This window comes from Astatotilapia calliptera, chromosome 20 (genome assembly GCF_964374335.1).
Source record: "Astatotilapia calliptera chromosome 20, fAstCal68.1, whole genome shotgun sequence".
NCBI classification, from domain to species: domain Eukaryota; kingdom Metazoa; phylum Chordata; class Actinopteri; order Cichliformes; family Cichlidae; genus Astatotilapia; species Astatotilapia calliptera.
In genome coordinates, this window is record NC_137441.1 from 20,938,753 (window position 1) to 21,082,931 (window position 144,179).

The 144,179-nt window shown below is 40.0% G+C and overlaps 1 protein-coding gene across 1 annotated transcript; it reads left to right on the forward strand.

Annotated features, from left to right (window-relative positions):
* Nucleotides 1-5,304: 5,304 nt before the first annotated feature.
* Nucleotides 5,305-95,739, forward strand: ntsr1 (neurotensin receptor 1 (high affinity)). The gene is made up of 4 exons (XM_026154669.2): nt 5,305-6,835; nt 44,497-44,698; nt 61,833-61,917; nt 89,776-95,739. Exons 1-4 carry the CDS (start codon nt 6,152-6,154, stop codon nt 90,029-90,031), a joined length of 1,227 nt encoding a protein of 408 aa, XP_026010454.1. The 5' UTR covers nt 5,305-6,151; the 3' UTR covers nt 90,032-95,739.
* The last annotated feature ends 48,440 nt before the right edge of the window (nt 95,740-144,179 follow it).

The window sequence follows — 144,179 nt, forward strand, 5'->3', positions numbered from 1 at the left end:
ACTCTCCCCTTCACTGTTTGCAATTTTTATTGAACCACTAGCAGCAGCAATTAGAGAGAATTCAGTAATTAAGGGCATAAAATGCAAGAACGTGGAACATAAAATCAGCCTTTATGCGGGGTGATTGAATTGATAAACTCTTTTGCAAGAATATCAGATTACTCAATTAACTGGTCAAAATCTACAGTCCTACCGATTAATTGCTCCTTCCATAATTCCTCTTCTACACCACTGCAATCGGGAAATATAAAATATTTAGGTATTAATGTTTCTCCCAAGCTTGCAGATCTAACTAAATTAAACCATATCCCACTTTTAAAGAAGGTAGAAGATGATCTGGCTAGATGGAAATGTCTACCCATATCACTCATGGGAAGGGTTGCCGCTATAAAAATGATGGTCTTACCAAAAATAAATTATTTATTCTCAATGATCCCAACTAAACCGCCACAAGATGGTTCAGATCTCTAGATTCATGTATGTCCAAATTCCTTTGGAAAAATAAACCCCCACGTATAAGCTTAAAAACACTACAAAAGACCAAGGATAAAGGAGGACTAGAACTGCCTAACTTTCAGCACTACTTCTTAGCCAACAGGCTTCAGTTTATCTCAGGATGGCTAAAACACACCCTCTTAGATGAACCTTGGCTAGATGTAGAACAAGCACTCTGCAATAATCTAGAGATCTCAGACCTACCATTTATCAGCTCAAACATCCAACAATAATAATAATGGATACTTTATTGATCCCCATGGGGAAATTACTTGTTTTTCTCTGCATTTGACCCATTCACTCAGTGAAGCAGTGGGCAGCCCACTAAGCAGGCGCCCAGGGAGCAGTGTGTAGGGACGGTACCTTGCTCAGGGGTACCTCAGGGTAGCCGTTAAGTGGATTTGAACCGCCGACCTTCCGATCATGGGGCGACCACTTTACCTACTGAGCCATCCCTGCCCCCAACATGAATGCTTTAAAAGCATCAACATCAGCTCTTCTCTGACAGCATGGTGGGAGTTTCTAAAATTGACGGCGTCTTCATTAATCCCATGCAAACGTACACCTATCTGGAACAACCCTGACATATTACAAAACAATAATATGCTAAACTTTTCAGATTGGAGTGGTAAAGGAATCAAATATTTAGAACATATACTAGAAGGAACAGAATTTATTTCATTTGACGGACTAGTTACACAATATGGGATCAACAAGAAAAGATTTTTAGAATATCAACAAATTAAATCCATAGTAAAAAAGAAATTTAAACCGGGTCAAGTTGAACTACAAACACCACCAAGTGTGGTTCAATTTCTTACTCTTAAAACCCCCAAATTACTATCCAAAATATACAGAATGCTTTCTAAAACAGATGAATCAATATCACTTCCTATTGCAAAATGGGAAGCGGATTTATCAGTTAACTTAGACCTAAACTTCTGGTCTCAGATTTGCTTAAAAACCTTTCATCTAATTAGAAATCCCAGTCTTCAATTAATTCAATACAAAATATTACATAGAGTGCACTATACAGGTCATCGGATGTTCAAGATGGGCTTTACGTCTACCAACAACTGCTCACACTGCCAAACCAATTCACCGGACAATTATATCCACGCTCTTTGGTTCTGTCCACCAGTTCAGAAGTTTTGGCGCCTCCCTTTCTACCTGTTCATGTTTACAAATCAGAATCTCTGTGGCAATCGTTTGTGTGTGTGTGTGTGTGTGTGTGTGTGTGTGTGTGTGTGTGTGTGTGTGTGTGTGTGTGTGTGTGTTCTGGTTTTCATCTTTGCTTTGTGCGGTCAGCTTTGTAGTCTACTAAAAGAAAGATCTTAAAGATGTTTGTCCTTATTAGGGATTTGTGTCGGTTTGCGGGGTTGTAGCTACAGATTTATGTTTGTTGAATGGTGATTATGAGACAGTGTGTTTCCGCTATTTTACAGAGTAACATGAAAGTAATGTAATGAGTAATATAATAAATTACTTTTTCCTGTAGTAGTTAAGTAGGGTACTGGATTACTGTTAAGAAACATGTTCTGCATAATATGTGTAATAATTACTTTTTTAAGCAATGACTCCTACATTGATCACAACAAATAGGGAAAATACCTCAACAAACATGCAGAAACATTTGATACACAGCATGCAATTAATTTGCATGAATGTAATTTCTTTATTGCTGCTTAGCAATTGCAGTTACTCAGAAAACAGAGCCACTAGGAACCCAATCACAATCAATAAGAGAATTGATGCAGGAATCGAATCGCTAATTAATATCTATAATGGAATCGGAATAGCTAAATTCTTACCTATTCCCATCGCCTAATGAAGTTGCACAAATGATCCAGCAGGTTGAGAGTGCCAGGGGTGATTTATGACACAGGAATAGCAGCAAGATAGTAGTGAGACCTACCATGATGTATGGTTTGGAAACAGTGACACTGACAAAAAGACAAGACGCACAGCTAAAGGTAACAGAGGATAAGCCAAAGTTAAAGAGACAAAGCTGAGAAGGCTAAAGAAGACAGAGAGTGGATATAATGGGCAAAGGATGTTGAATATGGAGCTGTCAGACATAAAGATAAAGAGGGATGGCTGGTTGGTTTGACAGAATAGGATGGTATGGATACAGTGAGGTGGAGGCAGATGTTCTGCTGTAGTCACCCCTAAAGGGAGCTCCTGAAAGATGATGTGCAAATTTAGGTTTGCTTGCAGCTTTCTGTAGCTTTTGTAAGAATATGCTGTATCAATGATGTAGTGATGAGATCTGGCTCTTTTCAAAGATTGTGCTCTTTTGGCTTGTTTCCCTCTTCAGAGCCTTCTCCTAATTTCACAATTATGAATGGTTTGTGTTTTTTGAAGCAATTTTTTCTTCAGTGTTTTCATAAAAACTTAAATTTTATGCATATGCAACTGTTAGGTAGAAAATACATGGAGTTTAAGGCCTGGAAAAAAAGTTTTAAATCTATTGTCCTCCAAAATGGCAAATGGTTGAAAAAATAAATGTAATTTTATCTTTGCATTTTCCAATACCAGTGAAATGCAGTCAGATGCTTCTTTTCATGTTTTACTCATTTCATCACTTTTTAGTGAAAGTAACGTTGAAAATATTGTTATTTTCCCAACATGCTGTCTCTGAAATCGCTGCCCACCTTCCTTCTTTCACATAATGGTCTGTCTTTGCATGTGATTGGCCACATGGTATGGCAATCAAAACAATATCCCATCCCTACATGCATGAGGTCTCAGTAGGGTAGGCTAAAGATGTGGCTCTCCCTGGCTGGAGTCAGCTCTTGTCATTCGCTAGAAAGAATCGACTCTTAGAACCAGCTCATTCACAAACGACACATCGCTACCATTATGGCACCTTAACTTTCGTTTTCTCTAAGGTTCTATTTTCTTTTTCATTCCTTTCTGCCTGTGAACTAAGAATGGGGATGCCATGGAAGACTGTCAGATTTTAAAACGTTTCCCTGCAATACTCTCTAGCAGAACATATTTGCTTCATTTTTTGTTAACTGTAGCTGTGGATAAAATATACATATGTCTGACAAAAAATTGGGGTGGCTTTCACACCAGTTTTATTGTGCCAAAATTTTACTGAGAGACAGCAACATAAGATACTTACAATATAAGTCACAGGGGCACTGCTAAAAGGGTCAACAGCGGACAGTCAGAGACATGACATTTCTTTTAAAAGCTTATATTTTAGATCTTATATTTTAATTATAAAGACTTTCTAAACATTTTATGCTATACCTAAAAGCAGGTAGTGCTTATAAATGACTTTTCAAATTCCCCACATTTTTAACAACAACTAATTCAGTCATGAAGTTTGAATAAGTGCTTAAATTGTCTTTTCATTATTAAAACTAAGAAGCTTCTCCTTACAATTTAATGTTGACACACTGTTTTTCCTTTAAAACAAACCTAGGGTAAGTGACTGCCTAGAAATTGTACATGATTCAAATCTGTTTAAGTTAACTCTGTTACTAAACATTATAAAAAGGAGTTAGCACTATTAGTATTTTTGCCTGCTATTACTATTGGATTGTTATCTTATATCACACCAATAAAATGTGTTTTACAAAAATAGGAGAAGAAGAAAAATATATTTTTTCCACAAACAGTTCAATATTCAATCAATCAATATTATTCTTTAATTTGGTGAATTTGGAAAAAGAAAACACATACAGAAATGTGAAAAAGTCTTGAACCACCCCTCATGTTTTGCTCTCCTCCACGGCGTAAATTAGCCTTTATACATGTTTCATGTTTTTCATGTCCACTTTAAATTGCATCATTAGGCACCTTAGTATCAGCAAGGTGATTCCCAAAGAGCTAATACCTGAAAATTTGCCTGAAAGCATGCTGTACAGTATGTCCATATAAATTTGAGGAAACTGGACAAGTGGAGGTCAAAAGGATAAGCGGTGAACAGTATCTAAAAGTCGTGTTATTAAGCAGTATGAAATAAGGCGCAAAAGACCTGACACAGCACTGGAGACATGCATCTAACCCTAGCCCCTCATTTGATCCACCTACTGTTTGCTGAAGCCTTATCAAAAATGGTCTCAGTAGAAACATGGCTGTTAAGAAGCCAGTAGCAAGTCAGAAGCAACATGTCTTATGAAGTGATTAAACAAAATTTGAAATTTTTGGTTCAAATTATCATTAAGGATGAGGTGAGGAGAATGGTATCACAGTGCGTTTCTATAGTGCGTAACATCAGATTTTGATTGACTATGCAATTTCATCTGGAAAGCATCTGATTGGCAACAGTTTCAATTGTCAGTTCAATGGTGACCCAAAACAAACTGTCAGTGCGGAAAAAGCAGGTCTGGATACAAAAGCATACATCAATCATGAGCTGGCCTCCCAGATCCTAGACCAACATAACATTATTGAAGCAGTGTGGGATCACCCTGACAGAGAGCAGAACAAAAGGCAGCCAACATTTCCTTGAGCCTGAAGAACTATTCCTGAAGCCTCCTTAAAGAAATTACAGGAAAGCTGCCTAAGAGAGTGTTGAAGCATAAAGGTGATCATACCAAATGTTGACTTTCAAGCCTGTTGCAACTGTAAAAATATATGATTGTTTTCCTATCAAAATATACAGAAATCATAAGTGGCTCAGACTTTTGCACCATGCTGAATGTTGCATGTTGGGATTTTTCCTTTCCCCCTTTTTTAGACAAATGACTATGAAATTATCTTTTTAGAGAAATATTATTTTATGAATCCCACAAATCTTAATCATATAACTAAAACAATAGCCACTGTTAAATAATCCACTGGTTCTATTTCTATTCTATACATTTGTATTGCTTTGTAGGGGACCCAGGGCAGCAACCAGAAAGCTATGTTCTGTTTCATCAGAGTTTGGAGGGTGTCATGGACAGGTTGTTGATGCTCAGCAGAGTCACACAACAGAAATTATCTTGCAACACATAAACAATACTTTAAAGCCTTCTGTAATGTATGAGCAACACATGAATAATAGTGAGCACCCAGGCGTGAGGGAAAACTGAAATGATATGCATAGAAGAACATTAAAATATTTAGATGTACAACTTTGTGATAAACAATGTGGGAAAAATGTCAAAAAGAGGTGAGCCTACTGCTGTGAAATAACCATTAGAATCATTTTCTCCTTCTTGTCCAAAGGAGTTCACACTGGGAGTGGATCATGAGCATAATCATTATCTGGGGCCCAGAGTAAAGTCTGGTACCCTGTTGTGGAGTCTCCGACTTACACATAACATCATTTCTTTCTACTTGTAAGGCTGACTGAGAGAAGAAAGAGGACAAAAGCTTCTTGGAGAGAAAGTTAAGGGTTCAAAATAAAATAACAGAGAAAAACAGCAAAGAAGAAAAAAATTATATTAGAAACCATACTTGAAATTAAATTCCTTTAATTCTTGATGCGTTGTTGCATCGCACTGTTTGTTTCCAAGGTGAACCATAAACGGACAAGATGGAACTAACGGACAAAGTGAATGGTCGTGCGTCATCGCAGCAGCACCAATAAGCGAGCACGCCTTCTGTCGTGCCAAATTATAAAGGGTGGTCTCCTCTGACTTAAACCAGAGCGAGTCGCGTCGGCACATATCCACTCGGCTTGCTCAGTTGTACCTTTTCGTTCCATACCTTCATGAAGAAAAGCAGAATGGATTTAAACTTCACGCTCTCGGGGAGTGACTTGATCGGCTTTGGCTCGTTGGCGCAGAAACTTTTTGCGAATAACTCACTGCCTCCATTTGATAACAGCACCGTCGGTCCCACAAGTAATGAGGAGGAACTGGAAGTTAATACGAATGTGTACGCAAAAGTCATTGTCACTATCATTTACTTGGCTCTGTTCGCCATAGGCTTCCTGGGCAACTCCATCACTATTTATACCCTGATTACCAGAAAGACGCTGCAGAACCTCCAGAGCACCGTACACTATCACCTGGCCAGTCTCGCCGTGTCCGACCTGCTCATTCTGATCCTCTCCATGCCCATTGAGCTCTACAACTTTATCTGGTTCCATTACCCATGGGTGTTCGGGGACGCCGTGTGCAGGGGTTACTACTTCCTCCGGGACAGTTGCTCTTATGCCACCGCGCTTAACATCGCCAGCCTGAGCGTGGAGCGCTACATGGCCATCTGCCACCCGTTCAAAGCCAAGAGCATCATGTCCCGCAGCCGCACCAAGAAACTCATCAGCGCCATGTGGCTCGCTTCCTTCGCTCTCGCGACACCGATGCCCTTCATCATGGGCCAAAGGATGCGTAACGGCGAGATGATATGCACCACTGTGGTCTCGCCGGTCACGGTGAAGACCGTGCTGCAGGTGGGTGTCGTGGAAAGCTTTTATTATCGCAATTATCGGTCCCCACTGTGGTTTCTTTACGCATCGAGACAAAGTAAAAATCTACAGTACAAGTAGTACTTGAGCCACAAGTAGTAGGTGAGACGGCTGCGAGGGATCGTTCTAAACATGTGGGAGTGTGTGCTGTAGCGCTTTAAAGAACAGGGCTTTACGCGCAACTTCGCCTTTACCATTATCGTCTGTGCCCATCTATACATGTTGTTGTTGTTGTTGTTTCTTCGAGAAAAAAAACTAAATGGTGGCCTACTCATGAAAACATTTTAGTTATTAAACCGTGTAGGGTCAACGAAGTCTGTCAAAAACAGTGTTTTCCTACTGCAAGCAAATGATCTGCAAATCAGCAAATAATTCTTTTAGTCAAATTATTTAAACTATCGAGTCCTCATTTTTTTTAATATTTATATATATCTGTTGAAAATAAACATTTGGTGAGCAAATTCACTAAAGCCTAAATCATCTTCACATGTGAAGAAAGCACAGCATGTATGCTGCTACAGATGTCTGTGTTGGCTCACTTTCTTCTTTGTTTTTAAGCTGGTAGAGTTCGAATGATTAGAGATTCATTCATAAAGACACTTGAAAGGCAGGTTATAGCTATATTTTTTCACACAGAGCACCAGAGATTTGACCATTACAGCTTAGGCAAGCTGTGAAAATGAAAAAGATCAGGTTCCAAAGATATTCTATTTCTTGAAATGCTTCTTGTAGAAACAATATCAGACCTTGACACTGAATATTGGCAAACTGAATATTTTGAGGGTGGAAGCACCCACAGAACTGCTGTAGGTTGCTTTCATGTAGGGAACTAGCCGTCTTAGTAATACATTATGCACTCTTTGATGGTGACAAGAGAAGAATATGTCACTTTACATTCATTCATACAGTCCATGTTATACGATATGATATAAAAGCACAGGAGGACACTAAGGGAGTATTCTTTTTGAAATTCAACTCATCATCACAGCAGACTAAATATCTTAACACCAGGAACTACAGGTACTGCCAAGGAATAAGAAAAGAAATAGCCACTTCCCAAATTGCTAGAGAACTATAAAATAGAGCAAAATGACAGCATAAAACAACATAAAGCACAATCCTATACACAACCCCCTGACCAGACCAGTTATAAATATAATTCAAATAGGGTGTTGCTGTTCGTTTTTCTTTCTTTAAGGAAGTACAGCAGTTGAAATTATAAGTTACAGCATGCGGGACCTCAATGTGAATCGGTGGTCTGCTTCACAAAAAGAATGGGCCTGTAAGCGGGCATTACAGTTTTATACCACAACAAAAACAAGTATTGTTATGACTATCTTCTTCTGGGAAACTGTCTTCTCCTCTGCGGATCTTCTCCTCCACTCTGTCCACGTCTGACCTCATCTACCATCTGCTCCTTTTCTGGAAAAAGATAGAGAAAGAAAAACACCTCCCTAACCTAACCTTACTGCATTAATATTATCTAACAATTCTCAGCCTACTGATTCTACGTATTATCTAAGACATTCTGTTCGGACTCCCTTGGCCCGGAAAAATATCAGCTAGACTCTAACTCTACATATGATGTGTAAGCATGTTTGCAGAGTCACTCTGCAGCTCTATATGTCAGTCTCAATAATTCAATTCAATCATACCATTGAATTAATGATTTTGACCCTTATTACATGTGAAATGTCACAATGTCAAATGTGAAATTTGACATGCATAATGTGAAACTTATCAATGATGGCCAGCTGTCTGGCCTCAAAACATGACATTACCACCACTGTGTCGCATTTAACCCATGCATCCCTCAATCCAATGTGTCCCCATTAAATTGGCTCTCAACCACCAAAACTTTGAGAATCATAGCTTTAAACTCTGTGAAATTAATGGTAATGGACAGGGACACAAATTAGGGCTAAATATCATGGTTCTGTTTTCTCGAGCAACTGTCTGAAATGCCAGAGAAGAGAGCCTTAAGTGCCTCAGTCCATGGACTATGTGCGTTGTAGGCGGATCTGTGTCTGACAGTAGTTACCCTAGGAATAATCTACAAGTGCCTTATGGCAGTTGTCCTTTGAGCTCTGGATGTGTAGGTGACTGATAGAAGTCAAGACAATGAGCTTTTACTGAGAGCGCGGCACCCACATCTAATGAAAAGATATTTCTCAAAACTGTCTCCAGGCCTTCCCACAGAGCAACAAGCTTAGAGGTTGTGTAAGTGATTAGGCCAGTCTCCCTTCGCTTGACAGTCCACATACTTCACATTGACTGAAAACTTGTTGAGGTTGTGGAGAAAAGCGATTTTGGTTCCAGTGTAATCATCAGCGATCATCATGGTTAGTGCCCCCTGCTTCTCTGCATCATGCTGAATATATTTTTCCATATCTGTTTTTCTGCTCTTTTGATGTCCTTCAATGTCTCATTTTTTGTTTTTTCTGTTTTCATCACTCCTGCATGACTAACTGAAACTGTGCCAAGGATAGATTATCTAGCATTGCTTTCATTCAGGCTATAAGTGAGCCAGGCTGCATTAAAAAGTCCACATTTTCCACACAGTTCTCTGTAGAAATATAAGTTGGGGTGGTGGGGTCTGGCAGCAGATGGTATCACACAGTCGAATTGCTACAATAACATTTTGAGTGTTTGTGTACATATTCTCTTTTGTCCATCTATGATAGATTCGATGTAAGCGGTTCAGGAGGCACCGTGCTGCACTGCTGCAGTAGAGGGTCACCGCACGCTCGGTCTGTTTGGACAACAGTGCAATACTCTGAAGGGAAAGAAAGGGTGTGCGTGTGTGTGTGTGTGTGTGTGTGTGCGCGCGCGCGCTTGCATGAGAAAATTGAAGAGAAGGAGAATGATGAAGTGGTTAGAGAGTGAGGAGGAAGCCAGAAGGGTGATTAATAAGAGGAGCATGGCTCTAACTCTGCTTGGGTTAGGAGTTCAGTCCTCTTAAAACTGCAGCACAGTGAGTTAAACTGTACTTTAAATGGCAAATATAAATAATGCAGGACTCCTGGATCTGCTTCTTAAAACTGTCAAACAAAATCTCTCAAAAATGTTAAATATTTTCTATACTAATATTTAACTAAGATGTTAGTCCTTGTTGGCATTGTTCTCTCACTAGAGCTAACAACAGCTTACAAATGTGTTGAATATGTCATGGTCCTGGGTCGTGCGACCCAGTGTTTTGTGTTTAGTCTATTTTGATGTTTATTGTTTGTTTAGGTTCATTAAGTTATTCCAGCTCATTTGTAATTATATTACCCTTGTATTAAGCCTCCCTTGCCCTTCATGTGTTTATGTCTGTGTGTCTTGTGTTGTCAAGTTCATGCTGTTGCTTCTGTCATCTTCCACTGTACTCAGTCTCCCTGGTTCGTGCGTTTACCTGTCATGAGTCATGTCTGCATGGTTATGTTTAGTTCATGTCATGTCTAATCTCCATGTTTCCTGTTTTACTTTGAAAGTCTGTATTCAATGTCAGTGTATTTAGTTTCACCTCTCCTGTCCTGTCGTTAGGTTCATGTGTGTCAGCTGTGCTCCCATGTGTGGCCACTTCCCCTGATCATCCCTCATGTGTATTTAGTCTCTGTGTTTCATACAGTCCGTGTCGCGTCGTCTGTGTTCTCACCTCCATGTTTTCCCGGTCAGTCTTTGCAGCGAACATCATAGTCTCTGAGTTTCCTTAGTTTGTCACAGTATTAGTTTTCCCAGTTTAGTTATAGCCTAGCCACGCTATCCTTGCTTTGTTTGTACACCTTGTCTCCAGCCATAATAAAGGCTCGCTTTCTGTTAAGTTCACTCCCGTCTACTCACTTGTGTACGCACCTGGGTCCATTACACACACCATCGCACGGCCTGTCTCTGCATACCGTGACAGTATATGGTGTTGTTCCTACAACATCATAATTAATGTCATTCCAACTGACCAATCAAGTTGCATCAGGACTGGGAAAATGATTTTTCTTCATGGCTTTCCCACATGGCTTACACTGTTAAAGGATCAATTTCAACAAAGCATTAAAAACAAATCATTTAGTAAATGCTGGTATGTTCTAGACACACCAGGTGTCATTTAGCAGCAGTGCATTAGTGAGAAAGTGCAAAGGGTAGCTGCTGTGAAGGTGCATGTATTTTTACTGAACTTCCTCACCAAGTAGTTCTTAGTTCCTAAACCTAAGCAGCGAGTGAGAGTGAAAAAGACAGTAAAACCAAGTGCAAAACACATGAAAAGGAGACTTTATTATTTTTACTTTATTCCACAGCCACCATTGCAACGTTCTTATGCGGCCTTTTCACATCTCTAACATGAGGACTTCCTCTCAGTGCCATTTAAAATGCACTTTTTTTTGTCTTTTTTATAACAGAAATGGCTGAAGATTCTATTCTATTCTGTTCTGGTGACTGTTTAAAATAATTTATTGTCTCATCTCAGTTTTGCCATGTCAAAATAAACACAGCAATTTCTGCCGTGTAGCAAAGTTTAATTCTAAAAGAACTTTGGGTTGGTTATGAAAGCATTTAAAGCAACAGAGGCTCTGTATCATTTCTACAATTTAAAAATTAAGAAAATAAAAATAAAAAAGGGAATGCACTGGGGGAAGCACCAGTCATGATCTAGTGAGGCTGTAGTTTGGGTATGTAAGGTGTTGTGGAGATGGACTAAAGCAAAGGACACTTGAGGCGTTTACTTCAAAATGGGATGTGGGCTTATCTAGCTACTTTTGGTGTTAACATTTTAGTACTACAAAGGCAGTTCAGGTCTAACCTATGCTGAAGGAATTGACCTGTTCCAGAGCGGATAAGACATGAACTGGTATAATATCAGTGCATACTGACCAGTCAATTCTCCAGAAAACAAAGTCACCATTCTTGGAAGAATTTCGGATCTGTGTGCACGGACAGTGGGAGGATCCAAAGTTTTGGCTATACTGAACGTTCTTTGTAATACTGGGTCCTAGTATGAAAGGGCCCCTACCCTGTACCTTGACTGCCAACAAAAAAAAGCAACAGGTGTGCAAGGCTAGAATCCAATAGAGTAATTATATTTTATCAATCAGTCAATTTGACCTTTTATCAATTACTTGAAAAAGCTACCCGAGAAACAAATATTTGCTGGGTAAACTAATAGTACTCCGCTAGATCAAAGTTACATACAGATGACAAGAGAATTATTGCCCCCTGTAGAACTGGCAGATTTCATATGTGAAAAAGCACCGTGGCAACATGTATAATTAAACTTCCTGCACCTGAATAAAGTGGATTTTAAAAAGATAACAGCCACAATATTTGGACATTTACCATTAATATAAGTAAATGGAAGAAAACACAAAAGATTTCCAGAATGTTCTTGATGTTTAGTTGGTTTCCTTCCATCATAGAGGAAAAAGAACTGTAAAATGTGTGTGTATGTGTGTAAAATATGCAAGGTAAATGTAAGATGGGGAGAGAAATCTAAATGTGCAAGGATGTGAATTTGTTTTTGTTTTTTTTATTTCTTAATTGTTGCAGAGCGTGAGGAGCCTGAAAGTAAAGAAGACATTCCAGTGTAGCAGGGATTCATCTATATGCAGTATTGTAGTGCAGTACTGCTGTGTGAACTGCTCCTGGGCTGGTATACCTGTGAGCATGTTTACTGCTATTGCACTGAGTGGTCTCAAGCTGTGAGGGAGTGGGTTACTCAGGGTCTCATTGTTAGTGCAGGACATTGACTTTAACCTGACCAATTCATGGAGGGAGAAGGATGTTTACATTTTTTTTCTGCTTGACTGAAATGTTCCTTTCACTGTGTGTTTTTTCCTGCATTGTTAATCGGGGTGTAGTTTTATTTTTCCTTTCCAATAACTGTGCCTCGCAATATTACTTGCATTAGTAATGTCTGGCCACTGTACACATTTTTATGGGCTTTCAAAGTTCAGTACACATGCTGTTTCTTTAAATAGATCTTGAGTGTGAAATAACACTTTCAAATGCATAAAAAATGCAAAAAAACCAAAAACAAAATGTTTAACACTTCATGATCATTCAAATTGAAGGTTTTAGTCTTTTTAGTTACAAAAAGAACATTTAATTCTATACGTTACAGGGCCCTATTTCAGAAAGCAGATTTAGAAAAACATGAAAAAATGACTATGTCAAGCCTAAAAAACTCCAGGTTTTCTCTTACACAAAGTCACAGTTAGGTATTTGTTTGGTGTTATATTTCACATGAGAGTATTTATAATTAAACAGTCATGAATGGTCGCTGGACAATGCCGATTTATTTTCAGCTAAAAATCAAATAGGCTATCTACATTTCTAAAACTTTGTGACTTGTGGACAAGTTCCCCGCTGCTGAACCATTTACTGTGTGTTGCTGCTTAAATAAAATTAATCTATATAGAGTTCAAATCCAAATTGCCTTTTACCAACTCCCATTTTGGCTTCAAGAGACAGAAACCCTCTCTTCTTTTAAGATTTGGCTTAAAACTTTCCTTTTGATAAATTTTATAGTTTGGCTTGGATCACGTGACCCTGAACCCTTCGTTAGTTATGCTGCAATAGTCCTAGGCTGCTGGGCCTTCCCAAGATGCACTGAGTGCTTCGTCTTCATTGGCGTATGTGTTTATACACCACTATGCATTTAATCATTAGTTATTATTAATTTCTGGCTTTCTTCCACCGTGTTTCTTTTGCTCTGTCTCGCTCCCCTCACTGCCAACCAGTCACAGCAAATGGCTGTCATTCCTTCCTCTGTTTGTGCAAGAGGTTTCGTCCTATCAAAAGGGAGTTTTTCTTTCTCAAGGTCTGATTGTTGTGGCTTTCGTTCTATGATTGTAGCATCTTTACCTTGCAATAGAAAGCGCCATAAGATTGTGATTTGGTGCTATATAACCAAAATTGAATTGAACTGAAATGAGATGAACGTAGAATAAAACCTGTAAAAAGGTGGTATTTAGAATACAGTTACTTTGTTGAAATAAATGGATTACACTGCGGTACTTTCCTGTTTCATTTTGTCGCGGGTCAGGACTGTTTGGGTTTTGTTTGACAGCTACGTTCCCTTGTTCCAGGCGGCAGCGTTACGGTTGCCATGGTTGCAGGGCGACGCTCTCTCTCTCTCTGCGACTGTGTGCTTCCTGGGTGAGAGAGCGCCTTTTCGTTGTTGTTGTTGTTGTTGTGCTAAGCTAACAGGCAGAATGCTACAAGCATAGCTCTAAAGAATGTAGCATCATGGGCAGTGTAGTCCGTGTTGCAGGGAGAATGGACTGTCATACACGTTATGGGTCTGTGAGCGCGAGGAGGGAGAAAAAGGAGAGTGGAAAACTACGAGTTGTCATCGAGCAAAAACGGGAGCTGGAAGCATGTAAATATAATAATAACCACTTCAGCCAAGAAGAGTGCCTGACGAGCCCAGTTGTAAGTAAGCTATTAAGACTCGACTGTACACCGTGTTCGTGTTTTCCTCCAAAACAATAAGTTCCGTTGGAGCAGTCTTTCAACGCCTCTCTCTGTCTCTCGCAATAAAAGTTGACCCAGACAACAAAGTAAAGCTATTTTTCGGCTACGAGCCGACAGGGACCCCGCCGTATTAGTCAGAGGTCCCTTTACTACAGTTCGGAGTCGCGGACCTTCAGTAATAGTAATAAATCACACAGCAATAGTACATTCACGTTGTTGTAAAAAGCATGATAATATATTAAGTAATCCAAAGTATTCAGAATACGTTACTGTCATTGAGTAACGTAACGGAATACGTTACAGAATACATTTTGGGGCATGTATTCTGTATTCTGTAATGGAATACATTTTAAAAGTAACCTTCCCAACACTGGCTACAACATAGTCTCAAAAATGATTTTACAAAGTTACATAGCATCTGCTTTGTGACCAAAAGTATGGTTGATCAGCTGAACACCCAAGAGTCAGCTGGTTGATTGAATGGCCTTTGTACTGCAGAATTAAGTCTGAATCTCACTATTGTCCTGTGTGTCTTCATGAAGTAAGAACCCGTGTTTTAAACATCCCTTCTCCGACTATAGTATATCCCGCCTCTCGTGCCTGGTCTTCCTCTTCACAGGAATTGGTCAAGACCTTAATGGACTGCAAGAAAAACAGAGCCTTGGTTATGTTTACATTCTCATAGCAGTGGTAGTTGAAATCTAAATGACATAATAAAATTTGGCCTCTCTACCAGCCTCATTGAAAGCAACAGAGTGTATTCACTCAAGTGCTGTGCTGCTTTGAAGCCCCTGCTGGTATTTGACATTTGATTTTCTAGCTCCATACAGAGGCTACTTTATGACAACTCTCGACAGATCTTTTAGATCTGTTTTACTAGTGTGTGTGCGTTACTAGTGTGTCTTGTTGCTTCTCACTTGTTATAGTTATTTTTGGCTTGGAAGAAGCAAGCTGTGTAGGGTTGACGATTATTTTCCTAGTAGTTGACGATTATTTTCCTAGTAATTCCTTCCTCCCACAATAGGAATTTTCAGGATCAGATGGAGATTCATCACCAATGTCTTGCGTTGTCTGTACTGCATGTGAGAAATATTTAACTGATTTCTATTTGTAAAATGTTCGCATAATCAAACTCACTTCAAATCCTATTTGTGGCTAGTATTAAATCACTACAGAAGATATGCAGTCGTGGTCAGAGGTTTGCACACACTCATCATAGGCATGAATGTTGTGTTATTTTACATTTTTAATGATTGATGAATTGCACAGCATACATATTTAATAACTTGAAAAAAAAAACAAGATTTGGGTGCACAAGTTGGAATCCACACAGGGTCATAGTACACAAACACTCTCACTAATATTTGGTTAAATGTCCATTAGCAATTTGCAACTCAATTAGGCAATTTTGATATGAACATAAACAAGCTTCTGACATAACTCTGGCTGAATATTAGAATCCTTTTCTTGGACATAATTGGTAGAATTAAATTAGTTAATTTCCTGGTAGTATAGGCCACAGTAAGGTTGATATCAGGGCTTTCAGAAGGTCATTCCAGAGGCCTAATGGGTCATTTCTCATTTCTTTTTCTTTGCTAACCTCTTTCTTTGAGTGCTTTCTTGTACTTCCTCATTCCACCATCAATTCTCCTTGTCCACTTTCTTCTGTCTCTTGCAGATTTTGCCTTCTGCATAAGATGAAGTCCACCTGTTTGCACCTTCCTCTACTCTTTTGTTACTCTGTTTCTCCCTTTTCTTAAATTACATGTTCACGACAGCCATTTCCATCCTCCATCATTGTAAAAATCCACCACCATCTGCCTGTCTTCTTTTATCTCCTTAACAAAAAATAATTTAGAGGGAACAGTTGTGCTCTTCATATTACATCACCTCTCCATCTCTCTGCACGTATCTGCTCCACGCCATGTGCATGATGGAGAATAAAGAACTGCAGCAGAGTCTTGAAGTAAAATCATTGCAATAGAGAAACAGACACACCTATGTCATCGAAAAAGATAAGGCAGAAAAACTTTGTTTCCCATTGCCAACTTCAAAGTTAGCTAGGTCGCATTGATGCAGGAACTTTTATTGATTAAACTTTTTTAGGTGAAAATGTTGATGACTGATTTCTTCATGTGTCTTCTTGCATATGTGAAAAACTGATACTGGTTTTATTTTTGAGGAGTTCATTAATATATAGTTAAGTTTAAAATGTGTAATTTCGAACCACTTACAAATTATAAGCATAAGCTCTCTTAACTTGAAACAAGTCTTGGGATGAATCAACAACTGAGAATTTGCTAAATTATTATAGTGTCACTGACTATGACTTTAACCACAGAGCTGACAGAAAGTACTGAGTCCAAAGACCGCTTCACAGAAAAAATGTTTTGGTGACATTATATTATATACATTATATACATTTGTGTGCCACCAAGTTCTGAAGACCAGGTACTTTGATTTGGTCTACAGTTTAAAAAGTCAGCCTTACCTTCTCATATTGTGTAGTGACTTAAAAGTATATTCTTCTATTGGAGCTCAGGGCTTTTGTTTTTGTTTTGTTTTCTCAGATACCTCCCCATAAGAATTAAAAATTATGACAAGTTATTTGGTACTGAACATTTATTGTGAAAAAAAAAGAGAGAGAGCAAATCTCTCAATTTGCATTGTAAATTTTATAATATTTGAAATAGTGTAAAAGCATATTTGTATTTCTCTGGGTTCTGCTTTAAGGATGTTAGACATAACACCAGACAAAAAACAGATTTGTTTACGTCAGGGATTGGGTCTGCATACAATTATAAAACAGCACATGACATGTGGCATGTAGCCTCTGCAGAGTGTTTTGTTTAAACTATGTCAACATTGATACAAATATTTGGATTATTCCCTGCTGAGAGTGACAGAGAACTATTACAATCTCCTAGTTTTACGAGCACAGTGTTCCCATAATGGCCTCAAACTGGCCATTATGGGAACACTGTGCTCGTAGAACAGATAAACGGCCTCTCAATTGGTTGTAAACAGCATGCCACCACCGCCACTGCCCGTTTTCTATTGTGGTCTACTAGATTCTGATCTATTGTGTTTACTGCTTCTCTTCATGAAATTCACAAAATAGATAAAATAGCTACAAATTTTAACACACTGCATTGACAAAAGTATTCACTTACACATTCAAATCATTGAATTCAAGTGTTACAATCACTTCCATGGCAACAGGTGTATAAATCAGGCACCTATGCATCCTATGCTTTTATACACATTTGTGAAAGAAGGGGTCGCTCTCAGGAGCTCAGTGAGTTCCAGGATGGTTAGGTGATTGGATGCCACCTGTGCAACACGTCCATACGTGAATTTCCTCACTATTAAATATTCCACAGTTAGCTTATAATATTATAATATAGTATTATAACAGAGCGGGAGCTATTGGGAATGACAGCAACTAAGCTAGTCAATCGCTATAGACCTCTAAACTTCATGTGGCCTTCAGTTCAGCTCAAGAACAGTGTGTGCAGAGAGTTTTATGGAATGGGTTTCCATCGCTGCTGCATCCAAGCCTTACATCACCAAGCACAATGCTAAGTGTCAGATACAGTGATGACGTGTTTTCAGGAGCAACGAATCATGATTCTCCGTCTGGCAAGCTGATAGACAAGTCTGGGTTTGGTGGCTGCCATGAGAATGGTACATGTCTGACTGCACTGTGCCAAGTGTAAAGTTTGATGGATGGGGTATATAGTGAGTGGTTGTTTTTCAGGGTTTGGGGCTTGGCCCTCAGTTCCAGTAAAAGGTCTCTTGATGCTTCAGCATACCAAGACATTTTGGACAAAAAACCTGTGGAAGGGGTTGGCCGACATCTTATTAAACACTATGGATTAAGAATGGACTCTCACTTAAGTTCATATGCATGTAAAAGCAGACAAGAGCAAATACTTTTGGCAATATAGTACATATTCATACATGAAGGCCAGTTATATTGACAGTCTTAAATAACTAAAACATAGTAACAATACTTGAATACTGGATTTAGAAGGAGTAAAAAGACACAAAGGACACACTTGCATCCTCAATTATAGCTCCAGGTGCATGTTAGGGATTGAGAAATCTTTAAACCTTTGTGTGGTCTTCATAGACAGTGTTATTTCATAACCACAGTTCAAAACAGAAGATGGCTGTACCAACATACAGCATATGATGGTGGTAAAGCATATGTTCCTCCCATCCAGGCAACCATTATAACGTTTGGCAATGACGGTGCCCTTCCAGATCTGTAAAATGACAATTCCATAGGCACTGATACATCCCCATACCACCAGAGATGCAAGCTTTTTATGTGAGTGCTTTTTTAGTATCACTTACTTTTCTAGCCCTTTGTTGTCCTCTTCCAAACTTTTCTGAGACATGTTGCTGCCATCAAATCCTGTCCCAATATTTTTTTTCGCAAAATGTCTAAATTTAAACATTTAATATGCACTCTCTTTTATTGTGAATAAAATATGTGTTTATGAGATTTTTACTGATTTTTGGGGAGAAGTGAGATTGTGCATTTAATATGAAAAGAAAAAGCTATGATACACAGTTGACTGTGAACGGAAGAGGAGGCAACATAGATATAAACAATATCCCTGTTCTAAGGTTTTTTGCCAATAAAAACCCTTCTACATTCTAAAAGAAGGAAAACCATCCAAAAGTTTGAATACTATTATGTGAGCAAACTGATAATAGTGTTCAAAGATCAACATTTAGGTTTTCTATTAATGAACATTCAATGAACAATGAACATTCAGTTTCATTGTAGCCTTTCCAGTCTGGATATTATCAAGCCCTACTCAGAAAGATCTGTACAACAGAAAAGCATAATTTATATACAAAGTGAAAAATAGTGGACCTGCTATTGAACCTCAATACTTACTTGATTATAAGCAACCATAATTTGAACTCTATCACAGTTATATAAGATATTTGATTAAAGCTGGTTGTATCAGACATCCTAGCCCTATTATTATTTCACAAATTGTCAAGAGAAATATACAAACAGTGCAGCAGAGTCTGACGTTTTGTCAAATGAGTTATATAGGTAATGGATTGTGATTGCACTGGTTTTTAAAGCCTCACTGCTATAGTAGATGATACTGTTATGCTCAAAAACTTGTTGTCTCAACACCAGATCCAGATATCCATGGTTGGCTAATCTTTCCCCTGGAAAATGTCCTATTCTATATCTAAGTTTGATTTTTATATCTAACAAAAACCCTGCCTCTCGCCCTATGACAGCTTGGATCGGGTCCAGCGCCCCCTGTGACCCTGAGAAGGATAAGCAGAAGCGAATGGATGGATGGATGGACAAAAAGATGACAAGTTTTTTTTTTCTTTAGGCTTTTAAAAAAAGGCTTCACTTCTACCTCATTTTAAGCTATTGCCAGTTGAATTATACAATGTGCTCATATTTTTGTAATGCTGTTCTAGTGTTGTTGACCGTTCAAAGGGCTTTGGACTACAAGCCATGTAATCAAAAACTATGATATTTTCACCTGCAACTCAAAAAATTCAAAAACCAACACTTCTCTGCCAGAACATTACAAGGAAGCTCTGAGTAACATGGCAGATCTGAAAGCGTGGCTAATGGAACTAAAGACATTTAGAGCTTTGATCTAAACTTGACAGTATCAATGACCACTTCGTTAGGAATTGCAACGCTGTCACAACCATTGCCAGTAACATGACAGAGACGAAACAAAAAGTTGATTGCCATACCACAGTGACTGTGGTAAAACAGTGACTGAAAATTCAGTAACATTTTATAGTATATAGTATAGTCCTGAATTACCAAAGCAATTAAACATCCATCCATCCATCTTCTTCCGCTTATCTGGGGCCAGGTTGCGGGGGCAGCAGCCTAAGCAGAGAAGCCCAGACCTCCCTCTCCCCAGCCACCTCCTCCAGCTTGTCCGGGGGAACACCAAGTTGTTTACAGGCCAGCCGAGAGATATAATCTCTCCAGCATGTCCTGGGTCTGCCCCAGGGCCTCCTCTCGGTGGGACATGACGGAACACCTCACCCAGGAGGCACCCAGGAGGCATCCTTGTCAGATGCCCAAACCACCTCAACTGCCTCCTTTCTATGTCGAGGAGCAGCGGCTCTACTCTGAGTCCCTCCTGGATGGCTGAACCTCTCACCCTATCTCTAAGGGAGAGGCCAGCCACTCTTTGGAGGAAGCTCATATTTTATCCGCAATCTTCTTCTTTAGGTCACTACCAACAGCTCGTGACCATAGGTGAGGGTAGGGACGTAGATCAACCAGTAAATCAAGAGCTTTGCTTTTACACTCAGCTCTCTCTTCACCACGATGGACCAGTACAGCATTCGCATCACTGCGTCTGCAGCACCAATCTGTCTCTCAATCTCCCATTCCCTTCTATCACTTATGAACAAGACACCAAGATACTCCACCTTTTTCCGGCTGAGGACCATGCCCTCAGCAATTAAACAAATCTGAGCCAAAGAAGAAATGTATGTTAGCTGGTAAATACTGAAGGAATTCATATAAAAAATAGTACTGGCTTGTTGAACTTGGATACCATACCATTAACAGAACTTTTGAGAAAAAAAGGCTTACAAACAAAATGTAAAATGTGCTCATCAGCTGCTTCCTAGCCTGATATTACTCGTTCTTCAGCTTGATGGCTCCGTTCATTCTGGTGTCCATCATCTGATTTTGGGCATTACCATCACAACAGGCACCAACCATTTTGCAGCCACAGCTCCTTGGAGCAGCGTCAATAGTATGGTCCCTTTGGACTTAATGTCCTCAGACTCCCCCAGTAGAGTTTTTGCTGGGGGTGGGAGAATATAAAAAATTGCAAGTTTGAATGCCAGGGGATTAAGTAAACTGAAAAGAATTGAAGAAGGTCATAACTCAGATCATCCATGAGAGAGTTGCAGATATAAAATTGGTACAGAACAGATGGCCCAGTCAAGTGATACATACAGTTTCTTAAATTTAAACTTTAAAACTTAATTTTGTAAATTTCATGAAAATTTACAATATATGTGCAAAGCAGAGCATGAGCTGGCCTCCAATGATGACATTTTCTTTGTGTCTTTTTGGCTTCTCAGTAGGAGATAGGCAAAAGTGAAAGAAACAGCTGTAGTTAACAGACTTTGCATTACTTGTGTTTTCTTCTTGTCACATGTTGTTTCCCTCTTCGTTTATTATTTTGTATTCCTCTCATATTCGTTACTGTACCAATTGCTCCCAGTTTTAGATATGAGAAAGGAAAAGGAGACCGATGTAAAGAAGGGCTTACCAACGGGGGTAAAAAACCCAAAACATTTTGTGAAATGAGAAATTCTCAAAATAACCATCATCTTCAGATCAGTTCTTTTAAGGCGAGTGTACATTATAGATTCAAAAGTGAAGCAGTTGTGTCAAATTAAGATGTTTTTAGCACCTAATCCAGGGGTGTCCAACTCCAGCCCTCGAGGGCTGGTGTTCTGCAGGTTCTAGATATCACCCTAGGTCAACGCACCTGAATGAAATGATTAGTTCATTAACAGGCCTCTGGAGAACTTCAAGACATGTTGAGGAGGTCATTTAGTCTTTAAATCAGCTGTGTTGGATCAAGGACACATCTAAAACCTGCAGGACAGGACACCCCTGAGGACTGGAGTTGGACACCCCTGACCTAATCTAAGTCAGGCTGATCTATTCAATTCAATTCAATTTTATTTATATAGCACCAAAGCACAACAACAGTCACCTCAAGGCGCTTTATATTGTACAGTAGATCATACAATAATAGATACAGAGAAAAACCCAGCAATCATATGACCCCCTATGAGCAAGCACTTTGGCGACAGTGGGAAGGAAAAACTCCATTTTAATCCGATCGTTCAGTCTGACGTCACTAGCCGTGTCTGGGCCTAAACTCTGCTGCAGGTCCATATATCAAATGATCACTGTGGCATTACTGAGAGTTAAAACACTGTCTTAAGTCTTTCATCTTTAATAAAATTATCAGCATTCTGCTCTACCAGGTGTAACAACTGAGTTTAACATCCAGGCATCCATGAAAACGGAATTTATGACATTTAACGGAGTTAGAAGTTAGCAGGGAGTTAGCTTGCTAGCTTCAATCTAAATACAATATAGCATGTCCTGACTGCGGGGTTTTGGAAACGAATTAAAACGTACAGCTTTCTTATCACTTCCAACATAAATGAAGACAGAAAACTAAACAGCAGTGACGTTTGTAGGGTTACTGAAGTTGGGCTAGCTGGTATATAATGATGTGCTACGTGACCGCTAGCAACACAGCTATATTAGCATAATATAAACAAGCTAACTTTTTTTCCACTCGATAAAAGTTAACGTGAGGGTTCTCAGTAGTCAGGAACAAATGTAATCGCATGGCAGGATGCTGTAAAAGGACCAAACTTCAGCCAGGAGAACAACTGAGATAATCCATCCACAATACGAGGTTAGTCATTCATATACTGCCGCATGGGCTGTGCTGTAGTTACATCGTAAGGTTTTAAAAACTGAGCTTAAATAAATGATTAGCGGTAATAAAAGCTGAGGGAGGTCAACGGTGATCACTGACTTTTTTAGGAGCTTTTTGAGATTAAGTAGAAGAAAATACAAAGCATTAAACATGTTAATAACACAAAAGCCATATTAAATGCAGACTACTTTAGTCCCGGAAGTAGGATTTGTCACGTCATCACTTAATAATCGGACAGGAAGGGAGGGGCGGGGCCATCTGCTGCGACCGGTTGGGGTGAGAGAAGAAAAACAGGATAAAGACATGCTGTGGAAGAGAGACGATGTATGTTTCAGTGCAGAGAGGTCTAAATCTGATCTTTAATTTTCCTCAATAAAAACTTCAGCTTTCTAAACTCTCAAAACAGGCTTTCTTTAATGCAAAATTTGTAAATGTATCTCAATCCAGCTGTTTATATTTTACTTTTTTAAATATGACCTTGATATTGTCATACTTCATTTGGTTTAATGGCCTCCATGTTGAGAATTAGCCTGATTAACTCTGCTTTGACTCACCAAAGATTTACTGACTAGCAGAAGTTGATAGAAATGCACATAAATTCAAAATGTTGCTACTGAGCTCCTCAAAACTAGATTGATTTCTTTACTCACCACATCTGGGTTATAGATATCAGCAGGAGCTATTTTCCAACACCTTGCAAATTATCTAATTTCACTGGTTTTAGAGCAAAAATAATAAACTAAAAGTATAAGCAAACCCATTTTGAAGCATTTTGTTTGTTGATTACCATCGCTAATCAGAAGGTCACTCAGCAATCATATCCTCCACCAAGACAAGTGCCAAATTTTGCAGTTCATCAAAACTGAGATGCACAGAAATGTAACTTAATTTGAATCTAATGTCCACTTTTTATTCAACTCCAAAAGCATTCAGGAAATTCATCGTCATCTTATCTTCCTGAAAAAAAGGAAAAAGCATTTGAAAAATGTATTAAAATGCCTACTATTTGGCTTTGAAGTCAACCAGTTGCTAAGTTGCTAACTAGCTTACACCAGTTGCTAATGGTTACTTGCTACTTCCTATTGCTAGGGAAGTTTATATGTACATAAAACACAACAAAATGAACGGTTATCCTATTAAAGATATTAATATTATATGTCTGCATGTTCCCAGCATCAAGGTATGTGATTGACTATAGAAACATCCAATCTAATTTCCCTGGAAATGGACTGGTTGTACCTTTTAATCACACTGGGAACATTTCAGGGCATTTAATCTGCTTGTGGTGTTTTATTTTGAAAACTGACCATCTTCTCTGTGACACTTATGTGTTTTGCTTTTGTCTGTAATAAGAGTCCGAGAATGCTTAAGTAAATAAATCCCCACATCCTTGATGTTGTTGAACCAAACAAAACTGCCATGCATTATGTGTTCTTGCCATAACTCACTGCCCACTAACTGACTACAGAAAAAATATTCTATTTGTACGATTAGAGACTCTTTGGTAAACAATAAAAAGTCTTTGTGAGGGTGAGAGACTGAAAAGCTCAGAGATAATTATTGTCTCCATGATTACTTTATTCTCTGTGTAAAACCCTGGCATAGTGTGACTGATAACACTTTTAAATATGCATTGTGTTTCCTTAGAAAACGACAGATGCATAACACAATGGATGCAGTAGTTCTAAAGACATGAAAGTTGTATTAACTTCTGTTCTTCAACAGCACTGCAGTCCTGTACATGCTTCCATTGAGAAAGCAACAAAGGTTTTGAATTATGCTGTTACACTACCCTGTGGGGATAAACTAGCTTTGTGTGATAGAAAGGTAAGACGTACAGCTGGTTCCATGATGCAGCGTGCCCATTCCAACTAAAGATTTAAAAAAAAAGAAAAGAGGTTGAGATTGAGATATTGTATATTTACCATTGTGTGTTATAAACGATTACTGACCACGCTGTGTGTCCTTTTGGCCAAATGACTGCTATCACTTGCAGTATATTACTGTGTGAATGCACTGGGTCCAGAAACCAGAATGATAAAGTGCATGTTTACTGAGCACACAGCATACAGCATTTGGTTCTGGTAAACAGCATTCATCATGTGAGACCCTGAGAGGTAGAGAAAAAAATAAAATTTCTACCATTTCACAAAATATAACAGTCGTTGACAATAACAGTTTGTGGGAGCATTAAAATGTATTGGCAACTTTTTCTCAGTCCTAGCTGGCAGTGCATCCCTTGTTTATCAGTTCAGTTGAAAACACAGCGAGTATCTGATTATAACTGAGGACAGTGAAACTTTCTTTAGGTCACGAGCAGTTGTCCAAGCATTTCACTACATATCGTACTGTGTATGACTGTGTACGTGACAAATAAAATTTGAATATGAATTTGAATTTGATCTCTATCGTCATTACTTTATTATGTTTCTGGAACTGATCTGTAAATCCCTTTTCTCTAATTGTTTTATTGTTTTCTAACAAAATGTACATTTACACAGTAACAGGTTAGTTATGTTCTTTTCAAACAGGTACCAGAAAACAATGGGTGACATTATGGTTGCGCTTTCCATCTTTTCTACAGTGTGTTTGGTTTATACGGTTGTCTGGCACTTCAGTGTAGCTTCGCTAAAGCCTTTCCATATTAGGGAAGTTCTGTATCTACTGCAACCTATAAATATTTCATTATTAATAAAGTCACTTAAAGTAGGCTGTGTTCATGATTTGTGCTACTGGTGCTGAAGTACAATCTGCAGCCGCAGCAGAAATGGAGGTTCCTAAACCAGTTTTTGTTCAGCCTGTGCTACTAACATACTGATAAAACTGTCCTTTTTAAGTTGTAATTATTTATCAAATGACTGAAGACATTGCCAGCTTATTTACCTAGTACCTGGGATAGACTGGACATTTTGTTCAGTCTGTTTTTTATGCACTAATCATACCATGATTGCATTCTGCATAAATTTGTTATGACCATGTAGTAAATGACACGTTCCAGAAAGAATACTAAAAGCTTTTTTAAAATGGTGGTGTGATAATAGATATCAATTAGTTTTTGGTATATGACTTTAGTGACCACCATATTTGTGCTGGATAAATCAAGCTGTAGCACGAATGCGAAACCTCACCAGAGAGATAAATATTAATGCGGCTTTATCCATAGGGGCAGCTCACAGACATGAAAGCAAGTCTGTTAACACCAATCGAGCATCTGCCATCTCTCATGAGCTTTGTCTAGCTGATCCAAGCTGAAAGCTGAGCTGCACAGGGCCAATATCTAAAGAGGCTGTTAAGAACAGTGATCAAAACTCAGCTGTATCAAGGGGCAGCTGTGTGGCTTTGGCTGCATGATGTTTGTGCCAAGGTGTCTGTGTTTATTTTAATAAGATAAGATCATTTATGCCAAAAACTTGAGAAATTTCTTTGTTACAGAAACCAAAACATTAAACATAGCTCAGTAATATAAAACTGTTAAATAAACATCTAAATACAATCTAAATTCAACAGAATATAATGTATAAACCTGAATATATTTGTATAATAGTATTAAGGAGCTAAAATGCTGTAGTATGATACAATAAGCTGCTGATCTGTGGCAATGTGCAAAAGGACCAGATGATGACAAGAAATAGAAATATGCTGCAGACAAGGTAAAAGCTAAAATACATGTGACAGATTTCAAAGATTATACTTAGTTTCTAAAAATGGTCAATTTTGTGAGAAATTATGGCAACTAAGATTGCACAAACTGGATCATCATCACCACGAGTGAGTTAGACTCAGGAAGAAGAAAGCCTACAAAAGTCCAGACAACAAACCACAGTGATTTTTCATCTTCTGGACATACTTGAATTTAATTTCAAACGTTACTAAATGTTGCTGCTCACTCTGATTCTCATTTTCCCCAAGAAATCTGAAGCCACTGTGGCAGTACATCAACTTTTTCTTCTTTCTAATGGTCTGCAGTTGGTGCCTTCTTGGGTAAATCCATTAATGGTGAATGGTGATAGTTAAAATGCTAAAGTCAGGGCTTCACCATTAGTCCGTGTCTAAGAACAGAACTAAGAACTAATGAGGCTGAGTGTTCTCTGTCCCACTGGCCATCATTCATTATTAAGGCAAAATTCCCCGAGCTTTGCAGCCAAATATACATGCCTGTCAGTATATTTGCCTAATAGTGTAAAGGGTCTTGTGACTAAGGTGATGGCGTCGAGAGACAAAAAAATGAGAATAATAGCTGATGCTTCCATTGTTTCCATTTCTGGCTCACTTTGCAGTTATTATGTGAAATCTAGCAGAGGTTCCTTTGATTTTCAATTTCCTGCTTTAATGGAATATTAATGGGTATTCCAGGTGAAATTTTTTTCCATGAGGCATACAACGTTGGCTGTTCTACATGTGAATTAAAAAAGCATTAGTCCTCTTGTTTGTCACAAGCTGGAACCCCTTCACACTCGTTCAGCAGTCAGATCACGTTTCCATTTGCAGACACTATGGGTTTACACCCACACATTTAAATCTGAGCTAAGCACACTACAGTATATCTGCTGCTCTGGTGATAACACATTATTTTGTGTGCTCAGTCGCACAAGCATTTAAAATTCACAGCAATATCTTAATTGGAATGGATTTGCTCATAGGGATGAATTTGTAAGAGAAAGAGAAGTTTTGCATCTTTAAACTTTTGAACACTGACACTTTTGAAACGTAAAACCTCAAAGCCAAAATAATCTCTAACCACTGATGTAATTTATTGTCACATAAGGTGGCCAATGAACAGAGAAAACTGCTGAAAGCTATTGGAGGAAGCAGACCAGCTCACTTATCAAGCAGAAGGAAAAAATGCCACATCTGATGTATTTTGGCACTTCACTTTGTCCCTTTGAGTAACAGCAAGATGTCTTGAAAATACTAACTTTTTAAAGAGAGAACTTCTTGCAGTCTTGATTGAGCCTCAGCTGACTGAGTTTTTGCTACAATTTTCTATAGCAAAAATCCATGTTTTGAAAAAAGCTTTGTGAAATGGTTCAGTAGGAGGTCACTACCTTGACTGGGAAAGGAAAACCATGGTCCAAACATGAAGCCAGACATGTGAGTGAAGCACTGAATTGAGCATCTTATGAGCCTTAACCACTGAGACTCATCCAGCCATAGTCCAAAAAAATGACATGCAGCCCCTGCTTTGTTGACCCACCACATATAGACATATGCACTAGAATCGACTGTTGTGTGAGCTGGATAGCAGGTGAATACAGGAACCTGAAAATGTTCACCACTGGTGATGCAGACTCGTTTTTGTGTGATGTGAATTCTCAGGTAAGCAAGGAGCCTTAGCTAGTGTTTGAGATGACGTGGTCTACAAAGCTGATTCTGGGTTTCTGGGACGATGAAATTGCAGAAATACAAAACTGTAAACAAATGGTTATTTTCTTGGTGTAAAACTGATTCAAGACAAAAAACTATTTTTTAACTGTAAACATGAACTAATTGCCACAAATTTCAGTTCTGTTTTTTTTTAAACTGGAGTCTTTATTGAACCCTCTGACAAGTTAAAAATAGAAGAAGAAATCAAAGAGTTCATTTTTGCTACATCCAACATTTTTGTGCAGTTAATTGCTTAAATATTTATTGTGTAATTTATTCAGGTTTTTCAGGACATAAAAAAATCACAAAAGCTCATCAAATATGATACACTTGGCGTTACTGGGTTAAAGAGAAAGAAGCACGATGAACACCAGGAAATAAATTAAATTTCATGAACGGAATGATTTGTAAAGGCAATAGAAGATATAATGATAATTTGCTTAATAACCCTGAAGAAATATAGGAGCATGGACATCTGCTCCTAATGCAGCATTTGACACTAAAATAATCATTCCATGGCCATAAAGAGAGCTACTCATGATAATCAAGACAGTTATGTCATCTAACAGAAAGCAGAACCGCTTATACAAATTTGACCACAAGGTTCCAAATGTGGAACTGATTTACAGAGTTTCATTTGCCTCTCTTCATTCTTTGAGCCCGCTTTTGTAATCTTTTTCATTTCTGCAAAACTTATTTATATGTGTATGCTTTTGGCAGATGCTGATTGGTCCTCCTTATATTTTAGTGAAGCATGACTATAGTGACTTCCACAGTTTGACTTGGATTACAACCTGCCCCTCCTTGTCATATATTTTATTTTATTTCATATACGCCAAAATGGAAAATGTGTAAAAGTTCATCTTGTAAGACTAGGTTTGGCACGGTGAACAGCACTGAAACAGGAAGACAAATAAAAACATATTAAAAAGTCACGAGAAAGAAATACAGTTGAAAAAAAAAATGTATGTAGACAGATAGGTTTAATATTTCTTCTGCATGTGTCAAATGTCAGAACAAGGTTTCACCATAATTAAATGTCTAATATTTCAGTTTTCTTGCACTTTACTCCCAATTATCCACATTAGCTCGCCCCCATTTTTTGGCTTTCCAGAATTTCGCACTAAAGCTGGAGTTTGGTCTCACTCTAAGGCTAAGGGTTTGTTTTGCTGCACCGCTTCTGCTGTTCTCCTTATCAGCTTTAATCAGTCATTCTTGTCTAGGAGGCAGGGGGAACCTCAGAAGTCAGCCAGCCTGTTCATTAAAACCATTAACATTTTTCATTCATGATTATCCCTTTGAAAAACAACAGCACTGCATCGCTGTGTGCCTCTGTGCGAGTATGTGGTGGGTGGAGAGTGAATGCCTTTGGGAAGGAGTGATGCTAAAGCTGTTACACATACATTGATTAAGCGAATATCCACACAAATGAACAAGTCAGACATCAGCGCACGTTTTCACCATACAGGCAGCTCCACAGCAGCTGCAGCAAGATGTCAAACAGCCCCTCCTCTCCCTTTCTTCTTTTTTACCCTTTCATTATTTTCCCTCATTAATCTTTAATGCTGACTTTATTCTCCATTTTGTGTACAGCAAAGGTAGCACAGTTGGATGAAAATTATTTGGCCAAAAATCAAAGTTGGCACTAAAATGTAATTTTATTGAGGATTTTAAATAATTTCTCAGTGGAACTGTTGATGTTTTCATCATTCTTCGGTAACAGTAAACAAGAACTTCAAACTACTGCTTCATGCATTTGCCAAATTGATTAAATAAAAGATGCACAACATCGCATTTGTTGCAAAAAGGTTTTCAACAGCACCAAATCTCACCCACTCACTTTTGTTGTGCTCCATCTCTCTAATTTTTCTCTGAATGTGCTTTTAATACCTTCTGTTTTCAGCATTCTTTTTAGATACTTTGTTTCATCACTATCTCTCACATTATCTCTATTAATAGGCTTCCAATCTTATTGCTTTTCCACCAGTCAACGCAGTAGTTGCTTTAGAAGAATAATCCGAGATAGTTCCATAGAAATATATGTTTGCATTGAGATGGCAATATATATTTTCACTGACTTCATCAAAATGTTCAGACAAGACAGAAAAGGTTCCAGTGAGAGTGATGCCATACAGGGTGATGTTTGGCTTTATTTCAAGTTTCATTGAATGGCAAATCACAAAAGATGCTGAAATACCTTTGAATCAGAGCATATGACAATTTTTCATTTCTTTGTTTCAGTTCTATTGTCAAACACAAGACTAGCATATAGTGTGTGTTTAGTAGCAATAAGCAAATTTCCCTGTTTTATTAAAAAATTAACAAAAATATCTGATATATTTTTTGTGTTTCTTTCTGTTGCCGACTCTGTGGCACTCAGTCGGTCTTATTGTTGTAACCACAAGCCTGATGGCAGAGAAAGACCCCTGTTACACTGTGGAAGTATTTGTACTATTGTCTGCAGCAGTCATGATAAGTGTCTGGCAACTGCTAAGGAGGAGGTCATGTAATATCATTTAATTTGGGACCTCATGTCTACTGTGATGCAGCATGTAAAAACCAAGTCCAAAATTGGCTTCCTAAAATTTAAAATTGTTGGGCTCAACAAGCAAGAAACAGATTTCATTTATCTACTTATTTATTTATTTATTTTAAACTTCAAAATGTCAAACATTTAATTATCGTGGTCTAGTAACAATGCAAAAAGAAAATACACACTTGAAGCCAAGGTTCAATGTAGGCCGGAACAACTTGGAACACCATTCAGCACTTTCAGCAAATCAGTATTTAAATCTTAAATTAACAGATTAAAAACTGTGCTGCGGTTTATTCCAGCTAATGGCGAAAAAATAATTGCTTAGTACTGAACATCCCATGAACCACCTAAACCTTTTTTACATCCCTTTCCAATGGTGAATGTGTCAAATTTGGTGCAGGTGTCTTAAACAAGTAGATGCATTTTTTTGCAAACAGCTTAACAGATATCGTCAAACAGACTCTTTCTGTGCAGTTTGCCTCTGCAGCAGAAATACATTCAGAGATCTGTAATCAAAATAATAAGGATCTTTCCACAACTGTTTCTAATAATTTGCTGATAAATGGCAATTTAATTTAAAGACTAATAAATACCAAAAAAGATGGCATGAAGATTTTTTTAAGTATAGGAGTTACCTCAGCATGCGTACAGTACGAAAGGAACACAGCTGAACTGTTAATAATGGTTAGCAATGAAGGCCAAGTGCTTGTACCATAAGACTTCCAAATTGTTCTCTAATGAGAAAGATGAAGGCTTAATTTTACCCATTATTGTAGTGAAGTCATTTAGTGGAATTGGAGCTAATAAGGTAATTGACTCAGGATGCTGAGGGCCCTCTTCATAAGGGGAAGAACTTTTAGATCTCAAGTCCATCACCTTATTAACGAACTGATTAAGGAATGTATTACAGCCATCATCACAGAGTATGACAGCCTGCTCAGGTGGGGACAAAACAATGCTGTTAATAGGCTCAAATAATACCCTAGTTTTTTTCTGTTACAATTTATGAGATTAGTGAAATAAGAAGATCTGGATTCTTTCACTGCCTCATTATGAGAATGGAAAAATTCTTTAAAATATTCTCTATGGACAATCAAACCAGTGGTTGTCCATAATGCTTTTTGACGGGAGCGTCAGAGTGAGCTAGAAACAAAATAGTGATAAGTGGTTTTGTAAGGAGAGACCTGGTCTATAATTACAAGATAATGTGCACTAAAAGAATTAATAAAGAATGAGCAAAAATAAAGAATTTACAAATATTATCATTAGAGAAAGATGAAAATTGAAAGAGAGAAGAAAGAACAGAGTCAACAACAAAACAGAATCAATAATAAAAACAAGTTAAAAAAAATCATTCTAAGAGACACTGCAAGGTTACTCAACCCAATTTAATTTAAGTACAAATGGTCTAGGGTAACGCCGTAAGTGAAGACCAAAGTATGCCCTACAAATACCTGCTAGTAACAAAGCATGTATGTGCAGGGCAACAAAGTAACAAAGCAGTAGGTATCATACTAATACTAAAATCATGTTATTAACTCTAGCCCAAGCACTAAATTTCTGTCTGTGGCGCAACAGTGGGCCATGTACTTTGCTAGTGCAATAAAAATGTTCCAAAAGCCACAAAAGAGCACAAACACAGTCAAAAGACAAAGTTCAGTAACTCCAATTACTGGATGAAGAATAGCAGTTACCTGCTGACGACAGCTGACTCACTGAGTAACTCCTCTAACTCCAGTGGATGAGTTTCAAAAAGCAATAAACAGTTGTCTAGGTGGAAAGTCATTGAGGCCAAAACTGTCTTTGTGCTAGACTGTAAAACAAAGGCATTATAATCCTTTTGTCATTTTGTCAGGCCACAGGGATGTTTTACACCTAGTCTTATCCAGTGATTCACATATAATCTGTGTTGTAGTTTCCAGTTCAGCTCATTTTGCATATACTAGTGCTTGCAGCAGAAAATACATAACCTAATGTGATAGAAAGGATCAGCTTTGTGTCATTCTGAATCTTTCTCCTCACCCCTAAAGATTTTCTCATCTGTGAAGTGAGGGTTTTTATCTGTAATGAAATCACACCACTGGAATCTGCTTAAGGTCAGTTGAAAATTAATCTGATAAAAGTTTGTTTTAAGGAAAGCCTGTTCGGCTTGATTTGTGCAAAATTTCCAGCAACTTCACTTCAGTCGTCAGCCATCAGGGTATATAGAGCCCAGTCTGTGTCATAGAGCCATCTCAAAAATATGAATAATGCATCTCAAATATCTCATCCAAGCTTTTTTTCATAGCACCTGTTCATCTTCAAATGTAGTCTACCAAAGCTAAGGACTGGCTCCACCATTTCACATGTTGAAGTGGTCTAGAGCAAGAAAACTGAAATATTAATGAATAAAGAAATAACTCCAAGTGATGTGACACAAGTGTAATATACGTATAATATACTATAGAGAACAAAGCGATCTAAGCACTCCACCCTCTACATTGATGGGGAGAAGGTACAAAAGGGTAGAAAGCTTTAAGGAGGTAGAAAGGGTAGAAAGCGGCCGAGAGTCCACATCTCGGCCAACCTTACCTGGTCAACAAACATTTCCCACCAGGTAGGGAAAGCACATCAAAGACTGTACTGGGCCTGAGACAAGAAACTGCTTCCGTTCCACCACCAGAGCCTTCTGACTTACTGCTGCACACTCTGGTTCAACTGCTGCACCGCGGAGGACAAGAGGAAACTGCAGCAGGTGGTGAAGGCAGCAGAGCGGGCAATTGGCACTAACCAAGACATTTATACTGGCAGACTTCAGCAGAAAACCAGCATCATCATCAAAGACCCCTCACACCCTGGACACCCCCCCCTCCCTCTGATAAACGCTTCAGGTCCATCAGGTCAAAGAAAAATAGACTCAATAGGAGTTTTTACCCATAGGCTGTCAAACATGCCCTACCTCCACCCTGATTGGAGGATAACTGCACTGCCAACACTCATGGACATTACACCTTATTTATCAACCGTATTTCTATGTATACTTTAATGCAACCAAAATTCCTATCTCTTCAAACTGTATTTATTATAACACTATTTATTATAGTTGCAACAGCCCCCCAACTCCACCCACTACATATATATGTATATATATGTAGGAGTGTAGGTGGAAATATGTGTGTGTAAGTATGTTCGCATGCATATATATATATATATATATATATATATATAAAAAAACACCCAGCACGCCCATGCGGGCGGTTTTATCCTTCAAGCTCGGGTCCTCTACCAGAGGCCTGGGAGCTTGAGGGTCCTGCGCAGTATCTTAGCTGTTCCCAGGACTGCGCTCTTCTGGACAGAGATCTCCGATGTTGTTCCCGGGATCTGCTGGAGCCACTCGCCTAGCTTGGGAGTCACCGCACCTAGTGCTCCGATTACCACGGGGACCACCGTTACCTTCACCCTCCACATCCTCTCGAGCTCTTCTCTGAGCCCTTGGTATTTCTCCAGCTTCTCGTGTTCCTTCTTCCTGATATTGCTGTCATTCGGAACTGCTACATCGATCACTACGGCCGTCTTCTTCTGTTTGTCTACCACCACTATGTCCGGTTGGTTAGCCACCACCATTTTGTCCGTCTGTATCTGGAAGTCCCACAGGATCTTAGCTCGGTCATTCTCCACCACCCTTGGGGGCATCTCCCATTTTGACCTCGGGACTTCCAGGTTATACTCGGCACAGATGTTCCTGTACACTATGCTGGCCACTTGGTTATGGCGTTCCATGTATGCCGCAAGTAACCCCGGCGGAAAGGGGCTACATGAATAGGATGAGGGACCTATGGATATATATATATATATCTATATATATATATATATATATATATATATATACATATATATATACATATATATATATATATATATATATGTATATATATATGTATATATATATATATATATATATATATATATATATATCATACATACATATATATATATATATATATATATATATATATGTATATATATATATATATATATATATATATATATATATATATATATATATACATACATATATATATATATGTATATATATATGTATATATATATATATATATATGTATATATATATGTATATATATATATATATATATATGTATATATATATGTATATATATATATATATATATATATATGTATATATATATGTATATATATATGTATATATATATATATATATACATACATACACATATGTATATATGTATATATATATATATATACACACACACACACAGTGGCTTGCAAAAGTATTCGGGCCCCCTTTGAACTTTTCCACATTTTGTCACATTACAGCCACAAACATGAATCAATTTTATTGGAATTCCACGTGAAAGACCAATACAAAGTGGTGTACACGAGAGAAGTGGAACGAAAATCAGACATGATTCCAAACACTTTTTACAAATAAATAACTGAAAAGTGGAGTGTGCGTAATTATTCAGCCCCCTGGGTCAATACTTTGTAGAACCACCTTTGCTGCAATTACAGCTGCCAGTCTTTTAGGGTCTGTCTCTACCAGCTTTGCACATCTAGAGACTGAAGTCCTTGCCCATTCTTCTTTGCAAAACAGCTCCAGCTCAGTCAGATGGACGGCGTTTGTGAACAGCAGTTTTCAGATCTTGCCACAGATTCTTGATTGGATTTAGATCTGGACTTTGACTGGGCCATTCTAACACATGGATATGTTTTGTTTTAAACCATTCCATTGTTGCCCTGGCCTGATGCTGCCACCACCATATTTGACAGTGGGGATGGTGTGTTCAGAGTGACGTGCAGTGTTAGTTTTCCGCCACACATAGCGTTTTGCATTTTGGCCAAAAAGTTCCATCTTGGTCTCATCTGACCAGAGCACCTTCTTCCACATGTTTGCTGTGTCCCCCACATGGCTTGGTGCAAACTGCAAACGGACTTCTTATGGTTTTCTGTCAACGCTGGCTTTCTTCTTGCCACTCTTCCGTAAAGGCCAACTTTGTGCAGTGCACGATTCCCCCATCTGCAGCTCGTCCAGAGTCACCATGGGCCTCTTGGCTGCATTTCTGATCAGTGCTCTCCTTGTTCGGCCTGTGAGTTTAGGTGGACGGCCTTGTCTTGGTAGGTTTACAGTTGTGCCATACTCCTTCCATTTCTGAATGATTGCTTGAACAGTGCTCCATGGGATGTTCAAGGCTTGGGAAATCTTTTTGTAGCCTAGGCCTGCTTTAAATTTCTCAATAACTTTATCCCTGACCTGTCTGGTGTGTTCCTTGGACTTCATGGTGTTGTTGCTCCCAATATTCGCTTAGACAACCTCTGAGGCCGTCACAGGGCAGCTGTATTTGTACTGACATTTAGTCATTAGCACTCATCAGGCAATGTCTATGGACAACTGACTGCACTCAGACCAAAGGAGGCTGAATAATTACGCACACCCCACTTTGCAGTTATTTATTTGGGAAAAATGTTTGGAATCATTGATGATTTTCGTTCCACTTCTCTCGTGTACACCACTTTGTATTGGTCTTTAATGTGGAATTCCAATAAAATTGATTCATGTTTGTGGCTGTGACAAAATGTGGGAAAGTTCAAGGGGGCCGAATACTTTTGCAAGCCACTGTATATATATGCATTTATGTGCGTGTGTGTATTTATGGGTGTATCCATATGTATGCAGGTGTATGTATAAATTGGACATATCTTTCTTTTGTAAATGTAAATTTGTCTGTGTTATTGTCTGTGTAAATACTTACGATATTGTGTACTTCACACACGGAGAGATGCCAAACTGCATTTCATTGTTTTTACAACAATGACAATAAAGATCAATTCCATTCTGTTCTATTAAAGATGCCTCATTGTGGTCCCTTCTAAATCCATCGAACCAGCACAATTTACTTCTAATATAGTTTTTATGCTATTAACTGGTGTGCTCTGAAAAAAAAAAGAAAGAAAAACTGAGAATGACCTCCTGTCTAAAGCCTGAAAAACAGATCCCATGAGGAATAAGAGTTCCATTCTCCCTCAGATCGCTTCAATTACAACATGCCACAAGGTTATCATGGATTTTTGTCCAGTGGCAGGAAAACATGTTGTCTTTAAAGCCCTCAAGCCTGTGCTGCAATTTGCATATTCCATGTGTCTGTTTTTATTAGAGTTGCATGTTGCTTGTTTGTGGCAGCGCATTCACACTCACAAGCTCTCTGTATAGCATTTAGCTCACACAAATCCTGACACTAGTTTACAAACCATCGTGTCATTTTTAGCCCCTGGTACAATTCCCTTTTATTTATTAATGATGCACATATGATTGACAGAAGTCAATAAATACTGCCAACCCACCATCATAAAGTATAACAAATATTATTGCATTATTATTATTATTAAAATATATTCATTTTATTGTTATTATTATTGCCATATACAGTGACACCTTTCAGGTATTGTGCTGTATCAAAAATATGAAACTGTAGACTTTCTTGTGTTTGAATTTTTAAGCCCAAAAAAACATTAGCATTTTTATATGTTCCATTTTTTATTTGTATTTGTTTGTTTTTGGTGTTCTTTATGTTTGCTTGTTTATTTTGGAACCAGAAGTGACTGTATTTGAACAACAGGGTAATGCTAATTAATGAAACTAATGATACATAGCAATGATAAATTTTGGAAGCTTATGATATATTAGCCATACAATAAACCAAAAATTATCATGAGGGTCCTCTACCAGGGTCCTACGCAGTATCTTGAGGCACTGTGCTCTTCTGGACAGAGATCTCAGGCATCGTTTCCCAGATGAGCTGGAGCCACTCACTCAGTTTCTGGGTCACTGCCCAGAGTGCAATGATTACCACATCTCCTTGAGCTCTTCTCTCAGGCCTTGGTGTTTCTCGAGCTTGCCAGCTGTGATAGACCCCAGCCTCTATGGATCTTGTGGTTAGTGCATGTTCCCATGCTGCCATGATTAATGTTTATGTGCAGTCTTTCAATTGAGTTCAATTTTATTTATATAGTTCAAAATCATAACCCCCTCCACGAATCACTACCTTGTTGTGGTATAGGGTTTTGTGTGTCCCAGGGATCCCAGGGGCTATAGGCATAGGGTTACAGGGGCCCGGACTTGGAGCCAGTCCTGGTGAGGCTGCTTGAAGGCCTAGCTCAAAGTAGGGACATGGCCCACCCTGGCACCACAAGCAAGTGCGGAGACCCTCACGGAACAATCCCCAGCTCCTAAGACTAGCAACTGGGACATGGAAAGTCACCTCTCTGGTGGGGAAGGAGCCAGAGCTAATGCATTAGGTTGAGCAGTACTGGCCTGTTAAGTGCCTGTGTTGGTGGGTTATCTGTTTCTTAATGTGTGTATGCATGTGTATGCAAATTCACCTGTGCAGGGGCCCGGCTGTGATTGGTGGACCTAAGGAACGGCCTGATGTAACTGGTTCCTGCTGTCGACCTGAACTATAAAAGGGCGACCGAAGAGCTGCGGTGTGGGGTGTGTGGCAGACTTCCCTTGCACTTGCCTCAGGTCCAGACGGAGCAGCCGTAGCAATAGCTATTTGGTTAAAAGGTCGGGCATGTGTGTGAAGTGCGGAGCAAGTAGGGGTGAGCTGCCCATTATTTTGGGAAGCCTTCTTTTCTTCTGTGTTTTTAGACCAATATAGCCACCTTTCTTTGCAAGGACACTCAAAAGCCTGCCATCCATGGATTCTGTTAGTGTTTTGATCTGTTCACCATCAACATTGCATGCAGCAGAAACCACAGCCTCCCAGACACTGTTCAGAGAGGTGTACTGTTTTCCCTCCTTGTAAATCTCACATTTGATGATGGGCCACAGGTTCTCAATGGGGTTCAGATCAGGTGAACAAGGTGGCCATGTCATTAGTTTTTCTTCTTTTATACCCTTTCTTGCCAGCCACGCTGTGGAGTACTTGGACGTGTGTGATGGAGCATTGTCCTGCATGAAAATCATGTTTTTCTTGAAGGATGCAGACTTCTTCCTGTACCACTGCTTGAAGAAGGTGTCTTCCAGAAACTGGCAGTAGGACTGGGAGTTGAGCTTGACTCCATCCTCAACCCGAAAAGGCCCCACAAGCTCATCTTTGATGATACCAGCCCAAACCAGTACTCCACCTTGCTGGCGTCTGAGTCGGACTGGAGCTCTCTGCCCTTTACCAATCCAGCCACGGGCCCATCCATCTGGCCCATCAAGACTTACTCTCATTTCATTAGTCCATAAAACCTTAGAAAAATCAGTCTTGAGATATTTCTTGGCCCAGTCGTGACGTTTCAGCTTGTGTGTCTTGTTCAGTGGTGGTCGTCTTTCAGCCTTTCTTACCTTGGTCATGTCTCTGAGTATTGCACACCTTGTGCTTTTGGGCACTCCAGTGATGTTGCAGCTCTGAAATATGGCCAAACTGGTGGCAAGTGGCATCTTGGCAGCTGCACGCTTGACTTTTCTCAGTTCATGGGCAGTTATTTTGCGCCTTGGTTTTTCCACACGCTTCTTGCGACCCTGTTGACTATTTTGAATGAAACGCTTGATTGTTCGATGATCACGCTTCAGAAGCTTTGCAATTTTGAGACTGCTGCATCCCTCTGCAAGATATCTCACTATTTTTGACTTTTCTGAGCCCGTCAAGTCCTTCTTTTGACCCATTTTGCCAAAGGAAAGGACGTTGCCTAATAATTCTGCACACCTGATATAGGGTGTTGATGTCATTAGACCACACCCCTTCTCATTACAGAGTTGCACATCACCTAATATGCTTAATTGGTAGTAGGCTTTCGAGCCTATACAGCTTGGAGTAAGACAACATGCATGAAGAGGATGATGTGGACAAAATACTCATTTGCCTAATAATTCTGCACTCCCTGTAAAGTGTCCTATAATGCCCGTAAACCGGAGGTGAAGGATGCTTTGTGTGCAGGCTTGGTGGAGCGGGGCATTCTCCCTTCCCCGAAGGCCGCTGTAAAGCGGCCTGGTAGGGGCGGCGTGGAGGTGGCTCCGGAGGCTGAGCCGGAGCCAGATGCCAAAGGACCCGTTGGCGTGTCTCCGGCTGAGGTGGAGCCTGATGCGGATGAGGCGGGGTCGGATGCGGCAGAGGTGGGGTCTGGGGCGGCTGAGGAGCCTCAGGCAGTAGGGTCTATGGAGGACCTCCATTTGACCCTCCGTATTAGCGAGGTAGAGGTTCGCGCTAAAGAGCTTGAGGTGCAAGCTATGCACCTCCGGGTCAGAGCGTTGGAGTTGCGTAAGCCCGCCGCTGTCTAGACACCTGCTTCCGCTGCCTCCACACCTGTCTCGAGTCGCCCTGACACATCCACAGTTACTTCACCAAGTTTTGACATCACCAAACATGTTAAACTAGTACCTCCGTTTCGGGAGGCTGAGGTTGATTCCTATTTTAACGTTTTTGAGCGTATAGCAGCTGCATTGAGTTGGCCTAAGGAGTTTTGGGCGCTGCTACTCCAGCGTAAGTTAATCGGCAAGGCTCAGGAAGTATGTACTAGCCTTTCCATTAACGACAGCCTCCAATATGATATTGTAAAAAAATCAATTCTGCACGCATATGAATTAGTTCCTGAAGCTTACCGTCAGAAATTTCGTAAAAGTGAAAAGACCGCTGAACAAACCTTTGTGGAGTTTGCCCGTGAGAAACATCGCTTGTTTGAACGCTGGATGCAAGCCAGCAAAGTGAAGGATATTGAGGCATTGAAGGAGTTGGTTCTTTTAGAAGAATTTAAAAAGTGTCTCCCGGATCAGTTGGTAGTTTATCTAAATGAGCAGAAGGTGATGTTCCTGGCAAAAGCAGCAGTTTTAGCAGATGAATTCACCGTCACACATAAAGTCATTTTTCCAACCGGGGCAGGACGAGAAGTGAGGGGAGGGCAGGAAAAGAGACAAAAATCTCCTAAACAGACCCGAAGGGCGAGACAGGAGGAAACTGAAAAGCGGGAATGTTTTTATTGCCTTTAGTCTGGTCACCTGATTGCCAGTTGTCCTGCGCTGCAGAAGAAAGAGCAGTGCAGAGGGTCTAAGGGACCCGTGGGGCTCATTAAAGTAGTTTCCCCACCTATCGGTCCTGATCAGATGCAGGGGTGTGACCCAGAAATGGAGGTAGAGTCACGTTTTAAACCCTTCCTTTCCCAAGGCTTCGTTTCGGTGGCAGGAGAAGAGAAGGACAGGGTTCCTATCACCATTCTCCGAGACACCGGGGCACATCAATCTTTTATGTTAGATGATGTGTTGCCACTGTCGGATAAAACCGCCTGCCACACGGATGTGTTGGTGTGGGGAATTGTTCTTCGGGCGCCCCTTCACAGAGTATATCTACACTCACCTATCACAACTGGACCTGTGAAGGTCGCCATAAGACGACAGTTGCTGTTTAAAGGTGTGTCCTTTATCTTGGGCAACGATTTGGCCGGGGGGGAAGTGTTTCCACCGCCTGAAGTGATGGATACACCTGTTGCTGCTGATCCAAAAGCGACAGTTTTTTCCCGTTTGCGCTGTTACGCGGGCGGAAGCGCACAAATTTGCTGATGTGGTTAGTATCGCAGATACGTTTGTGGCTGGGGAGCAAAAACCTCCTGTACGGGAGAAAGACAGTGTGGGGGATAAATGCAGTGTGCTAAAATTAATACCGGCATTGAGCGGCGATGTGAATAAAGAAGCTTTGGTAAGCGCTCAGGAAAATGACAAGTCTTTGAGTTCCTGTTTTGCAGCCGTTGTCACGGCTGGGGAAAGCACCCTTCCCCGTTTTTTCCTGCAGGATGGCGTGTTAATGAGGCGGTGGTCTTCTGATCAGAGTGGAACATCAGGTGTTACACAGGTGGTGGTACCATCTCAGCATCGTGATCAGGTGCTAAACTTAGCACATGACGTCGGAATGGCTGGGCACCTCGGAATAAATAAAACTTATTACCGAGTGCTGGGCAATTTCTTTTGGCCTGGCCGTGTAGTGTACCTGACTATGTGAGTCAGCTTCGAGATAGGCTTCGCCTAGCGTGGAAAATAGCCGGGGTAAACTTCAAGCAAGTGCAAACTAAAATGAAGGCTCGTTTTGACAAAAAAGCTGTAGATAGAAGTTTTCAACCAGGGGAGAAGGTGTTGATGTTACTGCCTGTGGTAGGGTCCAGTTTACTAACACAGTTTGCTGGTCCTTACAGTGTTGAATGTAAACTCGACAATAACCATTATGTGATTCGCACTCCAGATCGGCGGCGAAAAACCAGGGTTTGTCATGTGAATACGTTGAAACTGTTCTATCCCTCCAAGTACTAACCAAGCCCATCCCTGCTTAGCTTCCGAGATCAGACGAGGTCGGGCTTGCTCAGGGTGGTATGGCCATGCGCTCCCTTGTTTTAAATGCACTTTAGAACAACACGCAGCAACACTACACATGAGCGGGAGGAGGGAGGTATGGGGTCTTCACACACCCCCGTTCTCTGCTAGTCATTGGCGCGGGGGGGCTGGGAGGAGATGTTAGTTGTCCGATTGGCCTCCCTGCTGCTGCGGAGCCTGGGACGGTCTGCTTGCCTCCACCCCGGGGGGAAGGGTAACATCTCTTGGGTCTGGGTTCTGTTTCCCCCTCTGGGGGCGAGGGTACCTGGACCCGGGGTATAGAGTATGTTTGGGGAGTGTGATTGTGTGTACATGTCCATTTATGTCAATCCTTCCGTTGGGTGAGTGCTGAGTGTTTGTATATGTGTGCATGAGGGTGGGAATGCATGTTTGTGTCTGTGTGTGCCTGTTTGTCTGTGTCTATATGTCAGGTCGGGTCTTAGACTCCACCTCTCTGGGAACTCCCAGGCCCTCCAAGGCCTATCTCCCCTCACCACACTCCCTGCCGGTGACTGATGCCCTCAGGGGTCGGTGCATTGGTGGTTCTTGGTGTCCGGGGCTGGGCGCTCAGGTATGTACCGGCTCACTCCCAGTGGCTGCCTGGCGGGGCCTGGCGCCTGTTGCTCAGTCAGGCCTCCTCCGGGGTGCAGGGGGCCTCTGGGCCTGCGGCTCGATTCACTCTGGCACAGCTGGCTGCCGGCAGAGCCGGCGGGCACTCCGGTGCAGCCCCCTCTAGCTTCTGCTCGGTGGATACTGGGTGACGCCTCGTCTGGGGAATCTCAGCCCTTCCCATGAGGGTGGCACGGATGCCCCTCCGGTGGTCCTCTTTGGGCTCTCGTGCTCTGGGAGCCTCTGGATGTCTGGGGCCTGGATCTCCTCCATGCCTGCTTCATGCCCTGGGGGACAGGGCTATGGCTCGCTACATCCTCTTGCAGACCATTACATGTGGAAACCATTTGAATACAAGCGCGCTGATCCACACAGGTATGCACACGGGTGTTCACTGCTCGTAGACTTAAATTACACCTTTCTTGGCTGCTACTTCAAAGCTCATTGTGCGCTGTCTGTCCTGCGTGCTGCACAGCAACATTGAATATTCAGTATTTACTGCTGTTTACACTTAGCTAGATTAATGCGATGGTGTTGTGTTTAGTATGTTGCTTTGGGGTTTTTTTTGCTTGTTTTCTATTCTTCTTCTCTCAACAGGTGATCCAGGAGATTTTTTTTCTCCCCCCCTTTCTCACTGTCTCTCTCCCCTTCTGTTTTTCTTTTCCTTCCTCTTTCTTTCTCCCTTTCCTATCCCTCACTCATGTCTGTCCCGTCTGTAACATCTGAAAATAAAATATAATAAACAATAAAAACAAAGGTCAATCAAATGGACCAATACGGCAATGCCACGATGATCCATTTGGCAAAGTAAATCCATTTGGTATCCTTGTTGGTCTTCAGACAACAATTCTGATGGCTAAAGAACCAAATGGGACAGGCAAAAAAAAGAAAAAAAAGAAACTGTTCTATCCCCGGGTGAATCCAGTAAAAAGGGAAATAATGCAGAGAGAAGTCAATTACCTCCTTGAGCATGGCTTAGCCGTTCCAAGTGCTAGCGCATGGAGCTCCCCATGTGTGTTAGTGCCCAAATCTGACAATACTCCTCGATTCTGCACGGATTATCGAAAGGTGAATGCGGCCACTAAAGCAGACTCTTTCCCATTACCTAGGATGGATGACTGTGTTGATCGGATGGGATCCGCTACTTATGTGACCAAATTGGATTTATTAAAGGGATATTGGCAGGTTCCTTTAACTGCAAGAGCGTCTGAGATCTCTGCATTCGTTACCCCCGATCACTTCCTTCAGTATACCGTGATGCCCTTTGGTTTGCATAATGCGGCAGCGACATTTCAGCGCCTGATGGCTAAGGTTTTGGCCGGGGTCCCTAACTGTGAGGCCTAATTAGATGATGTGGTCATTTATTCTGCTTCCTGGAGCAGTCATCTCCAAACCCTCTTAACTGTTTTTAAGCGTTTCGAGGAAGCATCACTCACTGTAAATCTGACTAAATGTGAGTTTGGAAGAGCCATATATATATATATATATAGATATATATAGATATATAGATATATAGATATTTATATTTTCCATACAGGTAATCTTGACATAAAACAAGAAGTAAACTGAAAGATGGGCCAAACATATATTATATAGATATAGATGCAAACAGAAGAAACACGGGAGCCATCTTTAATCTCCAACCTATTATGGCGGTAGGGCCAATCATCAGCCTCGAGGGACACTGGGTTTTTGTTTTGTTTTGGGGGGTTTTGTTCTATTTGTTTGCTTTTTAAATAACATATATACATTTTATCTTAGTGAAGCAGATACATAGTTTTTCTGTCAGCACTAATCTCCAGTGTTTACAGCCTTCTCTCTTTTTGAACAGGTAAATGCATTCCTGTCCTTTGTCATACCGATGGTGGCCATATCTGTTCTGAATGGGGTCATTGCCAATCAGCTGTTGCGGATGTTCCGTGAGGCTGAGCAAGACAACCGTGTCTGCATGATTGGTGCAAATCCCACCATGCTGAATTTCACTGTGGAGTCCAACCGTGCTCAGTCGCTACGCCATGGAGTTCTTGTTCTCCGTAAGTAAACACTCCAACACTTTTCTGACAGGAATGGGATTTGGTGTGGTCTTCTGCTGCTGTTCAAGGGTTAGCAGGTTGTGCATTTTTTTGCATACCTGAATTGTAGCAAATGGTTATTAGTTTTCTGTTGCTTTGCTAACGGCTCAAAGCAGTTTGGTCATTCTCCTTTGACTTGAGGCATCAAGACATTTTCTGCTGTCATTGAACATGCAACTAAACATAATAATAATAATGGATACTTTATTGATCCCCATGGGGAAATTACTTGTTTTTCTCTGCATTTGACCCATTCACTCAGTGTGCAGCCCACTAAGCAGGCGCCCGGGGAGCAGTGTGTAGGGACAGTACCTTGCTCAGGGGTACCTCAGGGTAGCCGTTAAGTGGATTTGAACTGCCGACCTTCCGATCATGGGGCGACCACTTTACCTACTGAGCTATCCCTGCCCCTACAAAACATGGCTCTATTCATAGCATAGCATGTAAATGTGAGAGTAAAAATAGTGATATCTTATAATTATATCAAATTTGTACAAAGTATGTTCAGTGTATAGAGACAAACGTATATAGCGGATCCTAGGGATCTATTAGGTAATACAAAAGGTAAAAACATGTTTTATATCCTCTTTTATTCATTTCTTGAGAGTTATTGATGTTTCTGTAAAACACTAGAATTCTGTAAATTCTGACATTTTGAAAATGCATATCATTTATTTATTATAGTTTATTTAAATGAGCAAAAATAAATTTTCATAAATCTAATTTTTAAAAAGCTTTAAGCAATTACCAGTCATGGTGTCACGGTTCTGGGTCAGTTTAACCCAGTATTTTCAGTTGTCATGTTTTTGCAGGTTTAGTTTAGTTCCATGTGTCATTTTCTGTCTGTCTCTCAGTGTAGAGTCTGCGTCTTAGTGTGATGGTTTCTTGTTCCTGTTTTATTGTGAAGGTCTGCGTCTCATGTGAGTGTGTTCAGTTTTACCTCTGTCTCGTCTTGTTGATTATTCCCAGCTGTGTCCACCACCTGTGTGTAATTCCCATGTGTTTCTCTGTGTATTTAAGTCGTGTCCTCTGTCATTGTAGTTGCTGGTCTGTCTGTGTATCCACCATGTCTCACCCGTGTGTTCTCCCTGCTGTCCAGCTCCTCTGCTCGTTCTCATTCTTGTCCAGGTTTGTGCTCTGTAGTTTAGTTGTTTCCAGTCTAGTTTAGTTCGTGCTCCATTTGCTGTTTGTCCATATTTATTTCGTGTTCAATAAACCACCTTCACTTCTCCACTACTGCCTGCGATTGGATCCTCATTTATTATTTTCACACGGCTCTCCTCACCCGCCGTGACACATGGTTCACTCCCTGATTTAAAAAAAAAAAAAGATTGAATTACAAATTACCAGGATTTATTTGACACCATTTGCAGAGGTTTTTAATGCAGTGGTGTTCTTTTATCATAGCCAATGTTCAGCTTGAAAATTAAATGATAGAGATTTACTTATATGACAAGGTTATCACTATGAAGACCACCATTTTTTAAATAAATGAGAAATGTTCACAAAATGTTGTGATATAGCCTTGGATTTTAGATGCTGGTGTTAACAGACTTCAAGCTTTGGAGGATATTAATAGCCTGTTAAGCTGTCCTCAACCTTTTGTGCTTGGGTACACTCCATCACCCACTATGAGAGGCATAAAACTCACTAAGCTTCCATGCACGCAAGCATGTGCACTTTATCGATATCCACCTGCATTAACTCAGCAGCTTCATCAGTCTATCAGTGATCCACACACCCATCACTCCAGCCCTGCAAATGATTCAAAGGAGGCTTATCCTTAGACATATCCTTTTAATCAAATGTGGATAAATTATGAGCTGCAAATAGTCATCATCGGAGACCCGAAGAAACAACCCTTTTAAACATGTCTTCCAACATCTTTTTATGACTACACCTACACCTAAAATTTCCCGGTGGATTCCTGCTGTTAAAATTTCCTCGATTTTCATCGATACAAAATGCTAAACTTCAACAGTGACAGTCTCACAGCAAACTACATGCAATCTAATGATGTTATTTCAGGGTGATCTTGGCTGTACACAAGACTGGTCCTAAGCATGAGCAACTTTTTTGTTAGACAAAAGCTACAAATGTTTGTTAACGTATTTTCATTAGCCTTCAGTTTCGCTTAACTGCCCCTTTTCTTTCCCCATCATAAAGTAAAACAGAGAATGGATTATTTCCATTTAATACTGTCTTAGAACAACCAAATATATTTAAAAATGATTAGTTAAACTTAAAATTAAGGGAGTGCATCACTTACCCACCACTAGCCTGTCAAATAATCTAGTAAAGTTTAATTTATATCTATATTTAAAACTAATGGTTATTTGTATTGTTGTCTGCAGTCATTTTACTTTTGGCACAAGCAATTCCACTGATGTGTACAAAGCTTTTGAGATTCACAGCTGAGAGAAGCCTTAACTGATTCAATGCAGCATTACTACATTTAACTTTTTTTCCCACAGTGACAAAACTTGTGAAAAAGTTGGGACACTGTAAAATCAGAATCAGAATCAGAATCGTGTTTATTGGCCAAGTATATGTGCAGACACATACAGGGAATTTGGTTCCGGTAGATGGTGGCTCTCAAGCACAGCAATGTAAAACACACACACACACACACACACACACACGTGTCTATATATACACATTACACATACATACACAAAGCTGTGTAAACCAACTATAAATAACGAATCTAAACTTATATACATATAATACAGAAATGAATGAGGTGGAATGAATACTACAAAATGTACATAAGGTGCAGCTGCAGTCTGGCAGTGGGAGCAGTGTGACAGGTCAACTGTTAAGAAGGGAGATGGCGAGGGGAAAGAAACTGTTCCTGTGTCGGGTGGTCCTGGTCTGCAGGCTTCTGTACCGTCTGCCAGAGGGCAGCAGATCAAAAAGTCTGTGTCCAGGGTGTGAGGGGTCTGTGATGATTTTCCCAGCCCGTTTCCTGGTTCTTGAGAGGTACAGATCCTGGATGGAGGGCAGGGGCATGCCGATGATCCTGTTTAGTGGCTGCTCCATACCAGACTGTGATGGAGGAGCACAGGACAGACTCAATGACCGCAGTGTAGAACTGGATCAGCAGCTCCTGTGGAACACTGTACTTCCCCAGTTGTCTCAGGAAGTACATCCTCTGCTGGGTCTTTTTGAGGATGGAGTTGATGTTGGTCTCCCACTTCAGATCCTGGGAGATGGTTGTACCCAGGAACTTCAAGGTCTTCACAGTTGACACAGGGCTGTCTGATATGGTGAGGGGGAGCAGAGTTGAGGGATGTCTCCTGAAGTCCACTGTCATCTCTACAGTCTTAAGAGTGTTCAGCTCCAGATTGTGCTGACTGCACCAGAGTACCAGCCGCTCAACTTCCTGCCGGTATGCAGACTCATCACCATCTTGAATGAGGCCAATGACAGTGGTGTCATCTGCAAACTTTAGGAGTTTGACAGCCGAGTTCTTGGAGATGCAGTCGTTAGTGTAGAGGGAGAACAGTAGTGGTGAGAGGACATGTAAATGTAAATAAAAACAGGATGCAGTGGTTATCTTAAACCCATATTCTATTCAAAATACAACAAAAAAACCCCCAAATGTTTAAGCATAATCATAAAAACTGTTGCCATATTTTGAGTTTGATAAAAACCGCTGGAATCAGATTTTGCTCCTAATTAGGTTAATTGGCAACACTATCAGGTATAAAAAGGACATCTCAGAGTTTCTCCAAGAAAAATAGGCAGCCGTTCACCAATCTACAAAAAAAACAAAACGCACCTACAGATTATGAATCCATTTCAGAATAATGTTCCTCAAGAAAACTATGAATGTCACATCTCTACGTGCAAGGGACAAGTCTGAAAATAAATACTGGATGCCTGTTATAGTTGGGCCCTCATGCAGCACGATTCTGGCATGTAAATCATTACATGGGGTCAGACTTCTAGAAAACACTGTTTATGAACACAGCTCTCTGTGCCATCCACAAATGCAGGTTTAAGCTCTGATAAAAAAGCATCTTCCAGAAATGTTGCTGTCTTCTCCTGGCCAGAGGCCAGAGGCAAAATGAAAAACTGTTAAAAATTTTTATTAGAGTCCAGATTCTGAAGTGGCCTATCTGTAATATTTTGAGATAATCCACCCTTTACAGCTCTAGTCCAAAAATGTAATTTCTGTGTGGTAACAATTGTTCTTCTGATAATTATTTACCATGTTGTCAATAGTTGTGGTCAATAAAATGCAGCTGTATGAAAAAAAAAAGTACACCTTCTTTCTTTATTAAAGCTTTACACATCCGGACATAATTAAAAATAAAATCCTCAGCAATTGGGCACACACAAGCCGAAGCAAAGAAGCACTGTGTGAAAAACTAAGTAGACTTTATTGCTTCCATAGAAATTACAAGGGTAACTAGCAACCAGGTACTGCTAATCAGGTGCACTTGATTAACTGATCATCTGTAAATATAAAGCAGAAGTTTTTGCAGTTTGCTGTTCTGAAGCATTCAGGTCTTTGCCACCCATCAATCTGGGAATGGTTTGAAGCTTCTTTCCAAATAATTTCAAGTCTCTCATTCTACAATGAGAAAGATTATTCACAAATGGAAGTTGCTAATCTTCCCAGGAGTGGAAGTCCCAAGAAATTCTCCCCAAGGTCAGACCATACACTGCTCAGAGAAATTGTAAAAAAAAAAAAAAAAAAAAGGATATTTTGATTTCACCCATTAAAAGAAACAGCAGAATTTCCAGAAGCATTTTTCCTGATAGGAGTCATATTCAACTACCATAGCCAGCTACTTCATACACACATTTTCTAAAAGAACTGGTTCTTACATGGCAGTTTTCTACTCTGTCTTAGCACTCAGAGCAGTTTACACAACTTGCCTCAGTCATACAAGCACTTTTTTCTATGCTTTTTTTTCTATGTCATTACTTTCTATCATTCACCCATATTTATACTCTGATGAATGCATCAGAGAGCAACGTGGGGTTAGTATCTTGCATAAGGATATTTGGCATGCAGACTGGAGTAGCTAGGGATCAAACGACCAACTTTGCAATTGGCAGATGACCTGCTCTACCTCCTCTACCCGTAGCTCAGGAAGGGTGCAGTGGTTTAACTGACTGGGCCTGGTTCACTTACAGTTTTTTACAGACGCTAGGACACATTTCTCAATACTTAGGTCACTTTTGCAAAACTCCTCACACAGTGAGCACACAGAGGTCTATGTGGGCTAAACTGAGGACCAGTTATCATTGTTTTGGCACAAAATGCATTTAATGACTACATCTCTCAAATTTCATGAATTATTTTCTCACTCAGACACAACAACTGCCAAAACTCTTTGTACGTACAGGACATTTTGCATGTGCTTACATACTGTTTTCAAAACTGTTAAACTTATGGCCAAAACAATAACACAATGCAAAACTTAAAAAGACAGCAAAATTAAACAGCAATATTTTATTGAAACATATTTTAAATCTAAAAATGCAGTTTAACCAGCCACAGCTTATTCTCATTGTAGATGAACATCTACACAGGTGTTACTCCTTCAATTTTGGCATGCCAGAAGATTATTTCCTAGGTGTGTTGGCCTAGATGACATAAGATGTGATGTGGATGAGAACCTGTGGCCAAATGGAGAAGACCGAGTAGATTAGCATTACTATTGTATGTGTATCAGTGGATGGTGTGTATACAAATTCTTGTATTTTGGGATTACTTAGTGCAAAAAAAAAAAATACATAAACAAATATTAACGAATTCTGCATGATGTCTGATTCATTCCAGTAACATATATTGAAATTATAAACAGAGATGTGTCCTTGTTTTACACAAGAAAACACTGTGTAATGCTACATGTTGTTAGTGTTTTTTAGGTCATTGTTTTGTGGGTGACAAAGTGTGTTTGTCGGCTGTCAACCTTTGCTAGTGTTCTGGAAGAATGAGTTTATTTGAGACCTGAATAAAGTGTTTTGGTAGTTGTAGTGCATTTTGAATGTGAAATGAACTGCTTTGCCAAGCTGAAGGTCAGTTAGGAGAATTATGTGAAGAGTTTTGCAAAAGTGACCTAAGTATTGTGAAATGTGTCCTAGCGGCTGTAAAAAACTGTAATACCTGGCTCATATGACACTGGCAAAAAACCCTGGAATATATATTTCCATTTATTTGAGAGTCATTGAAAATATCTTTCGTCCCCTGTTTGATGAAACGACACATGATACCTGATCTCTGGCATTTCATGAAAAATTCACTGTGTAATAAAACATATAATGTCTTTCTATAATAATTCAATTTTCATTCTTCGGACCCATTTGTCAAATCACAGAATGACTTTCAAACTTAACTGGATCAAGGGGGAACGTTGTATTCAAATGGGTTCCATTTTTTCTAATATTCCCAATTATAGCAGTAGTTGCTGTGATCTGTCCTGCTGTACTCAAAGTAATGTCGCACTTTAGTGACAATCCAATTAGCTGGATAATGTCAGGCAAATTAAATACAGAAAAAATACATTTTGTAATGATTTCTCGTACTGTTCTGACTTAGAGTGCTATCATTATCATACAGAGACAGGCAAATCTTAGTTGTAATATGTCTCACATATAATGTGGTCTTGGGTTATGAGAACAGACCAGTCCCTCCCTTCCTTTTACTCCCACTCCATGTCCTTTACTTAATTAGAATTATTCTTCATATGTGTGTGCGATAATTACAGTTGAATAGGTCCAAATTCTGAACCCAGTCAAAACATAACCTGTCTTTGTTTCATCATTGACAATTCAAAAAAAGCTTTTACTACAAAAAACACAAATCTAGTAAAGATTCATGAAATCTGCCCCCAGGGTTTTGTCACTGATGTTTCTGCCTTTATCACCCATCACCCAGAAGATTTCAGTTGCCTTCCCAGCATTGCCAGTACATTATCTGTGCTTGCTTTTGGTAGAACTTTGAATTGGGTCATTATTAATATTGGTGGTCAGAGACTTGTTCAGTACTTGAATTTCAATTTTTGATCTTATTTTTCTTCAAATAAATTTGGTTTGTTTGGTTTAGCTGTAATTGGCTTTTTTAATGCTCACATTTATGTATTTAACATCTAACAACCTACAATTTACAATGCTTTTTGAAATATATACATATATATAGCTTTACATTTTGAAGCTTTTAGAATTGTAGGGGTCTTGCAAGTGTTGTTCTAATTTTAATGCAGGATAAACAGCCATACAGAGCAAATACTCCCCCAACTCATTCTATTTCAGTATAGAGTGACACTCTACTGCAATTTTCAGTTCTTTATGGTCATACTGCCTTCTCTCATATGTTAATCAGATATCACTCTACGCCTGTGTGTGTGTGTGTGTGTGTGTGTGTGTGTGTACTTAGCACAGTAGCAGAACAAAACATGGCTCACTCAAGTTAATAACAATTCACCAGCCTGCAATCGAGGTTTTCCAGAAATTGATCATTTGTCGGAAAACAAGAACCAAATCTAAACATCTGCAAATCTAATGGGCTCGGCCAGAGCACTATGAGGAAGGCTGTAGCTCTCACTTCATTTTAAAGGCATAGATGGAATAAAATAAAGAGACCTATTCACATAAACAAAGAATAAAATGTAAAAAAAATAATAATAAAATAAAATAAAACTCAGACCATTCTCAATCCGACGCGTAACATAGCAACGATTTGTCACATCCCGAGGCGTCCCATAGGAACGCGAAAGGTAACCTTCTGCTTCCCTATGATATGCGCTGGATTGTGGATAGAATCCAATAGAATGACGCTCCCGGCGGTAACATTTGTTCCAGCAGTGTATTCCAGCCCTAACCCTAATCTTAACCACAGACTTGATCATATTAGATAGTGTTTTCCAAAGTAATTAATGATGATAAAGTAAAACGAAATGTACATGTAGATTCATTCCAAATGGTTCTCATGTTTCCTGACGTTTCCAAACATGTAACATAGAGACGTGTTGGGTGGCCAAAAACGTAACATACCGACGATTTCTCACATGGCATAATATGTTACGCTTTGGGATGAGAACGTGTTGGGAAAATACCAAGGGGACAGGAAGGATGTACCTATCACTGACCGGAACAAGCTCTAACGGTCATATTCTTTGACTTTACAGGTTGATCAGCTCAAGCTTACAAGTACATAAACACAGTGAGGAAGTATTCATGAATACTTATAAGTTTCATAAGTTAACTTTCACGGCTGGGGCAGCAGTCTTGTGGTGATGAGAAGGAGGATCCAAGTAGCAGACAGCGGCAATGATGTGAGTGAGTTTATTTACAGTGCATAATACATAACAAAAGCGAGGGCTGAACCAAACGTAAACCTAAACTGGGAAAAACTAATAAACAAACCTAAGGACACGGGATGATACGGAGAAAGCAGGGCAGAGAGACGCGGAGAAACACTGATTAACACAGAATAACACAGACGAACCCACGAGGAGCACAGGCAGACACACACACGGAAATGAGGGAATGACACACCAGAGGGGAACACAGCTGAACCTAATTAGACACGACGAGACACAAACCTTCAAAGTAAAACGGGAAACTCACAGACTGTTTTACAACACAAACGAACAGAGCACAAGGGGAAGACACAGGTAAATGGCCTGCATTTGTATAGCGCTTTTCTAGTCCATAGGACCCCATTCACACACACATTCACACACTGGCGATAGCAAGCTACATTGTAGCCACAGCTGCCCTGGGGCGCACTGACAGAGGCGAGGCTGCCGGACACAGGTGCCATCGGGCCCTCTGACCACCACCAGTAGGCAAACACAGGGTTAGTATCTTGCCCAAGGATATTTGGCATGCAGCCAGGATGCAGCCTGGGATTGAACCACCGACCTTCTGATTAGTGGCTGACCTGCTCTGCCACCTGAGCTACAGCCAGGTAGGGATAATAAAACACTGAACACCAGAACCAAACCCTAAGAACTAATATAAAAGCAGAAGAAACTAGAAAATAATAACAATAAACTCAAAATGCTGGGTCACCGACCCAGGACCATGACATTAACCTTATATAATTATAAAAACAACATAACTTTTATTTATAAGGGAAACATGCTTTCAAGTGAAGTCCAAAAAGGTAGGGATAAGATGAGAAAGACTTTTACACACACCAGAACTGTTTCACAGGTTATGGGTTTTTTATATATATATAAAATCATAAATGTATTTTATGTTTACCAACATGCCTACCTCTATTTATAATGTACAATGAATTATTCACAAATGCCCCTCCAGATAATTTAGTGGGTACTAAATTTTATCGACACTCAGATAAATCTGTCCAAAAGAGTGAGTACACTTTTCTTTTGTTTGTGTATTTGTACAGTGGTAGTTAGGAATTTACACATTGGGCCCCAGGGATTGGTGAGCCAGAGTTGGGGGTGGGGGTGGAAGGTTGCAGACGACCTTATTAGACAAGTACGGCTCCAAATATTTGAGCTTACTCTTCACCATAGTGCTATGGTTAAGTTCTACTTAGCAATATGAATAAAAAGGCCATGACCGAGGAAGGTACCATGATTTCAGAAATGCTGAACAGACGTATTGACAGTGACAAATAGTAATGAGCAGAATGCTGAGGACTACGTTGTCTTTGTGCTAGAGACTACAGAGAAAAAAGATCTGCCTCTGACTTATTGATTGACTATATGGGTGTAATGCAAACACGCATAAATAAACATGTTCATGTATGCATGATAGCAGGACGTTACATTAATTTAAATTCATTTTCTGGAGACTAATTTAGAACACAACCATAACTAATGTGGTAAGGTATTGTTCATGTTGTGGGGACAACAACTCATGCACACACAAATGCACACTGTTTTTACTTCTTCAGTTTGTTTATGTACTTAAGGTTATGGAAAGACAGGAAATTGCCCTGTTGAGGCTTGTCTCAACAAACAGCGGATGTTATTACACCCACTGAGGAATCAACAACAAAAATATCAATGTTAAGTGTTGCCAACTTTGTGGGATATTGTGAGACAAGTATTTCTTAACAGGGCACAAAAGGATGGAAAACAAAGGACTATCAATCACCTGCTGTAGACAGAATCTCATACCCAGAGATATAAAAGAGTAAATGTATGTTTGACCCAGTAATAATCTCTACTCACAGACATAAAAATCAGCACTTGAATATCTTTGGGGTCTATGTTCTGCTGCCTGCCTATCATGCAGTGATAGGAAATAACAGAGAACAATAAACACTGTTTAGAGAGGTTTCTTTAACTACATGCGTTATGTTGCATTCTGGATATGACAGCGGGGATCTTTAAGAAGCTGCTAGGAAACCAGCAGACATAAATGACAACAGTAGGCATTATCAGCAGCAACTGCCACCAATTATTCAGCCACACTGGGATTTTGAGGTAATAGATAATTAACCTAGGGAGATCACAAACTTTGCTCTATCACTAACTATTCATTCTTACAGGTTACTCCAAAACAATGAAATCTGAATAAAAATGTTTTGTGGTGAAATCAATGAGTTCAGCCTGATGTCAAGTCTGTGTCACACAAGTAAATGGACTGGTTCTTATAAAGCACTTCAGTCTACTTGAGCACTCAAAGTGCTTTATTCACACAAGGACTTTTTCTATACGTTAGTGCCTTCCTTCTAACAGTCACACTCTGATGAATGTATCAGAAAGTAACTTGGGGTTCAGTGTCTTGCATGCTTGGCATGCTGACTGGAGGAGCCAGGAATTGAACCACCAATCTTTAAAATACCAAGTTATAACTATCAGGTCTTTAAGTCTGACGACATTAGCTGTGTCTGGGCCCAAACTCTGCTGCAGGTCCCTAAGTAAAACAATCACTGCAGCATCACTGAGAGTTGAAAAACTGTCTAAATTCTTTCAACTGTAATAAAATGATCAGTGTGGCTGCTCTACCGGGTGTAATAATTAAGTTTAACATCCAGGCATCCATGAAAACAGATTTTATTCAATTTAATGGAATTGGAAGTTAGCAGGGAGTTAGCTTGCTAGTTTCCATCTAAATATAATATACCATGTTCAGACTGAGGGATTTCTGAAACATTTAAAACTTACAGCTCTGCTATCACTTCTGACATAAATGAAAACAGAACTAAACAGCAGTGGCATTCATAGGGTTACTGAAGTTTGGCTAGCTGGTATATAACAATGTGCTACGTGATCACTAGCGACATAGCTATGTTAGCATAATATAAACAGTGAAGCTGGAGGATGAACGCTAACTTTTTTCCACTCGATAAAAGTTAATGTTAACGGTTCCCGATGGTCAGGGACAAATGCAATCTAAACTAAACTTTAAAATGATTAGTGGTAATAAAAACTGAGAGGCCATCAGTGATCACAGACTGTTTAAGGGGCTTGTTGAGATTAAATAGAACAAGATACAAAGCATTAAAACATTTTAAAAATATAAAAGCCTTATAAGAAGCAGCAGCGATGAGATGATTCAGGAGGCCGATCACATGGGAAGCGGCGGCAACTCCAGGGCAGGTCTGGGGTTTGTCCTTGATGGTGAGGCTCCTTAGCCCACAGATCTGGAGGACGATGGCGGCGCCAAATAAAACTTCAGGTGGCCTGGAAGGTGGCCTGTGATGGTGTGGTTGGTTGATGGCCGAGGAGGAGAAGGAGTACGTGCAGGCTGTGGCTGAGCAGGATGTGGACATGCATTCCGCGCAGGATGTGATCTGGCAGGTGTGCAGACCAGACAGCGCAACGACCTCTGGTGGAAACATGGCTGGACCAGACTGCACAGAAACCTCTAGTGGAACAGAATGAGAACCAGACGGTGCGGAGAGCTCTGTTGGAGCAGAACCAGATGGTGATGTGGAGATGTGGAGATCATATCTGGCTGGATAAGCTTGCCTGAGTTCCCAGCAGATGACGCAGGCGGCTGGGTCGGCTCGCTCAAGCTCTCAGCAGAGACAGAACAATGAGACTGCTCAGCTGAGCTCCCAGCTGAGACAGGTGGAGGCGGAGTTGGCTAAAGTTGTGCAGATCACACCCCCTGCACACAACTCCACAGCTAAGGCTACTGTGAAGTGCTGGCCATTTTCCTCATGGGAATGGATACAGTGCTGGTGCTTGCCGAACACCAGCCACCCCCTCCCAGTGGGTGCAATGACAGGCTGAGTGTCAGCTGTCCCCACCCTAGGAACAGGGACAGGCGCAGGAACAGGCCAGATACCAGTTGCCTCCACTCAAGGAACAGATTCCGGTGCAGAGGAGGACTTGGCCATGGCTGCCCTCACCTGTGGAGTAGGTGACTGTGGAATAGCTGTTCAGCTGTGCTTCCCAGGTGTTTTCACTTTGCCCATTTCCTGAGTCCTGCACAATGGGTCCAAAACCTGTTGACAGCTTACCATAACACAACGCTAACAAGCTCTACAACTTCAAAATGGCCTGACCCGAAGACCAAAATAACAATCTTCACACATTTAATGTTACATTAATGTTTCATCACTAAGTACACACATGTCTATACTTTTCAAGAAACTTACACTTTCACTGATCTTTACAGTAAAAGTAAAAACAATCATTCATTCCTGGACTGCGCTGTGCACATTGAAGAGAACGGCAAACTCAACATCGAAGTTTACCGGAAGCCCACACACACGGACCAGTACCTCCTCTTTGACTCCCATCACCCTTTGGAACACAAACTTGGAGTAATTAGGACCCTACACCACCGGGCAGAACATGTTCCCTCTAAGCCTGAAGGGAAAAAGAAGGAACACACACATGTAAAGGAAGCACTCAAAACGTGCGGCTATCCTAAATGGGCGTTCTTAAAGTCAGCAAAGAGGCACAGAAAAGAAGATCAGACACCAGCGAGGGAGGACAGACGCAACAACATTGTCATCCCCTATGTAGCCGGCGTATCAGAGAAACTCAGGAGAGTTTTCTCCAAGCATGACATCCCAGTGTATTTCAGACCCAGCAACACGCTCAGACAGAAACTGGTTCACCCGAAAGACAAAACGCCAAAACACAAACTTAACAATGTGGTGTATGCTGTACAGTGCAGCGAGGAATGCTCAGACCTCTACATTGGAGAGACCAAACAGCCACTTCACAAGCGCATGGCACAACAGAGAAGAGCCACCTCCACAGGACAAGACTCAGCAGTCCATCTGCATCTTAAGGATAAAGGACACTCTTTCGAGGATGCCAATGTTCACATTTTGGACAGAGAGGACAGATGGTTTGAAAGAGGAGTGAAAGAAGCCATCTATGTCCACTGTGAGCGACCATCTTTGAACAGAGGCGGGGGTTTACGACACCAACTCTCTGCCATCTATAATCCAGTTTTGAGATCCCTTCCCAGACGCCTTAACGCCCACTCACATCCTGGGCCATCTGACCTCAGGAATTCGCATGATTAGGTGGGGCCAGGTTTCACAATGAACACACCCGAAACTCTGGCTGATTGGGACCCACGCCCAGTTTCCCACCTTGGCTCAGGCGATTAGAGGATCATCAGGGGGTCTTTTTGTCCCTCTGTGGGGGGTCACTCCCACTAGGTTTATATCTGGGACTCTCCACCATTTGACCTTAGAACTGAAGAAGCTTCTCGGATGAGAGGTGAAACGTCTTCAAGCAACTTAAAGAAGTCCAGACGCTTTTCTTTGCAAGCTCCTTTGACTACGATGACCTGGATGACTGAGAACCTTCACAGACAATCATTCATTCATTCATTCATTAAGTCAAAGTTAAAGTAAACTTTATTGTCATCTCTGCTATATCCAGTCCAGCATACAGAGATTTGAGATGATGAGGCTCTGGTTTCATCAGTGCAAAGCAAGCTAATAAATAGATATAAAAATGAGAAGAAAATAAATAAATATCCGCTTGAGAGTTACAATTAGAATTTACAGTTGGTGTGGTTTAAAGTGACCAGTGTAGCAGCTTGTAAACCCAGTTCAACCCAGAGTGAATAAGATTGTTCATAGGGCAGCATAAATTGCCCATAGTGTAAATGACCTTTAAATTTGGTAAATATTTTTTACATTTGTTTGAAAGGCACTTTGGTTTTATTTTTGAAATCCGTGCTTTTATTTTGAAACAGGAAACTGGCACAAAACCGCTAAAGGGCTGTTAGTAACGTTTCTTTTAGGATATGGTAAATAGTGTGCCTTAAAGTGAAAAATATGTACGTTTACTTTGCCAATTAGTACCTGGCTGACAGTGGCACAAGGTTTGTTAATGTTTCCTTTAACGGAATAAGTTACATGCAATCAAAATGTCGTTTAATAGAGTTTATGTTGTTAACCTTGACCTTGACCTTTATGTGTAGTTGTAAGTTAGTGAGGTGATATAATGAATTGAGTGATGTAAATTTGATGTAAATGCTATATGTGAGCAGGAGAAATTTGTTTCCTTTGATGTTATGGTATTAATATTGCTGGTTTTGTTTTGCTCCCAGCTCTTACGGTGTCTTCACTGAATGTTTCAATAAAAACTTTTCCAATAAAACCTCTGTGAAGCATCAGTATAAGAGACCATCATTCAGCCAGGGATGCTACACATAGAGTAGCGTGTCTTACAGAGGTAGTGGTGTGCAAAGTGCAAAAAAAGTCAGTTAACAGATTGTGTGGGTGTGTGTGGTGGTGGTGGGGGGGGGGGGGGGGGGGGGGAAGGGAGGGCTGGTAGTGAGTTCAGGAGTCTGATGGATCTGGCCCCGATGCTGCGGTAGTGTCTGCCTGATGAGAGGAGAGAAAAGAGTCCATGTGAGGGGTGTGACGGGTCGAGCACGATACCTGAGGCCTTACTGATGCAGCGATTTGAAAGATGACTGTAGCAGAGGGAGAGATGTTCCAATGATCTTGGTAGGTGCTTTAACAATCCGTTGTAGTTTGCTGAGATCATCAACATTGCAGTTTCCAAACCACACGGAGATGCAGCTGGTCAGAACACTCTCTATTGTCCCTCTGTAGAACATAGTGATGTTGGGAGGAGAGAGGTTGGCCCGCTTCAGACATCTCAGGAAGTGGAGGCGCTGCTGGGCCTTTTTGGTGATGGAGGTGGTGTTGGTGGTCCAGGTGAGGTTGTCTGAGATGTGAACTTACATGTTAGGTATACAGTAATCTGCTATTTGGGGATAATGCCTAGCTATAGCTGGGATCCAATGCGAGTTTCACATTTATGCTTTCAACTTTAATCGTCAGCCATATCTAGGTAATAATGGATTGCATTTATAATAATAATAATAATAATAATGGATACTTTATTGATCCCCATGGGGAAATTACTTGTTTTTCTCTGCATTTGACCCATTCACTCAGTGAAGCAGTGGGCAGCCCACTAAGCAGGCGCCCGGGGAGCAGTGTGTAGGGACGGTACCTTGCTCAGGGGTACCTCAGGGTAGCCGTTAAGTGGATTCGAACCGCCGACCTTCCGATCATATATATAGCGCTTTTTGGGCCCTCAAAGCGCTGTACAGTTCCACTATTCGTTCACTCTCACATTCACACACTGGTGGAGGCAAGCTACAGTTGTAGCCACAGCTGCTCTGGGGCAGACTGACAGAAGTGAGGCTGCCATATCGCACCATCGGCCCCTCTGGCCATCACCAGTAGGCAGTAGGTAAAGTGTCTTGCCCAAAGACACAACGACCGAGACTGTCCGAGCCGGGGCTCGAGCCGGGGCTCGAACCGGCAATCTTCCGGTTGCAAGACAAACTGTCAACTCTCTTTACTACTACTCTAGGTACTTTACTCTTTTGGAAAAAAGGAGTTTATGTGACACTGACAGCATTTTGCAAGATTTAAGAGGTCGTCAAAGCAGTTTTTCCATATGGTCAAATACAGTGGTCCCCAGTATGCTGTATCCAGTGACCAAAGAATACTGAACTAGGAGTCTTTCTTCCCTCCTGTGTTACTCCAAATCAAATACCCTTGTGTGGTGATGAGTTCTGAGGGTATTTATGTAATCTGTTGGATGGAATCCAGCAAAGTAGTAATCTTGGGGTTCATTGCACTTTTTTTCTATATGTAAATTCCCTTGCTCAACTTTTATCAATAAATGTTTGTATCATTCTCTCAGTCTCTGAAGGCTATTTATTGAGTTTATTTCATCAATTTTCTTACATGGATTTTAGTCATATATAATGCAACTGATGATGTACAACTAATTTAAATATACCTAATATTAATGGTTCTTTTGTTCTGTCTGACTTTTACATACATTTTTCAAGTATTGAATTATACAAACTTAACCACAAGGTCCACATAAGTTAAACATTTGCATGAGCTAAGGGCTACTCAAATACTATACTTCGGTAGTATAGTAATTACTATAGCAATTACGGAGGTTCCATAAAAACAGAAACAGACTGGTCGAGCTGCAAAGATCTGCAGGAAAAAGGGGTAAATTAATCAAATAAATTAAGCACATAGTGCTGATAATAGTGTTTATTGTCTCAGTCTCTCTGTGTTGGTTTGAGCAGAACATTTATGATCCTGTCCAGTTATTAAAAATGAATATTCTACCTGAATATTTTTGACAGTGTACGAGTCCCTTTTGGATCAGAAAGACTCCTACAGCATTATCTACTCTGAGTTTTAAGTGAAACTGAAATATTTGCCAGCTGGTTGACATAGTGCGTCATCATGAACATGATAAATAATCAGTACAGGGAATTTCCAATATCCATAAAAAAGGTCTCTCTTTTATTACAAAATAAATCATCTGGTTGTTAACAAATTATGACAGGAGATACTGGATTCAATCCATGTGGTTTTTGATTTCAAAAATTCAACTGAAAAATAATTTCAGTGATGTGTACAGGAAATTTATTGACACTGTCACAATACTGTTCTGTTGATCTTTTAAATCAAAAATTCACTGGTTTCTTTGTTCTGATGTCCTTGGTATAAATCAACAATCAAAGCATTTGTTTAAGCCTGATTCCTAATTACTTGTGTCAACATCCTGCACAGTGTGCAAATGAGTATTTTCCATTAACAAATCAATTTTCTGTTTTTCTGTGTCTGTTTGCCTAGTTACTGGTGTCTAACACTTCCCCTCTTCCTTGTGTTCAGGAGCTGTGGTAATAGCCTTTGTGGTCTGCTGGCTGCCCTATCACGCTCGCCGTCTCATGTTTTGCTACGTGACTGAGTGGTCAGAGTGAGTAACGATTCCTCTCAGTCTTTCATGCAAGGGAACATTCACTACTTGGTTTAGTCCACGGGTCAGCAACCTTTAACACCCAAAGAGCCACTTGGACTCGGTTTCCACGCAAAAGAAAACACTGGGAGCCGAAAATACTTTTTGAAATCTAAAATGAAGATAACACTGTATACATTGTTTTTTTTTACCTTTATGCTTTGTGTGAATAAGTAAAGTTTATTTATTAAGTGCTTTTCACAGACAGACAGTCACAAAGCGCTGTACACAAATATTAAAATAAACAATATAATCAATAGGAATTACACACAATTTAAAAGATCAAATGTAAATAATGTAAAGAATATAAAATATGTAGATCAACAAAAGGCTTGTTTGAAATATAAAGAAATATAACAAAAGGAAAGACACCCAGCCAAACTAAAATGACCCGGCAAACATAAACTGTTGTGAGCCGCCAACCTTATATCGCCTTTGGGCTTTTGGAGCCTTGACCTGACTTTCAAAAAGTAATTGGAAAAAAAGCACTATGCTGCTAGAAAGTGAAAAATATATACTTGCAAAATTCTGCCTAAATATGTATTTTACCTTTTTAATGTGTGTGGCGGGGTGTGGCCTGCTGCGCCGCTGCAGGGGAGGCGGACGCACCTGAGCAGCACCCGCAATCACGCCTCGCTGCCTTAACGTCTGTGCCATCTATGCTGTTGTGTTGGTATGTGTCGGGCTGTGAGCTGAAAAGCTACAGCCGGCTGTATGCGTACAGCAACCGTGTGTGAAAAGTGGTCAATAAAGAGATGCTGAAAAGCAGCGGGTCTGCCGTGGTACGAAGTCACTTTCATCTTTACGCAGGACTGTAAGCTGTCATCTGTGAGGTGTGAGCGATGTTTGTTTTTAAACATAGTTCACGGTGGAGAACAGCTGCTGACATAATGTTGACCCGAAGATCCATAATTGGCCTACATGGGGTCATTATAGGACCAGATGTTAGCAATGCCTGACAAGACGGATCTATCTATCTATCTATCTATCTATCTATCTATCTATCTATCTATCTATCTATCTATCTATCTATCTATCTATCTATCTATCTATCTATCTATCTATCTATCTATCTATCTATCTAGTGTCTATATATATCTCATCCTAATTGGACTGACTTCATTTAAAAATCTCAACCTCTCGTTCTTGCCCCCCCCCCACAATTAACCTTTGCATTGTTTCATTAATCAAATCAAACAAACAACATCTCAGCAGCTGAATGGTCCTACTCAAAAAGTCTCTTTCTTCTGTTCCATATGAATAATGGATAACCAGCTGGTAAATGTGGCAGCTGAAAAATCATACATCCAGAGTAATTAAATGCACTTCCTATTCAATGAAACACAGTAACCACACGGCTTCTGTGGCTGGCGCCCCATTAGAGCAACACAAGTTGCAGAGCATGTTTGCTTGTTGCAAAAAAACAAAACAAAAAACAAAACACTTTAGATGATGTGCATAATAATTATGAATAATGAATAATTATCAAAATAGTTTATAATATATGTTTGGTGAATTAACCAAGGTCTTCTGTTCTGCTTCTGTATAATCTACAATTTATATTATTGACATAAAAGTAACTAATGTTCTCAGATAAATAATGAATTTAAAAAGTACTGCCCCATAAGTTTTAAATTTTTAATACAATTACAACTACTCCATTTTTGTATTTTAGTATAGAACTTTATAGTTGTATGCACAGTCCCCTCACAGCAAGAAAGACAAACTCTCAGATTTAAATCTCCTGAGCCTTTCTATTCTGGATTCCTCCCAAAAAGCACATGAATGTTATTTTAAATGGTTAAGAAAATGGGTAGATGATAACGTACATTCCATCTCTCACAATACCAACATGTACCAACATTGCTCTAGTTGCCTAGGTTATCCAGATATGTGTCATTCAAAAGAATCCTTTTCTCCCATCTAGTGGAGTTCCCCCACTTTTCCAGCTGAGGATCATGGCCTCAGATTTGCAGGTGCTGACACTGGATCAGACTTTTACTTTAAAGAAGTAAAGCTGTGTTAACCATCCTAAATAAGAGAGTTTCTGTGTTAACCTTTCATTGGTTTTCTGAATTGTGATGGTTGGGCCCTTTTTCGGTAGGGGGGTGAGAACTCACCACTTTGGGGAATAACGGCCTGTTTTATTTGTTTTATTGGATTTCTTTATTTTTTTGAGTGTTTTGGGGTTTTTCTTTCTGTTACTTGTGTTCTTCAGGGCCCCGTTAACATTGGTGTACGGTGTAGGTTCATGAGGGCCAGTTGAACAAATAAAAGGGTTACACGTGATTTAAAAGTGACTGTAGTATGTTTCTGTCAAACCAGGTTGTCTTGGAATAGGGGCACCTGGGTTATCTGGTTGGGTACAGGTATGTGGGGCTAGGCTGAGTTAATGCTCGACAGCGTAGTGCACTCCGGGCAGCCGTTGTTCGCAGGTTTGAGCCCTGGAGCCCCCCCCCCCTTCTGCGCTAGCAACAGCTAAAACCATTCTTACAGTAGTAAGTATCCAGGTCAACTGTACTAGGGGAGGTCACGGACCCAGATCCCACTACCCCCTAGTCGTTCAAGGCAGCTTGTGCACTTCTATACCCTTACATAACGGGGCTAGCAGCCCCTTACACAGGGACAGGACCAGACGGTGTGGAAACCTCTAGCAGATCAGAAACAGGACCTGAATCAGACAGTGTAGAAACCTCTGGCAGAGACAGAGTGAGGTGGAGCTGTGCAGGACACACAGCCAGCCCAGGATGCTATGGCTGGGGCTGTGCAGTGTACGCAGTCTGTTCAAATGGCTCCACTGGCATCAACAGCAATGTGGAGTATCTAGTTGGCTGGATAAGCTTACCTGAGCTCCCAGCTGAAACAGGTGAAGGCTGGGTCGACTCATCTGAGCTCCCAGTTGGTGATACAGAAAACTGAGACAGCTCACCTGAGCCACCAGCTGACTGCAAAGGAAGCTGGGTTGGAGCAAATTACAAAGCCTGATCAGGATGCTCTAACGGCAGCAGCTGAAGTTATTGTGAGGGGCTGGCCTCACAACAGCCAGAACCTGTTTCCTTCCTTCCAATTACCAGCCCTCCCCACCCAAGGAGCATGGACGGGTGCAAGGACAGGCAGGGTCCCAGCTGCCCTTACCCTAGGAACGAGTACAGACTCATGAACAGGCCAAGTTGCCTCTACCCGAGGGACATATACAGGTGCAGAGGAAGACTGAGTCACGGCTGCCTTCACCTGGGGAACAGGTAACGGTTGGACACCAGCTGTTCCCACCCAAGGAACAGTTGGGGACAGCTAAGAGTGGAGACAGTCTCAGAGTACCGACCGAGTGGCACAAAACACTATACACAGTTTTTGAATGGGTGACCCTAGGAAAAGAAAACACAGCTTCTGAGAGCTGGGAAACACACAGTCCAGTTTATTTGGGGCCCAGTTTGGGTTCAACACAAACAGAAACAGAAACTTCTGCTTCTTCAGATTTAGAAACAAAATCAAAGTTTTCGAGCTTCAAAGAAAAACAGTCTGTATGAACTGATGAGATTGGCCAGCTCCTGGGCTCACAGCGAGTGAGATACCTTTCCCTCTCGAGGTGAGCAGAATCTGCTGGGTCTATGGTGTGGTCGCATTGTTCTGTGAAGATTGCATTGTGTGGCTGGCAGGATTGGACATGGATGTGAACATCTGAGCATAGCAAACATAAAACGTAAACTAAACAAGAAACTAAACTAGGGAGCTAGGAAAACAATAAACAGAAAAACTAGGAGCCAGGAGCTAACTAGTAACCACTCGGGGAAACAAGGAACATGGGAGAGACACACAGGAACATGAGGGACGACGTGACAACAGGCAGAGGGAAACACAGGGCTTAAATACACAGAGAGATAACGGGGGAATGAGACACAGGACGATAGCACAGCTGGGAGTAATCACACACAACGAGACTGGGGAGAAGCAAAACTGAACACGCTGCACACACCAGACAAGGAACTGTCAAAATAGAACAGGAAACATGAGACACAGAATGAGAACCGGGGAAGAACGGACATGAAAACTGAAGTTGACTAGACATGACACAAGGAACACAGGGGAGACACAGAGACGGAACCCAACAGACTAGAAACTATCCGGTTGTTCAGTCTGACGTCACTAGCCGTGTCTGGGTCTAAACTCCGCTGCAGGTCCATATATCAAACGATCACTATGGCATTACTGAGAGTTGAAAAACTGTCTAAAGTCTTTCATCTTTAATAAAATGATCAGCGTTCTGCTCTACCAGGTGTAACAATTGAGTTTGACGTCCAGGCATCCATGAAAACGGAATTTATGACATTTAACGGAGTTAGAAGTCAGGGAGTTAGCTCGCTAGCTTCTATCTAAATACAATATAACACGTCCTGACTGCGGCGGTTTGGAAACAAATTAAATCGTACAGCTCTACTATCACTTCCAGCATAAATGAAGACAGAAAACTAAACAGCAGTGACGTTTGTAGGGTTACTGAAGTTGGGCTAGCTGGTATATAATGATGTGCTACGTGACCGCTAGCGACACAGCTATGTTAGCATAATATAAACAAGCTAACTTTTTTTCCACTCGATAAAAGTTAACGTGAGTGTTCTCGGTAGTCAGGAACAAATGTAATCGCATGGCAGGATGCTGTAAAAGGACCAAACTTCAGCCAGGAGAACAACTGAGATAATCCATCCACAATACGAGGTTAGTCATTCATATACTGCTGCATGGGCTGGGCTGTAGTTACATCCTAAGGTTTTAAAAACTGAGCTTAAATAAATGATTAGCGGTAATAAAGGCCGAGGGAAGTCAACAGTGATCACTGACTGTTTTAGGAGCTTTTTGAGATCAAATAGAAGAAAATACAAAACATTAAACATGTTAACAACCCAAAAGCCATATTAAACGCAGACTACTTTAGGCCCGGAAGTAGGATTCGTCGCGTCATCACTGAACAACCGGATAAATAACTATAAATAATTCAAAAACACAAAACACTGGGTTATAGACCCAGGACCATGACAGAATGGCCCTTATACAACAGGGCCAAATATTAAGCTGTGAACCTGATTTGCTTGTAGCTGAAAGAAACTCTTAATTAATCTCTTTGGATACAGTAACACATATTTTATGATGATAAAAATATGAATGAAGTCTAAAAGAATGTATTGGCAGCTATCTTGATCATGTAGCATAACTGTCATTTTGTCAGGGAAACTGTGAGAAAGCTTTACTTTAACAAATAAGTTTGTAGTATTCAACCTCAGTAAAAACACCAGAAAATCACATACAGCTCAATTAGGACCTCTGAATTTAAATATGTTCAACTGTCAAACTGTATTCCACAAAAACATATTTGTCATAATAAACAACAACATGAATATGTAAATAAAGAATATAATGATGTGATCGAACTCTTTTTGACGCATTCATGCGGGGGTCAGTGTTACATTTATTCTGAAATGCAATTACTCATTATGAGTTAACATCAAGCAGATAGTTTAACATTTAGTTATTCATTAGAGATGCAAAACTGACTATGTTACAGGGTTCTTTAATATGACTTGAACTGTTCAGAAGACTTTCCAAATAAAATACATCATTCATGTATTTTTCTGAGTCGAGTCTGCCACTTCATGCCATAGCTGATTTCTGTCTCATTTGATGTCTGACATCTCATTTCCATGTAGACATTAGCTTCAATATCTGCATGCAAATGGGGAAAAATCTTGAACATTGGCATGCAGTGAAGTTTCTACAGCAGAGGTCTTACCCTTCAGTTGAAACTAACAAAATATGCACAAAGTTCTCTGAAACAGGTGAGACCCGGGAGTCCATGAGTGACATCTCAAGCCTCACTTTTGCACATTTAAACTCCTCTACCAGGCTAGGGATAGGCAATGATAGTATCCCAACACTGCTGAGTCATTTGGGAAGTCCGAACCACTTCTTAACGTAGGAGCTCACTAGCCTCTCCAATTGATTGGCATGATTGAGTGAGACCTTTGTCAACGGCCACGGTAGTCTGGGTAACAACCCAAACTGGAAGCAACAGAGCTTCACTTTCCCTGGGAGTGCAGTGTTGTTAATCCGCCTGAGGTCATTAGCCATATTCTGCTGTAGTTGTTCAAGTTGCCAGGTATCATTGAGATTGGCATTATACCACTGTCCCAGGCTCTTTATCATAATCATTAGTTATTAATAATAACTAATGATTAAATGCAAAATATCATATGAACACAGAGAGAGTGAAAAGAGGTGAGTGACAGAGTTCCATACATCATGGGAAGCACCCAGAAGGCTTGGCCTCTTACATGATAAGTAAGTTAAGGGTTCAGAGTCACTTGATCAAGCCCTTACTTTAAATTATCAAAAAGGAACATTTTAAGACTAATATTTAAAGTCAAGATGCTGTTTGTTCCTGAATCCAGACTGGGAGCTGATTACATAGAAGAGGGGCTCTAGGAACCACAAGTAAGCCTGCTGTAAGAGAGAGAAGTACTCTATTCATGTGGTAATCTACTATGAACTCTTCAAGATGATGCCTAATTATTCAGGGCCTTGTGTGTAATGAGAAGAATTTTAAATTATGGATTTAACAAGTAGCCAATGAAGAAAAGCTAACATCGGAGAAATATGCGCTCTCTCTAGTCCCTGTCAGTACTCTCGCTGCTGGATTTAGGATCAACTGAAGGCTTTTCAGGGATTTTTTAGAATGACCTGATATACACTGAACAAAAATATAAACGCAACACTTTTGTTTTTGCTCCCATTCCCCATGGGATGGACATAGAGACCTAATATTCATTCCAGATACACAATATAACCATCCCTCCCAAACAGTGGTCACAAATCAGTCCAAATGTGTGGTAGTGGGCACATCTGCTATATTGAGATAATCCATCCCACCTCACAGGTGTGCCACATCAGGATGCTGATCTGACATCATGAGTAGTGCACAGGTATACCTCAGACTGCCCACAACAAAAGGCCACCCTGGAATGTGCAGTTTTGTCTCACAGCAAAATGCCACAGATGCCACAAGCAATGAGGGAGCGTGCAATTGGCATGCTGACAGCAGGAATGTCAACCAGATCTGACGCCCGTGCATTGAATGTTCATTTCTCAACCATAAGCCGTCTCCACAGGCGTTTCAGAGAATATGGCAGCACATCCAACCGGGCTCACAACCGCAGACCTCGTGTAACCACACCAGCCCAGGACCTCCACATCCAGCAGGTTCACCTCCAAGATCGTCTCACTGCAAAAACTCAAAATCTTACCAAGTATATTTGTCTTATTTCTAGTCAAAATTATCTCATTACACTTAAAATAAGACACAATCAGCTACAGGGCAACATTTCAGTAAGCTAAAGGAACTTGTTTCAAGACAGTGAATCTTGAAACTAGAGAAAAACTAGAGATTTTTCACTTGTTCCATTGGCAGATTTTTTCACTTATTTTAAGCTAAAATATCTTGTATTAAGTGAAAAAATCTGCCAATGGAACAAGTGAAAAATCTCTAGTTTTTCTCTAGTTTCAAGATTCACTGTCTTGAAACAAGTTCCTTTAGCTTACTGAAATGTTGCCCTGTAGCTGATTGTGTCTTATTTTAAGTGTAATGAGATAATTTTGACTAGAAATAAGACAAATATACTTGGTAAGATTTTGAGTTTTTGCAGTGCTGAGACCAGCCACCCAGACAGCTGCTGGAACAATTGGTTTGCACAACCAAACAATTTCTGCACAAACTGCCAGAAACCATCTCAGGGACGCTCAACTGCATGCCCGTCGTCCTCATCGGGGTCTTGACCTGACTCCAGCTCGTCGCCGTAACAGACTTGTGTGGGCAAATGCTCACATTCGATGGCGTCTGGCACGTTGGAGAGGTGTGCGCTTCACGGATGAATCATGGTTCACATTGTTCAGGGCAGATGGCAGCTGAGAATGTCCCAGTTCTTGCATGGCCAGCATACTCACCGGACATGTCACCCATTGAGCATGTTCGGGATGTGCTTGACCGGCGTATACGACAGCGTGTACCAGTTCCCACGAATATCCAACAACCTCGCACAGCCATTGAAGTGGAGTGGACCAACATTCCACAGGCCACAATTGACAATCTGATAGACTCCATGCGACGATGTGTTGCACTGCATGAGGCAAATGGTGGTCACACCAGATACTGACCGGTTCTGGGTCCCCAGACCCCCAATAGCGTAAAAAACTGCAAATTCCAGGGTGGCCTTTTGTTGTGGGCAGTCTGAGGTACACCTGTGCACTACTCATGATGTCAGATCAGTAACCTGATGTGGCACACCTGTGAGGTGGGATGGATTATCTCAATATAGCAGATGTGCCCACTACCACACATTTGGACTGATTTGTGACCACTGTTTGGGAGGGATGGTTATATTGTGTATCTGGAATGAATTTTAGGTCTCTACGTCCATCCCATGGGGAATGGGAGCAAAAACAAAAGTGTTGCGTTTATATTTTTGTTGAGTGTATAATAATGACATACAATAGTCAACCCCTTCACATTCAGAATACTTTATTAATCCAAGAGAAAAAGATGTGGTCACAGTGGCTCTAAGACAGTAAACATAGCAATTAACTAAACTAAATTAAAAAATACAATATATTACAAAGTCACAAAACTGTTCTAATAAGTACAAGTATCTCTAATTAAAAAGAATCTAGTAAACACAAAATTGAATGTATATATAATTGAAGTTGAGTTTCCCTTCTTACTGACTTTGTTACTAAAAGTAAAAAATGCTTGAATTGTTTTGTCAACATCACTCTGAGACCCAATCTGTCTGATTTTAGAGACATTGCACACATGCAAGAAAGCAGTACTATAAGTGTTGCCCTCTTAACGCCATCCAGAGTATCTGGTTCAACATTATGTTTGAATTATTGTAGGGTCTCTACCTTACAGTATAAAGCACCTTGAGGTGACTGCTGTTGTGATTTAGCACTATATAAATAAAACAGAATTGAATTGACAGTTTCTAAGATTTGTAAGGGCTGAGTACAACAACCTCAGTTTTATGTAAGTTTTATGCAGTACCTTTTTTATCAACAGCATGTTCTTATCTCTGTAATGGTGATAAGTATAACACTGTGTCAACAGTATCAAAAGCTGCACTGAGGTTTAGCAGGAGAAACATGAAGAAGAGTCCACTGTCAGAGAGAAGATCATTTGTAACTTTCACCAATGTTGTTTCTGTTCTGTGATGAATTTATGTAGGGCTTTTTTGTCTTTTTTGTCTTTTTTTTTTTTTTTTTACAGAGTAACATCTTTTTGCCTTTTTCCAGGCAAAATGAAGATCCTCTAAATTAGTGAGACACCATTTCGTGTCCAGCTTACAGATTATCTGCTTTAGGGTGCATGTTTGTCAGTCATACCAGGGAGATAAGAACTTTGACTGATTTGGGTATTCCTTTTGCAGAGGAGTCAGGGTCATAGGCAGTGAAGATTTGACACTAGGAATAAAGTTTAGGTAGTTGCTCTGCACTGTGATATCACGTGGCACTGAACATAACAGTAGAGGAATTATATGCTAAATAACAATTTATTTACATGAATTTGAATAACATTTCTCAGTCTGTGGCCACAGATTATTCCTCTTAACTGATTTTTTTCTCCATTTTTGGATTTTGCTAATGGCTTTGTCACTAGCATGTGATCTACAGACCTAGAGCACCTACAGCTTTTTCACATCCGGCACATCCATATGTGCAGTCGCAAACACGTTTGCAGTCTCCCCCAAGAAGAGTCTCAAGAATGCTGATGAGGTGCCACAAGAAAGGTCATTACATGAGAAGAGCTGGATCGGAAGGGCATTAACCCAGCAGCAGGGCTGATAGCTACAAGCCTATCTAGTCATGAAGGTCCTGAAATGCTGTTCCACATCCTTCCAGCCTACTTTATCCCCTAAATATAATAAAATCATAATCAGTTTAGTGACACCACAGTTATACTCATACTCATGACTCATATTGCAGTTTATAGAGGAAAGGAAGACTCTTGAAATTTCGATCACTTCACACACTTTTCGCATTAAACCTGTTAAGTAAGACTGAGTCACTTGCACAGTTAGCAGGTAAGCTGCTGTAACTTTGTTAGGTTGAGCTGAATAATGAGTAATTAATACCTAATTTAATTACTCTTTATTGTCTTTTTGTTGGTGTGACTGTTGTGTTACTGCATTGCAGTTTGGGGCCCTATTTCAGCTTAATTATATTTTAAATACAAATTGCACAGTGGTGAATAGTTTTGACCATAATTATATATAGATTACAGGTAAAGTAAAATTCTGATATTGTGACAGCACTAGCGCAGGGTAGGACCTCGGTTTCCTTTTATTAGTGTCTGAAATCGTACACAGCAAAATCTCCAGTGTTAAATTAACACTGGAGAGTGTCTATATGGGTCCACACCTCTGAGTGTTAAATACAACACTGTTGAGTGTTAAATTAACACTTTTGACAGTGTTATATGTTTAAAAGTAACCTAGTCAGTTTTGAAGATTAACAATGGCTAACACTGAGCAGTGCTGATTTTCTAACACTGGAAAATAACTCAAAATGTTAGAAATATTCCAGTGTTAGAAAATCAGCACTGCTCAGTGTTAGCCATTGTTAATCTTCAAAACTGACTAGGTTACTTTTAAACATATAACACTGTCAAAAGTGTTAATTTAACACTGGAGATTTTGCTGTGTACAGTATAAAAGCCACTGTTGATACCCAAGTGTTTTTGCTATCATCTTGGTATTTTAAAACTGGATATGACAAATGAGGGATATTATCTTTCTTTCTGACACTCAAAAAAAACATTTACAAAATGGACTGAGAATTTATAAAAATGTTTTATTCAATATAACTCGAAATGAGTGATTGAGTCTCAGGAGAGTTTTTACAGAGGTCAGGGCAGAGGGTTGCCCCAGGCGACTGTTAAAAGATGCGGGTTTAAAGTACTACTATGTTGGCTTTATTTTCAGAACAACAAAATAGATTTTTCTTTTCTCCCGAGTATGTCTAAAATATTTAATTTTGCTGTGGTATGTTCAAGATTAATGATACGGATGACAAATGTCAGGACTGACATTTGTAATTGTCTTCCTTGCGGATGTGAATCCGGCGAACAATATTTTGCATTGTATTTTTTTTAGGAGATTTCAGAGGTATCATTATGGAGACAAAGACCAGGATCAGGGATATAAAAGACTTCCAGCACCTCGATAGCACAGAGTTTACCAAGACCCAAAAGTCGGATCTAACTGGACCGTCCCAAAAAATGTGTAAGAACGTGCCTGGTGACGAATCATTGCATATGTGACAGTGATATGTAGCCTGTAGTTTCATCTGGAATCTCTTAAGGGATGTAATACAGTGGGGCAAAAAAGTATTTAGTCAGCCACCGATTGTGCAAGTTCCCCCACTTAAAATGATGACAGAGGTCAGTAATTTGCACCAGAGGTACACTTCAACTGTGAGAGACAGAATGTGAAAAAAAAAAATCCATGAATCCACATGGTAGGATTTGTAAAGAATTTATTCGTAAATTAGGGTGGAAAATAAGTATTTGGTCACCTCAAACAAGGAAAATCTCTGGCTCTCACAGACCTATAACGTCTTCTGTAAGAAGCTTTTCTGTCCCCCACTCGTTACCTGTATGAATGGCACCTGTTTGAACTCATAATCTGTATAAAAGACACTTGTCCACAGCCTCAAACAGTCAGACTCCAAACTCCGCCATGGCCAAGACCAAAGAGCTTTCGAAGGACACCAGGAAAAGTATTGTAGACCTGCACCAGACTGGGAAGAGTGAATCTACAATAGGCAAGCAGCTTGGTGTGAAAAAATCAACTGTGGGAGCAATCATCAGAAAATGGAAGACATACAAGACCAATGATAATCTCCCTCGATCTGGGGCTCCACGCAAGATCTCATCCCGTGGGGTCAAAATGATCATGAGAACGGTGAGCAAAGATCCCAGAACCACACGGGGGAACCTGGTGAATGACCTGCAGAGAGCTGGGACCAAAGTAACAAAGGTCACCATCAGTAACACACTACAACGGCAGGGAATCAAATCCCGCAGTGCCAGACGTGTTCCGCTGCTGAAGCCAGTGCATGTCCAGGCCCCTCTGAAGTTTGCCAGAGAGCACATGGATGATACAGCAGAGGATTGGGAGAATGTCATGTGGTCAGATGAAACCAAAGTAGAACTTTTTGGTATAAACTCAACTCGTCGTGTTTGGAGGAAGAAGAATACTGAGTTGCATCCCAAGAACACCATACCTACTGTGAAGCATGGGGGTGGAAACATCATGCTATGGGGCTGTTTTTCTGCCAAGGGGACAGGACGACTGATCCGTGTTAAGGACAGAATGAATGGGGCCATGTATCATGAGATTTTGAGCCAAAACCTCCTTCCATCAGTGAGAACTTTGAAGATGAAACGAGGCTGGGTCTTCCAACATGACAATGATCCAAAACACACCGCCCGGGCAACAAAGGAGTGGCTCCGTAAGAAGCATTCGAAAGTCCTGGAGTGACCTAGCCAGTCTCCAGACCTCAACCCCATAGAAAATCTGTGGCGGGAGTTGAAAGTCCGTGTTGCACAGCCCCAAAACATCACTGCTCTCGAGAAGATCTGCATGGAGGAATGGGCCAAAATACCAGCTACTGTGTGTGCAAACCTGGTAAAGACCTCTGTTATTGCCAACAAAGGTTATGTTACAAAGTATTGAGTTGTATTTTTGTTATTGACCAAATACTTATTTTCCACCCTGATTTACGAATAAATTCTTTACAAATCCTACCATGTGGATTCATGGGTTTTTTTTTCACATTCTGTCTCTCACAGTTGAAATGTACCTCTGGTGCAAACTACTGACCTCTGTCATCATTTTAGGTGGGGGAACTTGCACAATCGGTGGCTGACTAAATACTTTTTTGCCCCACTGTATATGTTCTGTGTATGGTTTTGAAATGAATTAGTTGATGCACCGGGTTCCTAGAAGTCAAACTCAGATTAGACCACACTGTATCCCTGTCTATATTAACCTGTAGATCTCCCAGTTCCCTAACCCAAAAAATGGCAGTTTTTCTTTTTAACACTCATGGTTCACTTTGAGCTAAAAAGCAACTACATCTACATCCATCTATCTATAGACATACATCTGTAGACAATTTAGAATCACTAATCAATATAATATGCATGACTTTGGATTGGACAGGGAGCACATGCAAGTTCCACAAGGAAACCTAGATCCTTCATGCTGTGAGGCAACAAAAAGAAAAAAAAGAGAAGAGTATAGTAAATCATGCTTATGTGTTGATTCAGCAGGAAGCTCTAAGGGACAATGAACCTCTGAAAACAACACATATAGCCTAAGAGCTTTACGATTATTGCTTAACTGATTTAAGATAATTGCATTATTGCTTAATTTTGTATTTTCCTTTGCATAAATAAATAAAACTACGCCAAGAAATGAATGTGCACTGGTGTATAAAATAATCACCAGACTGCAGGAAATGAAGTGTCTGTCTGCTCAGAATATTGCAGGGAATAACCCCCTGGCCACATCCATGCCCTCTCCCCAACATGCAATCAAAACATATGTCTTGCCTTTCTGTTTCATTTCCAGGTTTCCAATCATATTCAGTTGTCTTTGTTACTGAACGATGTGGTCATGACATATATGTATATCAATATTGTTCACTGTATTTCTTTTTGTAAGAAATTAAATCAAATGGTAAGTCATGTAATGCATGTTTAAAAAAGTGAAATGAACTCTTTACTCATACTTTAAAATAAAAATGTAATCTTTAAATGTTATGTTGTGTTTTGGTCAAATTTGGCCGATTTAGTGGCTACATTGTTTCAGTAGCGTTGAACTTTTTTTCTAGCTGTAGTGTTTAATGCTTTTTTGATGCCTTGCTCACAACTGTGTGATGGCATCGTGGCATGTCGATAGATCCTAAGTGAGGCTCTTGATTACATATTTGATCAACACACTAATGAGGAAGACAGAGACCAGGAAACTCACAGTGAGGATGGATTAGAGGAGGAAGTGTCAGGAGCGGAAGATGGCACAGACCAAGAAATGACTGATGAGGAGGAATTCAGTGATAATGGTCACAATTAAATCAAAGAATTGGAAATGATCCCCACCTGAGAATCAAGTTAGGCTTTCAGCTGAAAATGTCTCAGGACCTAGAAAATATGCCGCATCCTGGACTGATGACAAATCCTGCTTTGAGTTGTTTATGACAGTCCATCAAAACCACAGTGGTAAACGTAACCAACCTGGAAGGGAAAAAACAAACTTACAAAGACATTTGAAAGGAAATAATCCAGAATGATGTGAAAGCATACATGAGTCTTTTGATTTTGAGTGGTGTGCACAGATCCAGAATGGATTCTACCAGCAGTTTATGGGATGTAGAGTATGGTCAGACAATTTTTCAGGCCACCATGTCATTCAAGAAGTTTAACATGTTGTTATGGGTGATTCGCTTTGACAATCATGATACACGACCAGGTCGCCGTCAACAAGACAAATGGCAGTGATCAGAGAAGTCTGGGAGAAGTGTGTGGAGCGCCAGCCACTCATATATATCCAAAGTCGAAACGTCACAGTTAATGACCATTTCTCTGTTTGTAGGAAGCACTCTCCTTTCAAATAGTATATGCCAAGCAACCAGTTTAAATATGACATAAAGATATGGGCAACCATGATACCAGAATGTTATGCCTGGAACATGCAGGTTTATATGGATAAACCTGCAGATGGTGTTCCTGAAAAGAGCCAAGCATAAGATAACGTGAGCTGTCTCTGACACAAATGTAATTTTGTGATAATTTCTTTTGTTCATTAATAAAATGTTCCCAGTCACTTTTGACTGGGAAGACAACAGGTGTTACTTTATTTGACTGTATAAACATTTTTAAATGGATTGAAATCAAATGTTATTGGTAACTTTCTATTATGTTTCATCTGATTATTTCCTAGAGACAAAATATTCCAGATATGATGTTTTTTAGAATTCTAATTCAAGGCATATAACCTCAGATCAATGAAACTTACAGGCCATAAATAACAAATAGAAGAAGAACAAGGCTTTAGGTTGAAGAAAAAAATCTAACACAACAACTAATGATAATATATATTTATAGTTTGTATCATGAGTCTTAATGTAATGGCCATTTTTGACTGAGAACACAAAATTGTTTAACATGAAATGAACATAAAATGAAGGTTAAAATAAGTGTCAACACTAGAGTGGTGTGATCTGTTTGGTGTGCCTACGCTATGCCTCCAGGGGAGGTATTATTGAGAGTAGTGATGGGAATTCAAGCTCTTTTTAGTGAGCTGAACCAAAAGAGCCGGTTCTCTAAAAAGAGCCGGCTCGGCTCACTAAAAAGAGCCAGGTCTTTCAGCTCCCAACCGGCTTTTCAGGTTGTTTTGTTGCTTTAATTAATTTATTATCAAAAACAATATAAAATTATGCACAATAGGAATTACTAATGTAAAAAAAACCATGGTTTTATTTATATACGGGGGCCCCAGACACAAAGCACATATAAACTCCCAAAGAAATTGCTAACATTAACTGAACTTCCAAAACAGAGCTACCTAGATCACTTAAATTACACAGTTGAAAGCATATGTCTATTGCTTGTGTACACAAATTATTTGAATATATATATATATATACATACATACATACATACATACATACGGCAAGGAGGAGTCAGGACGCCAGGTCAGGGGGGAGATATCATCACCCCCACCCGAGATTGGGTACATAGCCCCAAGTGCGATAGGAGAAGGATCGTTGAGTGCGAGAGGAACTGACCTGAAAAATAGGATCATGGCCAAGCTTGAAACCTGGATCCCGCGTAGCCGGTTACCAAGATTACGTGAAGTTCCCTCAGAAGGTCTGCTAGATGATGTTAATGCAGCACTACGGACAATACCTACAACCACGATTACCGACACTAACAAGCTGATCTACAATACGGCAACAGTGATCAGTGAGATGCTTGGCTACAAGTTGAACAGCGACAAGGGGCAGTACCCTCCATGGAGAAGGAGGCTAGAGGGCAAGATCAAAGTAGCACGGAGGGAGGTTAGCCAACTAACGGAGTTGCAGAAAGGTGCGACAAATAAGGTGCCTAAGAAATACAGCAAGCTGTCCATACCTGAGGCCTTGGAAACTCCCAAGCAAAGACTCACAGCCTTGGCCAGCCGCTTGAGGAGGTACACCAGAGAGATAGAAGGCAGGAGAATAAACCAGCTGTTCTCCACAGAACCAGCAAAGGTGTACTCTCAGTGGCAAGGGAACAATAAGAGAACAGCACCACCAAGGCTGGAGACGGAGCAATACTGGAAGAGCATATGGGAGAAGGATGCAACCCATAACGGCAATGCTCAGTGGCTAGAGGATCTGAGGGCTGACCACAGCGACCTCCCTGAACAGGGTCCAGTAACCATCACAGTGGCAGATATCCAAGAAAGGGTCTCCAGTATGAAGAGTTGGACAGCACCAGGGCCCGACATGGTTCACGCCTACTGGCTGAAGAAGCTGACTGCACTCCACGAGCGTCTGGCAGCACAAATGAACCAGCTGCTAGTTAACGAGAGACACCCGGAATGGCTAACTGAAGGCCGGACGGTCCTGATCCCCAAGGACCCCAAGAAGGGACCGGTCCCCTCCAACTACCGACCAATAACCTGCCTCAGTACTACATGGAAGCTCCTGTCAGGCATCATATCGGCTAAGATGAACAGGCACATGGGTCAATACATGAGCGGGACACAGAAAGGAATTGGCAAGAATACCAGAGGCGCAAAACACCAGCTACTGGTAGACAGAACAATCAGCCGAGACTGCAAGACCAGACTGACCAACCTGTGCACTGCCTGGATTGATTACAAGAAGGCCTATGACTCAATGCCCCACAGCTGGATACTGGAATGCCTAGAATTGTACAAGATCAATGGGACCCTAAGAGCCTTCATCAGGAACTCAATGGGGATGTGGCGTACAACACTAGAGGCCAACTCCAAGCCCATAGCACAAGTCACCATCAAGTGCGGGATCTACCAAGGAGATGCTCTGTCCCCACTGCTGTTCTGCATAGGCCTGAACCCCCTCAGTGAGATCATTAACAAGACTGGCTACGGATACCGACTACAGAACGGAGCAGTTGTCAGCCACCTCCTGTACATGGATGACATCAAGCTGTATGCCAAGAGTGAACGAGACATCGATTCACTGATCCACACTACCAGGCTATACAGCAATGACATTGGAATGTTGTTCGGACTGGAGAAGTGTAGTCGGATGGTAACAAAGAGAGGGAAGGTAGTCAGAACTGAGGGGATTGAACTACCAGAAGGCAACATTGCAGACATAGAGGACAGTTACAAGTACTTGGGGATCCCACAGGCGAATGGGAACCATGAAGAGGCCGCTAGAAAAGCTGCAACCACCAAGTACCTGCAGAGGGTCAGGCAAGTCCTGAGGAGTCAGCTGAATGGTAAGAACAAGATCCGGGCCATCAACACGTACGCCCTGCCCGTGATCAGGTACCCTGCTGGGGTAATAGGCTGGCCAAAGGAGGAGATAGAAGCCACTGACATAAAGACAAGAAAGCTCCTTACCATACATGGAACGCCATAACCAAGTGGCCGGCATAGTGTACAGGAACATCTGTGCCGAGTATAACCTGGAAGTCCCGAGGTCAAAATGGGAGATGCCCCCAAGGGTGGTGGAGAATGACCGAGGTAAGATCCTGTGGGACTTCCAGATACAGACGGACAAAATGGTGGTGGCTAACCAACCGGACATAGTGGTGGTAGACAAACAGAAGAAGACGGCCGTAGTGATCGATGTAGCGGTTCGGAATGACAGCAATATCAGGAAGAAGGAACACGAGAAGCTGGAGAAATACCAAGGGCTCAGAGAAGAGCTCGAGAGGATGTGGAGGGTGAAGGTAACAGTGGTCCCAGTGGTAATCGGAGCACTAGGTGCGGTGACTCCCAAGCTAGGCGAGTGGCTCCAGCAGATCCCGGGAACAACATCGGAGATCTCTGTCCAGAAGAGCGCAATCCTGGGAACAGCTAAGATACTGCGCAGGACCCTCAAGCTCCCAGGCCTCTGGTAGAGGACCCAAGCTTGAAGGATAAACCGCCCGCAGGGGCGTGCTGGGTGTTAAGTATATATATATATATATATGTATATATATATATATATATATATATATATATATATATATATATATATATATATATATATATATATACATACATTAGGGGTGCAACGATACTCGTATCGATATTGAACCGTTCGATACAGTGATTTCGGTTCGGTATGAATATGTATCGAACAATACAAAATTTTAAATTTTTTTATCAACTTTTCTTCTGACGATGCTGTCTGTGTTGAGATCTCAGTGGATCTGCGTTCGACTACTCCGCCTAGGCTGCACTGTCGAGCGCAGATCCACTGAGCGCAGCACAAGCTAGCAAGACAGAAGCTAAGCTCGTTGCAACATGACAAATTGAACCTCCCCCACCCTCATTCAGATCTGGCCAGAACTATTTTGGTCTTCAGGTCTTTGTCTAAAGAAAGCTTTTTAAATAGAATATATTTTTTAACTATGTCTACCTGGACAAGAATAGTGTGTGGGGAGGACATGGGATAGATCTGATCTCAACACAAACATACCTTTAATATTTGGTGACTTGTACCAGAGGATTTGCTCTGGAGCTTGATTTTGTTGCTCTTGAACTTTATAAACATTGTGTTCTCATACTCAGTCACCAATGACAGAGTATTTAAAGCCCATTATTATGCAACACGACCAAAGCCTCAAAGAACTCTACCCATCAAAAAACTTTATCTGAAACATCATTTCATCGTCCACTAATCTAGGTGAATTCTAAAAATTGGACCACTCATTCATATTTGGATAATGAGATTTATAGCAAAACATCAATTTTTCAGAGACTGTGTGAAGAATTTTAAGAGCTTGACAGTAACAGAAACAGTTTGCAGTTGCGTATCACTGGGAAAGCTCGTCTTCAAAAGCTAGTGAATCTACTGTCAAAATGTGTTTACTTGAAATACTAGAATATACAGAAGACACAGCTGGATGTCAGCCTTACACGCTGGGTAACGAGCTTTGAATGTCATCTTGGCCTCTTTGAACAGGCAATCATAAAAGCATACAGCTTTTTAGCAAAATAACCTTTTGAACAATGATAATGAAAAAAAATTTATGTATTGGTTGAGCATCATATTTGTTTCCATAATGTATTCTATGCTTTTTCAAAATTAGTGAAAACATCACCATAAGGATACTAGTCATAGAAGGGGAGAAATTAAGACTTTTCCATTTCTTTTGCCCTATGGTTGCAACTTGTCTGTCAGAGGGTTGTGTTATTTAATTTGTCAACATTGCTAATGGAATCTGATACAATTTGCTTTCATACACAATTTTATGGACTTAAAGTGCAGGTCAACATTCTGCCTTATATTAACAAAGTCCTTCACCGCAGGGTTCTTTTGTATATAATGATGTTAAACTCCTCTGGAATGAGCAAAGTTGTTATAATGTTTGCATTTAAAGTGTATGCTATATACAATATATGTATACGTCATTAAAAGTTAAGACACTTGAAATGATAAACAGGGATGGTTTTTGTAGAAACGTAAACCTAAAATATTTTTGGTATTTGAAATATAAACTTAAGTTAAACATTTTTTCAAACACTTAAAGGCTACACTATTAAAGAGCATGCATCAAAGCCATTCAATGTAAGAGAGCCAACATCAGATTGTCTGTAAATGACTGTAAATCAACAAGAAGAAGTGAGTGAAGGCAGAGGGAAGTATTTCTTGAGTAAGCTGGTAAATATGTTTGGTTTTGTACAAAAACTCAGGAAACTAGTGTAAAATAAACCTGAGAGATTCAAAATTCTGTCAGAGACTCACTTATAGTCCATGTCAACCTTCCTTAAATAAACGTTGTATACAGAATTACCTGAGTGCATATTTAACAAAAAGGTCGTGTTCAATGGTGTCCCTGTTGTCCCTCGCAAAAAAAAATGTTCTTGTAAATTAAAAACTTTTTTTCTGAATTGATTTTTTTTTTCTGAAATATGTAATTATGTCTGAATTTATGCATTTTTTGTTGCACCACAGTAGTGCAATATTTGTGAAAGGAGTGTGATATTCAGATTTTCATATGAAATATAAATGCTCCTTTTATTTAGGATTAATTTCCACTTGCAGTAGCACTCTCTCTGTGGCTATCCATCCAGACAGGAATCAGAAATACTGTGTTTTTTCCAGCCAACTGAAGATTAAGTTTGTACCACTTGGACATTCTAGCGTTTGTAGGAAATTGTTTTTCTTCCCTTTTTCGTGCAGGGGCTTTGACATCATTAATAAATCTGTAGACTGGCGGGCAGCCTAGATTACAAATTTCCTCAAAAGTTGATCTGATAATGATGTTGGAAGGGTTTCTGGTAGTGGACCAACAAGGATTAAAATCAGCATTATAGGTTCAGTGCAACACAGTGCTGTGAAAAGTATTTGACCCCTTACTACTTTTTTATGTTACACAGAGAAAAATACAAAATAGCTTTTATATTATTATTTATTAAGAGGAAAAAGTGTCTATACATACACACACACACACACACACACACACACACACACACACACACACACACACACACACACACACACACACACACACACACACACACACACACTAATTTCTGCCATGGGTACACAGCAAATTCAAAAGTGTTAAATGTTTTGGTGTTAATAGTCTCCTTGCAAAAGTAGAGTTAATTTTACTCTAAGCAGAGTCACATTCTTTTAATGTAACTCCGAGGTGTAAAATGATAGTAGTTAAAATCGAGTGTTAAAAATGAGTGTTTCTATTTCAAATCTGGAGGTGTTACAATGGAAACATTAACTCTTGACCTCTTAACTCTGAACTCCTACAGGGGCTATGACACCAACAGAGTAAATTCACAGACTCCGCCCCCAGCACGGCTCCAATCGAAGCTGAAGTGAAGCCGTTTCAGAACATTTTGCTCTACATATTTGAGTTGTTTGCCATGCTTGGTAAGTCATTTTTTCAAAGATTGTTTCAATTATTATTATGAGCTTTTACTTCTGTGGCTCTTTGGAGTTGAGACAAAGCTGTGTGAAAGGCATTAGCCATGTTGCTCGGTGATAGCATAATATTCTGTTTTAGCTAGCTGAAAGGTATTGTTTGCGGGCAAATACCACAGCCTTGAAAAAAAGCTTGCATGTGAATTTTCAGTCAAACTTTTGGTCAAATACACCTAAAACAATGTCTAGAATGTGAAATGTTGGTATAATGGTGCTACTTGAAGCCTGAAAACGATCGCCCATAAAAAAAAACAAAAAAACACGAGCAAACAGCAGTAGCAGACGTCCTGACTGGATTCTACGGTAGCATTTAGATCCCTCCAGAGTTTTGTGCACACGGTTTAGGTAAAAATGAAAAAGGTTGAGGTTTCACATTTAGTTCAGTATTACCTGTTGCCTGTGTCCTTGTCTTTTGGGAAAATACTTTACACAAGTAATGGCTCAAAGAGGATTCCTTTTTTTTTTTTTTTACTGTGCTGCAATTGTTTACTGGATTATTTGTGCCATTAATTAGTGTCAACTAATTTTTATTCAATCTCCGCACAGGATATGCTTGTGAAGATGGAATATGGGGGAGAGCAGAAGTGCGTTGAAGTTCCACAAAGGGATGAATGAAGGACATGCATATTGTATTGAAGAAATAAGTGATGAGAATGCTGTTATTTGCTTTTGATAAACAAAATTCTAATGAAAGTGAGAACATGTATACTTTCAGAAAATGTTTTGAAATTGTGGTGCACAGTTCAGAATAAATGTTTTTCAAAAACCATTGCGTCTTTTTAGTAAATGTTTATTTCCAAAAGAAATTTCTAGAAGTTCAGAACAGTAAAATTCCCACTTTTTAGAATGAATTAGAAGATAACTCTTACGTAGTTAAACTAAAATACTCTTTGAGAGTTAATATATAAACTCTTAACACCAAGTGTTAAATTATCAACTCCAGACAGATTTGGTGTTTAACACTAAATCAGAGTTAACGTACAAACTCTCCAAAAAGAGTTAAATTAACACTCTCTGGTGTGGACCCATATAGACACTTTAATAGTGTTGAAATCAAATCCGACAGTGTTAATTTGGACATGCTGGATTTGCAGTGTATATAAGCAGTACAAGTGTGTAACCTCTTCTATTCCTTCAGTTGTTGTTTTGGAGTTAAGTGTAGTGAATGTAGCCTGTGTGCGACTCTCAAACTATAAATACCTATAAATTCTTTGGAGTATACTGGACTGGGTTAAAAACATCACTGCACTTTACAGGAAAGGCAAGAGTCCTCTCCATTTTCTGAGGCGGCTGAGGTCCTTCAACATCTGGACAATGCTCTGGATTTTATATTATTCTGTTGTGGCCAGTGCTATCCTGTATGCTGTTGCATGTTGGAGCAGCAGATTGAGGGTCACAGATGCCAACAGAGGCCAGTAATATTGTGGGGATCATGGTGGACTCCTTCCCGGAGAGGTGGATGTTGTCCAAGATAAAGACAATGTAGGATAGTACCTCCCGCCCACTCCATGACGTGCTGGCTAGCCACAGGATAGCACATTCAGTGAGAGACTGTGATTACCAAAAAGCACCACTGAACGGCACAGGAAATCATTCCTGCCTGTGGCCATCTCCCTGTATAACTCCTCCATACACTGTAAACACTGCAATAGTTACATCCTTTTTGCATACACTCTTTTCTTACTCGGTAATGTTGCTGTCAGTTTTCTTGATATTTATTTCTACTCACCTCTTTCAATCCTTGATATTTATTGTTGAGTGATTTGCATATATTGTGTTATTTCTTTAATCTGTAAATCTGTAACATGAGCTGAATCTCGTAAATCTCGTTTTCAAGTCCCCTTATATATGAAATATGTAGTCTAGCTACAAGTCGCTTAGAAAGACATTCCTATTAAGGTCTGGTCTACCAAAGAAGTGTCTATTACTGCACTGCCACCACAGGTGGTGTGTCTTAAACACAATCCATGTGAGTTATACTGTTCGAGATCAGTCCACACATACATATGAAATATGTAGTACGGTGATATAGTCCCGCCACTCAGAGAACCTGCGTTACTATGTCACCATTTTTTGTAATTTTTGTATTTAAAGAAGCTTAGTTAACTTTAAAATACACCATTTCATTACAAAATATTAATGGTCATGATTATCTTTGTAATTTTGTAATATAACGTTTAAAATAAATGTTCATCACCTTGCAGCTGTTTTTATTTAATCAGAATCAGAATACTTTATTGATCCCTGGGGGAAATAATTTTTTGTTACAGTGCTCCATTATAAACCAAAAATTAAGACAAGACAGACAATACACTAACTAAGAATAGTACAATATATACATATATATACATACATACATACATACATAAGTCACTCATAAATAAATAGCTGAAAAAGAAACATGTGTAGTTATAGCAGCAAACAGTGTGTTAAGTGGATGCGTTGTACAGGGAGATGGCCACAGGCAGGAATGATTTCCTGTGTCGTTCAGTGGTGCTTTTCAGTAATCTCAGTCTCTCACTGAACGTGCTCCTGTGACTGACCAGCATGTCATGGAGTGGGTGGGAGGTGTTATCCAACAATGTCTTTATCTTGGACAGCATCCGCCTCTCCGACACCACCTTGAGGGAGTCCAGCTCCATCCCCACAACATTGCTGGCCTTACGGATTAGTTTGAGTCTGTTGGCATCTGCGACCCTCAGCCTGCTCCCCCAGCATGCAACAGCATAGAGGATCGCACTGGCCACAACAGACTCATAGAAAATCTTCAGCATTTTCCGGCATATGTTGAAGGACCTCAGTCGCCTCAAAAAATAGAGACGACTCTGGCCCTTCCTGTAAAGTGCTGTGGTGTTTTTAGCCCAGTCCAGTTTATTGTCAATGTGTACTCCAAGGTATTTATAGTCCTCCACAATGTCAACACTGACCCCCTGGATTGAAACAGGGGTCAAGTGTTTCCTGGTCTTCCTGATATCCACGATCAGTTCCTTGGTCTTTGCCACGTTGAGCTGCAGATGATTCTGCTCACACCACGTGACAAAGGAGTCGACCACAGCCCGGTACTCTGTCTCATCATCCCTGCTGATGCATCCAACCACCGCAGAGTCATCAGAAAACTTCTGAAGATGGCAGGTCTCTGTGCAGTGGCTGAAGTCTGTGGTGTAGAGGGTGAAGAGGAAGGGGGAGAGGACAGTCCCCTGTGGTGCCCCTGTGTTGCTGATTACCTTGTCAGACACACACTGTGGGAGACGTACATATTGTGGTCTTCCTGTCAGGTAATCAACAATCCAGGACACCAGAGAAGCATCCACCTGCATCGCTGCTAACTTATCACCCAGGAGGGTCGGCCTGATGGTGTTGAAAGCACTGGAAAAGTCAAAAAACATGACCCTCACAGTGCTCGCCGGCTGGTCCAGATGGGTGTAGACACGATTGAGCAGGTAGATGATGGCATCCTCAGTTCCGAGACAAGGCTGATAAGCGAACTGAAGGGGATCCAGATGTGGTCTTACTATGGGTCGCAGCTGGTCCAGGATGAGCCTTTCCAGGGTCTTCATGATGTGAGAGGTGAGTGCCACGGGCCTGTAATCCTGGGGGCCACTGGGACGTGGCGTCTTTGGTACAGGGACGAGGCATGATGTCTTCCACATCACCGGGACCCTCTGCAGACTCCGACTCAGCATAAACAGTTTATGAAAGACTCCACACAGCTGGGGGGCACAGGTCTTGAGGACAAGGGGACTCACTCCGTCTGGTCCAGCAGACTTGCCTGAGTGAAGTCTCCTCATTTGCATCTCAACCTGGTATTGAGTGAAGGTGATGGGTGGGGGAGGGGTGTCAGGAATCTCACAGGAGGCAACAGCGCCATGTGAAGAGAGAGGCTGGCACAGTGGTGTGGCTCTGGATTCCAGGCTGACTGCAGGTGAGGTTGTGGGGGTGGGAGCAGACACTGTGGTGTCGAATCTATTGAAAAACAGATTCAACTCGTTGGCTCTATTCTCACCTCCCTCAGCTCCCCTGCTGTTGGTTGGCCTGAATCCAGTGATGGTCTTCATGCCCCTCCACACCTCTCTCATGCTGTTCTGCTGGAGTTTCCACTCCAGCTTCCTCCTGTAATTGTCCTTAGCCTCTCTGATCTTGTCCTTTAGTAACACCTGGATCTTCCTTACCTCCTCTTTGTTGCCCCCTCTGAAAGCCCTCTTCTTGTTGTTGAGGAGGGCTTTGATGTCCTTAGTCACCCACGGCTTGTTATTTGGGTAACAATGAACAGTCTGAGCTGGAACAATGGAGTCGGTGCAGAAAGTTATGTAGTCTGTGATACACTCAGTAAGCCCATTGATGTCCTCGGCGTGAGGCTCACAGAGTGTTTCCCAGTCGGTCACCTCGAAACAGCCCTGTAGTTCCGCTATTGCCTCCTCTGACCACCTCCTAACAGTCCTGGTGGTCACAGGTTCCCACCTCACAATTGGCACATAGCGGGGGGTGAGGTGAATTTAAGTCTACTTTCAGGAAAAGTAGTTAGCACTGTTTACTGCAAAACTACTCGTTTTCTGTTATGTCATTTGTTTAAATCACAATTTCACTGTAAGTACAATTAATGAATTGAAGTCTGCAAGTTAAAGATATTAAGAGTAAGAGACCAAAAACTTAAAATTCCCAGTAAATCAGCGGGTAATCAGGTTCTAAAGATTGTATTTAAGACTGCAACATTGTCAAGGCAATACACATCCACGGACAATTACATCCACGCTCTTTGGTTCTGTCCACCAGTTCAGATGTTTTGGCGCAGGATATGTGAAGACTTATCAAAGTGTCTGAAATGTAAAATTCCAACCTCCCCTTTAGTGTGCTTGTTGGGCAAATTGGATGATGTCACTAAAGAAATGAATACAGTCCACATGGTAAGGTAAGGTAAGGTGAGGTAAGGTAACTTTCTTCATACCTGTAGGTAAGGTAAATTTACTCAACAGAAAAATGATAGCATTTGGCATTCATTCAACAACACACATACCTAATAAATATAAACCTCATGGTTTTTACTTTACTAGCGCCAAACAGTCACCTCAAGGCGCTTTATATTGTACAGTAGATCGGACGATAATAGATACAGAGAAAAACCCAACAATCATATGACCCCCTATGAGCAAGCACTTTGGCGACAGTGGGAAGGAAAACCTCCCTTTTAACAGGAAGAAACCTCCGGCAGAACCAGGCTCAGGGAGGGGCGGCCATCTGCTGCAACTGGGCTCTGGAGGCTCTTAGATGGCGTTTTCCTCATGGCTGCATGCAGCAGGGCTGGTGTAAGGTGGGGGCTTGGGGTTCTCAGGGTGCTCCGCCTCCATGCTGGGGCTCTAGCTGGGCCTTGGGTCCTCGTTGGTGTGTCGCTGAGGTTATGTGTACATTGTTACACATTCAGACTCTTGACTTGCAGACTGGAGGAGCCAGTGATCGAACTACTAACCTTCCGATCAGTAGGTGACGTGCTTTAGCTCCTGAGCTACAGCCACCCGCTGGCTGGGCATGAGTGCCAGCTTGATGCCAGATCTGGGCCAGATCTGTTTTCTATGGGCCTGGACCACATAATCCAAACCACAATAGAGCCAGATATGGCATGCCATCACATAGACAGTGCCATCTATGCCAGGCCTGGCCCATATTTGGATGACATACGTCTTATCATGCCAGAAGTCAGCCAGCAGTGCCGGCTTGATACCAGATCTGGGCCAGACTTTCTTGCTATGTGGGATGGGGTGGATACAGTTTCCTCTGCGGTGGGGTCAGGTGGGCTGCTCCGGGTCTGTGGAGCTTGGCGGTGCTGCTGCCGTGGGCCCCGGTCTGGATGGCCTTGGTGGGTTCCAGATGGTGGGGGTGCCTATTGGGGTCAGTGGGGGAGCTGGCCCCAGGGAGGGGCTGCTTTCCCTTCCCTTCCTTTCCTCCCATCCCCGACTGCCATCCCCGACTGCCTTCCTCTTCTCTTCCCACTATACCACACACACCCACACAGGGGAGCCCCCCCCCCCCCCTCCCCATTGTTTTCCTATACCCTAGCCATGTCTGTCCCGTCTGTAACAACTGAAAATAAAATAAAATAAAATGAATAATAACAACAAAGGTCAATCAAGGCAAGGCCCCGGTGGTCCACTTGATAAAGTAAATCCGTTTGGTATCTTTGTTGGCCTTAAGACATCAATTCTGAAGGCTAAAGAACCAAACGGGTCAGGCAAAAAATAAATAATGAAGACTGCAACAATACTAGTCTATCTTTATGTCGATATTGCATTTTGAATGTCAGTTATTAAAGTTAGTATTTTGAAACTGCCATGTTTTTTTTAATTGATTTTATTGTTTTTCGGCAGTACAAGTACCACATGTAGTTGAGATTTTTTTTTTTTTCCAGTTTTGGATGAGTCTCGACACCATGTGGTGCTCCGGAGGCTGTTCAAATGCACTAACTTTGCTGTACAAGTCACACTGCACCTGTGTATCTTTTTTATGCAAAGCATTAAAAGTAATATATTTATGTTTAGACTTAAACATTGGACATATAACTATTTCCTTATACTTCTCCCTTGTGTTTTCTTCCAGTGAGTTATATGACTTCTACCACTATTTCTACATGCTGACCAATGTCCTGTTCTACGTCAGCTCGGCCATAAACCCTGTCTTGTACAACCTGGTATCAGCCACCTACCGTCAGATCTTCTTCTCCACGTTGCGGTACTTCTGCATGCCCTGCCGTCACACAAACAGGAATCAACCATACCCCCTCAACCGCCACTCCATTAGCATCTCCAGTAGCCACACCCTTTCCACTAACATCATTAAAGAGACGGCATACTGATTAAGCTGCAGATAAACACACCTTCTTTCACTTTGTCATACATTCATACATTGCCACATCTTGATTACATTTTCCCAGAGGAAATTATGGCATTGAGTTGGAGAATGTGGTCACCATCATCGTCATGTGAGGTTAAATTCTCACTCATTAAATGCTCTGATTTAATTTCAGACACATTTTCTCATGGATTATTGTGTTTCATACCTTTAACATGAGATTGTTAAATCAAAAAAGAAAATACGATGGATGGAAGAAGAGGGGGGGAGGCAAGACTTTACAAAAGATACTGATGTAAATTATTTATACTGTATGTTTGTACATATATGTTTTTATTTCACCAATCACTGAAATGAATTTAATGGGTGGTGTACCTCACTGATTCAGTTTTTCTAAACATTTAGCTTATGTAACTCCTAAAAGTATTTTCTCAAAAACAACGCCTTGTAGAAATACTTTGACCACAACAACAGCTATGATGTAACCTTCCTTTCGGATGGATTCATCTGAGGAGAAACCTAGCTTTGATGTTAGAAACAGTGCAAGGATCATGTATTTCTCTAAAATCTAAGTTGTATTGACAGCTGTATAGGAAGAATCTCTTGCATCATTAAAATTTACTTCTCTTGTGTGATTTGGCTTTTGTAGAACAAGCTTTTCAGCTAAATTCTTTTTCATTTCAATTTTCATTCTTTTCCTGGTGATATGCAGACTCATTGCTGATATGGAATAAGTGTTATACTTGCAACCTGCTGAATGAGAATTTTATCTACACAAAAAAGGGACACAAAAAAGGGGGGGGGGGGGGAATCTGTTTATAGGCTACTTATCAGTGAGGAGGTGAACAGTAAAATAAAAACCATAAAAAAAGCCCAGCAACATAAAAAAAAACCCAGTAACATTAAAACACTTTGATCCCCCCATAAATAAAACCTAATGTGATTTCCTGATCTTGATATTTCAGGCCATGGGGCAGTACTCAGGTAACACACTAATGTTTGAATACATCAAGGTCAAAGTTTTAGCTCTAATTTGAAGCTGTGATGCTGAAGAAATAAATGGCAGAGAGCACTCTGCATAATACCGTGCACAGATCCCGAAGCACAAAGACTGGTTTAATAAGGAAAGCTGATAACCAGTGTTGTAATAACGCATTATGCATCTCTAACTGGAGTTTTAGGTTTTGTCAAGCCAGCTTATACTGAAAAAGCCCTGCTATGTTAAACTTGTTTGTTGTATGTTGTAAAGTCAGAGAAACACTTTAATCACCCGCTCTTAGATAATACGTTGTGCATGTAGTGCAAGTGATTTACAACTTATAGCACTAATTTATACAACACCACCTATTCTGATTTAATATATACGGTGGTGTCAGTGAATTAGCAGCAGTTAACCATGTGATGCACAAGATGTTATTTTCAGCAACTACCAAGAGAGCCCATGCTTTTAATTTATTTATAACAGAACCTTCTATGCACTGATGTAACCTACCTGGAGATATCAATGATATTCATAATAGAAAAAAGCAGTAATGGTAAAGGGTGAAGATCACAGAAGTAGAATCACTCATTGCAAAAGTCTTACTTTTGAGTTTTACTTTTGCAGCCTGCTTTTATGTTTGCCAGCATACACATCAAAGGATCCTGTAGCATACAAGCACTGGCTAAATAGAAAGTGCAGCTGTGGCTGATGGGTGTGTCATGGGTTTTCCAAACATTTAGGTATAAATCAAAGCACTGAACAAACTAATACCTTGACCTTATGATGGAAAAATAAAGTGATAACCCCCAGATGATTGCAGTTTTTCCCAGAGGGAAAAAATAAACAAAAACAGCTCACATCACCGCCCCTCCAAAAATACAAAAAAACAAATCAAGGCTACACTTTGGGGCCGAAATATGCAAAATATGCACAGAATATTCTGGGATATCAATTTCATAGTTGTTAATCCTTTTTTTCTCCACATAACAACAACTTTGTGAACTACATGGTGTTGTTTCATATATAGAAAAAGGTTGTCAGTGTTTTCAAAAAGGTTTAACCTCTGTGTCTTGTTTGTTCCTTTTAAAAAACTGACCCTTTTTTATTATTATTGGTGACAGTTATATGCTGTTTGTTGTAATACGACTTGAAATGTGTTCCTATGTGTTTGTGTTTGTATATTCTTTTGCATGTGCCTCATTGGAACTTCAGCCAGACAATAGATTTCCTAAAACAGAAATTGACCCAAAATCAATTGACCCTAAATCAAAAATACACAAAAAATTTACAAATTAATACAATGCACATGTACTTGTTGTTTTGTAAATTATACGGTAAGAACCTTTACATAGATGTTTTCTAATTGTTATTTTTCCTAGTCCAGAAATAATTGTAATACCTCTGCTACAGCAAATTACAGTGGGGCAAAAAAGTATTTAGTCAGCCACCGATTGTGCAAGTTCCCCCACCTAAAATGATGACAGAGGTCAGTAGTTTGCACCAGAGGTACACTTCAACTGTGAGAGACAGAATGTGAAAAAAAAATCCATGAATCCACATGGTAGGATTTGTAAAGAATTTATTCGTAAATCAGGGTGGAAAATAAGTATTTGGTCAATAACAAAAATACAACTCAATACTTTGTAACATAACCTTTGTTGGCAATAACAGAGGTCAAACGTTTACTATAGGTCTTTACCAGGTTTGCACACACAGTAGCTGATATTTTGGCCCATTCCTCCATGCAGATCTTCTCGAGAGCAGTGATGTTTTGGGGCTGTGCAACGCGGACTTTCAACTCCCGCCACAGATTTTCTATGGGGTTGAGGTCTGGAGACTGGCTAGGTCACTCCAGGACTTTCAAATGCTTCTTACGGAGCCACTCCTTTGTTGCCCGGGCGGTGTGTTTTGGATCATTGTCATGTTGGAAGACCCAGCCTCGTTTCATCTTTAAAGTTCTCACTGATGGAAGGAGGTTTTGGCTCAAAATCTCACGATACATGGCCCCATTCATTCTGTCCTTAACACGGATCAGTCGTCCTGTCCCCTTGGCAGAAAAACAGCCCCATAGCATGATGTTTCCACCCCCATGCTTCACAGTAGGTATGGTGTTCTTGGGATGCAACTCAGTATTCTTCTTCCTCCAAACACGACGAGTTGAGTTTATACCAAAAAGTTCTACTTTGGTTTCATCTGACCATCTGATATTCTCCCAATCCTCTGCTGTATCATCCATGTGCTCTCTGGCAAACTTCAGAGGGGCCTGGACATGCACTGGCTTCAGCAGCGGAACACGTCTGGCACTGCGGGATTTGATTCCCTGCCGTTGTAGTGTGTTACTGATGGTGACCTTTGTTACTTTGGTCCCAGCTCTCTGCAGGTCATTCACCAGGTTCCCCCGTGTGGTTCTGGGATCTTTGCTCACCGTTCTCATGATCATTTTGACCCCACGGGATGAGATCTTGCGTGGAGCCCCAGATCGAGGGAGATTATCATCCATTTTCTGATGATTGCTCCCACAGTTGATTTTTTCACACCAAGCTGCTTGCCTATTGTAGATTCACTCTTCCCAGTCTGGTGCAGGTCTACAATACTTTTCCTGGTGTCCTTCGAAAGCTCTTTGGTCTTGGCCATGGCGGATTTTGGAGTCTGACTGTTTGAGGCTGTGGACAGGTGTCTTTTATACAGATTATGAGTTCAAACAGGTGCCATTCATACAGGTAACGAGTGGGGGACAGAAAAGCTTCTTACAGAAGACGTTACAGGTCTGTGAGAGCCAGAGATTTTCCTTGTTTGAGGTGACCAAATACTTATTTTCCACCCTAATTTACGAATAAATTCTTTACAAATCCTACCATGTGGATTCATGGATTTTTTTTTTCACATTCTGTCTCTCACAGTTGAAGTGTACCTCTGGTGCAAATTACTGACCTCTGTCATCATTTTAAGTGGGGGAACTTGCACAATCGGTGGCTGACTAAATACTTTTTTGCCCCACTGTAAGTGGAACACTGCGTGAAATGCCCATCCAACAAGTGATTGGCAGCCAGTGTCTATTAGAGACTTACATATTTGAGCTATGTAGATCTTATATCCAGTGGAAGTTGTGGAGCTCACTTCCATTAGACCAAAGATCAGTGGACACTGTTGATACCCTTAAAAAGAAACTTAAGCCTGTTCAGGCTTTTTGCTTTCATTTAGTTTGATCTATTTATAGAGTTTTAATTGTTGTATCTTATTCTGTATTGTAAAGCACTTTGTGAATTTTGTTCTAAAAAAAACACATTATCAATAAACCTTAATTACTTATGTTTTTGTAGAATATTTTGTCTTTTGTGAACATTCGAATAAGAGTTGGCAAACACACAGCTTATGAGAATGTGTCTATTTAGCAAGTAGCTATAATGAAACCCAATCAGACAATTATCTTGTGACATGGTGAAGGTGAGATTTTTTTTTTAGATGATATCAAATGTTAAAACTGTGGCTGCTTTATTTAAAGCAAAAAAACATATGCTCATTTTGAATTTGATTCCTACGTGCATCAGAAAAGACTAAACATGACATTTTTTGTATTGTCCTTTCCTGATGTGTCAACTGCTTCCAGCGGGTGACAGGTGTGGAGAGCAGGCAGGTCAGTTTAGTACCTAGACTCTTTTACTGTGCTTCCATACTGATGAAATATGCACAGAATATTTTGACATTGTCTTGCTGAATAAAAGAAATGGCCGTTCCTTCTCTCTCTCTCTCTCTCTCCTAAAGTTTGCCTTTTGTCCTATCTCTTTTTGCTCTCTCCTCTTATCCCCCAGTCATGGTGGACAGATGTGAGCTTGGTTCTGCTGGAGGTTTCTTCTGCCAGAGGGAGTTTGTCCTTCCCACTGTCGTCAAGTGCTTGCTCATAGGGAGTTGTGTGGTTGGGATTTCTTTCTAATATTGTTATCTTACAATATGAAATATATATATATATATATATATATATATATATATATATATATATATATATATATATAAATGAAAATGAATTGAACTGAATTGGACATTCTTCCGCATGCAACATATATGTGCAAATTACTTATGTGCACTATTATTATTTAAAGTTTAAAGCTAAATGGGCTCCCTATTCATTAGCTGGAAGAGTGCATGGTGGAGTTTAAAACACTTTTGAGAATTATTATTGGAATTATGAACCAATTCCACAATTTCCTTAATCTTTTAATTAGATAACTTACAGCAGATGAGGGATTAAACCTATTCTCTGTCATTTTACACTGAAAAACAATTACAACTATTTCTGTCACAGAGTAGATCTTCCCATCTTTACATTAGGGGGATTTTTTTTCACACCCAATGTTTTGGCTCTTGCTAATTTAGCTAGTGAGATCCACCACTTATATTTGTAACAGTTAAAATTTCAGTCTTTTATTGCCCAAGTCTCAGTTTAAAAAAAAAAAAACAACAAAAACATGTAGATCCATCAAATTAAAAGTGAGCATATAGTACTTAAATAAATAAATATAAATGATAAACATCACTAAGTTTATACATATAATATGTTGTTTTTTTTGGTTTTTTTAATGTTGTACATTTTCAACTTGCTGTTAAAATTAACAATGTATTTTGTTTTTTTACTATATGATTCTGTTCTGCAGATGTGTATAACATTTCTCTCAGAATGTGCTTTTGTTTCTATATAAAAAGAAATAATAAAGAATGGAGAGATGCAGATTACAGTTTGTGTCTGTCTTATTCCTGTCAAACTGTCTGGGATTTTCTGGGATAACATGAGGTATTAGCACATGTTTATCTGTGAAGCAGGTAATGAAACTCTACAGAAGCCTCTGGTCTGAGCCTCCTGTTTGATTCAGTTTTCAGAACCTCAACACTGCAGCTCCTCCACTATCTAAAGTGAACACCTTTACTAATTTTCCAGAACAGAATAAGATACAGAGTTCAACCATGAAGAAACTTGTAATTACAATACATACTTTCGTAAACTATATCATTTTTAAACTCACCAGTTTTCCTAGTCTGACTTCTTAGTTGACTTCTTCATTTTAATCAGCTTAAAGCTCTTTGGTCGACACTCGTCCTTTGTCTTAAAGTTGGATCCTCATTCGAGTAAAGTACCACACTCTGTTTACCCTTGTTTAAAGTTAAGCTTTTATTTCTCTAATTAATCATTACACATGATTAGCAGAGGTTCAGCTGTTCTGAACACTCACTACAGAGCACATCCTCTCCATAATGCTGGTCTGACAAGAAACAAGTGAGATTTTACGCTGTTATTGCTGCAGAAATCGACAAGCAACAGATAAAGAAAGTTTCACTTTGCCAGCAGCTGTACAGCCTGGTAATATTCTCCTGAGAACCACCCTGTTTATTTATGTCCTCTGTAATGGACATTTGTGTTTTGCTCTTTTTTCTTTTGACTTATTTGAGCTATCCTAATAAGTCCTGGCATACCATTAATACCTCATGCATTTGGGTGGCCTCTTTTAGCTCCAAAAAGGAAGGAAATTACCAAAAAGAAGGTAAACGGGAAGATTTATTTTTCCTCTGCTTCAGGAGGATATAAAAATATAAGATTGAAGAGTTACATTATTTTTTTCTGACCCACAGATTTTAAATAGAATAAAAAACTATTTCTGTTGAAATAGATGGAAGTTGTACATTTAAATCCTAATTTAGTTGTATGATTTTTAGTTCTAGTTAAGGGAGCTAAATTTGTATTATCTAACAGATAATTTTGCTAACAAATTTCATAGATTCCTTAGAACAAATCTATTTTATCTCTAAATCTCTTTTTTATCTCTAAATTTTTTATCTCTAACTTCAATTTTATATTTATTGTTGTTAAGAGTTTATCTACAGAGTTTGATGAAAATATTTTCATTATTTCATTTCATTTTATTCACAATTTTTTTTAATATATTTTATATATATTTTACAGTTTCAATGTATAAAATATATGTATATGTAGATAAGCAACATATAAAAAATAAATTAAAAATAAACAGAGCAGAAGGTGCTGGTGTGGTTAGCACTGTTGCTTCACAGCAAGAAGTGATTTTGGTTATATTCATAAGATGGAAGACGGTGGGGCCAGGTTTCACAATGAACACACCTGAAACTCTGGCTGATTGGGACCCACACCGAGTTTCACACCTTGGCTCAGGTGATTAGAGGATCATCAGGGGGTCTTTTTGTCCCTCTGTGGGGGGATACTCCCACTAGGTTTATATCTGGGACTCTCCACCATTTGACCGTAGAACTGAAGAAGCTTCTCGGATGAGAGGTGAAACGTCTTCAAGTAACTTAAAGAAGTCCAGATGCTTTACTTTGCAAGCTCCTTTGACTACGATGACCTGGATGACTGAGAACCTTCACAGACGAAACTATAGAACATGTCATATTGCACTGTCAGAAGTATCAGGTTGAGAGGAGACAATTGATCCAAAACCTAAATAACATAAAAATCAAACTGGACCTTATTGATTAAAAAAGTAAATGTTATCAGGCCTTATTTCAGTTTTTAAAAGAGGGGAAACTGTTTTAAAAACTTTTTTTGAGCGACGTTCCAGACCACACTCCATATCAGTTGGTGGCGGTAATGCACCTTTCAGTTTTTTGCCAACCGCCAATAAAAATGTAGAAGAAGAAGTTGCAGCATCTGGTGAAGTGAGTGTGCTGAAAGGTGAGTCTTTACAGTGAGCTCTCCACACACATTATACACAGTGCAGGTAGAGCACTGCTTTGCCCTTCTGCGTCGCCTGATGGTTCTCCAGAATCTCTTCGAGGCAGTCTAAAAGGCTTTTTCCATGGCCTCTCTAAATTCCTCCCGCACCCAAATATTTGCTTTAGTCACTGTAGCTTGCCTCCACCAGTGTGTGAATGTGAGAGTGAATAAATATTGGCATTGTAAAGCGCTTTGGGTGCCTTGAAAAGCGCTATATAAATCCAATCCATTATTATTATTATTATTATTATTACTGCTGGAACCGATTCAGCTTGGACTGTTGGTACTTATCGGCTGCCTCCGAATTCCCACAGACTAACCAAGTCCAACAGGACTCCTTCTTCAGGGTGATGGTTCCCCTCATCTTCAATGTCCACCATCTGGTTCGGGGGTTTCTGTTACGCCAGCAAGGGCCAGTGCATGAAAAAGGACCCAAATGCAGATTTAGGCAGAGGCAAAACTGCTGGATTTTCAGTGAGACTTTATTTACAGAAACACAAGTTAAATACTTAAGTTCAGAAAACATGGGACAAGCATCTAAACGTGAGTCAGAAGCAATCGTGGGTTGTGGACAGAGGTCGCTGAAAAAGAGGGAGAGAAATGCTAGTGGAATGCTGAGTGAGGTGGTGAGGAGGTCACTCATTTTGGGTTATAATGTATAAAAGTTTAGTCTGTTTTGTAAATCTTCCTCATAATGCTTCAAAAAAGGAGAACTATTCTGTGTATGGTCAGAATATTGAGAATAATAAGTGACTTGTGATTGACAAGTCATTAGCCAATGAAAGAGTGGTTTCATTGAAATTATTTATGCTCAAAATAAAAAAAATAAAAAAAAATCTTTTAAAGAAGAAAGTTTATACTCAAAGATTAACCCAACTGATGCTGCCACTGAATAATATCTTAACAATAAAAATCTACCGTACAGTGAGACAGGGGAAGAGGGGTCCAGGGGTTCCGAGGGTATGTCCAGGGCTCTTGGCTCCGTTTGAGAAAGGAAACACAGTCAGTCCAGAAATCCCTGCCGCGCCTCACACTCTCCATCAAGTAGATACCAGGGAAAACTGGCTGGGGTCCAGGGAGGCCTGTGTAGGGAAAACAGAGAACAACAATTAACCAGAGAACTAGAATAGAATAGCCTTTATTGTCATTGTACAGAGTACAACGAAATTGGAGTGCCACTCCCTTGGTGCAAGATTCAATAATAAATCTAAATGTAAAATATAAAAAGTACAATAAAATTAATATAATGACAGTATGACCGCCGTAGTATTTGCAGTCCAGGAGAGGTCATCAGAGATCTGCATGCCCAGAAACCTCATGGAGTGTACCCTCTCCACACAGTTCCCGTGAATGTAAAGTGGGGCCGGGTCTGCTCTGCCCTTCCTGAAGTCCAAGATAAGTTCTTTAGTTTTCGTGGTGTTCAGTTGGGGGTTGTTAACTGAACACCACTCAGTCAGTCTGTTGACCTCATCTCTGTAGTCCGACTCATCCCCCCTTGAGATGAGTCCAACCACTGTGGGAGTTTTTCCTTCCCACTGTCGCCAAAGTGCTTGCTCATAGGGGGTCATATGATTGTTGGGTTTTTCTCTCTATCTATGAAGCGCCTTGAGGAGACTTTTGTTGTGATTTGGCGCTATATAAATAAAATTGAATTGAATTGAATTGGTGTCATCCGCGAACTTTATGATGGTGTTTGAGAGATGGGTAGGGGAGCAGTCGGATGTGTAGAGCATAAACAGGAGGGGACTCAAAACACATCCTTGTGGAGACCCAGTGCTGAGTGTGATGGTGCTGGACAGGTGGGGGCCGAGTATGACAGACTGTGGTCTATTTGTCAGGAAGTCCTTGATCCAGAGGCAGATGGGGGTGGAGAGTCCCAGGTGAGACCGTTTCTGGACCAGGATCTCCGGGATGATATGATTGAATGCTGAGCTAAAGTCCAGAAAGAGCATTCTCACATAGCTTCCTCGGTGCTCCAGGTGACTCAGCGCAGTGTGGAGCGCTATGGTGATGGCGTCCTCGGTGGATCGATTTGTCCTTTAGGCAAATTGGTGGGGGTCCAGAGTGGGAGGCAGACCGGCCCTGATGTGCTGACAGACCAGTCTCTCAAAGCACTTCATCACTACAGGCGTAAGTGCAACAGGCCTGTAGTCATTTGGGCTGACCACAGCTGTCTTCTCGGCGATGGGGATGATGGTGGAGGTTTTGAGGCAGGGCGGGACGGTGTTTGATGACAAGGAAAGGTTGAAGATTTTAGTGAAGACTCCGGTCAGTTCGTCAGCACATGCTCTGAGAACCTTTCCATGTATTCCATCAGGACCTGCCGCCTTCCTGGGATTCACTGACCTTAGAACACACCTCACTTGGTGCTCCCTAAGTGTTAGTGTGCCAGTGCTGGGGGCGGGTGGAAGTGGTGTGACAGCTGAGGGCCTGGTCGTCTCAAAGTGGGCGAAGAAACAGTTTAGATCCTCAGCCAGCGAGACATCAGTCCTAGATGTCGCCTGGTTATTGCTTCTGTAATTGGTAATGTGATTGATCCCCTGCCACATTTTTTCTGGGGTCGTTGTCAGCAAAGTGATCTTCAATCCTCCTCCTATAGGCAGCCTTAGCTTTCCTGATGCCTCTACTCAGGTCTGCCCTGGCCGCCCTATACGCAGCCCTGTCCCCTGACTTGAAGGCAGTGTTGCAGCTTTTTAGGAGGGATTGCACTTCGCTATTCATCCAGGGTTTTTGATTTGGAAACACCCTGACCCTTTTGTTGACGGTGACATTGTCAACACAGTTCCTGATGTACAAGAGTACAGTGTCCGTGTACTCCTGGAGGTTGTGGCTGGAGAATAAATCCCATACAGTTGTTGAGAAGCAGTCCTGCAGTTGAGAGAGGGCTCCTTCAGGCCAGGTTTTTATTGTCTTTGTCTGGGGCTTTGTTTTTCTCAGCAGGGGGGTGTAGGTGGGGGTGAGGGACATGCAGAGGTGGTCAGATCCAGCCAGGTGGGGGAGGGGTGTCGCTCTGAAAGCATGCCTGATGTTTGAATAGACATGGTCCAAAGTGTGTTCTCCTCTCGAAGCACAGTCTTTAGGCATGCTTTGTTAAAGTCACCGGCGACAATAAAAACCCCATCGGGGTGGGCAAGCTGTTGTTTGTTTATGGTGTTGAGCAAGAGGCTGAGAGCCGTGCCAACGTTAGCATCCGGCGGTATATAAACAGCTATCACAATAACTACTGTAAACTCCCTCGGGATGTAAAAAGGTCTGCACGAGACTGCCAGAACCTCCAAATCAGGAGAACAGTGTGTGTGAATGATCCTGTTGTTACAACACCACTCGTTATGCACGTAAACACATCCTCTGCTTTTACCTGAGTTGCTGTTTCTGTCCTGCCGGTGTAGCGTGCGGCCTGCTAACTCGACTGCAGCGTCGGGAATCAGCGGGTGAAGCCACGTCTCCGTAATAAGGATAATGCTGCAGTTACGTGCAAAGCTCGTGGTGGCTATCTGTAGCTCCAATTCGTCCAATTTGTGGGTGATGGATCTGGCGTTCAATAGGAAAAGGCTCGGAAGTGCTGGCCGGTGTGGATGTTTGCGTAGCCTAGCGTCTGAGCCCGACCGGCATCCCCTCTTCTGCTTTCTTTCTGTGTGTTCGCTGATATTCGCAAGAAACAGACAAACTATATTTAAATCCTAGGTCAATTAGGTTCTGGCGACTGTAAGAGATGGTGGCGTTGCAAACATTGAAAAATATCCACATTAAAAGTAAAAACGAGCACCAAACTGGAGAGTTAAGAGCCGCTGCACCCGTGCACGCCGCCATCTTGGATAGGTCAACTAGGAAGCACAAGGAAGAAAACAACTGATAGCCGGGCAACACTAACTGAGAATAGTACAAGCAAGGACCAACACTCCAAAGAGGCCTTAAATGGCGTCAGGGGCAATCAACCTGAATGACCATCAGGTGAGATAGAGGGTGAGGATCCAGGGAGGGAATGTCAGTGGAGTGTCATTTTTAGATCTCTCCAGAGGTGTTCAGTTGGGTTTATGTTTGGGCCCCTTTAAATGGGCTCCAGTGAACTGCTTTCTTTTTTTTGAACAGAGCTGTTTGGGGTTCTAACTTTCTTCAAGCACGCATCACAAATTAATTTCATTAATTAATGCCGTGTTTAGTGTCGAGAACACTAAAAGCCATCTAATTATTGATCCAACTTCAAATGGGGTTGGAGAGTGTGTGAGAATAAACAGCTACATGTCACATGGTTTCTTTTTTATTTACATCACTTGCTGAATGGTCTTTCTCCTGTTCATTCTCCCGGTTACATTACGCTAACGCAGATGGACGCAGATGTACAGAGAAAAATGTCAAAGGAAGACTGGAAAAATAATTGAAAGTTGAGAGAAAGAAGAGCGAGAGAGAAACAAAAAATTATATGGACAAAGAGAAACCTGGATGTATAAATTAAGCAAGAGAACCAAGAGGACAGACAGGGAGAGAAGTTTGGTCAAGCGTATGAACAGCATGTTACTGCCCAGTCATTGGAGGTAGGTAAACCAACACAGGAGGTACTCAAATCCAATCTCTGGGAATTTGCACAGTAAATAGTTTTCAGAGCCAACACAGGAGCTTAGAGATGGCTTTCCCACAGGTTTTTATGAGGGAGACGTCACTCTCATTAGCTGCAGTCTGACAGAAAAGGAGACCAGTCACTTAGAAATGGCCGGGTCACAGGCAACATTCCTCACTGTTCTCCCTTTCTTTTACTTCACTTTATGTTGGTACAATGATGCCAAAACTAAAAGCTGAAAAGTAATTTACAACTATACTTAGTTTGGGGAGCTTAGCTCCCAATCATAATGTCATGCATGCGGTGTCTTCTAATTACTTTTGATGGAATATGCTGTTTCCAAATGTAATCAACCCTTTTTACATTTGCAAATCTCAATTCAATTGGATAGACATTGCAAATATTACCTCCAAAAGCAACCTAATTAATTGGATGGGCCTACTGTAATTTCTAAGAATAATTTAGAGTCAATAATCAGAGATTTTAATCTAATCCACCATTTTTAGCAGTGTGTTCAGTTATCAAAAATGAGGCAAAGTTAAAGTTAAAGAACATCAATATAGTGGCAAGCATCCTGTTCGAGCCATGTTTAGAGTGGTATGGATCCTGCAAATTGCCACACTTCATATCATTATGTTCTCTTTAGAATGTCCACAGACATTTTTAAGTGTCGTACTGGAAAGCACTCAAATCATCCATCAACTACATTAAAAATTACTTCTGTTTTTCCAACTAACTTCATTATTTGCTCCCTTGTTCTCCCTGTTCTTGTACAATCTCCCTGTCCTCTTACTCTGTGTTTCCACCCTCCTCACTCAACTAGAAACTGGAAAATGACAGAAATATAATCTTATAATAATTATTATAAGAGTAAGTCGGGGATCCACAATCAGCAATAGTACAACAGACTGCTTAGCTATGTAAAATCATTATCAATGAATGTGGGTAAAGCAGAAACTACAGCTTTATCATTTTTGTTAAATTTAAGTGTTACAGTGAATAAAAAAACGAACTGATCCATATCAGTTTATTGCAATATCACACTGAATACAAACTGCTGCGGGACATAGACAGGTAACATCATTCTGATGTTTTGTCACCTGGATCTAGAGCTTTACTGTAAACAAAGAGTGAAGCTCAATTCAATCAGAACAGCAATAACAATTTTTTAGCTAAAATAATAATGCACATCGACTCTTTGGCATACCAGCAGACTAGTGAATCAGAAGGTTCAAACTACATTCGCTAGCGCTTTGGACACTATTTAGAGAACAAACAAAAATAAGCAGATACTTTAGAAGTCACAGTAACGTCCCCGCACAACCAGAGCAGTTTAAACTTTTGCTGTATTTCAGTTAAAGTGTGTTTTAAATCTGGATCACTGATGTGTGTCATGGAATTCCCTCTTTGTCGTCTTTCTCCCGCAGCAATGAAAGTCTTATTACTGATGACAATCCATGACAAGCAACAACAACAAATTCCAGAAAATAATACTAAAATATGCTATTAGTTATTTTTAGGGGCCCACTGTGCAAATTTGTTTTCAGAATGACGTGTTTTAATAGTCATTTTTGGATGTACAATTTTGGTCCACTGAGGGGGTTGTTTTGTAACTTCAGGCGACATCTTCTTTTTGACGTCTATTAAACTTCTAGTGTTATTGTCTGTAGGACCACCGTATACAGGCTGTTCAAATATGGTTGACATCTTTTCAATGTCAAACTTATTTTAGGCGTCATTTTTATAATGCTTCTACATGTATAGGCTCATGTTTCCAGAAACAGTTATGTGTGAAGGAATGCAGCGTGATTAGCAGACATCTGCTAGATGGCGGAGACTCTTGAGCTAAGACAAAAATGAGCAGCTGTGTGGTGGATTTGGAGCAGAAATGTCATCTTCTCACAGGCCAAAATGTGCGTACAAACAAAGACTGTCGAGTCGATAGTTGGGTTCATACATCCACACTTCTCCTACTTTCCATGGCAGGCTACCGATCACAACACCATTCACTTCCTCTTACAAAGCTCTTCACAATAGAACAGTGAATAAATAAATAAAAATATTACATGTATTAATCATATAAATGTCCTGCACCTGTCATAGATGTTCATATGATGTCCATAAAATTAGGCAGTCCAAAGTTCAAATGTTGAACTGGATTGATGTCCAGGTTAGGTCATGGTTGGACGTCATACAGATGTCCAGAATTGGTCATTGATCGACGAACCCAAGACATCGTCTGCACATCTATCCACTGTCCAATGTTTAGAGTGGGCTCTGATAAAATTTAGAGGGGCCTGAGCACCCTCGAAAAAGGTCTAAACTCACTAATGGTTAATGAACACTGTATTTAGCAATTTTCTTGTTAAGAAATTTTGTAAAGAAAGGGTAATGCAGTCAAATCAAAAGGTACAAAACAAAAGTTAAGTGTATGCCATACAGTACTACCTGTGAAATTGTGCATTGTAAAAATTGTGTATTGTATAAAATACAATACCTGGACTGTTTCACATCCATCTTACACAAGGAGCATAGAGAAAGTGTATCTGTCAACATTACCTTCTTATCAGTAGATCCTACATGTGGCTCCACATCTCCCTGTTTAGCTTCCAATGCATCACTTGCCTCCTCTTCGCAGAGGTGGAAGAGTTTTACTTCACCAACTGGGTCATGCATCCCGGTCAATCAGCAACTTGCTTTTAATCAGATTTAGGGCCTGTTAATGCTGGATTGGCTTCCTTTGACAGAAACTTGGCTAAACATGGATAAGTTGACCCCTTTTTCTGAACTTGCCCCTTCAGACTGTAATTATTGTTACAGAACACCAGCTTAGGCAGAGGGTTAGTCTTTAAAGACATTTTCAACTGCCAGCAGCTAACATCTGATGTTTCCGTCAGCTTTCAACTGCAAGTGTTTTAAATCAACTTGTCTACTCTTGTGCTGTGTGTACTTACATGAACCTAGACGTGGACTTACTGTTGTCCAGTGGCCTGTCCCTGTCTGAAACTTAAATTTGTGATGGCAAATTTTCAGTCACAACACTGTGATATTTGCAAAATCTCTTTCATGTCAGCCTGTCAAACCTCATTGCCTGTAAATCAATTGTGCATGATTATCTTGAGTACTGCTGGATGTTTTTCTGCTTATCAAAATAGTAATCATGCCCTCATTTTTCACAGGTCTTCTCCTCATTTGGCTGCTGACCACTAAGGCTACGTCCACACTGCAGGTCTTAATGCTCAATTCCGATTTTTGATCAAATCCAATTTTTTTGTCTGGTTGTTCACACTACAAATAAAATGTGACAGCAAACGCGCTCTAGTGTGAACTGTTCACGGCCCTCAAAGCGGCCCGCATGCGTGAAAGAAGATGTCACACACACGCTCTGTTTACAGAACTAAAAATGGTGGCTACAGAGCTAGTAGGTGTTGTTGCAGCAGTCTATCAATTTCTGTACAGTCGTAACCAACAGAATTTTGACAAATTAATTAGAGAAAGAAGGACACTGAGGAAAAAGAGAGCCCATTATCAGATATGGGTCGCATAGGGTCAAAAAAGTCGGATTTGATGCGCTTTCGCCTGCAGTGTGAACATAACCTTAGTCTCTCTGTTTAATTCCAACTGTTCAAGTATTCTTGAATCTAGCCTTGGCTAAGTAATGCTACCCAGGCACTCAGGTCTGTAGGTGAGCTGAAAGACTATTGAAAAAGGATAAACTTTAGTTTTCTTCTGACATACTATGAGATTCCTTGTTATATTGTCAAAAGGCTATGAGAGCAGCAAAAACAATACTATTGCATCTAAATCTAACTGTCACATACCCAGTGTTTATTGGTATTACTGACTGAGCAACATGTGACAACTTAAACCAGGTATTAAACTTACTTGCAAACATTTTCTTTTTTGATTTTAACCTGGGAGTCTGCTCTGGAAGCAACTTCTTTGAAGATCTGTAGCCTGGAGTACATCTGTGTTGGATTGGCACAGGTTGCTGTAGCCCTGTTGGTCAAGTCACTCTTTAAAGAGCCTAAATTCTACTGAGACTACGACAAAAACACCACACTGCAACATCCTCACTTGGATCATGGTTCCATTACAAGCAAACCACTCAGTCCCTGCCTAATGCCTTGTTAAAATTAAGAATGTCAAACATAAAAGTGCAAAGAAAATTATATTACTGGAAGGTACAATTAATCAGTACTATCGTCTGAAGTTTGACTTTTTTTTCTTCATTCAGTCTTTTTTTCTTTTTGCACTTTAATAAATCCACCAAAGTGACCTCTGTCTCTGTCTCTCTCTCCCTCTCTCTCTGTCTCTCACACACACACACACACACACACACACACACACACACACACACACACACACACACACACATAAAACTCTCTCCTACATCTTGTTTTTGTAATTCTTGTATGATATATTCGTAATTTGTGCTCACAGCATATTACATTATACCCTATATGCAGTTACTTATATTCATGGAACAATCTATAAAATCTCCTGCTTGAATGATATTTCCAATCCCTCAACCTGTGTGACAGGGTGATTCACAGACTCCTGTTTACTACTGTCTTATTGGTCCCATTTTTTTCATTGTTGTGACATCAATAGAGTCCTTTATGTGGACCATAACCAGCCTTAGAAAGCACTTCATAACTATCAAGGTGAGGGCTACAGGCCAATAGTCATTCAGTCCTGTCATTGAACGGGACAGTATACCACAAACCACTGGGGTCTGTCACGTTTTAGTTAACGGACTCAGGCGCAGACCGGGAATATTTACAGAGTTAACAATCAGTTTATTGACACAACGACACCAGGTGATGCTATTTACAACGTGCTGGAGGGAGGGGAGGGGGGTCCAGGGTTCCGGGGTATGTGAGGGGAAAGACGGGAATCAGACGCACTCCAAAGGCTCTCTCTCTTCACTCCCCACACTGGGGAAACACAAATCCACTCACTTGTCCACGGGATGACAGGCAGGCAGGGAAAGGTCCAGGAAAGATCTGTACACAGAAACTTTAGTTAGAGGCGAACAGACGGAAAGAACTCACAGATTCTGATTCTCAAACTACTGAGCGACTGACGCTGATAGCTCAACGATCCAGCGACGAGTGACACAGTGCTGCTGTCTTAAATCGGCCTTGTGATCATCCCGATGGGCAGCAGGTGCGTGGGCCAGGGGCGGGAGCCCATAATGAGCACCGCCCCGGCAGGTGAGAGAGAGAGAGAAAGAGAGAAAAAAACATGTTGCCTAATACAGGATCAGCTGGTGAGGCACAGGGACCATGACGGGGTGACTACATCACACAAGATTCAAGATACTTTATTTGTCACATGAATAGTTATATGAGTAGAACACACAGTGAAATGTATCCTGACACGCTCCCGGACTGTGCAAAAAGAGAGAACATTATATACATTAAGTGGAATATACAGTGGATATTAAGTGGATAAACATGGATGAGTGAGTTTGATGTGGAATTAGAGTAGATACTGCCAGGCATCATGTCTGACCTCACAAATGCACTTCTGAAGCAAAGTTTAATCCCTAGAAAGCAATATTAATATGCTCCTTTTGCACCAATTCCAAATTTAAAAGTATCTTTCTAAAGACAAAAAGCAAAATATTCTCCAAAATATATAACATTAAAATATATAAAACTGAAATGAAACCTAGAAATATTACTACAGCATAAAACATTTTTTGATAGTATGGATACAGTGCAGATGTAGCATGGTCTTTACACTATAAGCTGACAGATGAAGTTTATCGTCAAAGAGTTAGCTGGAGACAGTCAGCTGAGAAGAGTAGGGAATAACCTTGGTGAACTACAGCAGTTCATAAAATGTGACTTTCTCTGAATCAGAAAGTAAGACATTCGTTTACTCTTTTACAGTGGTGTTTCTCCAGTCACACCAGCTGAAATAGAGACGCTTTTATAAAAAGAGTGCACATTCAGTTCTTGTTTTCCTGAAACCTGGAGAAGTTGAAGGTGTTAAGACCTTTTGGACAACTGTGACATAAACCCAGGAAACAACAAACCATGAAGCAGATGTAGAGGATGTGCTGAGAAAAAAATTTGTATTAGTGACAAATACAACAATACACCTTGAGAGGTCTCGCAGAGTCCAAATCTCAGCAGGCAAGAGTTGTTTTGTTGGAACGCAATGAACCAACAAAGGCCCCACAGCATATTTGCCTTAGGCTGAGTTATAATGCTATATGTATTACTTTCAAACCATTTGGCACAGGACATTTAGTTTAGGACAAACAATACATCAGTGAACATAAACCAACAGGGTGCTGAAATGTCATTTCTCTGCAGTTATAACAGAACAATATTAGCAGTTCAGTTCAATTTAGTTTTATTTGTATAGTGCCAATTTACAACAAGAGTCACCGTATATTGTAGGGTAAAGGACCTACAATAATTAATATGTGTACTGTAAATGAATGTCACTAAGGAGAGAGTCTTAGCAAGAGGCCATTATATTGCCTGGAGGCTTCAGGAAATCAAGGCGCAACAATCCAAGATACAGGAAGCTCATCAGTGAGGACTAATGGTGGTGTTTTTTCCTTGATATTTCTGCTACACATGTTAAACACTGCTCACACTGCTCAGTAAGAACTTGATATAACACACACACAAACAAATATTCAAATGGAGGCTTCCTACACTGTAAAAGCACAAGCATTCCTGTAATTGTGCAGTAGCTCAGTGTAGTGTGTCTAATGACACCCCTCTACCTAATCTTGCTGAAAATGTTGCAGAGGGCAATTCAGGGGAGATTGTGTTTAGGTTTACTGTTCAGAATCTTACCTTCACAGTGTCTGTGTATCAGAGGATTAGATGGTAATTTTTTCATCAATATCGCCTGAAGACAATAACACAGTGGCAAACTGAAATTCTTTTTATGAATGCTATTTAGAGGGTGGGGGGTTGAACATAAACAGATTCAATTCAAATCAGTTCAGTTTTATTTATATAGCACAAAATCACAACAACAGTCACCTCAAGGTCCTTTGTATTGTACATTAAAGATACTTGCAATAATAGAGTGAAGTCCTGAACAATCAAATTGCCTGTATTAGTTCATCGCCATATTATTGTGTGAAGTTGCACTGGGTTGGGAGTGGTCGTGTGTGTGTGTGTCCCATTTCTGGTGAGCCATTGGCTATAATGGGGTTGGACTAATTAGAGGCAGGTGTAATTGATTTCAGTGAAACGCTAGTCTACTTATAGCCCACACTACAAACACTGCTATGTTATTTTGTCTCTCTGTACAGGTATGTAATGTGATGAAACCTGATATGTTTGGGATGGCTGGGTTGTGCGCTGTAAATTGTATAGTGAAGGTGTTATTTCGTCTCTCTGTGCAGGCCAGGGCCTATTATATGCCACATCCTAAAGGCAGCTGAGTTGCAGAGGCTGGAGTGACCACTGGCGATCTAGTGACAGGGTGGTGGGTCTCAGAGGACAACCACTAACCCTGCTGAAGTCAACATATTGAGTGCAACTGGCGTTGTGGCATAGCTGGCTCTGGCCTTGGACTGTGTGTTTTTACTTAATCCACAAATGGGACACTGGACTGTTTTAGCTTTTACCTTTTGATTATTGTGTTAATAAATTACCTTTTAGAATTTTATTGATTGTCATCTTTTTGCCCACAGTTGAGATGGTTGGTCAGACCTAGAATCTTTTTGTGTGTGTTACAAAATAACCCCCTTTGAGCAAACATTTGGCTACAATTGGAAGGAAAAAACTCCTTTTTAACAGGAAGAAACCTCCAGCAGAACCCAGCTAAGGGAAGGGCAGCCATCTGTCATCTGGTTGATGTTTATAAGAAGACGAAAAGATAAAACACACATTTAATAATAACTAATGCTTAAACGCAGAGTGGTGAGTGTGTGTATATACAAATAGTGAGTGAAAAAGGTGAGTGAACACGAATCAGACCCCAGCAACCTAAGCCTATTGGACTGAGGCATAACTAAGGGAGGATCCAGGTTTACCTGATCTAGCCTTAACTATAGCTTTGTCAAAAAGGAAAGTTTTAAGCTTAATCTTGGTAGTAGAGAGGGTGTTTGTCTCCCACATCCAAACTGGGAGTTGTTTCCACAGAAAAGAGCCCTGAAAGCTGTCAACTTTTAAATATCCTAGGAACTGGGAACCAGCAATTAAGTGCTATATTGATATGTTACTATGAGGTCTTTCAGATAAGATGGAGCCTGATTATTCAAGACCTTGTATGTGAGAAGAACATAGATGGGCAGTAACGAGTTACTTGTAACGTGTTACTGTAATCTGATTACTTTTTTCAAGTAACGAGTAAAGTAAGGGATTACTATTGCAAAATCGGTAATTAGATTACCGTTACTTTCCCATAGGAACGCTGCGTTACTGAAACCGTGATTTTTTTTTGCAAGAATGTCTCATGACAGTGATGTAAGCAAGTGCGCCGTTGATGACAACAGCTGTGCGCAGATCAACAATGGATCACATATCGATTGTGGGAGAGAGTATGAGCGTGCAGCGTTTAAAGCGTGGAAGTACTGACCTTACTTTGAGTTTGATTCCATAAAAAGTGACAAAAACATTAGCGTCCGTTGTGCGTGGGAAGAAAACTTTTTACAGCGAAAAAAACCCCTAAACTTCCGAGCAAGCACCGAGTGCGCAACGACGTAATGGGAAATTCACAGAGAAACTCGCGGATTCTTCCACTGACCGCTGCGGCACACCTGCACCAGGGTAAACCTCCGCCTACCCCCAGTCCTGCTTTACAGGTGAAAATAGAGCAACAGGACCGCTGAGTCTTTGACTTTATTTGTTTTCTGCTGTGTTTTACTTGCATCTATTTGAAAGAGTGAGTGTAAACACAAAAAATATTTTATTTTATGTGCTGGAATGTGCAGAAAATAGGTTTAAATGTTAAACTAATTTATTCAACTCAGAGAATGTTGCATATAATTAATTTTTTGCTTGATGCATAAAGTTAAAAGATTAAAACTAATAAAACAAGTTTTAAAAAGAGACTTTTTCATTTGATTACATTTTGTATGATGGATTATGCAGAAAAAGTAGAACTGGGCTGAAAGATCTATCGCTTTATCACCTCTTCAGGTTGTAAATCGTGTTTTTAAAAAGTAACTAAGTAACTAATTAATTACTTTTGAAAATAAGTAATCAGTAAAGTAACGGGATTACTTTTTTGGGGAAGTAATCAGTAATTAGTTACTGATTACTTTTTTCAAGTAACTTGACCAACACTGGAGAAGAAGGGTTTTAAATTCTATTCTGGATTTAACAGGGAGCCAATTAAAGGATGCCAATATCAGACAAATATGCTCTCTTTCTAGTCCCTGTCAGTACCCTCACTTATCAACTTTAGGACAGCCAGATAATCATAAATTACCATAGTTGAGCGTAGAAGTATTAAATCCATCAACTCATTTTTCAGCATCACTAAACTCATTTTAGAGTTTAATGCAAGAAAGCAGTCCTACATGTTTGTTGACATATCTTGGTCAAACAACTCAAAGATTCCTCTCAGCGGAGGCCAAAGTAATGCTGTCCGGAGTAAGTATCTGGTTAGACACCGGTTTCTAAGATTTTTAAACCAACCTCAGTTTGATCTAAATTTCATATAATACCCATTTGATATTTTGAATGATACTGCCTCTGGGAACCACATATAATGTAAAAAGAATTGGTCCTAGCACAATCGTCTGCAGATGATCAGTTAACTGTTTTACATCTACTCGTTCAAGAATTTTTGCGATACAGTGAAGGTTTGATACTGGCCTATAATGAGCTAAGACAAGTGATGGCTTTTTAAGTAATAGTTTAATTACTGCCCACTTAAAGAACTGTGGTACGTAGCCCATTAATAGAGATATACTGACCATATTTAAGATTGAAGCATTAATTAATGGTAGGACTTGTTAAAGCAGTCTTGAAGGAATGGCATCTAATACACACAAAGCAACTCAGTCTGATTTAAGTCTGGACTAGGCCACTCCCAAACCTACATTTGTTTGTTTATTTGTTTGTGTGTTTGTGGGTGGGGTTCAAATCATTGTCCTGCTACATAACCCGAATGTGCTTGAGCTTCAGGGCACACAAACCCTTCAAATTTTTGTCTCATCACCTTGGAACTCTTCCTTGGATGCCATTTTTGCCCCATCTATTTCTTATTATGATCCCAAAAAAAAAAGGATTTGCAATCCTTTTCAAACTGATTATGTCAGTGAATTTGTTTCTCATCTGTTCTTACATTTTGGCATTATATTATCATGCTATAAGTCATAATATTTGTACTATGTATTATTATTATCTATTTTAGCAGTCCTCAAAAGTTACAAATTTATCAGATATATTTGGACCACTTGTTATTTAGGCTGAAGGAATCATTAACAAAAAACAGATGTTATTTTTCTCTGGAGTGCAGCTTGCACACCAAAACACTACTTAAAATCAAATGGGTACCAAAACAACTAAAGAGTCAGAGAGAAAGAGAGGCAGAAAGGAACAGAGTGTGGGCTGTAGTGATTACACATTTAGTAAGAACTAATTATATGGTAATGGCAGTGAAACAATATTCCCAACAGGACATTTGGACATCACTGGCTGCTTCTCATAAAACTTTTAATTAACAAAGCAGCATCTTCTGAAATCCATCGTCTAAATTAATCAAGTTTAATAATAAAAAGAGAAAGGGAAGTGTAGGAGACCAGAACTGAGGCTGCCACAGTAGTTATCAAGGCAGGTCCAATCCATCAGCACAAGTAGGGCTAATTATTTGCAATCCAATCAGTCATTGCCTGTCAATGTAGAGAGTCATGACGTCAGTGGGATTGAATTTTGTTTTTAACACAGTAGAAATCAAAGCTGTCACCATATCTTTTGGTAATCTGACACCCAGTCAATATCAAATCTGTGCTTGCATTTTCTCACTTTACATGAGACACTAAATGACATAACATAAATTGAAGATGTTGATAGAAAAAAAAAAGAAAAACAGACAGATGCCAAATGGAGGGGTGAAGAATACACTTGTAAAGCCATTTTATAGTATATGAACCAGTTTGTGTTCAGGAACACACACAAAGACTATTTCACTGTATCATTACACAGTCAATGTTTCTGGGATGAATTACCACTTTAGCATTGTTGGATTTCGCTCACCTATCTAGCAAAGGAGCAGGACAGAAATGAATAAATAACAAAAATTTAAAGCTTTTGAAAATGGAAGATGAGACACAAACTGTTCTGTGAAGTGAAGAGTCTGCAAACATTAATGCTGCTATGGAGCTTGAACAATGCAGAGTGACATTAGTGACATCTGGCATTCAAGCAATGCTCAGCTGTTTTATGATATTTGTAATACATATCTCAGAAATATGATGACTCACAAAAGCACTGAGTGGAATTGGAGTGATGAACAGCTATCCTGATATTGGAATTGATGCTGAGGCAATTTTGCTTGAGTTTGCCAACAGAGAGACACACAATGAAGTTCAAATTGGCAGGAAAAACATTTCACATTTTTCTCATCTGGCTTTTTGATTGTCTGTTACAGCAGCTTGGTTTGTTCTTGCTGCTGTGTGTATTTGTTACAGACATTTTTAATGACATTGTAGTGTAAGGATGCAACATATACATGAGAGAGAGAACTACAAGACTGAATATCACCTAGGAAGGAGGATGCGCTTGGGGATGGTAGGAAGGAAGAACTCTCTGTGGATGACACTGGTTCAACTAGTATTTCCATTTTTGCAGATACCTTGGCTGTGGGTTTCTGCCAATACTGACTACCAATCTTATACCAGTGTTAAATTAATAATCTGTATTCCTTACTTTAAGGAAGTGACTGGAACTCATTCTTTCATGTATAAGGAAACATCAAACTCCGCTTGAAAACATTCCCTCACTTTGTAAAATAAAATATAACCAACGTTTACGTTGAAGAATATAAATTTTCTGATTTTTAGGGGTGTTTATAAGTTGAAATAATAATTATTGTTGTATTATATTTACATGTTTAGCTGACAGGGTAATCATAGTGGGTTTGCAGATGCAAAGTTAGGGAAGATTTTAAAAAAAAAATCTGCTTCCTCTGTCTCCTTCATGCTTTTTGCTCAGTAGACATATGTGTGTGTGTGTGATTCTGAAATCAAGACATTAAAAAACACCCTTCAACAGGGTCGGGTGTTGCCAGTTCCTGTCTCTTGTCAACGTGCTCTCATGAAATCCTCCACCAGTTTCTCTGTTTTACTCAGCCTTGCATCATCGCGTAAGGTTTAACTTCTGTATTCCCTCCTGCCGTATCATTCTTAGTCCACCTTCTCACCTCAAATCAGTTAGCCTGTAGGGGAGCCATACCAGATCAGAATTATAAAAAAATGAAATCAACCAATCAGCCAATAGTAATAGAAATTGTTATGTCTTCACATCAAAAAAAGGAAATGTATTGTGTTGAAAAGAAATCAAGAAATTTAAATTCAACCAAAAAAGCAAGTGAATAGGTATGCCGCTGTGCCCACAGAGATGCTACCTCCGCAAATGCTGTGATCAACAACTACAGGTGAAGCTTCTATTTAAATAATGCCATTAATATTCAATAAATTAAAGACAGACATTATTGTCCTTAAAGGCTCTAGCTTTTGCCATTTAGCAACAGCAACACTGGCTGCTGTTTGATCTCATGTGTTAGATTAAGCCTCATTCTTTTCTTTTTTTTCTTTTCTTTTTTTCTTCTTTTTTTCCTCTATTCTTTTCTTTCTTTTTTATTTTATTCTCTTCTTTTTCTTTCTTTTCTTTTTTTCTCTATTTTCTACACTTTACCTACTGTGCTATCCCTACCCACTTCCTTATATTTCCTTATATTAAGTAGACATTATATTTAGTTGACCTATAAGGAAGATCTATAAGACTTCCTTATATTAAGTAGACCTGTAGACTCATATCAGTATATTTTGGTTGATACTGATATGTTTACTAAATATGCTTAGGCAATATCAGGGATCAGACTGCTTCAACTAAAGCTAAGATGTTGTTGAAACAAATTATTCAGCCAACTGGATGTCCAGAACAGTTGCACTCAGATTAAGGTGCCAACTTTGAGTCTGCCCTTATAAAAGAACTCAGCTAGTATTACAAAACAAGCAAAAGAAAGAGAGAGAGAGGGAGCATTGTACTGCGCTGGAAATTCATTAACTTTCGTGATCGAAACTTGTGTTTTCAAGGACAAGGACAAGCCACCCAGTACTCCTGTCTACTTTCTTCATCTAGTGACTATTCCACTTTTTTCTTTGCTAACCTCTTCATTTGAATACTCTCCTGTACTTCCTTATTGCACCACCAAATCTCCTTGTCCTCTTTCCTCATTGGTAGTTTCCCTCAGCACTTCATTTGTGCTCTCCCAGTTATACTTTTTATACAACCCAGAGCGTGTTTCAAGTCCTCCCTGTACTCTGTGCAACATTCTTCCTTCTTCATTTCCCACCATTTAATCATTGAATCTACCTTCATGTGCTTCCTTTTTCAAAATCACCCTACAGATTACCATCTAATCTTTCCTAGCTGCATTCTTACCTGTAAATGCATCATTTCTGTTACTGTTACATGTGGAGAGAACTTAATCTAAGGACAGCAAATCAACAACTGTTTGTTTTCAGAATTCTCATCCCATCCTTTTTGTTAGTGCTGCTTTGTAATTTAGCATGATGTTACTGCATATCCCCATGTCATAATTAAATTGAGATTCAAGTATCTCAATTTAATTATGACATGTTCAAATTTACTCAAACCACTAAACTGCCCAAGTTAAATAAAATTGATCAGAGTTTTAACAATAGCTGAAAGCTAAAGCTTAACCCTCCCACCCCCTGCTGTGGAGGAATGTTTTTCTTCTTATTTTTACTTTTGATATTATATACACAATTTTCTAGCAAAGTGATGAGTTTTAATATTGCTTTTGTGCCAGCCTCTTTGTGGAACAGTACATAGTTTGTTAGCTAATTAAAAACATGAATTGTAGTGCCTTACATATGAGAAAGGCTGAGAGTGGAGCATCATTTCTGTTGACTTGGGAGGAGGATGTGTGAGTGAAGACATCACCTTATTGGTAATTGGTATCTTAGTCACAGGTAAGACAGCCATCCATGGCATAAATACATTTCTCAGACAGTGAAGGAGAATCATCCCATTCAACATATCAGAGAAGAAAACTAAAAGATTTGTGCCTCCTTTTTTTGTTTTGTTTTGTTTACCTGTTCCATTTGGTTCTTTAGCTGTCAGAATTGTTGTCTGAAAGCCAGCAAGGATACCCAATGGATTTACTTTACCAAGTGGATCATCACGGCCTTGCCATATTGGTCCATTTGATCGACCTTTGTTGTTATTATTTATTTTATTTTATTTTCAGTTGTTGCAGACGGGACAGACATGACTAAGGGATAGGAAAGGGAGAAAGAAAGATGAAGGAAAAGAAAAACAGAGGGGAAGAGGGACAGTGAGAAAGGGCACTTAAAAAGAGAAAGAAGAGAAAAAGGAAAAGAAAACTCCTGGATCACCTATTGAGAGAAAAAGAAGAGAAAAACAAGCAAAAAAGAGAGCAACATAATAAACACAACACCATTGCATTAATCTAGATAAGTGTAAACAGCAGTAAATGCTCTTTCGTGAGCATTTACTGCCTCAATGTGCTTTGAGGTAGCAGCCAAGAAAGGTGTAGTTTGTGTCTATGGACAGTGAACACCCATGTGCACACCTGTGTGGATCAGCGCGCTTGTATTCAAAAGCTTTCCCCATGTAACGGTCTGCTAGAGGGTGTAGGGAGCCATAGCCCCGTCCCCCAGGGCATGAAGCAGGCATGGAGCAGATTCAGGCCCCAGACATCCAGAGGCCCCAGAGTGCGAGAGCCCAAGGAGGACCACCGGAGGGGCATCCGTGCCACCCTCCTGGGAAGAGGTGAGGAGAGCCCCAGACGAGGGGTCACCCAGCAGCCACGGAACAGAAGCCAGAGGGGGGCAGCCAGAGTGAACCGAGCTGCAGGCCCAGAGGCCGAGAGGCCCGAGGGCCCCCTACGCCCCGGAAGTGGCCTGACCGAGTAACAGGCACCAGGCACCAGGCCAGGCCCTGCCAAGTAGCCACTTGGCAGTAGCTGGTACATACCCGAGCGCCCAGCCCCGGACACCAAGAACCACCAACGCACCGACCCCTGAGGGCATCAGCCGCCGGCAAGGAGTGTGGTGAGGGGAGATAGGCCTCCATACTTTGGAGGGCCTGGGAGTTCCCAGAGAGGTGGAGTCTAAGACCCGACCTGACATATAGGCTGTATCCCAAATCAGGGTCTGCAGCCTTAAAGTACGCAGCCTCAACGATCCGCAAGGGCCGCGTACTCAAAGACCGCTAAGGCCGGAAGTGCGGGGCTTGTGAAATGGCCTCCGTTGCGCTGCCCAGGTTGCCTAGAAACCATGATACTAACAGCTGGAAACGTGTCATACAGCTTTGTTTGACAGAAATGAAGGAGAAAATCTTTTGTTCATTTGTTTGTTTGTTTCTACATGAGCTTTGATCATTCTCTGTAAGATTAAGCTCAGCTATTGAACGGCGTGTATTTTAAAGTAAAGGCTTTAAAACCAAGTTAGTACGAACGTCACTAATGTCACATAACTTTGCCGACATGTGGCCAACAGTAATGTTTTAATGTTCTTCGTTATTAAACATTTGCACATAAATAAGTGACATAATAGTCAGTACTTACTTAAAGTTTACTCTTCGGCCGCCCCTCATTCGCCGTTTTTTTTCGGCAAAATTATCCACACCCACTGCCGCGCTATGCATTCTGGGATATGTTGGGCCACGAAGTCTACACTGCCACAGCCTTAAAATTCAGGGAAATGAAGGACGCATTTCAGGGCTGCATTTCGAGCAGCCTTTGAATTAGGACAGCCTTCGGCACGCCGCTGTGACGTAATCGGCCTTGAAATGCGGCCTTTAAGGCTGCAGACCCTGAATTGGGATACAGCCATAGACACAGACAAACAGGACACAAAGACACAAACATGAATTCCCACCCTCATGCACACATATATCACTTGGTGTTCGCTCGCTCTGTGGTAGAGTATCACTTCCTGTTCCTGCTCAAACACTGGGGTGTTTCTGGGTAGCTTATCTGCTTAGCAATTTAATTAAAAACTTTTAAATACATTCTTTTTTCATAGTATAATCTTCACGTGCTTCATACGAAGGACACTTTCTGTGTACTCACTACCTAATTTATAGCCAGAGGATTCTCTCACTGTCTCTGTACTGTTTCGCTAGCTTAGCTCGTAGCTGACTAGTTAGCACCATGGCTACTTCACCTGTCCCTCCTGCACTTTCCTGCTCATTGTGTCAGATGTTTAGCTACTCCTCGGCCTCCTTTAGCAGTAATGATACCTGTAACAAATGTAGCATATTTGCAGCTCTGGAGGCCAGGATTACTGAATTGGAGACCCGGCTTCGCACCCTTCATTCACCAGTAGCTAGCCAGGCCCCTGTAGCTGGTGCAGCCGAAGATAGCGTAGACAACTTTTTTATTAAAAACAAAATTTTATTGTTTTGGGTCCTTTGCTTTGTTAAAACCAAAGAACAAACCTGTCTCAGTATTAAAGTAATTTATTTTCACAATTTCAGTGTCCCACACGGGACTTAAAGAGAAGAGAAAGCAAGCTATAGACTTCGGGTTCTTCAAGGTCAAAACAACAAACAAAAAGTGTCTCTGACTGAAAAAAAAAACCAATTCTCAACTAACAAAACAAGAGTGCAATGCCTGAACTCCCTGGCTGGCCAGAATCTAACCACAGAAGTGCTGGGTACACAGGATTACAGTTCACAGCAGCAGAATCACCAGCTCACAGATGCCCCACCCACGGCAGTGAATGAGTATGGCTTTTTTTATTCAGGCTTTTAGTCCACTAATGAGGAAGAAGTGACTTAGGCTGTGCATTAAGGTGTGACAACAGGCCTGCAAACAAACAAGAGAAGAAAAGTAAAACTCCCTCCTAGTAAATAGAGCCCAGTCAGTGGAGGTCAGTGGATGTAACAAAAATCAACATTACAAAAATCGTTTGATAGCTTAATGTGCATATAATGTGCATTATACAAAAGCTGGCCCATGACTGGCATCATGGCCTGGGATCTACGAAAGCAATTTGCATGATTTTTTTTCCTTATCCTTTTATTCATAATAGTAAAATAAAATTTCAAAGTCAAATGGGTTTTATTAGCCATGCTGTATTGTGCAAGCACTTTGGCGACAGTGGGAAGGAAAAACTCCCTTCAAGAAACCTCTGGCACAACCAGGTTCAGGGAGGGGCAGCCTGGATTTGAGAAATAGGTGTTTAAATTCAAAGTTTTTAAGAACATGTTTAGCGCCATTTTGTGCCAGTACAGACCGTCATATATATATATATATGTCTACTTTTCCTCTTTGTCTCTTGTTGGTTAGGACTTTATGATTGAGGAATGTGTAAAGAAGAGCCTGTTTGAGTCAGGTGCACCGGTGGGTACTAGACTGACAAGCTAGAGTCAGAGACTCAGATTTTTCTTCATCAGACAGAGACTGAACGTGGACACTATATCCCCAAACTCATTTCTACAGCCAGGGGCAAAACAAAAAGTGATGTGTTTGAAAGCTTTTGGGTTTTACTTTTAGTCTATAGTCTTAAAACTACTTTTCTAAGAAGATAGATCTTCTGCCAAAAATGTGGAATTGAGAAGCCTCCAGGCTGAAAGGGAAGAAATAAGTTATCAGTCAGTCATAAACTGGTCAGATCCTCCAAAAGGCCTGCTGAAAAAATGATTTATTTGGCTTTAATGAAAGGAGAAATTGCTACTGTCTTTTTTCCACTCTTCATAGGACAGCCAAGCTCTTATCCTTAATAAAAATGTACATGCATTCTACACAAAGAGCTATATTAATTCTTTGCTGAAATAGACATGGGCTGAAAGGGTCAGTGGATTGCTTTCCATTTGCACTGACAGATGATTGCCACCAGCTTGGATATTAACATGCAACAAATGGAAGGTGAAGACACTCATGAATAAGAGAAAAAAACCACAGGATTCAGTTTGTAAGACTTTGGATACAGCAATATTGCCTCGTGTGGCAGGTAAATTGTCAAACTTAAACTGGATAAAAAAAGATAATTTGTGGTACATGTTTAGATTTTTCTTAAAAGCTTCACTTGAGATTTTTGTAAAAGAAAACGAGCTGAGGCATATGAAAGCAACGTAGTAGATGTGGTCCACCATTCAAACACATCCTTGCCAGGTTAAATGGCGTGTTTAAATTGCGTGTTGGTGTAAGAACTGAATTACACCAACACGGAGTCGAATTCATATATGCTCTCATTTTCTATTCTGACGGCTTTCTCAAAGCAACTTGGACTACAAGCTACATTTAACGATAAAGTTGACTGTATAACTGTACTGTTCAGCGGTTTATGCTATATTTTTTAAACACTTGATCAGCTTTGCATTCATGGCAAACTTGGTATGACCATTTAACAAAATACACGTTTAACCTTGCGTAATAGAGTGATGTCTATTAGAAGAAAACACTACGCCTGAGGTCTGTACTCTAAAGCAAGTTAAACATACCCAGGATATGTTTTCTTTATCTGGGTTTACTTAGCCATACATTAGCAATTTGATTAAACAATGAATGTGAAGGTAATTTCCAACTCAATAAGTCAACCGAGCATATTCCCAATCTAGCTAAAAGCACATTCATGTGACTGGGTGTTTGCAGCCCGAAACCTGTTAAAAACATGGACATATCTGCTAGCAGGATTGAAACATACTTCACAAACAAAGAACAAACTTTTATATTAGAAGAATGAAATGAAAGTAATATTTTCTTATGTGTTCTCATAACAACGTCAGGCATTCATTTCAGCTACAGAGCTTGGGGAATTTAACTAACCCGGGAGCAAATAAAAACAGAAGTGGTAAGCTGATTTAGCTTAGGAGTACAGGGCTTTAATGCTATCAGTCTGGGTTTTTGGTTAAATAATTCTAAAAGACAAATTATAAGTTGTACTGAAATTGCTCACAGCCAACAGGGAGTACAGCCGCACTGATGAGCTGCACTGGTGTACAGTTGAAGGTCATCACTTGATGAAGGGGGTTAAGAGGATGTATTGTCAGGCCCAGGTGGCAGCTCATAAAACAGGTTATGTATACAGAGTATGTGTCAAGCTGATATGTTGCTAACAGAACAACATCAGCTTACACAGAATTCTCATTTAGACAGTCAATACTATGCAGTTTACTTTGCAGTTTATTTTGATTTCACATCCATTCATACATTGTCCCACCGAGAGGTAAAGCTCTCTCTGGGCTACTTACGTATGTCATATGTAGCAGCTTATCATGGAAGAAACACACCCATTTACACTTTTTCTTTCTCAGGAGCAGTCCCTTGAGACCCTTGAGACAGCGTCTTATCTGCTATATATACATAACAATTTTAATTAGTTTTGATTTTGCCCATCTTAGGTTGTCAAAGTGTGGATACTTGGCTGCAATTTGAAGTTGTTATGGTTGTGTTCTGCAACTGCTTCAAGGGCTCAATTCCTCCTACCGGCATGGTAATTTTGGAGGAGGAGTCAGTGTCATCACCATGCCTACACAGAGTTTTTGGTGACATTTGAACCTTTCTTTTTAAAAAAGGGGAACTGTGGGAACTACATAGTGGGAACCATAAACTCAGTACCAAATTAAATAAATAAAAACAATAAAGAAAGAAATAATAATAACAAATTAAACTTGATTTGGAGAATCTTGAGCTTGAAATCTAGTTCAATGTTATTATTTACTTAAATGTAAAACAAATATTTCTCAAGTTTTCAGAGCAAGCCCTTTTTCTTTGATTAAGAAAAACATTACGGTTTGATGGCTTCTCTTGTGGCTCTGCTGGTGAAGTGTTGCAGGGTTGTGGGGTTAATAACATGTTGGAGTTGTTGGGAGACAGGTGGGGCTTGTTCATTTGCTATTGTGGAGCACGACACACACAGAAGTCAGCCAGCAGGCCTGTTCTGGGGATTCTCTAAGACTACGTAGGGAACTAAAGCAAGCATTCAGCATGTCAAATGCCGCTTTTATCCTGGCCTTGGTTATGACAGGGGCTACAGTGAATCCATTTTGAGGCCCAACAGGGTAATTAAAAATCTCTGTCATGCATACCTCTGTGTCTCTGCAGCACTCCACTGAACAAGTCTGAAAATATAAAGGAGCATAGCCATGATCAGCATAATATTTTGTAAAAGGAACTTACCAAAATATGCAATGAAGTTGCTATGCTTTTTGTTTGTTGCTAATTTGTTGTAAAGTAGAAAAAACATGTAACACCCCTTTCAATAGTTAGGATACAGATTATAATATTTACATGGGTACTGAACCAACTGCTAAGGTTCAACTGTTAGAGCAAAGTGGTTGACTAATGAAACACGATCAGAGAACTTGGTTTGATGGAATTCTATTCACTTGTAATTTTTTTTGTCAATTTCAACATGAATAACCATTTACAGAAAAAGACAACAGCATTACATGAAAGGAAAAATGGGACAGAATCATGGAAAATAATAAACAAAATACACCCATGTAGGATTTGACTTGACTTGGGATTTGTGTCTCTAGTGTCAGCCCACACCTTTAAGTTGTGTGAGTCCAGCAGTACAGTCTCTCCTTGCAGAATGTGCAAAGGAGCAGTGAAATGCAACTCTTTCCTACCAGTTAAGTAGAATTTGCAAAGTTTAAAGCTCACCCGAAGAATTTCAGATTCTTCTCAGATGAGTCATCTCAAAGAATCCTGGAGGGTTGGCTCGCCGTTTGAACTGGGTCATCAATGAACCGTACACCCAAAAAACCTGACCCAGAAGAATCACAGCAATAACAAAACTCTCTTCTAACTAAATTATTGTGTAGTTGGAGGACTTGGACTTGGATGCTAAAATTCTAAATGGCTGTTTTGGTCTCCAATCAGCTCGCTGGCTACTACCTAATTCAGTGGAGTGCTTTGGTTTAAACTAAATTAAAAAACATTTTCGACTAGTATGTTTAATTATTTTATTTCAAAATATATAATTTTTAAGACCATTGTTGGTTTAAATCTAGTTTAAACCAAAGCACTCAACTGAATTTAGCTAGTAGCCAGCGAGCTGATTGGAGACCAAAAAAGCCAATCAGAATTTTCTCAGATAAGAAATCTTCACAGAAAGCCAAGGACTCTGTCAGTTGTCTTCCAGTCAACAACTGTGTGGTAGAAAATTAAAGGTTATATAAGGTGTACCTTGTTTTGAATCCTATATCTGAACTCTCAGCGCTGGCAATAGTATAGCTGTATTAACAGATTAACAGATACCCTTGTAAACAGACAAGTCAACACATAGCGAGATGCAGCATTTATTGGAATGAAAGGTGCAAAGAGATCACCGGAAAACATTTTCAAGCTTGATTCTGTAATTATGTGAATGTTCTGCACAAATTTGTAATTTTACGCCCATTAGTATCCTCCCGTGAAAGGACTCAAATAATTATAGTTGCTCAAAGATTTAAAATGTCATTGTACAGAATGAATACAAATTGTGCTTTGTGATAGCCAATCCATTTCCCATGAAATGACACTTTCTTGCTTTAATTCATCATAATTTTGGCTGGCATCAGTGAATCCAGAGTCTGCGTGACTGTAAGAAAAAACACTAATGTGTTGTTTAACAACATTTTATCTATCGGTATTTATGGTTTGACTTTCGTCATCCACTGGAGCATAAACTGGGTATCATCACCATCATCTACAACGCAGAGCAAGCACCATCCCCATAGATACGGCGGCCAGGAAAGCAGAAGAACATCACATGAACACATCCTTAATAAAGAAGCCACCTAAAAAAAATGCTCCAGACGATCCAGGAGACAAGGACAACTGCTACCTACACGAAAATCTTTTGTGATCCCTCGTCAGAAGTACGGGAGCTGAGCTGCATTTTCTTTAAACACCGTGTCTCTGTGGGTTTCAAACCCCAAAACACACTGCACCAAAAATTGTTCCACCCCAAGGATCCGGTCCCACAGCACAAACAGAGTAAAGTGTACGCTGTGAGTTGCCAGGAGAATTGCCATGATTTATACATCGGGGAAACCAAACACCCCTGGCAAAGAGGATGGCACAACACAGAAGAGTCATGACATATGACATATGATCATGAAACTGAACTCATGGCCATTGTTAGTGGTGCTAGCTTCAGTCCTTATGCAAATGTACTGTTTATAAGACTGTGGGAACCTGCAGTCAGCTAAGACTGAAGAAGTCACTTGGATGAGTGACGAGACCTTTCTCTCATTGAAAACGCAAGGTCCAGATGAACAAAAACAACTTTTGAGGGTTGTTAGTTCTTCTCTGACAACTATTAAAAGATGGTCATGTAAACAGTAGACTGGACTGGTCAGAAAACATTCATGCTCTGTAGAAAAAGGGCCAAAGTCAGCTCAATCTGCTACACAGAGAGGGATAGGAAACGACTTAATAGACTGGTGAAGATATCCAGCTCTGTCCTGGAGTCCTGTCCTATCCAGGAGTCTGGGACTAAATAAAATAGCATGTGATTTTCATTGCAAGTGGGTCACAGTTAATAAATGTTCTAGTACTGTCTGGACTCTAATCCCATTCACATTTCTTCCCATCTAATCTTAAACAAATATGTCTGAGTAAATTAGGAAAAATTGAAAGAAAAACACAGCATACAGAATAAGAAGTGAACTAATCCCTACAGTTAATGGATGTCTAGAGTCTTTAGGTCCTTTGTGAGTGAAAGAAAAAACAGTGTTTCCATTGAACTAGCAATTTTTGGCTCTCAGCCCAGATAAATTCCCAGAACTCAAATGAGGTATAGCTTTTCTTTTTTCCTAGGAAATGTAACATTCATTGTTGGAGCCAGTTCTGATTTCCTGAATCCGAATCTATTCTGCAACATTTAATTAATCTGAAGTCATTTTAGCAGGAACAGTAGCTGTTATAATCATGTTCGTCCAGCAAAGACCATCAGACACAATGAAAGAGAAAGTCAAAATGTCAGTCTCTGCATACATTCTCACTGTCACACACTGACGCTGTTCTCGCTATCTGGCCATCATCCATAGTGTGTCAGTCATGGAGACAACTTAATTATTTTTATCAGCAAATCCTGCTGCTTCAATAATTTTAAAGGACTCAGCTTTTTTGGTGGTGGTAGTTGGGAGCTTGTGATACAAAGATTGTGGCATCAGAAAAATGTTGCTTACATTTAAATGAAACTTGTAGCTTTATTCCAACTTTGTTAAAAAGAATGAGACAAAGGCAGATATATCACACATCGAAATTTGCAAGAAGTTTTATGTGAAGTAGTCTGGAAATACTGCTCATCTCAAAAGCTAGTATTTAATCGGCTTTACCGAAAAACCAACACCTGATAAAGCTCCCCATTCAGAGGGAGTGACAATAATGTAAGCCATCACCTGCATTATGTGCAAAAACATGCTTCCATAAAACAAAGGCTTTTGTTAAATGCTCAAAAAACTGGAATGCATGACTGTGACACAGTCGTTATAATTTTTGGATTTGGTTTCCACAGACACAACTAAGCCACAGTCTGAGGCACACAGAGGTGCCCAGATTCTAAAGAGGCCAATAGTCAGGTGCAGCTCTCAGGCGCTGCTGCTGCTGCTGCCTGGTTAACTACTTAGTCACTTCTCTATGCAGGTCCTCTAAGATGGCATTCATCTTCAAAAGTACACACAGCTTTCCAAAAGGTCTTCATATGAGTGACCTTGATTATTTATTACGTATTATTTGGATATTGTGTTTATTCATTGTTATTGTGTGATCATGTTCAGCTGTTACAACATCCACTGTCTCTTCACAGAGGTTACTCCTGAAAACGACATTTTTAATCTCAATGCCATTTATACCAGGATAAATAAATTATTATAATAGTATAACGTGTTTATATTAGCAACATGTTTATGTGCTAATTTTATTACAACAATTATGCCATATGGTTATTATTTAAAAGCTACTTATACTACTGTGTATGTTAAAAGTTGAAATGTATTTTTTACAAGAAGATAGTATTATTGTCAGAAAATCAGGTCAAAGCTGTCAAATTAAGGTAATGCAAGATAATAAATACTTATTTATCACATATTTGGAAAATAATTTTCAGCTGAAGTAATAATAGCACTAGCAGGGCCATGCAGTGGTACAGTGGTTATCACTTTTGCAGCAAGAAGTTCCAAGGTTCAAACCCCAGTTGCGGTCTCTCTGCATAGGGCTTGCATATTGTCCCCATGCCTATCTGAGCCCTCTTTGGATACCCTTCCTTTTTCTTTGCAGTCCAAAGCATTTGTTAGTTTATTCCATTATCTAATATGAATAACAGTTTATTCAGCGCTGAGATCCAAAATTGGCCATTGGTATCAAGACTTGCCGATGCTGCAACTGTCACCTGATCAGCAAGCCAATCTGCCACAGCCTTACACCACTGCTCCAGAGCAATCTGCTGCTTTTGTCAGGCGAAAAGCTTGTAATTTTGGTGGGTCAGCCTCTCTGTAAACATTTTGTTTGTACACAGGATACAAGGTGTGATGACCGTTTTTGTCATGCAAATCTGCAAGTGTCAGTCGGAGCCAGTTAAAGTTTACCTTCTTGTGCGTTAAAGTCTAAAATAATGTATTTGAAGTTTCTTTTGAAATATTTTGTTTCAGTCAGTGTGATTTAAGCACAGACGATGCGGCCAGTTTTACTTCCAGTTCCTGAAGATGCCAAGACTTTCAATGGGAGTGTCCACAATGGACAGAATTGGTAGTGCCTGAAAGAATGATATTGCAGATACTAAGCAGGGAAAAAGAGTTTCCATAAAAGGGTGGCTGGGCTCTTTCTTAGAGATAGGATGAGGAGCTAAGCCATTTAAGAAGATCTTGGAATAGAGCTTCTGTTCCTCCACATCACAAGGAGCCAATTGAGGTGATCCAGGTATGTTCCGAGGCCCCAAGGCACTTTTTGGAGAGATGTCTTGGCTGACTTAGAAACAACTCTGTGTCCCTCCAGATGAGTTGGAAGAGAGCCAGAGGGAGGTAAGTCTGGGCTTCTCTGCTTAGACAGCGTCACCTGCTACCTAAACAAGGATGAGTGATCGAAAATTGGATGTTTGGTTGTCATATTGTTATTTTTAAATTCCTACTATATTTTTCACTTTATGGCTGTGTGTGGTATAAAGTGGTATAAACCAACATCTGAAAACAAACTATTTTAAGTATCTTCTCAGTCTGATTGTGTATGTTTACCGTGTACCTGAGGTAGCAAGACAGACATCTTTACTTAAGATGAGATACGTTGTAAAAAAAAAATTCAGGTAAAAGTTGAAAAAAGTATTCTGTTCATTTACTCTGTAAGTCAAGAAAGTTTTCTATGCTGAGAAAAATGTCCCTGAAATGTATTCAAAATAAGAAAGCTTTGAAGGACATTTCTACCAGCTATTATTGTGCCAAGCTAACTTGACCTCATGCTATATTAGTATATTGCACACTGTTAGTATTAGTTATTAATTAAATTATTGCTCACAAAAATATCAGCTGATTTTAGTTGTCTACAGGCTGTGGTCAGCTAACCTGTGATGCTGTTGTTACTATAATGAACTATTCCCTACCTCTTTAGACCAGCTACTCCCATCTTCTCCCACCTGCTGCATCACCTTCTCCTCCGCTCACCTGCATCTACTCTCGTAATCAGCCCCCTGAGTGTATTTCCCCTCAGCTCATTATATACTTACCAGATGCCACTGCTTGCTTGGTTTCTGCTTCTTTGGTCTTGAATTTACTCTGTCTTTTGCCTCAGCCTGTTCCTTATCTACATAGTTTGAACTTGAAAGCTCACTTCTACTTTTTCTAGCCAACCTCTTGAGTTATGCTGTAGAGTCCTCTGAGCAGAACCCTGGATTTTTGAAAAATAGACAAAAGAGAATACACTGATGATTTGTTATTACAGAGCTAACCGAGGAAGCTACAGTCTTAATAATCACTCTGACTACTACCTGAAAAGGTAGTAACTTATTCAGTCTCAGCTGACTGCAGGTTTCCCCAATCTATCTAATCTGCAGGGGAAACCTGCAGTCAGCTGAGACTGAAGAAGTCACTTGGATGAGTGATGAAACATTTCTCTCACAAAACGCTACGTCCAGATGAACAGAATCAATTTTTGGAGGTTAGAGAAGGAGCAAGCTGCAGATGGCACAGACCAATAAACGACCAATGAGGAGCAATTCTGTGATAAGGATGATAGCAAGACTGTTGTTACAATTAAATTAAAGAATTGGAATTTATCCCCACCTGAGAATAAAGTTGGGCTTTAAGCTGAAAATGTCATCAGGACCTAGAAAATATGCCGTATCCTGAAGTTCACCAAACCATAGTGGTAAACTTGACCACCTTAGAGGGTTAACAGTTTTACAAAGGTTTACTGGAAGGAGGTATCCCAGAAAGACTGATTTTGAGTGGTGTGTACAGCTACAGAAATGATTCTACCAGCAATTCATGGGATGCAGAGTCTAGAGAGTTAATAAATTTTACATGTTGTTAGGGGTGATTCACTTTGACAACTGTGATACAAGACAAGGCCATCAACAACAAGAGAAATTGGCAATGTCCAGAGTGATTTGGAACAGGTCTCTCTTGGAAATGAGATTTTTAATCTCAATGAGATTTTTTACCTGAATAAATAAAGGACTAAAAACAAGCCACTCATCTATATCCCAAGTCCAAAAGTCACAGTGGATGAGCATCTGGTGGCTTTTCAAACAGAATAAGCCAAGCAAGCAGTCTAAATATGGCATATGGCAAGTGCCAGGACAAGTTAAAGCTGGAAAATGCAGGTTTGGAAAACATGCAGATAGTGTTCCTGATAAGAACAAAGGAAGGTTTGTGGTTCTGGAGATGAAGCAAGTGTAATTTGGGAATAATTTCACTCGTACACAACATAATACCAGAAAAATATTCCCAGTTACTTTTAGAGTCCCTTAGGGAGAACAAAGGTGTTACTTTAAGTGATAGAAAATTTTTTAATTGTTTCAAAACAAATGCTCGTGGTAATTTTGACCCAAAGTAGTCGGTAATAAACAGTATTTTATGTTTAATCTGTTTATTTTTTATAATCAAAAAAATTCAGAAATTATTTTCTAGAGCTCGACATCAAGACAAATAAACTCAGATTAATGAGATTTACAGGCCATAAATGACAAATAATAATCTTCACAAGAATTTATTATGGCTATATCATAAAAAAATCCTTATTACTACCTTTTAAAATTATCAATAATAATTTACTGTTAATCAACACTTAGAACAAAAAACAGAAAACTGCTTATTGTAAACTAGTCCGTGCATTCACAGCAGTGGTAGGAAACCTTGCCTGTGTGAGACTTTCCCTGTTTCCCACGCTCACTGGAAGTTCAGTCTTGCGAATCTCCAACGACTCTGTTTTAACTCTCAGTTAGTTTGATCTCAGTTAGCTTAGAATAAATTGATTCTACTGCGCGAATGTATGTCACAGCACTCAGATGCTCCGCATCGATGGAGCAGCAAACCATTCGTGTGTGATGCAAGCAACAGGAAATATTGGCTTTCAGAGTGCTATGTTGCTATTGAGGCTGTGTAAGTGAAGGGCTCTTTATGCTGTTTTATTATTTCCCTGTTTTGAGATGCCCCGTGATCTTTCAAAGACCAACAATGTTCTGTCTGTGTAGGAACCTGGGAAAATGTGGTTGGGCAGTTCTCAAGACTGTGTCAAGATCTCCCTTGAACTCTCACAGTCCCATAAAGCAAACATAAACCATCATTTCACTTGATTTTAACCACACTTGTGGATCTAAATGTATTTCAATAGATGGGGGTCAAATCTAATCCGCACAGCCTCAGGTTAAAAGCATTTGTAGCTCCTGTACAGTGGTTTAAATTTTAAAATGAATTTAAAAATATTTTGATATTTTGACATACTTTAGAAAAAGTTTTCATGCTAAAAGAATGATATTTACTGCTGTCAAAAAATATCAACAGATAAAATGTCACCTGAACAGCATGCAAGGGTTAAAACTTTATATTTTCTAAGAAAAACAATGTATGACTGTAAGAATACAAGAATACAACTGCATAGAATAGATTTTGTGTTGTCCTGATTTACTGTCAAGTCTGTCTTCACAATTTTGCCAATGAAGCAGAAAACATGTAATATAAAATCTACATTTATTTCACTTATATTTGGTCAAACCTTTTCCATGATTTCTTTAGAGGACGCTGTCAAACTTGGATGCACATGTATGATGTCCATATTTAAGAGTATTATTACAGAACACTGTCTGTATTATTTTGTTTGTTTTTTGGTCAGCACTCTTGTCTTGTCTTGTTAGCAGCATCAGCATCCTGACTGGGGTAGGCGAACAATCAAATTATATGTCAGAGAATTAAAGAAGAAGGTTAATAACCAAAATCATGATTTCTTCGACTGGGATTTTAAGTTTTCTCAAACTGGCTGATGTAAAGAAAGCCTAGCACTAATTAACATTGGCATTTTACCACATAGTTCTGAAACTGTGTATGGGATAGTGGGAACTGTTAACTGTGTGATTGGCGAGGTGGTACACAAAACTTGCAGAAAATGGAGTGAGGGATGGGAGTAAAATAAAGAGTGACGTGGAAGCGTAAGAAACAAGCAAATGAAATAAACAGTCTGTACAATGTACATGTTCTCACTTTCATTAGAATTTTGTTTATCAAAAGGTCTGACATAGGTGAGCTGGTAAATGCAAATAACAGCATTCTCATCACTTATTTCTTCAATACAATACAGGGAGTGCAGAATTATTAGGCAAGTTGTATTTTTGAGGAATAATTTTATTATTGAACAACAACCATGTTCTCAATGAACCCAAAAAACTCATTAATATCAAAGCTGAATGTTTTTGGAAGTATTTTTAGTTTGTTTTTAGTTTTAGCTATTTTAGGGGGATATCTGTGTGTGCAGGTGACTATTACTGTGCATAATTATTAGGTAACTTAACAAAAAACAAATATATACCCATTTCAATTATTTATTTTTACCAGTGAAACCAATATAACATCTCCACATTCACAAATATACATTTCTGACATTCAAAAACAAAACAAAAACAAATCAGCGACCAATATAGCCACCTTTCTTTGCAAAGACACTCAAAAGCCTGCCATCCATGGATTCTGTCAGTGTTTTGATCTGTTCACCATCAACATTGCGTGCAGCAGCAACCACAGCCTCCCAGACACTGTTCAGAGAGGTGTACTGTTTTCCCTCCTTGTAAATCTCACATTTGATGATGGACCACAGGTTCTCAATGGGGTTCAGATCAGGTGAACAAGGAGGCCATGTCATTAGTTTTTCTTCTTTTATACCCTTTCTTGCCAGCCACGCTGTGGAGTACTTGGACGCGTGTGATGGAGCATTGTCCTGCATGAAAATCATGTTTTTCTTGAAGGATGCAGACTTCTTCCTGTACCACTGCTTGAAGAAGGTGTCTTCCAGAAACTGGCAGTAGGACTGGGAGTTGAGCTTGACTCCATCCTCAACCCAAAAAGATGATACCAGCCCAAACCAGTACTCCACCTCCACCTTGCTGGCGTCTGAGTCGGACTGGAGCTCTCTGCCCTTTACCAATCCAGCCACGGGCCCATCCATCTGGCCCATCAAGACTCACTCTCATTTCATCAGTCCATAAAACCTTAGAAAAATCAGTCTTGAGATATTTCTTGGCCCAGTCTTGACGTTTCAGCTTGTGTGTCTTGTTCAGTGGTGGTTGTCTTTCAGCCTTTCTTACCTTGGTCATGTCTCTGAGTATTGCACACCTTATGCTTTTGGGCACTCCAGTGATGTTGCAGCTCTGAAATATGGCCAAACTGGTGGCAAGTGGCATCTTGGCAGCTGCATGCTTGACTTTTCTCAGTTCATGGGCAGTTATTTTGCGCCTTGGTTTTTCCACACGCTTCTTGCGACGCTGTTGACTATTTTGAATGAAACGCTTGATTGTTCGATGATCACGCTTCAGAAGCTTTGCAATTTTGAGACTGCTGCATCTCTCTGCAAGATATCTCACTATTTTTGACTTTTCTGAGCCTGTCAAGTCCTTCTTTTGACCCATTTTGCCAAAGGAAAGGACGTTGCCTAATAATTATGCACATCTGATATAGGGTGTTGATGTCATTAGACCACACCCCTTCTCATTACAGAGTTGCACATCACCTAATATGCTTAATTGGTAGTAGGCTTTCGAGCCTATACAGCTTGGAGTAAGACAACATGCATGAAGAGGATGATGTGGACAAAATACTCATTTGCCTAATAATTCTGCACTCCCTGTATGCATGTCCTTCATTCATCACTTTGTGGAACTTCAACGCAATTCTTCTCTCCCTCATATTCCATCTTCACAAGCATATCCTATGTGGAGATTGAATAAAAATTAGTTGACACTAATTAATGGCACAAATAATCCAGTAATCAATTGCAGCACAGTAAAAAAAAAAAAAAAAAGGAATCCTCTTTGAGCCATTACTTGTGTAAAGTATTTTCCCAAAAGACAAGGACACAGACAACAGGTAATACTGAACTAAATGTAAAACCTCAACCTTTTTCATTTTTACCTAAACCGTGTGCACAAAACTCTGGAGGGATCTAAATGCTAACGTAGGACCCAGTCAGGACGTCTGCTACTGCTGTTTGCTCGTTTTTATGGGAGATCATTTTCAGGCTTCAAGTAGCACCATTATACCAACATTTCACATTCTAGACATTGTTTGACTGAAAATTCACATGCAAGCTTTTTTTCAAGGCTGTGGTATTTGCCCGCAAACAATACCTTTCAGCTAGCTAAAACAGAATATTATGCTATCACCGAGCAACATGGCTAATGCCTTTCACACAGCTTTGTCTCAACTCCAACAGAAGTAAAAGCTAATAATAATAATAATTGAAACAATCTTTGAAAAAATGACTTACATGGCAAACAACTCAAATATGTAGAGCAAAATGTTCTGAAACGGCTTCACTTCAGCTTCGATTGGAGCCTGTGGTGCTGGGGGCGGAGTCTGTGAATTTACTCTATTAATGTCATAGCCCCTGTAGGAGTTCAGAGTTAAGAGGTCAAGAGTTATTGTTTCCATTGTAACACCTTCAGATTTGAAATAGAAACACTCATTTTTAACACTCGATTTTAACTACTATCATTTTACACCTCAGAGTTACAATAAAAGAATGTGACTCTTCTTAGAGTAAAATTAACTCTACTTTTGCAAGAAGACTACTAACACCAAAACATTTAACACTTTTGAATTTGCTGTGTACAGAGGGATATGAAGAACACCATATGAAACATTAAAATCACAAGTGGGAAAGAAATCCACAACAAAAGACAAGCATAAAGGTCATGAAGTCATTTTTCTCTTCTGAGATCCTGAGTATTTTCTTCAGCTGTGAAATAACTAAGAACACTTTCTCTTTCGATTCCTGTCTTCCTCCCTTGTTGAAGGGTTGGAATGCCAATAAGCAATCCTCTGTTGTTTCATAACCTGACTGCAGCTTATGTACAAATGTTGTGCAGAAAATCAGACGAAATAAGTACTGCAGAAACTTCAGTGTGTTCTGAATCTGTTGCCAGACTTTCAAAATATCTGCTGAAAGACTTTGCTAGATGGGTCTAAAGCTCACCAAGAATGACAATGTCCTGAAATTAACCAATTAACCATCAGCTGATTTTCTTTATTCAGCTCCTGTTCCTTCAATTCTTCTGCTGATCTGATTCTACAATGGAGAGCTCCCAGTTGCCATAGAAACCTTCTGTCTTCCATAATCATGTGGTTGTGTTCATGTTACTTTCCTCATACAAGCTGTATTTGCAGTGGAAACAGTTTCTCAGGGTGCTTTGTATGCTTATAGCAATACTGTGACAAAATGTTTTACTGTCAGCATTAAAGTCAGATCAAAGTCTCTGTGCTGTCCTGTAGACTGACCTTTTCAAGTTTTCTGTCTTAAGAAAGTCTGTCTTCCTCTCTATCAAATATATGTATTAGGGTATGTATCTTCATGAAGAACCTAGATATCATATTCATCTTTACTGCTTTCCTGTGTGTAGAGAAGTGTGTAGTTCCAAACCAACAATAAAATGAATGAAGCCCGCAATCCAGCTGGAACTGTTATGAAGTGAAAATAATAATAATAGTTGGAGAGATCCTTGTCTTGGCTTTGATCCCAGACTGAAAGAATCAGCATTTCTTTTTTCTGACAGATTCTCTCTTCAGAAAAAAAATAAGAAAAAACAGCAGGCTTAGCAATCTGTCTTCTCTTTTTAAATCCCATTCTGTCTTTTTCAAAAGCTAAAAGTGTTTGTCTATGACAATTTGTGAGACAAGTATATGAATATCTACATATGAAAAATTATTATAATTATATATGTTTATGTTGAGTATACCTTATAATGTTAAAGGACTTGGTTTTTTTGGTTTGGTAGGTAATTGCAAATGTAGAGCTCATGGGACTGTCAACTCTCAATCTGCTGTCAAAAACAAAAGAATAAAAGTTCAAACAAGCAGACAACTTAAGAAGGTATTACTGAAAGTTAGCAGTGAAAGAAATAGCTCAAGTTGTTTAAGTTTTAATTCACGAGATGCCAGCAGCCTCAGGATACATATATGACAATTACAATACAATGACAGTAAATAGTTATAACATCAAGAGTGATGTGTAATAATCATATTCAGTATATGTTATCTGTTTATAACTAAGAGAGGTAACGTGATCACAATGAATGAATATATATTATTGTCGCTATTATTGACCAGAACTATTTAGGAAGTCATCAAAATAAATAGGTAGAGAATAATGATAATAAATAAGTAAAAACTAGAACTTTGTGAGCTGATAAAAATGAATGCATTGTTTGTAGGTTTCTAAATCTAATAACTGGTTGTGCCACCCTTAGCAGCAAGAACTTCAATCTGCAAGTAATAACTGTGAATGAGTCTTTCACATCTCTCTGACTGAATTTTGGCCCACGTGTCTTTGCAGAATTGTTTTATTCACTCTTTTTAAAGTCATGCCAAAACATGTCAATCGAATCAGTCTGAACTTTGACTAGGCCACTCCAAAACCTATTTTATGTCAAACATATAAACACACAGATTTATACTGTACTGTATTCTATAAATGCTTTTTATTTGTCTCTCTCTCTCTCACTCGCACACACACACACACAGTAAATGTTAAAAAAAAATCTAAGTAAGAAAATAAAGAATGAAAATATATCTCAAACTTTTAATTAGTTCTTTAAAACCCATCAAAATGTCACATTCCCTGTTAGCTGATATCATATTTATGAATATACAAAGGATGTAACTTCAGAATCCACAAGCCGAGTGTAGATACATGCCCCATATCATCAGTTTACTGACACCTGATACAAATGTTTGAGTCAACAAGCCTATGAAACATCATCAGACAATTTGATTGTCAGGCTTGTATTTTTTCTTAAAGTTACACTGTGTACAAACTCTTGATGTCTTTTATCGTAACCTGCAGTCAACTCAGATTTGTTTACTTACCCTTCCCGATTCAAATACATAATCCTAATTACAGGGGCCGCTGTATTACAAACAATCCTACACTGTTAGCCTTTGCAGTAATTTACATAGCTTAGTACTGCAAAATCAACAGTAAAAAACTCTAAAGGATGTTAGCAGTTTAGTACTGTAATTTGCATGTATTTGTGGGAAAATTCCATGAGATTACATTATTTTTACGGTAACTCACCGTACTCATGGAAACAGCTGTAAAATACAGCAAATGTAACAATTGGTGAAGTTACTGAGATTATACTATTACACCGTCCGGATTTCTGTTGTTTTCTACTGTAGATCTACGAGTAATTACTTAAATCCTCATTCAGAGTGTATTACTATAAAATGTGATTCACTGTGAAAGTAGTATAACATATAAACTACAATATACAGCACAATTTTTAACTTAAGGAGTAAGTTGCAGCCACACTAAAATTTAATTCCTTGAGCTGAATGGAACCTCATATATTAATAAATGTATTTGTTTATTCAAACAATGTGAAACATTATTAATACTGTAAGGTTAGTATTGTGATAGAGTCGAGTATATTGTAGACATTATGCTAGTACAATTATGGTGAACAAAAAGTACATTTAAAAGTTAATTTCAAGAATACTGTTATGTACTAAAACGGGGGGCAATATAGTCCCAAGAAGCATTATTAGTATACGTACTAGGTAAGGTATACTTGGGGAAATATACCGTATTTCCCGGACTACAAAGCGCACCTGAATATTAGCCGCACAAGCTAAAATCAGGGGAAAATCCTGTTTTGTACATACATTAGCCGCACCTGACCAAAAGCCGCAGGTGTTTCAATGTTGACTTATCATATGTAAGAGAATATGCACAAAGGGAATTGTCAGGAAAGAGATGGCTGTTTGGAGACACACCCCTTTTATTAATATTTTGAAAAACAAGTTATGGGTACATATTTGCACAACTTTTTAGGTATATGAAGTGACACGGCTTTAACAAGAAGAAAAGTCAGTCATTCACCACCATCTTCCTGCGCACTAAAACCACCAAAGTCCTCTTCTCCGGTGTCGGAAACAAACAGGCTCAGGGTGGCTTCGTCATCCACTCTCAGCTTCTTTCCTTCGTTGTCACTTAATAACCAACCAAAGAAATCCTCGTTGTCAGTGTCGGAGTCGAACACCCTCAGAAGGGCCGTGGCGGTGTCCTCCTCTCCATGCAGCAGTCCAGCCCTTTGAAATCCGTTGGTGATCGTGGATGTTTTCACACTTTTCCACGCTGTCAGAATCCACCGGTGGAGTTGAGCATAACTTGCTTTTCGCAAGTTTATCGGCGCTCGTCATCCACGCCTCCCGCTGAACGCGTAGCGCTACTTTGAAGTTTGTTTTTCGCGCTACTTGTACAGCACTATGTTGCCTGGCGGATGGACATGTGACCAACATACCACTCTTGATCCCCGATACTGTGTGTCTGATCACATGCCCTTCCGCCAGGCAACGTAGTGCCGTACAACAGCGGAACAAACAAAACAAATCGTCTTACAATATCACAAAAATCATGGACAATCCATAGAAAAGCCGCACCTGACTAAAAGCCGCAGGGTTCAAAGCTGGTGCAAAGAGTAGCGGCTTATAGCCCGACAATTACGGTAATTGAAGTATACTTGTTTTTCGTATGGCCAGCAACAAAAACTAATGGCTTTAGAGTAATGTTTAAAAATTACTTCATTTAGTAGGGTGTTCCTTTTTTCTCTTCTTATTCTTTCTTATACTGGACCTTCATTTGTTTTTTATAATGTGGTACTTTTTAAGACACCTCTGCCTAACTACAGTGAACTGACCTAATAATATGCTCTGGTCGTCATTTTACACAAGTTAAGGTGTCACATCCATGAAACCTACACCACTAACCAGCATCAGTCCTACAACTTCACTCTCAAAATTAATAAATTCTGGGACAAGCAGAAACTGTATTTTTAGCGGTGCATTTTGTTGCAGGCCAGACTGCTATTAAATGCACTCTCCTAAAGAAATAATTCCTTTGTAGCACCACTTCGTCTTGGTTCAGAAGAGATGTCCTGGATATACGTGATAATGTAACACATTATCACAGTTTAGCGCGTTGGGTTGTGTTTTTAAAGCGATTGTTACGTTTTTAAAGCTTTGTAATGCGACACGCGCGATAGCCGACACCACACCTTCACCTGACGTACAACGTGACGTATGACGCACACGTCGGGTATTCACTTTCAAAACAACAATGGGGATAGAAAATATCTCCTGCAAAGCAGGAGAACAACATGGCCATCAGCTATTCTGTGCCACAGATCTGAAGATCATATGCTATTCGTGATAACTCTGCTAGACTCCAAATTGCTCGTCCATGCGGGAGTATCTCAAAATTAAATGAAACCACTTAACACTTTTTCCCTAAAACGGACTGACATGGGACACATTAAAGTTGGATCGGAACCAGCTAATCAGTCTGAAGGTAAGTGTTTTATTCACTTATTCGAGAGAAGTCCGAAATGCGTTCTTATATTTGTTTTGACTTTTAAGCTACCCTACCAGGATATTTTCATTCAAATGCTAACACAAAATGTCAATATCTATGAATGTGGAGACTCAAAAGACTGGTTAGGTAATAGTTGCCGGTGGATTTATGAGACTTGATAGAAACTTGGACGTTTGCAACAGGTGAATCGGTGAACTACCGAGGTTGCGGCCAAATGCTTAAAGCTGTTAGCTGGTCAGTGTTTTCAGGTGTGCTTGTTCTACCTGTACGGTGCGGAGTACTGACTAAGTCATGTTAAACCCATTAAAGCGTCGAGCTCAAATATCTTTTCATTTTTGTGCACTGTTCTCTTGTCGGCACACATTTTCTTTTTATTGAAGCCTTTTGTGAATAATTTTGATCATGTAAAAACTGGGAATTGGTCCCTATTGACAATACTCTTATTTTTTGCATTGCATATGCCATTTAGGAAAGGTAATTGGTCACTGAACTTTTTGCAACTATGTGTATTTCTAAATTTTGTGGCTTCAGTGCATGCAAATTTATATTGTTCAGTTTGCATGTTAAAAGCCTGCCAAGCACCCCAAGGCTGATTATGCTTGGTAAGAAGTCATTTATGAAATAGAGCTGATTAGACCATATTAAAATTTCTGTTTGGCACAGGAGCTTTTCGTGGACACAGGTATCCAGTCTCTGTTTTGTTAGCTCAAATTTCTGTAATTTCCTTTATAAACCAAAGTTGTTGGACATGTGTCTCAGTGAATCCAGCAAAGTAACAATATCAAATTTCACATTACATATTAGTGATCAACATGGTAGTCTAGCTACACCAACAGCAGAAATACTGAATTCAATACTGTAAAGTTTAACAGCAGCGCAAACTATAAACTCCAAAATAACCATACAGTTGATTCATCTCTGGTAATTTTTAACTGGGCTGACTCTTTGTTAGGTGTGTTTAATGGGCAGAATAATTCCCAATTATGTACAATTATAATATGTTAAAACAGACTTATGTACATAAGGCCATTAATAATTAACTGTATGTAGCTACTTGCTTTATGACTATCTAGACAGTGTGCAGAAGTGAAGTATTGAAATTATTTTTTGTTGCATAATGACAACATGTTGCCCCTATACATTTAAGGACAAAGTTCAATGACCGCCACCTGCTGGATGGTGAGTGCAGAGGGGCGTGTAATTGTTGAGCTGGACAAAGAGAACACCTTTGCTGATGCAATGTCAGTCTTCTTTGGTAATTCTATGTATTGAACCTGGAATACCAGAAGTCAGCGTGTGCGAGGTTTTTTGTAAGGATAAACCCTGAAGAGGGAACAAAATGTACCTCCAAGGTTGGGACAAGCAGAAAGACTGGGACCACTGTGAAGCGAAAGGTTGTTCACATTAACCCTCATGTCACAAGTTTCCTCCAGCGGCCTACTGAATTTGAGTGGAGAACTTCAAATTAGGTAACTGTTTTTGCCATTTTAGTGAATTTCTTGTATAATTTAAGTGACCAATGTGTTGTTACCCATGTCTCCACAGATGATCCATGGCCCATGCTTTCTGGACATTTACACAAGACGAGCAACAATGAAGACAAGCTCTCTTGCCACTCTTGCAAGACGCCGTCTCTGTCCAATAGGTTTTTTGAGTGCAAGAGTGTTGATTTTTTTCCCTGCTTTTACTGTTTGTTAAAAATTATTTCAGCTACTTACACTTTAATTGTCACATGTATTGGCTCACCCTACAAATTAATGAACTCAGTCCACAAAGCAAGATCAGGGTTCAGTGCAGGTCAGTCAAGTTCCTTCACACCACACACGCTCATCCATGTCGTTGTGGACCCTGTTTTGTGCAATGATTTGGTGGTGTGAGCCAGTATTTTGGATAAAGTGCAGAGGTGGGACCAAGTCATTGTTTTGCAAGTCTCAAGTAAGTCTCAAGTCTTTATCCTCAAGTCTCAAGTAATGTCAGGCAAGTCAGAGTCGAGTCTCAAGTCACTGGTGTAAAAGTCCGAGTAAAATCACAAGTCTGAAATTTTGACTTTCAAGTCCGTTCGAGTCTTTAAAAAAAAAAAAAAAACGAAAAAAGAATGTTGCAGTTATATGCTAAATGTAAATATTAGACCATGTAATTTTTAAATCTGTGTTTTTCTCAACACATGACAAAAGAGTGAACTTAGAAAATATACACAAATTGTGAAATTGCACCTCTTTAAAATGCAGCTCAATTAAACCTAGCTCCAAGAATAATTTTCACCGACAGTTCTGAGATAAGCCGCATGTTATTCTTGGATGCGGTTGTAGGACCGGCTTTAAAATCGCATGACAAAAATATCATACACATTAAAAAAACTGCATCACCAATGTAGCCTGGACAACATTTGCTAGTTAGATGAAGTCAGCTATCTCATTGTAGCATTTTTATATGCATATTTATAATTATATGGTTCTTGGAGTGAGTGCACACACTCATGAAGTTTAGTAACTTCAGGTCACTGCAACAAGCCCAGGTACAGTTTACCGACGGATGGGTACAGACCCTTGAAATGCACCATGTAGAACAAAAGACCATCGTACGTATCATAAGTTTACCAGTCTCACAAATCGTCCTCATAAATACACATTCGTTAACCGTTTATTAATAGGACCTTTGAGCTCAAGCGTAATTAATTAGCAGTGGAAATAATTTCTGGTACGCATTACAGAAATGTTGCAGTGACAATAATATTGTATGCTGTAATCGTACTGGGCAATTGGTGATACAAAAAAACAGTTTTATCCTGTGAATAAAAGTATATGTTTTTGTCAATGTACCATAATAACAGAAGCGAAACGCAATATTGTGTCAGGACAATTCACTATTTATGCACAATAAACAAAGGAGCATAGCGCGGCAATTTCTGTTCAGTGCCAGACTTGCTTGTAACCTATATCACCAATTATGTTAAGAAAAATGAAGCATTAACTACAACAGAAGACTTGCCTTTGTGGAAATGCTTGGAGCAGACTAACCTGTGAGCTGGAGTGTTCTGGGACGTTATATTTGATCTTTGAATGGCTGCAATCCAGACCATCCGTCGCCTGTTTGTCACTTCGGAAACATGGCTCGAACAATTTCTCTTCAACGACGTAATCCGATAACAACCGATCTCTTTACCCGTCGGCTTCCCGTGGCTGTCATGCGACCGGCTATTGCAGTTAATAATACAACAGCTTCTTGCCATTTTTGTGTTTCTTTTTATCGCTGTGTGACTGATTTCAATTGAAAGCCTGCGTGCGCTAGTACCTCTTGCCACGAGTTCCCAGAATCCTTTGCGGTTTTACCCCTGAATGACGTCACATTTTCAATCTCTTTATAATATGCATGTTAAATTTTATATTTGGGGTGAAATATCAAGTCTTTTCAAGTAAACCAGTTCAAGTCCAATTCAAGTCCCAGGTCATTGGTGTAAAAGTCCAAGTCAAGTCACAAGTCTTAGAACATTTTTTCAAGTCAAGTCTAAAGTCATAAAATTAATGACTCGAGTCTGACTCGAGTCCAAGTCATGTGACTCGAGTCCACACCTCTGACAAAGTGTATATAAAGGCAGAAGTGTGGGGCTTGATATTATATTCATTACAATTCAGTTTATTTGTATGGTGCCAACAAAATGAATGCCAAGGCACTTCACATTGTAGGTTTAAGACCCTACAAAGTATAAGAAAACCCAACACTTGAGCATATGTTGTCTGCCATGATGTGGATATGACATAATATCGTTATTGTTTGTACAACCATCAGAGAAAATAATGGATTACATGGTTTAGTAAAAACAAGTGCTTCCTCAATGAAAATATGTTTTCAGTTCTTTTCAGTTTTTGATTTTGGAAATGTGTATTTCAGCAGGGAAGAATCAGAAGTGAAATAAAGTGGTGTAAAGCACATGAATTATATTTTGTGTGTGTGTGTGTGTGTGTATCTATCCATCCATCCATCCAATTTTTTTGGAACCCTCCAGTCTCTTACAGTATGTTACTGTTAACTGAAATTACGGTAAATTACGACCTGTTAAACAGTAAATGACTGCCTGTTGGGACACTGTATCCTCTAGCAGAGATGAATATTTTTGGTACTGATGATGCGTGATGATGGTAAGTTACTGGTTAATATATTGCAGTTTATTACCTTGCAGCGGGCTTACATTGACATACCGGGAATAAACGGTAGTATACCAATTTCTTAATCACAGTATGATGTTACTTTGTTGACGTAATTTACGACATAACGACATAACGGTATCTCACTGGCGTCACTGTCACCAGTAAGATATTCAAAGTCCTGACCTGAATCTGATTGAGATTCCAGAGCATGACCTTACAAAGACGTTTCATGCTCGAAAACCCTCCAATGTGGCTGAATTACAACAATTCTGCAAAGATGAGTGAGCCGAAGTTTCTACAAAGTGTTTATTTGTGTTATCTATGTGTAATATTTAAATGTGCTTGATGTTCGTAAACATTTAAGTGTTTTCACACCACTGTATGTCTTAAATAAGAAATACAAAATTCTCTTTCTATTGTTCTCTGTTTTTCTGCATCGTAATCAGAGGTGGGTCGAGTATCCAAAAATTGTACTCAAGTAAGAGTAGCATTACTTTAAAATATTATTACTCAAGTAAAAGTGAAAAGTAGTCTTCAAAAAAGTTACTCGAGTAAGAGTAAAAAAGTACTTGGTGAAAAGACTGCTCAAGTAGCGAGTAACTGTTTGAAATTTCTGATTTATTTTATAAATAAATGCTATGAGACAAACAAAAATAAACAAATATACAAATTATAGTATTTTCAACAGGAATATATGTAAAAACATCAACAAAATAAGGCACAACAATTCTGATTTCAGATTTTCACAACATTTTTCAAACAAGCTTTTTTCCACCAATACCTACAGTAAATAATATAAATATATAAACAGTGCAAACAATTTCCAGTGACAAGATATGCTGTAAACTTTATATTCATTTTTGCTCTAAATGGCACAGCAGCCTCAGAGAAAACAGAACGAGGCATCTTCAATGTATGTACATACAAGGCAGCTCAGTTTACCATAAATTGTATGGGTGTGCATTTATTTCTGCATATTTAGCAAAAATGTGCCCTTTCTTCACTCAGTGAGCTGATGGTTAAGCTTCAGCAGCAGTTTGCTCTCAAGGTTCTTTCTGTGAAGCTGTAACTGTTTAGCAGTGAACAGGAGTCCTGCATGACTGAGAAGGCCTTCACAAGCTCCAAATGCAGGAAGAGCTGTATTGATTTTGATCAACAGCTTCTTGATGTGAGGAACGCCATGCAATATATCCACACCTCCAGTGAATGGACATGAAAGGTACCTCTCCAGCCCTGCTTCTGGCTTTCCTGACCCCATAAATCCATCATCTTAGTCGGTTAGGCTGCTGTTTGCGCTGGCATCATCCAGCTCTGAGTCTAGGTGATGTCTGATGAAGTTGAGACTAGGGCTGGGCCATATTATACCGTTCACGGTAATACCGGTATAATGTTAGGCAACGATAGGAAAATGAAATATCGCGATAGAATGGGAGTAAAACGCGCATGCGCAGTGCCTTTGTTTTCATACGCACATGGCCGATTGTTGAGTGAAACAGATGAACCAGAATTGGTTTGTAAAAATGG

Coding starts and splice junctions, on each gene's coding strand:
- ntsr1 (XM_026154669.2), top strand. CDS start 6,152: ATGAAGAAAAGCAGAATGGATTTAAACTTCACGCTCTCGGGGAGTGAC. Junction 6,836..44,496: donor CGGTGAAGACCGTGCTGCAG/GTGGGTGTCGTG, acceptor CTTTTTGAACAG/GTAAATGCATTCCTGTCCTT. Junction 44,699..61,832: donor CCATGGAGTTCTTGTTCTCC/GTAAGTAAACAC, acceptor CCTTGTGTTCAG/GAGCTGTGGTAATAGCCTTT.